Consider the following 144179-nt stretch of genomic DNA (forward strand, 5'->3'; position numbering starts at 1 on the left):
TGGCTCGCCAACAACACTTCTCATAGCCTTGATGACCCCTGTGAATCTGCTGCAGAATCCCTCGACGTAAACTGGCAGCAATCAGTATCCTGTCTCCTTTAAGCAGGATACCATCAATCGTAGTCAGATCATCGCTTATGTCTTTAAAGGGTGATTTGCATCCAGCAGTACATCCTACTCTGAGGTATTGTTTTACCTTTTGGAGAGTCAAGTCCTTTTCAGTTTTGGCTTTTATGATCTGTAGTTTGGGATCAGATATTGGTAGTATCTCAGAAATTTAATAAGACAGCGTGACCCCTTTGTAGCTAGCCTGTTACCATTGTAATCTGTAAGAAAAATAAATGTAATTCCCCAAATGGTCATGCTTGCTGAAGGGTGGCTACCTGGGCCGGGGAAGGAGCGGTGATTCAATTACGATGAGAGTAGAGTGTAATCGAGGCTTTATTAAGTAGAGATGTGTAGCCTCCCGCAGCTGCTGCCGAAATGGCTGCAGCTCGGTGAGAACACACATTTATACTCCGCCTACTGGGCGGAGCCAGCAGGCAGGGATCTACCCCCGTACCTGTAATACAGGGGCCTTACCATAATACCCCTCGTATGCGGTATACAATGCAACAGTGGTGACTACCACAAGCGGGCAGCGTCTTGGTGACAAGTCCATGGAGTCGGGTGTCCCCTCGGGATCGGAGTGGCCTGGCTCAGACCGCCATTGCTGCAGTATGTGTTTTAAACACACCCCATTGGTGCTGCCCACAGGCCCCTGGCTGCTCATTCTACTGAGTGCTGCCTGTGTCCTGTAAATGGTCACATAACCTCTGGTCATTTGGGAGTCCACCCAGGCCACCCCTTTGGAACCCCTCAGACCCCAGCTGACCCATTCATGGGCTGGGCTTGGCCAAGCTCAATCAGTGGCTCTCCAGGTGCTCCTCGGTGCACTCATCAGAAGCGCAGCCCCACTGCAGGGGAAGCAAAGGAATAGCAGAGCTCACCCCAAAACAAAGGATACATGCAGCGTGGCCTTTGGCACCCTCCTTGGCACACGGCCCCCTAAAGGCAGAGGCCTCACCAATGACTCTATCTAGCACCTGGCACTATGGGGGTTTGGAGGAGAGGACACACTCCCAGAGGCCATCGAGGTGATGGTTTCCCTGAACATTTATGCCCCTGGGGCTTTCCCGGGGTCAAGCTGGGACCTGTCTGGGATCTCACAATCGTCCGCACACAGATTCATCTGCGATGTGCCAGATGCACTATGCACCCAGGCAGCGGACTGTGTAACCTTCAGTCAGGACCAGCCAGGCTAGGATGCCAGGGCAGCAGAAATCACCACCATCATTGTGGCATGTCCCACATCCAGGGGGTGGCATGCGTGCCCTCCTACGAGCACTAGCTCTATCAATCAGAAGGCGTTTCACTCCCTGAGCTGGATTCTCTGCCGGCGGGATGCTCCGTTTTGCCGGACCCCGGGGGTTTCCTGACGGCATGGGGCTGCCCCACAGTGAGAAACCCCACTGATTGGCCGGCGTAATGAACCTGAACCTGTAATGTGCTGCGGTGGGACGGAGAATCCAGCCCCCTGATTGTGCAGTTAGTGTGTGACCACCAGCTACACATCATGCACATCTGTGCCCGACACCCAGGCAGCGTGCACAATGCTTACATCCTGGTGCACTCTGAGATTTCTGGCACCTTTGAGGTGCCTTATCAGAGGAGGGGTTAGCTCTTGGGGGCAAAGGTTACCTGCTGAGGTCATGGCTAATAAAGCCTGTATGTAGGCTTCAGACCAACGCAGAGAACCGATATAACGATGCCCATGTAGCAACCAGGAGCATTGAGTCATTGAGCAGTGCATTGGCATCCTCAAGATGCGCATCCGATGCATCAAGTTCCCCAGTATATCCCTGAGGGGGTCTCAAGCATTATGCTGGCCTGCTGCGTCCTGCACAACATTGTGCAGCAGCTGAGCGACGTGCTGGAGGAGGAGGAAGAATGCCAGACCTCATATGATGAGAAGTATAAAGGAAGAACCGGGCGTGGAGTCTTGGCTGGCAGGGCAGGCTGCCCAATGTGTGCTCCAGGGCCGCTGCACACAGGACAACTCCCAATTTGTCAACGAAGAGGCCTGGCAGCTCTGTCGCCCTGTTCCACCTATCCATTTCTCCCCACTAGTCAGCCAAATGGAACCTCCTTCCCCATACCCACTCATACCTTCCCTGTCCCACAACCCTTCAGTCCACCTTCCCTGTGCCACTACCTTCACTCCTTCCCACTACCCCAGCTCACCCTTCCCCCTACAAGGGTCCTACCAGCACCACCATAGGGTAATGACCCTGGGCAAGCGCTATCATTGAGCCTTGTTCACGGGATGGATGATGTTGATGAGTCACTCTGATTTGAGCTCTGGTGCTCCTCACAGTTTGACAAAGTCTGACTTCTGCCTTTAGGATCACGTTCCACTGTCCGCCCAAGTGATCCCTGTGCGTGTGTTGGCCAATCCATCTCCTGGTCTGATATATCCATGGGCAGCACCATAGCACAGTGGTTTGCACTGTTGCTTCACAGCTCCAGGGTCCCAGGTTCGATTCCCAGCTTGGATCACTCTATGTGGGGTCTGCACATTCTCCCTGTTCCTGCGTGGGTTTCCTGAAAAGGTCATCTCTGCCTCTTGCTTGTATGGCCGTGTCCAAGCTGTCCCTCAACATGTCGTTGAATGCAGACCCAAACTCGCATTGATCAACAGTTTGTTTTAGGAGCGCCTAGGGCTGCAGCATTATTGTCGAGCACTTTGTGTGTTTATGACTCTTGACTAACTCCCCATACTCATTGAAAGTTTTAGTGTTGGGGGCATCTGGAGAAGACAAATTCCTAATGATGTTGTAAGTGGGAACCCCACAGACCATTAGTGGGATTATCCACTGCTTTTCCTTCAACCCCCCCCTAATTTCATAGGCCTTCAAAAAGTAACATAGATGCTCTATGTATGGCGTCCATTGCTCTGTCTGGGGGATCGAATGGTTCTAGTTTACCAAATGGGAATTGTGAAATAAGTTTGATTCAATGGAGAAGTTTTCACATGAGGTTCGCTCTCCCGATTTTCATGATGTGGAGATGCCGAGGTTGGACTGGGGTGAGCACAGTAAGAAGCCTTACAACACCAGGTTAAAGTCCAACCGGTGTGTTTCAAATCACTAGCTTTCAGAGCGCTGCTCCTTCATCAGGTGAAGGAAGCTCCTTCACCTGAGGAAGGAGCATTGCTCCGAAAGCTAATGATTTGAAACAAACCTGTTGGACTTTAACCTGGTGTTGTAAGACTTCCCGATTTTCGTAACAGCAGGAAGGCATTCCGGTTGATCTCCGCGTCCAATGTCATATCCTGACAGGTGGTCCACCACCTGATGGATTAACAAATGAATGATTCATTAATGGAAGAAACTATATGTAGAGAGTGAGATAAAAGCAACCATATCCAAAGACTCCAAACTCCTAAATAACTGGTAACCCATACTCCACCCAGCGTTTGCATGCTCCAACTCGGCTGATTGGGTCACTACGTATTTTTGAAGTGTAGTCCCATTGTAATATCGGAAATATAGAAACCAATCTTCAAACAGCAAGATCCCATAAACTAACAAAGAGATGGATGACCAGCTAATCTGATTTTAGTTGAGGGATAAACATTGGTCCAGACACTGGAAAGGACTCCCTTGCTCTTCTTTGAATACATCCATGGTACCCTTTGTACTCACCTGAGTAGGCAGGTAGTGACTCAGGTCACGATCTAGCGGCTGTGCTAGCCATGGGCGCAAATCCTGTAATGGCCGTTAAATCTCGCGAGAGGCCAAAAACGGGATTTGTGCTGGCGAGATTTTGTTTTGGAGCCTTCCCTGCCCCACTTCGATGACACGAGCAGGTTCACGTCCAGGAAGGGATGACCACACAGGGGATTCCAAGGTAAGCATGGCCCCCGGTTGGCGAGGGACATGACTGGGCTGTACTCCAATATGGAAGTGCCAAAGGCGGGTCCTCTGGGGAGCCCCATTGCGGGCTTCCCCTTATGTGTGGTCGGGTGGTGAGGCAGGTGGAGGGCCAATGCCTGTGGTGGAAGTGAAATACTTATGAGGCAAATGCCCCAAGACTCGCTTGGTGGATGGTTGGGGAGGTGTGGTTGTAATGCTCCAATGCTTGATGGGGTCGGGTCCTCTGTGTCCATGGGGGGGGGAGATTATTTTTATTGCAGATCGGCATGCCCTTTAAAGTTGGCGCCCTGATTTCTGTGATGCTTCAAGCCACCAGAGAGATGGCACAACCCATGCCCCCAGATTCTCTGTGCCAGAATATTTGGAGTGAAAAGTCAGCTGTGCTTTTGGAGAAATACACCCCAGTTTTCACTCTGAACATCACTGACAAATTTTGGGAAGATGCTGCCCCCAGCTTAACGATTCACTGAATTATCAGCCTCAATTCTGTTCACCAATTCTCTGGAGTGAGGTTAAACCATAAGCCGTAGGAACAGAAATAGGCCATTCGGCCCATTGAGTCTGCTCCACCATTCAATGAGATCTTGGCTGATCTGATATAATCCTCCACTTTCCCAACATGTCCCCATAACCCTTGAATCCCTTACTGATTAAAACTATGTCTCTCTCAGCCTTGAACATACATAAGGACCCAGCCTTTACAGTTGTCTGCAGTAAAGAATTCCACAGATTCACCACTCTCTGAGAGAAGAAATTCCTCCGCATCTCGGTATTAAATAGGCAACCCCTTACTCTGAGATTATGCCCTCTGGTCCTAGATTCACCCACAAGAGGAAACATCTTCTCAGCATCTATCATTGATTGCGGAGAATTTACAGTGCAGAAGGAGGCCATTCGGCCCATTGAGTCTGCACCGGCTCTTGGAAAGAGCACCCTACCCAAGGCCACACCTCCACCCTATCCCCATAACCCAGTAACCCCACCCAGCACTGAGGGCAATTTTGGACACTAAGAGCCATTTAGCATGGCCAATCCGCCGAACCTGCACATCTTTGGACTGTGGGAGGAAACCGGAGCACTCGGAGGAAACCCACGTGCACACGGGGAGAACGTGCGGACTCCGGACAGACAATGATCCAAGCCAGGAATCGAACCTAGGACCCTGGAGCTGTGAAGCAATTGTGCTAACCACTATGCTACCATGCTACCCATGTCAAGCCCCCTGAGAATCCGATATGTCTCAATAAGGTCACCTCTCACTCTTCTAAATTTCACTGAGGACAGCCCAATCTACTTAATCTCTCTTCATAAACAATCCCTACGCAACTGAGATCAACCTTGCAAACCTTCTCGGGACTGCCTCCAATGTTTGTATATCTTTCCTGAGATAAGGGGACCAAAACTGCTCACAGCATTCCAGATGTGTTCTGACTAGTGCATGTATAGTTTTAGCATGATTACCCTGTTTTTATATTCCATTCCCTTTGAAATAAAGACCAACATTCCATTTGCCTTCCCAATTACTTGCTGAACTTGCATGCTAGTTTTGTGAATTTTGCATGAGGTCCCCCAAGTCCCTCTCTACTGCAGTTTTCTGCAATCTTTCTCCATTTAAATAATATTCAGCTCCTTTATTCTTCCTACCAAGGTGGATAACTTCACATTTTTCTACATTATATTCCATCTGCCAAGTTTTGCCCTCTCACCTAACCTGTCTACATCCCTCTGCAGACTGTTTGTGTCATCCTCACCACTTGCCTTCCCACCTATTTCTTTTGTCATCTGCAAACATGGCAATAGTGTATTCATTTCCCTCATCCAAGTCATTAATATATATTGTGAATAATTGTGGCCCCAGCACGGATCCCTGCAGCAGTCCACTAGTTACAGGTTGCAATCCTAAAAATGATCCTCCTATGCCAACTCTCTGTCTCCTATCCGTTAGACAATCCTCTATCCATGCTAATATACTATCCCAAAACCATGGGTTCTTATCTTATTAAGTAGCCTTTTGTGTTATACCTTATTAGTACAACACAAAAGGGGCTGGTTTAGCACAGTGGGCTAAGAGAGCAGGCTTGTAATGCCAAACAAGACCAGCAGCGCGGGTTCAATTCCCATTCCAGCCTCCCTAAACAGGCACCGGAATGTGGCGACTAGGGGCTCTTCACGGTAACTTCATTGAAGCCTACTTGTGACAATAAGCAATTATTATTATTATTGAAAGCTTTTTAGAAATCCAAGTATATTACATCTACTGGCTCCCCTTCATCTACCCTGCTTGTCAACACCTCTGAAAGATTTATAGGGCATGAATCCATGCTAGCTCTGCTTGATTATGTTATGCATTTCTAAATGCTCTGCTATTACACCCATTATAATGTACTCTAAACATTTTGAATCTACATCTTTCAAAATATAAATCTCTGAATTGTACGGCTGCCATGTTGCCCTTATCAGGATAGTAAGCGACCCACCGATCTTACCAACCATCTTTGATGAGATGTGGGCATCGCTGGCAAGACCAGAATTTGTTGCCCATCCCTCACTGGCCCTTGAAATGAGTGACCTGTGAGGCCATTTCGGAGAACATTAAAAGTCAGCCACGTTACTGTGGGTCTGAAGTCACATATCGGCCAGACCAGCCAATGATGGCAGATTTCCATTCCTCGAAAGCACATTAGTAAACAGATGGGTTTTTAATGGCATCAATCAATGCTAGTTGTCATGGTCACCATTACTGGGACTGGTATATATATTCCTGATTTATTCATTGAGTTTAAATTCTACCAGCTGCCATGGTGGGATTTGAACCCATGTCCCCTGAGCATTAGGTTGGGCTTTTGGATTACTAGTCCAGTGACATTATCATAACACCACCAGCTGAAAACAGCTGGGAAGGACAGCAGTTTATTACTGTTGTTGTAAACTCTAGTCGCATTAATATTATTTACAGAGCAAGTTACATGTCCAGTCAGTAACGAATTTCACTTTACGTCTTTCCACTTCGATCTTTGTTCAAATAAATGATGGATCATAAAACTATCCCGGCAAAGATACATGATTTAATAACTCTTAAGCACTGATGGAGAGGAATCCAATGGGTCTCTCCCTATCAATGTCATTCATCACTCCTCATTGGCATCATTAGGCAACCTCTCTAACATATATTTATTATTCCCTCTCAATATTGTTCGTCCCTTCTATCAGTCTCAATCTTTGAATATAACCTTATCATTTAGCCCTGACCATTCATATTCAAGCAATGGCATTTAAGGAAAGCACACCATGTGCAAATCAGGACTTAATAACTTAATGTTGAAATGATTTATTACTGTAACACTATAAGTCATGATATTGATTTTTATGTTAACAAGTAGGCATTTGACTGCCAGTTCTGTCCATGTTTAAAATCTAGTGTTAAGGTTTGTGGTGTCAGTTCAATACATGCTTAAACTCTAGTGTTAGGGTTTGTGGTATCAGTTCAACACATGTTTAAAATCTCGTGTTAGGGTTTGTGAGACATGTTGAAAACATCACAATAAATAAACCATCAGCCACAAAGGTTTCAGTCCAAATTAGATTTTATTACTTGATCGTAATATGAACAACATGGATCACTGTTGCAAGCAATTTTTGCACGCACAAATTGTGCGAGACAAGTTTAATATTTTTATATATTGTTTTTATTAGAGTTTTTCTATTTTTACAAAACGCAATAAATCCTCAAAACTGCTACAGTTGAGAATAAGTGCTTCTGCATACATGAGTGCAGAAAAAGACAGGAAAACACCAACATAATTGGTTAAGTTTAATCTTTAAACTTGATGTCTCCGGCTATACAGTAACAAAGAACGAGTGGGCAAGATAGAGAGTAGGGGAGAAGATGATAAGGCTTTGTGAACATGACAACATGGTGCACTTCATGGTGTATCGCGCGTTCGAGACGGTGCTACATAACGAATGGAAAGCCTTGTAGGAGCAAGCCAGACATAGCGGAGCCTATAAATTAGAGATGGGTCCCATACATTTCGGAACGCATCTGATTTAGAACCGAGTGTGCAAGTTAAGAACTCCATAGGGATACATTCCATGATAATTTTATGCCAATTCTGAATTGCTAATCCACGAGCAAAAGATGTTCCGTGCTGCAAAGGTTAAGATGTCATACAGCCTTTTTTCATTAGCGTCAATGATTCTCCTATCTGGGAGCCCCAGAATTAGGAGTAAAGGATCAAATTCTAAGGCCCAACCGAATATCTTCTCAAGCTCTTCAAGTGCACCAGACCAGTAGGATTGAATTTTGACACAGTACCACAGACAGTGAATGTAATCACCCTCGACTACCTTGCACGTTTGGCACAATGAGGGTCAAACCTATGTCTCAAGCTTTGTATGATCTGCAGAGGGAGTAATATTTTAAACTGAGTCTCTTTTGTTCTATTACAGACTGTAAGTTTATTGATATAACCCATTTATTATCCCAGGTCTTCTCATCAATATTGACTGTAAAGTCTGTTCCCCAAGACCGCAGAGTCTCTAATATACTCACTCAGGATCTAGAACACAGTGTGTCACAAACTATACTAATTAATTGCTTAGGTTCTGCTGAAATCGGGCGATTTTTGTTGCAGACCGGGGCGGCACGGTAGCACAGTGGTTAGCACTGTTGCTTCACAGCTCCAGGGTCCCAGGTTCGATTCCCGGCTTGGGTCACTGTCTGTGTGGAGTCTGCACGGTCTCCCTGTGTCTGCGAGGGTTTTCTCCGGGTCCTCCAGTTTCCTCCCACAAGTCCTGAAAGACGTGCTGTTAGATAATTTGGGCATTCTGGTTTCTCCCTCTGTGTATCCGAACTGGCGCCAGAATGTGACGACTCGGGACTTTTCACCGTAACTTCATTGCAGTATTAATGTATGCCTACTTGTGACAATAAAGATTATTAAATTAAAGAAGCATCAAGATGCATAGTTGTCTTATAAAGGAGCAAGTCTCCAAATTGCAGGTGTTTAAAAAAAAAGGAATGTCTCGGGCATAACTGCTCAAAAGATGTAATGGAAACACCACTGAACATATCTCCCAGTCAACAAATACCTCTAGATCTCCAGATATTGAGTCCATGGTCCATAAGACATGGTAGGAAATCTGGGTTGTCCTGAAGGTGAGAGAGCGCGTAAGTTAAATTTGATCGCCCTTCCAGCTGACAGACCATCCTCCATGCTCTTTGAGTGTTGACCCAGCCTTGAAATCATTGTAAAACAACAGGGCTTGTAGGGAGCATACCGACTTGCCTGCCTCAACATTGAGCCAAATGGCGGAGGGGTCCTCTCTAATCCAGTTCCTTATAAACCTAAGATGTGAGGCTAATTGATAAATTTTAATATTCGGCACTCCTAATCCCCCTTTGAACTGTTAAGCTGCACTTTGGCTAGTTTTAAATGAGGCTTTTCTTATTCCATATTAAAAAAATAAACATTCTGCTAATTTCCTTTAGGACCTTAGCAGAAAGTAGGAGTGGTAGCATCTGTAAAGGATGCAATAACTTCGACGACACATTTGTCTGAATCAGAGCTACCCTGCCGAACCACGATGTCAGGTAGGAGGGCCAACAGAGCAGGTCTCACCTGATAGACGCAATTAATGGAGGGAAGTTTGCCCCATACAAATGTTTAAAGGAGGAGGTAAGCACTATACCTTAGCGGTAAACTCCGAAGGGGGCCACTGTTTTGTTGCGCTCTTGACGTAGCATAAGCTGCTTCCTTGATGTGCACTCTGACAAAGGAAGGTTCAGACTTGGAGATAGCTTTAACACATTTATTACTGTTAACAATTCTCCTACTTGGATTTGACTCTACTGTTAATCCTTCTATAGCTACTCAGACTGACGAACCAGTCTGCTAAAATCCACGCAATGAGTGTGATGTGTTTCAAATCAGCTCTGTGTACACACTGAGTGTCTCCACTGGAAAGAGACTGAGCATGTGTGCTGTGTCCTTATATATGGGTTGATGTAATGCCCTCTGAGTGTCACCTCTGAGTGTATCTTGAATGCCCATTGGTCGTGTCCTATCTTACTGACCTATTGGTTGACCGTCTGTGTGTCATGTCTCTGGTGCTCCCTCTAGTGTCTATCTAGTCTATGTGTATTTACATTAACCCTTTGCGTACTTACAGTGATGTATATCACCACATCCCCCCTTTTTTCATGTTACATATTTTCTATACAGTGTTAAAGAAAATTGAACAAACTAGGTAGATAAGTGATGCTATGTACAAGTTATGATAACTGTGATGACTATCCAATATGATACAAGACCAAATCATAGTTGCGATGACTTTGAGGATAAGACAATACAAAATAAAAGTTATTAGTCCAATAGTTCATGAATCTATATGGTCTGGTATAGAAGTGTCAGTGGTGACGTTGTCATTCCCTTGTGAACGCCGTCAGAGTCCTGGTGTTTGGTCATCAGGAGGTGTTCAAGTGTTCAAATCACCTCATTGACTGAGTTGGAGTCTGTTTCTTTCTTTTTTTTCGATGCTTATGGCAGCAATTCTTGATGGCATCTGTCCTGAAAGCCATGTTGCCTGTTGGTAGTGTAGCAAACATGAATTGGTAAGGTGCATCATCCTGCCAATATGTGTCATTGTACTGAGCTGAGCAGTAACAGTGTCCCTCATTTGCAGAGTTGTACCATGTCGTACCAGTCGTAGTTCCATAGGTGTTGTTTTTGTCGTGCTTGTTGTTGACGTTGGTGCCTTTGGTCCGCTTCTTGTTATTGTCTTTGATGTTGTTGTGTTGGTTGGTTTTGTTGTCGTGTTTGTTGCGCTCAAGGACCACACTCTGTGGATAATACGAGTCCTTCACACAGTTACTTGTGTCAGCGTCCTTTGTGGCATCTGCTGTTTACTTGAGCGTGCCGTCACTGAGTCCGCGACGCTCCCCGTCTGGAGTCATGTCCGGCTTACTTGAGTCAGCTTTGGCTTGTCGATGCTCCATTTCTGGAGTCGTTTCTGGGTCACCTGAATCAGCTTTGGTTTCTTGACGCTCCCCATCCGGAGTCATTGCAGGTTCACTTGAGTCAGCTGTTGTTTCTTGATTCTCCCCATCCGGAGTCATTTCAGGTTCACTTGAATCTTCTGAGGTTTCGTGATGCTCACCAGCCGGAGTCAAAACATTCAGGAATGCATTTGCTTGTGGAGAGGCTCGAGCGGATGAGGATTGAATTAACGTGGTGTCACCGGAGTCACCAGTAGTCTCACTGTTATTGTCGGGTGCCTCTGTACACACTAGCTGAGGTCTGTCATGTTGCACATCTGGTATGGGAAGTGGGATGCCGTCATCACTTGTCTCACATACAGTGAGTAGAGCCTCAGTGTCTTCTTGTCTTTCACTTGAGCTGGATAGACTGTCAGAGTCTTCTTCTGGTGGCTCAAACAATCTGGGTGGACTGTCATAGTCGCGTTGTTGTTCACGTGAGCGTGGTAGACTGTCATAGTCTTCTTGCTGTTCATTGGAGCATGGCAGACTGTCATAGTCTGCTTGCTGTACACTTGAGCGTGGCAGACTGTCACAGTCTTTCTGTTGTTCACTTGAGCATGGCTGACTTGCATTGTCTGCTGCTGGTTGCTCAGAGGAGGTTGCTAGACCCTCATCGTCTTGTTCATGCAAGGACTGCGCTTTGGAGTCTTGCATTGCTTCTATCGTGGAGGCTGTCCCTGAGCTCCCTGTGGAGGCTTGTGTCACTCCCTCTGTGGAGTCTTGCAGCGTTCCCTGTGTGGAATCGTGCATTGGTCTCGCTGTGGCGTCTTTCATCGCTTTCTGTGTGGAGGCTGGGACCCTTCGTGGTGCGTGGTCCACTCTCTGTGTGGAGTTGGGGACTCTTCGCAGTGCGTGGATCACTCTCTGTGTGGCAGCAGGCCGCTCTCTGTGGGCTTGTACCGCTCTCTGCCTCTTGGCGTGAGGCCGCAACATAATCCTGCACTCATGAGTCGGGATGTCATATATGCTGGGCTGAAGATCCTCAAATCCAAAGAACACATCTGCGTCTGTGTCGGATTCTTCACTGTAGAACACATCTCATTGCAGTTCAGGTTTGGTACTGGGGTCGCCATCTCCAATGATGAAATCATCGTCTGAGTCGTAGTCTTCTAGGACCATATCATCACCTTTTGTGTCGGAGCTGGCATTGGGCTCGCGATGTTCAAAGAAGAATTATAGGCCTGAGTCATAGTCTTCAAGGACTGTATCATCTCTTTGGGCAGTGCTAACTGCTTGTTTCAGGGTTCTGCGGCGGTTACTTTCAGCTACTGGTCGAATTTCAGGCATTGTGCTGTCGTTCCAGGTGAAAGAATCTGGTTTTGAGGCGTAACATTTTTTTTTTCTTGTTTTGGGACATTTCCCCTTTAAGTGGACGTGTTCCGGGGCCTCTGATGTCACGACACCTGTGACGTGGAGCGTAGGAAGCGATTGTGCATGCGCAGATCGCTGTTTCTTTACTTTGCGCATTTCCCTCAACTGCGTATGTGCAGTACCTTTTCCAAGATGGCTGCAAATCAAAACTGCCGTTCGTTGCTGCAAGCCTACCTCGTGGTGAGTTTTGGCGCCTCTTTTACTGTTTTTTTCTGTATGTTCCTCGCAGAATTCTTGGAATTTGTCCAGGACTGCCTGGAAGTCGCTCTTGTTTGCCCCTTTGAGTATTTGAAGATCTGGAAGATTTCAGCTGCTTCTGGACACGCGATGGTAAGTAGAAGCTTTATTTTTTCTGCATCCGCCACACCATCTAGGTCGGACGCTACCAGGTAGATCTCAAATCTCTGCCGGAACCAAAGCCAGTTTTCACTGAGATTGCCTTGGTACCTGAGCTGCTGTGGAACCGGAATCTTGAACATCATCGTGCCTGGCTGCTGTTGCTGGTTGTCACAGTTTGCTGAGCTGTAACTATATAGACTATGATAGTCTGCCATGCTGGATTTAACAGTCACTCCTGGGTACCATGTTTTGTTATGCTCTTGACGTATCATAAGTGGCTTCCTTGATGTGCACTCTGACAAAGGAAGATTCAGACTTGGAGATAGCTTTAACACTTTTATTACTGTTAAAGATTCTCCTACTTGGATTCGACTCCACTGTTAATCCTTCTATAGCTACTCAGACTGACGAACCAGTCTGCTACAATCCACGTGGTGGGTGTGATGTGTTTCAAATCAACCCTGTATACACACTGAGTGTCTCCACTGGAAAGAGACTGAGCATGTGTGCTGTGTCCTTTTATATGGGTTGGTGTAATGCCCTCCTGTGGTAGTGTCATCTCTGTGTGTATCTTGAATGCCCATTGGTTGTGACCTATCTTACTGGCCTATTGGTCGACTGTCTGTATGTAATGTCTCTGGTGCTCCCTCTAGTGTCTATCTAGTCTACGTGTGTTTACATTAATCCTTTGTGTACTTACAGTGATGTACATCACCACAGCCACTTGGGAAATTAGGAACGGGGTAAGGTCTCCCTCTGAGCCTGCCCAATGGCAGAGTTCAGATTTTGTAAAATTAATTTTGTAGCTAAAGAAAAGGTTAAATATACCCACAAAGTCAATAATAGCTGGATCAGAAACGTCCTGCTATGTAAACATGCACAGCAACATGAATCGCGAGTTTGAGGCAATGCTACATAATTTATGGAAAATCTTGTAGGAACAAGTCAGACATAGCGGAGCCTATAAATTTGAGATGGGGTCCCAAACTTTTCGGAATGCATCTGATTTAGAACCGAGTGTGCAAGTTAGGAACGCCATAGAGATACATTCCATGATAATTTTATGCCAATTCTGAATTGTTAATCCATGAGCAAAAGATTTTGTTCCAGTGCCGCAAAGGTTAAGATGTTACACAGCCTATTTTCATTAGCCTCAATGATTCTCCTATTTGGGAGCCCTAGAATTAGAAATAAAGGATCATCGTCCGCATATGGCATGATCTTATGCTTCTTCCCTCCACTATATAACCCAAAAACCAAAGAGTCCTGATTAATTTATGGGGGGGGGGGGGATAGTAGCACAGTGGTTAGCACAGTTGCTTCACAGCTCCAGGGTCCCAGGTTCGATTCCCGGCTTGGGTCACTGCCTGTGCGGAGTCTGCACGTTCTCCCCGTGTCTGCGTGGGTTTCCTCCAGTTTCCTCTCACAGTCCAAAGATGTGCAGGTTAGGTGGATTGGCGATAAGAAATTGCCCTTAGTGTCCAAAAAGGTTGCCATGATGTGGAGATGCTGGCGTTGGACTGGGGTGAGCACAGTAAGAAATCTTACAACACCAGGTTAAAGTCCAACAGGTTTGTTTCAAACTCTAGCTTTCGGAGCATTGCTCCTTCCTGTCCCGGTTGAGGCCGCACTCATGTGTGCGGAACTTGGCTATAAGTTTCTGCTCAGCGATTCTGCGTTGTCGCGCGTATACACAGTCCTCCGTATACACAGGATCTGCTCAGACGAGGAGGAGCGTAACAGACATCTACAGACACTGAAAGATGCCCTCGTACGAACGGGATATGGCGCTCAACTCATCGATCAACAGTTCCAACGTGCCACAGCAAAAAACCGCACCAACCTCCTCAGAAGGTCGTCCAATACTTTCCCGGAGCGGAGAAACTACGACATCTTCTTCGCAGCCTTCAACACATCAACGATGAAGATGAACATCTTGCCAAGGTCATCCCCACACCCCCACCACTTACCTTCAAACAACCGCGCAACCTCAAACAAACCATTGTTTGCAGCAAACTACCCAGCCTTCAGAACAGTGACCACGACACCACACAACCCTGCCATGGCAATCTCTACAAGACGTGCCAGATCATCGACATGGATATCACCATTAAACATGAGAACACCACCCACCAGGTATGCGGCACATACTCGTTCGACTCGGCCAACGTTGTCTACCTCATACGCTGCAGGAAAGGATGTCCGGAAGCGTGGTACATTGGCGAGACCATGCAGACGCTGCGACAACGAATGAACGAACATCGCGCGCTAATCACCAGGCAGGAATGTTCCTTTCCAGTCGGGGAACACTTCAGCAGTCAAGGGCATTCAGCCTCTGATCTCCGGGTAAGCGTTCTCCAAGGCGGCCTACAGGACGCGCGACAACGCAGAATCGCTGAGCAAAAACTTTGGCCTCAACCTGGAACCTGGGATTCATGTTGCATTACATTCACCCCCCACCATCTGGCCTGGGCTTGCAAAATCCTACCAACTGTCCTGGCTTGAGACAATTCACACCTCTTTAACCTGGGGTTACCCCTATCTCTGGATCTGTAAACACTTAATTAATTGCAAATGCTCGCATTCTAAGCATTGTCTTGCATCTTTGAATTTGTCTATTTATATGTTTCTGGAACATATCTCTTCATTCACCTGAGGAAGGAGCAGTGCTCCGAAAGCTATTGTTTGACACAAACCTGTTGGACTTTAACCTGGTGTTGTAAGATTTCTTACTGTCCAAAAAGGTTGAGAGGGATTACTGAGTTATGAGGATAGGGTGGAAGTGTGGGCTTAGATAGGGTGCTCTTTCCAAGGGCCGGTGCAGACACGATGGGCCGAATGGCCTCCTTCTGCACTGTAAATTCTATTATTCTGTGATTTGCCTCTACAGCTATTGCAAGCTGTGATAGCCCTTATGAGAACCGAGGGGAATCACTGATTGATCTCCCTGTGGTCTTCATAGAATACAAGTTCATGTGGTGAGCAAGCAGAGGCCCACCCAGCTGGAGCTCGTTAGCGGGACCTTAAAATGCAGCTCCCAGAACCGAACCGGCAATTCCCGATAGTCCTGGGCTGGGACGTTTGCTTCGTGTGCCTGGGTAGCATCTTTATGTTCAGTTTAAAATGAACCAGTTCAGCCTTTCACTCCGCACCTCCTGGAGTTATTACACAAACAATGACGGACATCCCTGTCTAGTCCCACATTGGAGATAAAAATTCTCAGACATATAACCGCCTGTAAGCACTGCCGCCAGAGGGCTTTTATAAAGCACCTGTATCCACTTAACATACTCCCTTACCAGCCCAAACTTCTGCAATGTATAAAATAAATAATTCTACTCTGCTCGGTCAAAAGTTTTCTCTGCATCCAACGAGATCACTAACCCATCCAACATCTGTTTTTGAAAGATCTGAAGAACATTCAATGGTCTCCTGACGTTGTTATACAAATTCAGACCCTTTATCAATCCAGTCTGATCACTCTTGATGATCAACAGGAGCACCTCCCCCCCGCCCCCCTCCGCCCCACTAACACTTCAGACAACAATTTCAAATCTACATTCAGGAGCAAAATTGGCCCATAGGATGCACATTCTTCAGGATTTTTGCTGCCTTTACAATTAAGGGAATAATCGCTTCTCGGAGCATCTGTTGCAGCAGACCTGCTTCAGATGAGTGACTATACATGTCAATCAGTCGATCTATTAGCAAGCCTTTAAATTCCTTGTAAAACTCACATCCAAAACATCAGGCTGTGGGGCTTTACCAGATTGAATCTCTTTCAATGCAAAAGTCACTTCCCCTTTAGAAATGATAGCATTTCGGGTCAAACTTTAGTCCTTGCTGGGAGGTTAATAGGAGGGTAGAAGTGCTCCATTAATGACATTGCATCCGCAGACTGTTCTGATTGATGTAAAAACCCTTACATGCTGTGTTGATATCCTCGGTTTTGATCAGTCTATTACCCTTGGTATCTAGCACAGAGAGAATGGTCCTAGAGTCGGCCGTCTTCCAAGTCAAAAAAGCTAGATGTGTTCTTGGTTTGTTTCCAAATTCATGTAACTTCTGTTTTGCAAACTTTAAACTCCTCTCAGCCCGTTGAGTCGGGAAGGAGTACAGCGCAGCACGATTTGCACAAATTCCTTCCAACAACGAGCGGTTAGGAACCCAATCATACACCCCGATCATACTCCTCTGCTTCGGCCAATTTTATTTCCAACCAGCGCTGCTGCTACAGCATTTTACAACTTTTTTGGCCATGTATGATGTGACGAACCCCCTGGCATAAGCTTCAGAACTTCCCACAGGACAGAGGGGATTGCATTAGTGAGGGATTTGACTGAGCAGAAGAGTTCTATCTTAAAATGTGTGGTGGAAGAATTATCCTTGAACAGAGACATGTCGAATCTCTTGTCACCTGGCTCAGGGGCGGTGGGTCCCTCAAGTAAAAACACTAGGAAAATAGGAACATGATCGGAAATCACTATACTGCCTATGGAGCAGGGGGCCACCAAGTGAGGATTGCTCTTGGCAAGCATTGTAGTATGATGAGGAGAAGAAAAAAAAGTGAATTCTTTATGCCTAGGATGAAGTGGCCTCGACACATCTAAGTACCTCACTTCCTCACAAACTGATGCCAGCACCTTTGCTTGTTGGTTGGGGCGGGACATGGGGTCTCTCGTTAAGGAATTTGTCCATCAAGGGGTTAAGGTGACAAATAAAGTTGCCACATGTAAAGGAATAAGCTAGGTCAGCAAAGTCCATGAAGACTTGAGAATTATAGAATCCCTACAGTGCAGAAGGAGGCCATTCGCACTTTCGAGTCTGCACCGGCCATTGGAAAGAGCACCCTGCTTATGCCCATGCCTCCACCTTATCCCCGTAACCATACCGAACCTTTTGGACACAAAGGGGCAATTTAGCATGGCCAATCCACCTAACCTGCACATTTTTGGACTGAGGGAGAAAACCGGAGCACCCGGAGGAAACCCACGCAGACACGGGGAGATCGTGCAGACTCCACACAGTCACCCATGACAGGAATTGAACCCCGATCCCTGGAGCTGCGAGGCAGCAATGCTAACCACTGTGAACCCTGTGAACTTTAGTAACAAAATTAGGGGAATAATTTGAAGGAATATACACATTCATTATCAAGACAAATTCCCCATATAAAATGTCCTTGACAATCACATATCTATCCCCCTAGTCCTTCCCACAGTTCTCTATTTTGAAAGGCAAAACAAAAACCTTCTCCACCCAGTCTCGCCCCAGCTTTAAGTGTTTCTTGTCATCTAAATGAGTTTCCTGGAACAAAGCTATGTCAACTTTCTCTTTTTTAAGAAATGCCAAAAAGCATTTCACTTAACAGGATAATGTATTCCCCGTACATTCCAGGAGCAAATGTTTTAATGTAGTTACCGCCGTTGCTCAATCAGCCAGAGAAAATATAGGATAGGATTTTCATGCCACATTCGGGCGTGCACCAAAACATACCTCCCCAAATTCTAATCATGTCAGCGGCACCATGGACACAATATAACGGACGTGATTTAACGGCCACGTTGCGCCCAGCCAGATCCGTGCGTGCCGGTTAAATTGCGGGAGAGGCCGAAATCGGTTTGCGATCTAACCAGCCTGCTCCAATTGCCGGGTTCCAGATCCCGCCCAGATGAAGCGAGACACAAGTTGAGACCAATTGAGACCAATCTCTATCTCATTAGCGAGATGGAAGCCCAGTGCCCCAGACTCCTGTCCTCTAATGTCACCCACCGAGGTGGGTGACTCCGCGTTGGTGGACAGTGGACATGACCGCCTCGATGGTGGTCTCCTCGGAGCTCTCCTCTGAGGTGTTGGGTGGCAGGGAGTTGGGTGACACCGGATGGCCCAGCCCCATCAGGTGGACACCCTGCGAGGAACGGGACATGTGGTCAGTGAGAGGGAAGGATCATTTTGTCTGATATTAGTAACTCACTTGCAACGGGTCATCTGGGTGATGGGCCAATGGAAACTAAATTCTGCAGCGCAGGCCAACCTCGCTGTCAGTGGCCATCTCTACACGGCCAACTCCATGATCTCCAAGGCCTGTTCCTCAAAGGTGGTGAGGACTCTGATGTCTGGAACCCCGCTGCCTATCTGGGCCCTTTCCTGCCTGTTATGTCCCTGTGGGGACAGGGAGGGGCATTGTGAGCCGCTCACTTGTGCATCGGGGTGGGGTGGAGATGGGAGGGAGTCAAAGGCAGGTAACCTGCATGGGCACCACTCCTTGGCATGGAGGCGTTGTGCTGATAGGTGGGAGGGTGTGCTCGTAGGTGCCAGGGTGTGCTGGCACGCAACCACGATGACGTATGTGGGGAGGGGTTGCAAAGTGCAAGCCGCCGTCTTGTTGTGGAGGGGTGGGTGTGCCAGAGGTCGGATCCCATGTTTAACCTACCCAGTGGAGATCATTGGCCTTCTGACATTGGTCAGCGGTCCCCCTGGTCACGCTACCCGAACTGATGGCCACGGCTACTGCCTGGCAGGTGGCATTGTCAGCCCTGTTGCTGGTTCTCCAACCCCCTCGGGGGAACAGGGTGCCCCTGTCTCTCCTCCACGGTGTCCAGCACCATGTCCAGGTCGGCGTCCCCGGAACATGGAGCAGGTCTGCGTGATGCCATGGTTGTGTACAGCCTGGCAGTTTGTTCTGAGGCTGCATTTATGAAATGCTCCCCCTTGTTAGCTGAGAGTTGCCGAGCACGGTTCCCGCGAGCAGCTGGCAGGAAAGCCAGTTCCACCATGAAGCTCGTGCAATTAAATAGGGGATTGAACCCGGGTCCTTGGCGTCGTGAGGCAGCAGCAAACTCTGCACCACCATGCCACCCCAGATTACCATCATAAGGTACGGATAAGAATAAGAAAAGATGGATCTTTTATGCAGCCCCCTTCCATACCACCTTACCTAGAAGGCACACGTTGAAGGGTGTTTTCCAATCAAAATAAATGGAAGTCCCTGAGATTCGTAAGGATAAAATATTCAATATAGCGCTCAACTGGTAACATATCCCTGCGAACATGATAAATAGCAACATAAGATCAGGCAGGAAGCACAGGGAAAGGGTCCAAATTTTACAATGAGCTGCAGATTGTTACTCCAAGTTATTGCGTTCATGGCATTCACATGAGCCAAAGACATAGGTGGATTATCCAGTGTCTTGCTAAAATTAACAGAGTTGTCGGATAGCGCCCTCAGTGCCGCAGGATGAAGCATAATTAACCCCGCCAGCCTTGAGTCGCTTTCTAACTTCATTGAAGCCCCTACACTTCTGCTGCATCACCACTGAGAAATCTTGGAAGAAAGAGACCCTCGCCCCCCCCCCCTGATAGAAGCAGGTCCCACCATGCCTCGCTGCCTCCAACGCTCTCTGCTGATCTCCGAAGTTATGAAAACAGATCATTATGGGCCAGGGCGCTGATTGTCCCTAGGCCTCAAAGACAGGAAACGATGTGCCCTTTCCAACTTAATATGCCCAGCTTTCGCATCCAGTTTAAGAAAACATGGCAACAAGCTCTCAAATAATTTAACAGGGATCTTAACCTCCACTCCTTCTGGCAAACCAACGACCCAACATTTTTCGTCCTCCAGGATTTCTGCCAAAGCTGGTTTTCCAAGGATTGCGTGGACCTCAGCTGAGGAAGTTGCATTTCCGACAGCTAGGATTCTCTCCCCTCCGTTTCATCGAGCCTCTTATTAGTATTCTGCAACTCAGTCTCGTGAGCACTAGTGTTCTGTGCTAACAAGCCGAGTTTATTGTCAATGACTTTAATGACATTCGGAGTCATCAACTGCAACTCCTTCGAGAGTGCCAGACCAAGAGCCCACTCGTGGATCAAGTTGCCGTCTTAAGGAGTCAGCTCCACCACAGTTGCATCTGACTGCTCCCTTTTAATCGATAATTTTCTTCGGATTCCTCGGCATTTCTTCAACAATTGTGCAGAATTCTTCGAGGGACATACCATGGAGTATTCATTCCCGGATTAGGTGGTATCATAGAGTTCCTACAGTGCAAAGGAGGTAATTTGGTCCATCGAGACTGCACCGACCACTCGAAAGAACACTTCCTTGACCCACTCCCCCCCTCATCCCTGTAACCCCGTAACCCCACCAACCTTTTTGGACTCTAAGGGGCAATTTAGCATGGCCAATCCACCCAACCTGCACATCGTTGGAATGTGGAAGAAAAGCAGAGCATCCGGAGGACACCCACGCAGACATGGGGGAACGTGGGCTAAACAGTGGGCTAAACAGCTGGCTTGTAATGCAGAACAAGACCAGCAGCGCGGGTTCAATTCCCGTACCGGCCTCCCCGAACAGGCGCCGGAATGTGGCGACTGGGGGCTTTTCGCGGTAACTTCATTGAAGCCTCCTTGTGACAATAAGTGATTATTATTACATACATGCAAACTCCACACAGAGAGCCACCCGAGGCTGGAGTTGAACCCGGTTCCCTGGTGCTGCGAGGCAGCAGTGCTAACCACTGTGCCACCCTGCCGCCTTTCATAATATGTGCTGCGTAAACAGGATAAATGAAAGGATTAAAGGATGAGGAGCGCCAGAGCCCACGGAAACGCTGCTAATCCCGTGCCTGCATCAAATGATCCCGGACAAGGTTAATTGTATTAACTATTTGGATTATGCAGTTATAAAGATCTACTGAGAATATCTGTCAAGAATCAATATGTTCTTTGTGTGAGCATCAAAGTAAGAAGTATTTCAGCAGATTATCCCATGTCTCTTAAATGTTAGGGGGAACTGTCTTTCACCCCATGCCAAACCAACTATTTTGTCCATTATTGTGGAGCAGATTGTGTGCATTATAGACTTGTGACATGAATAAAGGTTCCCATCACACGTTACATCTCAACTCGTTTGCCACTTTGCATTATCACAGAAAGAATCAGAGAGCTGAAGGAGTCCACTCGGCCCAATGAGTCTGCACAGGCCCTTGGAAAGAGCACCCTCCCCAAGCTCACCCTATCCCCACACTTCCACCCTATCCCCGTAACTCCACCTTACCTTTTTTATGGACACTAAGGGCAATTTAGCATAGCCAATCCACCTACCTCTGCACATCTTTTACTGTGGGAGGAAACCGATGCAGACACGGGGAGAACGTGCAGACTCCGCACAGTGACCCAAGCCGGGAATCGTATCTGGGACCCTGGCGCTGTGAAGCCATTGTGCTAACCACTATGCTACCGTGCTGCCCTATTATGTCCTTGATTGGAATTGCTACAGCTAACACTTACCCTGAAGAGGAAGGTGAGTAAGTGTGGCTATGAGGGGACAAAGGAAGGAGGTGAGGATGATCACGGCGAAGTTGGTTTGAGTAGGAACAGCATGAGGAAGAATGGGTCTGAGGAGTTGCCTGTTCAGGTGAAAGGGTAATACATGAGAAGATGTTGATTCAGGGCACTGTGGTATGAGTTGACTCCACATCTGGAGAGTGTTTATATGAATATCATCACTCTTATTGTGCCAGTGAAAGCTAAATCTGCCTTGAATTTTTTTGTTGGCTCCAGCCTTTTCCAAGCTGCTGGCTGAGATTATGTTGCCATTGATCAAAGCACAGTGTTGAATTGTATAAAGGTGATTGAAGCTTTCACGGTGCATTCTTCATGCTTCATTTATTTTTTTTCCTAAAACAGTGAATCAACAATTGTCAAAGCAATAGACGCTCAATGCAAAAGCATTTTCACAAATCCAGGCTATCTAGATGCTGTACACAGAAAGATTCTGACACTATCTGGAAAGCCAGTGATCTGTAACTACTGAGAAGGTATCTACTGCCTCAATGCGTAGGAAATCTGCGAAGCACATAATAATCTAATACTGATCATTGCCAAATCCCTTCAATTGAAAACAGTTTTCCATTCCAAATGAGGCCTGCGCATCTACTTTATTTGAGCACGATGGCTACTGTGAAGGCCTCTTACATGAACAAGAGCAAGCTTCGAAACCTTGGATTTGTTACATTGCCACAAAAAGCACAAGGTGTCAAAGACACAAAATAAAATTTCACCATTGCATCTGTAATCCTACCTCCAAAAAGATCCTGGCATGTTATATCACATCATCAGTTGAAACTGCACCGAGAATATTGGAAGAGACATATCGATTTAAAGTAACTGATAGAAGGATTAGAGGAGAGAGGAGGAAGCATTTTCTCACCCAGCAGTGTACCTGGAACTGACTGCCTGAAAGGGTGGGAGAGGCAGCAATTCTCAGCAGGTTTAAGAAGTAGGAACATAGGAAATAGAAGCAGGGGTAGGCCATTCGGCCCGTCAATTTTGCTCCTCCGTTCAAACAGATCGTGGCCGATCATCTATTTCTTGCACCATTTTTCCCGTTATCCCCATATCTGTTGAAGAACTTAGATGTCTCCTTGAAGAACAGAAAATTGCAGAGTTAATAATCTAATGCAGGAAGGTGGGATTAGCCTGGGCAACTTTGTGCCAACCAACACAAACACGATGAGCTGAATGACCTTCTTCTGTGTCATAGATTTTCCATAATTCTATGATTTCTATGAAAAAAGATGGAAGTGCCTCGATCCATAATTTGGGTATCAGTGCAAGACCCAACAAAATGTATTAAATAGTTGTAGCGTTTCAATAATACAAATGGACATTTCGTTGGTAAGGAATTGAGGTGAGCGAAGGGAATAAGGATGCAAAACTTTTGCACTCTGTTCCAGTTATTCCTTCTGTGGTTCTCTGAAACGCTGCAACACCTAAGTGACAGAGAACTGCTTTACACAAAGAATTACTGAATCTTGTGAGCACATGACTTCCCAGGTCAACAATTGGCCTCTCCCTTTTTTTAATTCATTCATGGGATATGGGGCCAGTTGGGCCAGGGTTAAGTGCCCATCCCTAATTGCCCTTGAACTGACTGAATTTCAGAGGGCATTTAAGAGTCAGCCACATCGCTGTGGGTCTGGAGTCATGTGCAGGGCAGACCCGATACGAATGGCAAGTTTCCATCCCAAGAGAGCATCAGTGAACACGGCAGCAAATCAGGGCAGCACGGTAGCATTGTGGATAGCACAATTGCTTCACAGCTCCAAGGTCCCAGGTTCGATTCCAGCTTGGGTCACTGTCTGTGCGGAGTCTGCACATCCTCCCCGTGTGCGTGGGTTTTCTCCAGGTGCTCCGGTTTCCTCCCACAGTCCAAAGATGTGCAGGTTAGGTGGATTGGCGATGATAAATTGCCCGTGGTGTCCAAAATTGCCCTTAGTGTTGGGTGGGGTTACTGGGTTATGGGGATAGGGTGGAGGTGTGGATCTTGGGTAGGGTGCTCTTTTCAAGAGCCGGTGCAGACTCGATGGGCTGAATGGCCTCCTTCTGCACTGTAAATTCTATGAAATCTATGAACCTTCTTCTTCCATTCACTTCTAACTTGTCTTTCTCTCCTGGGAAAGTAGGAAGGTTTCCCCATTTGGGAATGAGTTAAAATTGCAATCTGAAGGCCCGGTCTTGAGCATTACCTGTTCCAAAAATCTGATTACGATAGATGATTGCAGGATCCAAATGCACATCACTGCAATCCCTTTCTCAACACTCCCTTGTAGCTCAATTCATGTGTGGTTCATCAGGCACTATGACATTTGAGATTTTCTTCACATCAAACCGCATTATAGTCATTCTGAAGTTTAACAGACCAGTCAGATCAAAGAGGGATCAATGTTCTCCCATCTTTGATCCATGGACTTGTCTAAATGTTCCAGTTAACATCCTCTTCATACACAACACACACACTTCATTCGTAACGTCTTCATTCCTGCTGAGGCACTCACAGTTTCTGATCTATAGAAACTACAGTTCATCTACCCAATTCATCTTTCTTAACGGTAATGCTGGTTCCTTTGTACTAGCTAATCGGCTGTCGCAAGAGATCCCAGCCAATGTTTTTGATCTGGGATGATTGTTGTCATAATATCCACGTGGATATTATGACAATTGTATCTTGGCTGATGTCTGTAATTTGATCATTTTCTTGTGCAGGGAGATGGACTGATTGTCTCTGGATTGGGCTGAAAACTCTATCTGCGAAAAAAGGAAAGGAATGACGTTAGTAAACAACAATCAACTTTCAAACTCTTCACACCAAGGCACCATAATCCACACGAGATAATGTTTGATGGTGTGAGGTAAACCTGCTTGGTCTCTGTTGCGTCAGGAACACAAAGCTTCACCATTCGCTAAATTAGGGGCTGGATTCTCTGGTCCCCTAGCCGTGTGTTTCTCGGCGATGCACCGTTTGCAGGTGGCGGGATTCTCTCTTCCCGCCGCTTGTCAATGGGATTTCCAATTGAGGCCACCTGATGCCAATGGGAAACCCACTGGCGGGATTGCGATGCCAGTGGGAAAAGAGAATCCCAACGGCTGGAGAACTCCAGCCCAGAATTTAGCGACACTTACCATTTGATGGAGGTCATTTCAACTTCAAAGCCTGCATGAACAAATCTGAAGATTTCATCTTTCACATGGTCAAGGCCTTTAGGACCTGTTATCCTTTGCGATTCCACTTCTTGCCTTTTCACTGACCAATGCACATGCTGAAATGACCTACAATGATCTTCCATACTTTCCCGTAACCCATTACCCTCTGATGCCAGAAATTGCTGACCATCTGGCTGTGTCAAAATCTTCATTCACACCCAAAGATAAACTTACACTGGGTTTCGCCCCACAACCCAAAAAATGTGCATGGTAGGTGGATTAACCATGCTAAATTTCCCCTTAATTGGAAAAAATGAATTGGGTACTCTTTAGAGAAGTTGAACATGGTCATGTTAAGTGTTTGAGTGATGACATCACCCAACGTAACACATTCTTTTCCCAAGAGGGCCAAGGATGCAACCTGCAGCTTTGCCTTCAGTTTGATGCAATTGCATGTCTCAATATTGGATTTGTTCTCCACTGCCTGAGTTTCCACTGTGTTGTGGTGCAGTTCTCCTACCCTGGAAAATCTGCCGTTTCCATTCAACATCTGGATTAGGACCATTGTGAATTTTGTTTTGTATATAAATGTCTCACAAGCTACATTTTACCATTTTCCAAGCAATGTTTATTGCAATAACATTTGCAACGCTCCCAAAAGTGGTACAAAACATACGTTTTTAGTAAGCTTGCATTGTGTACATGTGAACAAGCATTAAACATTTGCACAATGAAAATAATTTCTGATAAAACGGTATTACAACATTGATATCATGCAGCAAAGAGCTGGAAAGCTGAAGAGCAGATTTAAACATACCAACGTTATCATACCAGCTAGCTTTTTGGACAATAAGAGTCATGTTATTATTTTTAAAATATAAATTTAGAGTACTCAATTATTTGATTTTCCAATTAAGGGGCAACTTAGCGTTGCCAATCCAACTACTCTGCACATCTTTGGGATGTGGTGGTGAGACCCATGCAGACACGAGGAGAATGTGCAAACTCCATGTGGACAGTGATCCGAGGCCAGGATCGAACCCGGGTCCTCGGCCCCGTGAGGCAGCAGTGCTAACCACTGCACCACGTGCCTCCCAACAAGAGTCCTGTTAAATAATTGTCTGCTTTTGAAGGATTGTCAAATTATTTTCAGAACATGCTACATAACAGTCGTAGATCTAAATACATGGGCATATTTTCACTTTAGCAGTAGAGCCTGAGAATAAATATCTGGTCAAAACCACATCAAAGTCAGCTGCCATTTTACTGTGAAGCTTTTATTCCACATCAACCAATCACTGAATCAAAGCAACAGAAAACGTTGAGATAGTATTTGATGCTGTGAATGAAAATCAAAAAGAAATATATCTTAATGTTCCTGAGGGGTACACACGTAACAGCTGGGATATCCAAAATAGCATTTTTCTTTTTGCAGAATGTCATGGAATGAAAGGATTATTGAAACCATAATTTCAGTTTTTGTTTGGTTTTTATGAAATCTAATGCAAAAAACATGTCCTTCAAGGCTGAGAAATACTTTTTGATAATACTAATGGGCGAAGAATCGATTAACTTGACTGACGTTTCTCTGTCATTATTTCATGGGGTTCATGCCCGAATTAAAATGATGGAACAAGAAATGTCAGTTGAATGTGTGAAGCAGTTGCTAAAGTGACCAACTTCAATCGAGAGACTTAAAGGTCCTCTCGAGTACAGCCAATGTCATCAAGATGAATTCATGTGTTTTCAAATGTGGTGCAACTCCAAATCCAAAACAATTCTCTGAAAATAGAGCCGGGTTTTGCCTCGTATGTTTGCATGAATCTAAGAATTGAAATGGGCCGTCCTGTAATCTCAAATGTGTTGGAGCACTGATGGCTATTTTTGATTTCCCGCTGCACGTAATGAAACTAGCACCGCACAAGAGCTTATTGCTCCAGACATCAGCGTCCATCTCTTATTTGTTGTGGGCTTCAATGGTACGGCCAATTAGGTAGAATAGCAGTCCAGAAAGTAGAGCCAATGGGACCCCAGCAGCTGCAAACATGAAGGACCATCCATACTGCACGTGAACGAGGATATCCGTGCAACCCTTTCTTCTCTCCAAAAGTATGTATCTTTCCAAATCTACCACAAATTCCTTCCACATCACGAACAGAAATATCAGGATGGAAAATAAAATTCCTGCAAAGAAAAAAACTCCATTGAGAGACAGCTGCTCTTATTTTGACACAAATTGCAAATTGCACATTTACCAGGAGCTGAAACGAACACTGCTGCGATTTACAGGTAAGCGACTACATATTGTCACTGGTGAAAGATGGCTCCCAGGGGAAAACCTGAGCAATTTCACATGGGATAATGTCAGCAATACTCATTGATGCAGAACAAGGCCAGCAGTGCGGGTTCAATTCCCATACCAGCTTACCCGAACAGACGCTGGAATGTGGTGACTAGGGGCTTTTCACAGTAACCTCATACTTGTGACAATAAAAGGGTATTATTATTATTATTTTTAAAAGCAGTTATTATACTCTAAAAATCAAAATAGAAACAGAGGACCGAATTCTCCAGCATCGGGATTCCCTCTTCTCGCTGGAAGCGTACCCCCATCCGTGGACTTCCTGATGATCTCGGTTGGTTTCAATGGGAAATCCCATTGACAAGTGCGGGAAGATTGAATCCCGCCACCAGCGAATGGCTTGCCATCGGGAAACACATAGCTGGGGGACCAGAGAATCCTGCCCAACGTAGGTAAAAGCAAATTAGTGCGCATGCTGGAATCTGAAAATGCTGGACAATCTCAGCAGGTCTGACAGCATCTGTAGAGAGAGAATGGAGCTAACGTTTTGATTCAGGGCTGTGTAGCACAGGGCTAAATCGCTGACTTTGAAAGCAGACCAAGGCAGGCCAGCAGCACGGTTCAATTCCCGTAACAGCCTCCCCGAACAGGTGCCGGAATGTGGCGACTAGGGGCTTTTCACAGTAACTTCATTTGAAGCCGACTTGTGACAATAAGCGATTTTCATTCATTTCATTTCATTCATTCTGGGTGACTCTTTGTCAAAGCTGAGTAGGGTCAAAACTGAGTTAGGTTGCCAACTATGATCAGAGAAATTCTTGAATATTTAATCGCCTGACATGTGGAGCACTTTTGTATTCATTTCCGGGTGTGACTGTTTATTGTCCATCCCTAATTGCCCTCGGGAAGATGATGATGAGCCACCTTCTTGAATCGCTAGAGTCTATGCGGTGGCAGGTTGCAGCAGCGCAGCTAGCAGATGGTACACATTTCTGTCAAGGTGTGCTGGTTGTCAAGGGAGTGAAACTTTAAGCTAGTGGATGGGCTACCAAACTAGCCGGCTGCTTTGTCCTTGATGGTGTTGAGCATCTTGAGTGTTGGAGCTGCACTCCTTTGAACACACAGACAAAATTCCATCTCTTTCCTGACTTGCACCCTGTAGATGGTGGATAGGGTTTGAGGGGTCAGAAGGTGAGTTATTCATCGCAATGAAGCAGGAGATGGGTCTTTGGCCCTCTGGATGCATGAGGTGCTCATCCAGCAGTATCCCCAACAGCCATGTCTGTTTGGAAGATTTCCAGACATGCAACTATTGATGCCACTTTTGGAGGAGTAGTACCCCCTCTATTCCTCACCAGATTGAACGAGTGCTCTGAAAGTGTTCGCAAGGCTATTCTATCAGACAATACTGACTTAGTTCATAGCAAGAGGCTTATGCATTCCTGCCTCCAGTTTACTGGCAGCTGCCAAATAAATCCCACCGCCCACAGAAAATGCACGGTGCATGTGTCAGTTTGCTATCTTGATAGTAATTCCTGGTCTATGATCAGAGTAGCGTGAACATAGAAATCACATGAGTCACTGAGCAGCTGACACTGAACCATAGGCGTGTTTCAGCATTGATGACAGTTGTAGATCGTGGTTTTGATCAGACGAGCGACATTTCTTTCCAGGCCTCTTAAGAGATCTTATAACTGGCTTTGATAGGATTGAATCAAATATACTGAGATTTTAAATGGTTCTTTCACCTTCCCTTGATACTGATGTGGATATTCAATGTAAAAAGGAGAACCAATGTTGACTGGCACTATTTTTATTGGCCCTTTAAAATGCAAGGCGGTTCCGAGTGAAGGAGAATGGGAGTGGCGGGTGGGGTGAGAGATGTAGAGAACTAACCAATAATCTTTACCGTTTTGGTGTAAGAATGCTGACCGTGCCAGCTCATTAATGTTCTGTGCTCCTTAATCTTAATGTTAGGTTTCAGAATTAACTCTAGTTGCAACTTTAAGCAAGTATGGGCCGATCTAATCAAATACTTGTGCAGTTCTGAAATCCTTAATAGTGCTTTGGATTTCTTCACAATATGCAAATGAGTGAAATTAGGTATTTAAAACCAGTTTAAAGTGTGAAGTTTTTTTTCCACTTTTGCTAAGATACAACAAAGGAGAACATTTGCATAATCGCCGGGACTCTCCATTTGGGAGAGTATGTTCTCCCACCAGAAAGGAATTCACTGTCCAAATTTACCTATGCCGTGGATTAAGAGGGGTTCCTGAGGGAATCCCACTAATGGGCTGCCATTTTGAGCAGGTGGCCTGATAACTAGGTCCTATGCTGCCTCTCCCCCAGCATCACAAATCAGCTCTCCACCCCCCAACCCTCACCCCCCCGTATCGCAAATCAGCCCCCCACCCCTGGATTTTCCCCCAAGTACGGGGGTGACCCGACCTGCATCCCCCAAAGAGCCACTAAATATAGGACGCCCCCAGAGACCCCTTGAATGGCAGGACCTAAAGAGCCGAGGGAACCTTAGGAACCAGCTTTGGAGGAAGTCGATTTGATTGACTGGCTGGCAACCTGTGAGTTTCCAGGGACAGTGTTCTGGCTGACAACAGACAGTGACTGGTTGCTGTGGAATGCTTTTGAGAGAACTGGGGCGGGATTCTCCCTTTGGGGACTAAGTCCCCACATTCGCCGGAAAATGGGCGAGAATCACTCGGGACCTTTTCTTCGAAAGTCCAGGGTGATTCCCTATTTTCCAGGGGGCGAGCAGGGCCCCAGCGTGAGTCCCGCAGCTCTGGCTGCCTGTGGGGCCCTGCTGTTCAGACCGCGCGGCCACGCATGAGCACAGCAGCCGCAAGAGGGTCTGCCCATTCGCGCAGCAGTCCACTTTGGCACGGGCGCCGCCGACATGGCGGACCCACACAGCGGGCCTGCGCGGAGGAAGATAGGTTCCTGCCCAGATCGGTGGCCCCCGATCATGAGCCTGGTCACCGCTGAGACACCCCCGAAGTCAGATTTCTGTGGTAGTCAGTATTAGGGGTATTATGGTACCCTGAATAATGCTGTAAGACCATTGTTGTGGGAGGTACCTGAGACTGCTATTTTCATTGGTGAAGCCTGCCTGCTGGTTCCGCCCAGTAAGGCGGAGTATAAGAGCCTGTGTCTCCCCAGCAGCTGCATTCTGTACCTGCGCTGCTGGGGGAAACATCTAGTGCAATAAAGCCTTCAATTGTCTCCAATCTCGTGTCAGGAGTGATTGATCGAGCATCAATTTCCCCACCCCCCACCAGGACCGTCACCGCGGCCGCGGGTCCGAGCTCCTGCCGAGTGGCACCGGATGTGAACCACCCTGGCGGGAACTCGGCCGGTCGACCGCGGATAATTTCTGCAGGGACCGTTTCCTCTTCCAATGGCCCCCGACCGGCGCCCTCTTCAAACGGCCCCCGACTGGCACCGCATCGAGCGCGCCATGCGACTGGCGGGTCAGCGGAGAATGCAGGAAGCGCCGTCACACAGGATTTCGTGATCGGCGATTCTCCGCGCCAGGCGCGATTTTGGCGCGGAGGGTTGGAGGATCCCGCCTCTGGTCAGGACTGATTAAACATTGACTGAAGAAGGAACTCTCTCTCCCTCTCTGTGCTGTAGTAAAGGATTGCTTTGATGCGACCATCAATTCACACGAAACCAGGAGTAGAAATAAACTGGTTTTAATCAACTAGAACAGTGCCTACCTGCGACTGGTCTGCTAGTGAGGGCCGCCTACAGGGCTACTGCTCTTTATACCTCCCCTCAAGGGGTGGAGCCAGGGGTGCAGCCCACACAGCTCAACATGGTCCATAGGTGGAGCCCACATGGGCAACAGCTTGTAATACAGATATGCACATGGCGAATTGTTGTAGCAATACATTCTCCACATTCATCCCCTGTTAAAAAAATGAAGTCCAGCGGGGGTGAAGGGTTCATACGTTCAGCCTGTCCGGCGCATGGATTGTGCGCTGTGATCGCCGAAGCTCTGGTATTGCAGCTGGCCCGGGCATCGAACTCAAGACGTGCTGGCATCGGTGGTGAAGTCGCCTGTGCGGGCGCAGATGTCAACTCCGGGAGCTTGTCTTCTGGGGCTTCATTCCTGTGGGTCGGTGAAGGGGGAATGGTGGGCGGGAGGGGGTGCGGGTGCCATTTAGGGGAGGTTGGGTGGGGTAAGATGGGTTGGCGGTGGTAGTGGAACCTGCAGGTGCCAGGCCCCGGAAGGAGACCGTATCCTGTCGGCCGTCAGGGTGTTCGATGTATGCGTACTGGGGGTTGGAGTGTAGGAGCTGGACCCTCTCGACCAGGAGGTCGGACTTATGGCTCCTGACGTGTTTGCGGAGCAGGATGGGCCCCGGTGTCTTCAGCCAGGGCGGAAGCGAGGCCCCGGAGGCGAACTTCCTGGGTAAAACAAATAGGCGGTCATGAGGGGTCTCGTTTGTGGCCGTGCAAAGTAGGGACCTAATAGAGTGGAGTGCGTCGGGAAGGACCTCCTGCCAGTGAGGGACTGGGAGATGCCTAGACCGTAAGGTCAGGAGGACGGTCTTCCAGACCGTCGCGTTCTCCCTCGCCACCTGCCCATTTCCCCTGAGGTTATAACTGGTACTCCTGCTCGAGGTGATGCCCTTACTGAGCAGGTACTGACGCAGTTCGTCGCTCATGAACGACGAGGCCAGGTCACTGTGAACGTACGTGGGGAAACCAAACAGGGTGAAGACACTATGTAGGGCTTTAATGACGGTGGCCGCGGTCATGTCGGGGCAAGGAATTGCAAAGGGGAAGCAGGAGAACTCGTCGATGATGTTGAGGAAATATGCGTTGCAGATATTGGAGGGGAGGGGCCCTTTGAAATCGATACTGAGGTGCTCAAAGCGCCGGGATGCCTTCACCAGGTGGGCCTTATCCGGTCGATAGAAGTGCGGCTTACACTCCGCGCAGATTTGGCAGTCCCTGGTCATGGCTCTGACCTCCTCGGTCTAGTAGGGCAGGTTGCAGGCCTGGATGTAGTGGAGAAGCCGGGTGACCCCCAGGTGGCAGAGGTCATCGTGGATAGCACGCAGTCGGTCACCTTGCGTGCTGGCGCATGTGCCGCGGGACAAGGCATCTGGGGGTTCGTTGAGCTTCCCAGGATGATACACAATATCGTAATTATAGGTGTAGAGTTCGATCCTCCACCTCAAGATCTTATCGTTCTTGATCTTGCCCCGCAGCGTATTATCGAACATGAAGGCTACCGATCGTTGGTCGGTGACGAGGGTAAATCTCCTACCAGCGAGGTAGTGCCTCCAGTGCCGCACTGCTTCCACGATGGCTTGGGCTTCCGTTTCGACTGAGGAGTGTCGAATTTCAGAGGTGGTGAGGGTTAGTGAAAAAAACGCTACTGGCCTGCCTGCCTGATTGAGGGTAGCGGCGAGGGTGACCTCTGATGCGTCGCTCTCCACCTGGAAAGGGACAGACTCGTCCACCACACGCATCGCGGCTTTGGCGATTTCCGCTGAGTCTCCATGAGATGGCCAAGGTGGCGGCCCCCGTGAGTCGCACACGGAAGATCGCTGCCCCCACGGACAAGACGAGGCCGATGACGAGTCTGGGAGGGGGCGGAGCCGGCAGAAACGCTGCCTCACTGCGGGATCTGCGGGCCTGGTGGGCCTCAGCCGCCAGTGGGAAGATGGTGGCCTTGATTAGTGGGTGGGCTTTGTCCGCAAAGTTGGGGATCCACTAATCATAATATGGGCTATTTATATAATCATAATGTGGGCGTAATATGAAAAGAACCCGAGGCACCTTTTCAGGGCCTTGGGGCAGTGGGGAAGGGGGAGTTGCAGGAGGGGGCGCATACGGTCAGGGTCGGGACCTAGAACCCCGTTTTCCACGACGTAGCCGAGAATGGCTAGTCTGGTTGTGCAGAAAATGCATTTCTCCTTGTTGTAAGTGAGGTTAAGGGTTCGGGCGGTTTGGAGAAATCTTTGGAGGTTGGCATCATGGTCCTGCTGATCATGGCCGCAGATGGTGACGTTGTCCCAGTATGGAAATGTGGCCCGCAGCCCGTACTGGTCCACCATTCGGTCCATCATTCTTTGGAAGACCGAGACCCCGTTCATGACGCCAAAGGGGACCCGGAGGAAGTGGAAGAGGCGGCTGACTGCCTCAAAAGCCATGTAGTGGCGGTCCCCCAGGCGGATTGGGAGCTGGTGGTACGCAGACTTCAGATCCACCGTGGAGAACACCCGGTAGTGCGCGATCTGATTAACCATGTCTGCGATCCGGGGAAGGGGGTACGCATCGAGTGTACCGGTTTATGGTTTGGCTGTAATCTACAACCAACCGGTTCTTTTCCCCGGTCTTGACGACCACCACCTGGGCTCTCCAGGGGCTATTGCTGGCCTCGATGATTCCCTCCCGCAAGAGTCACTGGACCTCGGACCTGATAAAAGTCCTATCCTGGATGCTGCACCGCCTGCTTCTGGTGGCAACTGGTTTGCAGTCAGCGGCGAGATCTGCGAAGAGCGGGGGAGGGCCAACCTTTAGGGTCACAAAGCTACATACGGTGAGTGGGGGTAGGGGCCCGCCGAACTTCAGGGTTCGACTCCTGAGGTTACATTGGAAATCCAGTCCCAATAGAAGAGGAGCGCAGAGGTCGGGGAGTACATATAATTTAAAATTAGCGTACTCGGCGCCCTGTATTGCAAGGGTTGTGGTAGTGCACCCCTGGACCTGCACCGAGTGCGACCCGGAGGAGAGGGAGATGGTTTGATGCGCCGGGAAGATTGGGAGCGAGCAGCATCTTACCATGTCTGGATGAATGAAGCTCTCTGTGGTCTCGGAGTCGAAGAGGCAGGGCGTTTCATGTCCGTTTTCCCGGACGGTCATCATAGATCTCCGGAAGGGTGACCGTGCTGAGTTGCGGGTAGCTGGCCTGGTCGGAGATGCTGGGGCGGTTCCACGATGGCTACCCCCCTGTTGGTTGCATGTGTTGGGCGGCGTTGCAGATGGCGGCCAAGATGGCGGCCCCCATCAGTCGCACGTGTCGGGCGGTGAGGAAGATGGCGTCCAAAATGGCGGCCCCCATGAATCGCACGTTGCGGGCCATGTGGGCGAGGATGGCCAAGGTGGCGGCCCCCGTGAGTCGCACACGGAAGGTCGCTGCCCCCACGGACAACACGAGGCCGATGACGCGTCTGGGAGGGGGCGGAGCTGGCAGACACGCTGCCTCACTGCGGGATCTGCGGGCCTGTGAGTCTGAGGGTCGGGCTTGCGATTTAGAGTTTTTGGACCTGGCCAGGCAAACTTTGGCAAAGTGTCTTTTTCTCCCGCAGTCGCTGCAGTTCGCATTCCGGGCCGGGCAGTGCTGCCAGGGGTGTTGAGGCTGGCCGCAGAAATAACAGTGAAGCCCCTCATGGTGAGCGGGCAGCTGCACGGCACAGGCCTGGGGTATTCTTTGGTCGGGGGTCCACGAGGGGGACGTGATCGGACGGGAACGCGTTAAGGCTTTGGAACGCTACTTCCAGAGAGGAGGCTAATTTTACCGTCTCTTCCAGGTCTAGGGCACCTTTTTCGAGTAGGCGCTATCTCACGTAGTTGGACCTGACTCCAGCCACATAGGTGTCCCGGATGGTGAGGTCCATATGTTGGGTGGCCGTAATGGCCTGGTAATTGCAGCTTCATGCAAGGACTTTGAGGTCACGTAGGTACTCTTCCAGCGATTCCCCGGGACGCTGGTGGCGAGTGGTGAGGAGATGCCGCGCATATACCTTGTTCACGGGCCTTACGTAGAGGAGCTCTAGCATCGCAAGAGCGTCTGCATAGGTGGAGGCTTCCTCGAGTTGAACAGAGATTCGATGGCTCACACGTGCGTGGAGGAGACTGAGCTGTTTGTCGGTGACGGAAGTCAAGGAGGAGGCGGCGAGCTAGGCCCTGAAACAGCGGAGACAGTGCGAAAAAATCTCTTTCACCTCCGCAGCCTGCGGATCGAGTTCAGTTGGTCAGGTTTGAGGGCCGATTCCATAGTGGCGTTGTAGTTGATTAAATTGATGCGACCATCAATTCACACGAAACCAGGAGTAGAAGTAAACTGTGCTTTAATTAACTAGAACAGTACCTGCCTGCGACTGATCTGTCAGTGGGAGCTGCCTACAGGGCGACTGCTCTTTATACCTCCCCTCAAGGGGTGGAGCCAGGGGCGGAGCCCACACAGACCCCAACATGCTACATCATCGGTAATACCATACCAGGTCCCCAGGATCAGCGATCCTGTGCCGCACAGGGGGCCAGCACAGCACTGGAGAGCCTCACGCTGCTCCAGCTGCCGATACGGGTGTCAGGACGGGCGCTGCAGGTCTGCGCATGCGTGCCACGAGTTCGTGCATGCACGTGGGTTGCCGTCTCCATGCCGGCCCCGACGCAACATGGCGTGGGCCTACAGGGCCCCCCCCCCCCTGGAGTCGGATACCCCCTCCCCCAACCAGGCCGCCCCCGAAGCATGAACACCGAGGACCCGCCGGGTAGGACGTCACGAGAACTGTTGTGTTGGGCGCTCTGGATCCGTGGAACACATACAGGCCGTCAACAATTAAAATAGTGCAACACTATTTTATTAAGTCAGAAATTGTTTAACATATTTTCACTGTGAGTTAACACGATATTAGATTGAACTAAAGACCTATGCCTTTTCCTAACCAGTCTATGCACTCAGCACATGGTGAAGATCTGTGCTGCAGGCTGTGAACTCTGTCCTACTAGGAAGCTGCAGCTCGAATGAGCGGGAACTCTGATGCAGCCTGTCTTTCTAGTGCGTGTGCTCTAACAGGTGATTGGCTGCGGTGTTGTGTGTGTTGATTGGTCCCACTGCGTGTCCATCAGTGTGTGTATGTCTGCACCCTGATATACTGGTGTATATTATGACAAGAACTCAGCGGGCACTCGGCCCATCGTGCGTGGAATCGCTGGGGTGGCCATGTTGAGGGGCCCCCGACCAGTGCCATGCCGACCGACCGGTGCCAATGGCGAAGAACTCCAGTGACCCCCCCCCCCCCCCGGCGATTCTCCGACCCGCGTGGTGTCGGAGAATCCCGCCCCCTTTATCCCTTTTAATTTAGCATAATGTTTTCTTCGTCTCTGTACCAGCCTTTCCCCCAGTGTTTTGTGTGCGTGTTGTCTTGTGTGTGTGTGTTGCCTGTGTGTGTGTGTGTGTGTGTGTGTGTGTGTGTTTAGAGTGTGGCAAGATGGAAACGGGGGGGTTGGCTAAGGGGTTTTAGAACAATAAAGCAATCCTTTACTTCTGCACAGAGAGAAGTCAGTGCTGGCCCCCTGTGCGGCACAGAGATAGTCAGTAATATTTGTGTCAGTTTTATTACATTACTGTTAAATAATAAAAAGTTATTTGTGTGTTAAATTTACAAATCTGGTGACTGCAGTTCATTGGGCTCAGACAAGGTCCTCAGGTATTTGAAAATAACATCTAATTTCACTTGTGTTGCGATTCCAGGGCTGAAATTGACCGCGTACTAGCCCAGAGGGTCATGTCAGTGGCCTAACCAATGTTTTATACAGGTCCAGCATAACCTCCCTGCTCTTAAACTCTATGCCTCAGCTAATAAAGGTATGTATACCATACACCTTCTTAACCACTTTATCCACCTGCCCTGCTTTCTGAAGGGACCAGTATCTCTCTGATCTATCAGGGTCCTGCCTTTGCGTTCATCATATATTCCCTTGGCATGGGCAGGATTCTCTGATCCTGAGGCTAAATGTTGGCGCCGTCGTGAATGCCGTCGCATTTTTTGACGGCGTCAATAGGCCCCCAAGAGCAGCGATTCCGAGTCCTTCAGGAGGCCAGCATGGCACTGGAGGGACGCACGCCGCTCCAGCTGCTGATACCGGCCTCAAATGTGTGGTGCGGGTCTGCGTATGGGTGCTGCGACCGGCGCGATTGCGTGCATGCATTGTGGCTTCCTTCTCCCCGCCGGCCCTGACGCAACATGGCGCATGGCATAGGGCTACAGGGGCTGGCGCGGAGCAAAAGAGGCCCCCAGCTCGAGAGGCCGGCCCGCTGATCGGTGGCCCCCCCGGGGTCGGACCACCACTCACCCACCCACCAGGCTGCCCCCGAAAGAATGCACGCCAAGGTCCGGCCAGGTAAGACCACACGTGGATGGCGCCGGAGGCACTCGGATTTTTTTTGCGGCCACTCGGCCCATCCCGGGTGGAGAATCGCGTAGAGCGGCCCCCGACTGGCCAAAAGCATCACCTCAAATTTATCCGGATTGAATTCCATTTGTCACTGATCAGCCCACCTGACCAGCCCGTCTATATCCTCCTGTAATCGAAAGCTATCCTCCTCGCTATTTACCATTCCACCAATTTTCGTGTTATCTGTCAAGTAACTGATCAACCTTCCTGCATTCAAGTCAAAATCATTTATAGAAACCACAAACATCAAGGGCCCCAACACTGATCCCTGTACACCCCACAGGCACAGTCTTATCCCTGGACCATCACCCTCTGGTTCCTGCCTCTCAGTCAATTCTGGATCCAATTTGCCACATTTCCTTGGATCCCATGGGCTCTTACCTTCGCAATCAATCTCTCATGTGGAGCCTTATCAAGAGTCTTGCTGAAATCCAAGCAGACTACGTCAGATGCATTGCCCTCATCTACACACCTTGTCACCTCTTCAAAGATTTTATCACAATCTTTCTCCCTGATTTCTATATCAATATCGTCCCTGACACTAGTGAATACCGACATAAAGTATCGATAGAGCCCGACCTACAGCCTCTGGCTCCAAACACAAATTACTACTGTAATCATTAATGGGCCCTACTTTTTCCTTAGTTATCGTTTTACCCTTAATGTACAAACAACTCAGGGTTTTCCTTGATTTAACTTGTCAGTATCCTTCTATGTCAGCTTTTTGCTCTCCTAATTTCTTTTTTAAGTTCCCTCTAACACATTCTTTAGGCTGTTTTAAGCCCCCATTGGCTGTCAGAAGCCTCCCCTTTTCTCTTTATCCAATGCCGCATATACCTCGATATCCAGGGTTCACTGGATTTGTTGGTGCCACCGTATTTCTTTATTGGACCATGTTGATTCTGTTTCTTTCTTGAATGTGTCTGACATTTTTGTCACAGATTTAACTAAAAGTATCTGGGGCGTCATTCTCTGACCCCCCTTGAATGGCCGTTGGCCGCCGTGAATCCCGCCCCCGCCCCCGGCGAAGTCTCCGGTACCAGAGATTGGGCGGGGGCGGGAATCGGCCGCGCCGGTTGGCGGGACCCCCCGCTCAATTCTCCGGCCCGGATGGGCTGAAGTCCCGCCCAGAAATTGCCTGTCCCACCGGCGTAAATCAAACCTGGTATTTACCGGCGGGACCAGGCGGCGTGGGCGGGCTCCAGGGTCCTGGGGGGGGGGGGCGTGCGCGGGGCGATCTGACCCCAGGGGGTGCCCCCACGGTGGCCTGGCCCGCGATCGGGGCCCACCGATCCGCGGGCGGGCCTGTGCCGTGGGGGCACTCTGTCCCTTCCGCCTCCGCCACGGCCTCCACCATGACGGAGGCGGAAGAGACTCTCCCCACTGCGCATGCGCGGGAAACTGTCGGCGCCCGCTGACGCTCCCGCGCATGCGCCGCATTTCCACACCAGCTGGCGGGGCAACAAATGCCATTTCCGCCAGCTGGAGGGGCAGAAATCCCCCCGGCGTCCATCAATGTTGGGGCTAGGCCGCCAAAGATGCGGAGCATTCCGTACGTTTAGGCCGGCGCGATGCCTGTCTGATTGGCGCCGTTTTTGGCGCCAGTCGGCGGACATCGCGCCGTTGGTAGAGAATTTCGCCCCTGGTTCCAGTCCAATCTGGCCAAATCAGATCTGATCTTATAAAATTTCCCCTGTTCAGAACTTTGATTTCAGGCCCGTTTTGTCCTTTTCCATAACAGCCTTGAATCTAATGAAGTTAGGATCGTTGCCTGTAAAATACTCCTCCATGACACTTCAAACACTTACCTGACTTCATTACCTAACAAGTTCTGAACTCATTTTAAGAATTTGCTCCCTCTAAACCTTTCACACTATAACTACCCCAGCTAATATTGAGGAAGTTAAAATCCCCCATAATTACTAACCTATTACTTTTATACTTCCCTGAAATTTGCATACATTTCTGCTCTTATATTTCTCGTGGACTGTTGGGGAGCCTATAGAACCCAACAATGTGGTTGCTCCTTTTTGGTTTTTCAGTTTTATCCATATAGCTTCATTTGAAGAGTTTTCTATGATATAGCCCCTCCTTACTGCTGCAATTGATTCCGTGATCAAAATTACAACACCCCCTCCTCTTTTACCTTCTTCCCTGTCTCGCCTGAAGATCCTGGGCGGGATTCTCTGACCCCGGGCTGGTTCGGAGAATCACTGAGGATGGTGTGATTCATGCAACGCCGATCCTCCGATGCTCCAGTCACCAGAGAATCGGCGCCATTACCACTCTACGTGGCTACCCCCGGCGATTCTTTGCGCGGGATGGGCCAAGTGGCCGCCGAAATAGGCCGAGTCCCGCCGGCGCCGTTCACATGTGGTCCTACCCGGCGGGACCTCGGCATTCATCCTGCGGGGGGTGGCCTGGTGGGGCCTGGCCCACAATCGGGGCCTACCGATTGGCAGGCTGGCTTCTCCTGGTGGGAGCCTCTTTTACTCCGTGCCGGGCCACTGTAGCTCTATGCCTTGTTGTGTGGGGGCCGGCGCGGAGAAGGTAACTAGTGCGCATGCGTGAATTAGCGCCAGCAGACCCGCGGCGCCCGTTTGATGATGGTATCGGCAGCTGGAGCTGCATGAGTCACTCCAGTGTAGTGCTGGCCCCCTGTAGGGCACAGGATCGCTGATCCTGGGGTCCTGTTGACGCCGTCGTAAAACGCGACGGCGTTTACGACGGTGTCAACACTTAGCCTCAGGATCAGGGAATACCGCCGCCTATATCCTGGAACATTGAGCAAACAAACCTCTCCCTCTCTCAACCATGTCTCAGTGACAACAATGACTTCATGCCCCCATGTTTTAATTTATGCCCTCAACTCATCTGCCTTGTTCGTCAGACTCCTTGCATTAAATTAAATACCATCCAATCCTGCTAAACTCCCTTGTGATTTAACTGACCTCGAACTTCTAATTAGAGCCAATTGAGTGCATTTGAAGTATTGTAATGTAGAAAATATGGTGAATAGTTTACACACGCCTAGCCCTCACAAATAACAATGTGGAAATAACCAGATAGTCTGTGATGTTGATTGAGGGGTAGATAATGGCCAGGACACTGGGGCCAACTCCCCTGCCCTTTTTCAAAATGGCGCCACAGGACCCACCTGAGACGTCAGACAAAACCTCAGCGAACATCTCATCCGAAAGTTGGAACCTTCCACAATGAAGCACTCCCTCAGTACCAGGTTGAGTGCCAGGCTAGACTTGTGCTCAAGTTCCAGACGTATGACTTAAAGTCCGAAGCTTCTGGCGCAGAGTTAAGAGTGTTACCAACAGCTAGCACCATAATAAATTATGTCTTTAGCAATTGCAAACTGAATAGACATGTGACTGTATGGCAAGACCCCATTAAGTCAAAACATTGGATTTTCCTCACCAACTCAGTCAGTTGTGAAAGCAAGTTTAAATCCATAAGACCATAAGACATAGGAGCGGAAGTAAGGCCATTCGGCCCACTCCACCATTCAATCATGGCTGATTTCAACTCCATTTACCCGCTCTCTCTCCATAGCCCTTAATTCCTCGAGAAATCAAGAATTTATCAACTTCTGTCTTAAAGACACTCAACGTCCCGGCCTCCACCGCCCTCTGTGGCAATGAATTCCACAGACCCACCACTCTCTGGCTGAAGAAATTTCTCCTCATCTCTGTTCTAAAGTGACTCCCTTTTATTCTAAGGCTGTTCCCCCCGGTCCTAGTCTCCCCTGCTAATGGAAACAACTTCCCTACGTCCACCCTATCTAAGCCATTTGTTATCTTGTAAGTTTCTATTAGATCTCCCCTCAACCTCCTAAACTCCAATGAATATAATCCCAGGATCCTCAGGCGTTCATCGTATGTTAGGCCTACCATTCCTGGGATCATCCGTGTGAATCTCCGCTGGACCCGCTCCAGTGCCAGTATGTCCTTCCTGAGGTGTGGGGCCCAAAATTGCTCACAGTATTCTAAATGGGGCTTAACTAGTGCTTTATAAAGCTTCAGAAGTACATCCCTGTTTTTATATTCCAAGCCTCTTGAGATAAATGACAACATTGCATTTGCTTTCTTATCCAGACCATATGAGATCAGTAAAGACTTTTAGCATGTAATTCCATGCACTGCTATTAATTTGTCTAATGCAACTGAAGTATAGCAGGCACTGTGTAACACAGTCCCAGTTATAACTTTGCTTTGACAACATCCAATGGTCAGGCTGCACTACTATACTTACAAATTGCATTGGCGATACAGCTGGGAAGAATATTTGCTCAGCCTATCTTCACAGAGTTAGAGTCCTGAGGAAGGAGCAGTGCTCCGAAAGCTAGTGTTTGAAACAAACCTGTTGGACTTTAACCTGGTGTTGTAAGACTGTGCTCACCCCAGTCCAACGCTGGCATCTCCACATCATATCTTCCCTGATGCATTGTCTAACAACTTAAAGTGTTGCAGAGCATGTTGCTGATCAACTAGGGGGAGCACGGCATTCAGAAGAAAAGATTGTCCAACTACCTGTTACCAGGATTCTGCCTGGACTGGAGGGCATGTCTTATGAAGAAAGGTTGAGGGAGCTAGGGCTTTTCTCACTGGAGCGAAGAAGGAAGTGAGGTGACTTGATAGAGATGTACGAGGTGATGAGAGGCATGGATAGAATGGACAGCCAGAGACGTTTCCCCAGGGTGGAAATGGCTGTCACGATGGGACATAATTTTAAGGTGATTGGAGGAAGGTATAGGGGCGATGTCAGAGATAGGGGGCTGGATTCTCCGCCAGTGGGAAGCTCCGTTTTGCCGGCAGCCCGGGGGTTTCCCGACGGCGTGGGGCTGCCCCGCAATGGGAAACCCCATTGACCAGTGTAGCCATGTAAAATGGCTGACTCCCGATTAGAATGGCCAAACCCTGATTTAAAATGGTGAACGGAAGAGGCTGATGGGAAAATCAGCCAACAGGACTCAAACAGACAGCTGCAGGTAAAACAGTGTATTCGCCTCTGGAAAAGCCAGACCAAACCGATACCGGCAGCCATCAACATGACTACACCCCAGCCATCTGCATATTAATCAGCAACCCCCGGGAACAATTGATACAAAATAGACACACAAAGCCGACCCAGACCTTTCGGCGCCAGCAGGAGCTGACACAAAGAGAGGTAAACGACCACCCCTCGATCAAGGAATCGCTCCAGTATTGGAGAATATCGAACCAAGTAATTGAGACCAAGTCCAATCACTTGGAACCAGGTACAAGGTCCGCCCCAAGAGGCGGGAAGCCCCTGGGGACTATAAGAATAAGGGCCAAGTTCAAATCAACCCTTCTTTCCCTTCTTCTCTGCTCCGCACCCTTCGAGACCCTTCTGCAAGAGAACATAGGTTTTACTCCAACGATTGCTACCAGATAGGCACTCCTGACTATCGACTTGTACCAGCTTTGAATCCCGCAGGCACAGAACCCATTCAAAAGGCCATTTGTTTCCCTGACCTGGTGGGCCATTTCCAAAGTTAAGTATTGGCCTGTTAGTTGTAGGAAGTAGCTTAGAAGTAGAATTAATGTATAAGTATTAATTTATGTATATATAATAAATGAGCATTGATTTAACTCTTACTAAGCGGTGTGTTGGATTATTAATCATTACTCGGACTTGAACCACGTGGCGGTATCAGAAAGATACCTGGCGACTCAAGAGCAAAGGTGACAGAATTAGAGCAATTAAACTAAGGCTAAATCGAGCAATATTTTGGCGACTCCGCCGGGACCCGATCTAGAAGTGGAAAATCACTCCGGGAGAACCCAAGAAATTTGAATTAGAAATGCAATTGGAAACAGAAAACCACAAGTGTTCAAGCGGTTCAGATTAATAGCCATAATTCAGAAGTGTGTGTATGCATGCGTAACTAACAGGGCTATAAGGTAAAGCTGATAGATTTTTGTTGCGTCGAAACTGTCAGAAGTCTGTATTTTCGGAAAATAGCGAAAGCCGTACCCGCATTTACAACATCGCCTTAGCCCCCTGTTCCAAATTTAGAAGAAGCAGTCGGATAGGAAAGATGGCCATGCAGGCAATGCAGCGCCTCATGAACCCTGAGGAATTTGCGGTTGCAGCGACCAGCAGCAGCAGAGTGGGACAGTGCCCCATTTGGGAAGAGGAAATCCGGAAATATCTCAAGGGCAAAGGATGGCCCCTGTGGAATGATTTCTGTAATAACGAAGAAACAGGTCCCAGAAGTATAGGGCATACTTGGTGGGAGAACCTGAGCGATATACATAAAAAGAGCTTGGGAAAAGCTCGCAAGCCGATGACAATCGTGTCCTGTTTGGCACAAACAGAGGAGGTCGTCAAGACGCTCACCAAAGAAGTTGAGGGCATACATCGGATGAGTAAAGTCGATGTGAGCGAAGTTGAGAAAGAGAATTTAGAATTAACGAGGAAATTGGCAGCAAAGGATGAAGAAGTGGCTGACGCCAAACGGGGTCACCAGTCTTGTCTGGCGCATTTAAGCAGTTTCCAATCACAGTATGAAAAGGCCTATCAGGACACGCAACGTGCAGTCCTGGTAAGGAAAGAGACAGAAAAGCATGTGGAGACGCTACAGAAACAATGTAGTGATCTCAAGGCAGCCTTGAGAGCACTCCACGCTGCCACCACAGAACAAAGATAGAGCACCATAGATCATGCAAAGTGCCGGAAGCAGATTGCAGAGCTGCAATCACTGCTTTCTGTTCAAAAACGTTTTCAGGAAACCTTTGGGGAAAAGTTAGACCAGGAAGACGGCCCTGATTGGGAAGAGTTACAAGAAACAGCGCAGAGATATGTTCAGGGAACATGTGCACAGGGAAAGCCCCAAAAGAGGAAAGCACCCCAACCCCCCACACAGCAGATAGTTCAGGCTCCAATGAACCCTGTAACCACCCACCGCACAGCCACATCGGACGATGCGGAATATCTACATTCCATCCCCTTACAGGACACGTGTGCAAAGATCACACCATTCCTCCCCGCCGCAGACCCCCACCATTTCTTTGCCACAGTTAGACATCAGGCGAACATGTACGGCCTGGATGAGAGAGAGCATGTAAAGCTCATGGTTCTAAGTTTAGATCCATCGGTAGCAGCAGCCCTTCCCGACCCACAGAATGTAGGAGGAGGCACTCTTGCAGAAATGCATACCGCGATCCTGGATGCGATCGGGTATAACCGGGGTGAGGTAGATGGCCTCAATAAATGTAGGCAGATGAAATCTGAGCACCTCACAGCGTTCGCTGGACGCCTGTGGATTAACTTCGCAGCAGTCCTTGGAGACGTAGACCGTGCCCATTTGTCCCCAGCCAATGGACCCGCACCCTTACCTCCCATGCCACAGATGCAGGACAGAAAACCTGTAATAGTTATGATCCCTCAGAGGAGGCCCATAACGAGAAGTGGGTAGTTAAAAGATTGTCCCGCGTTTGGGAGCAATCTGTTCAGAATAGACCCACAGTTAAAAACACCGAAGAAAAGCAGGCCGCCGCAGACATGCAGGCAGTAAAAGCAACACATCACAACCCCGCCTGGGTAAATGAGAGAAAGAACAGCCCCCCACCCAAGTCACTAGAGTGTTACAACTGCGGACAGTTGGGACACTTCGCCAAAGAGTGCAATGCCCCTAAAAAGCCACAGAGAGCCCAACAGACAGGCACTCTGATTAAGAAAAAGACAGAGCCCATCCATAGCGTTAGCGCCCGTTCGGATCAGACGGACTTGACCGGAACGGACTGACGGTGTACGGGCTCCCCCAGTTGTGTCTGGAACACCCTTTGGGATAGGTCAGGACGACCCGTAGTCGCAGCGAAAATTCGGGGACAGCCTATCGAATTTCTTTGGCACACAGGACGGTCCCGCACCACCATAAATTCCTCCACCTTATTCCAAAAAGACACGTGGCCCACTACAGCCACTATCACCCCCAGCGGCTTTACAGGCCACTCACAGCAGGGACACATCACAGCCCCTGTACCCATTCAAATCGGAACCATCATCACCAAACACCCCGTAGTTTTAGTAGACCTGCCCCACACAGCAGAACACATTCTGGGAATTGACTTCATGAATTCCCACCACCTTTCATTCGATCCAGTCAACCAGTGTGTCTGGAAGATAGCGAAATCCGCTAGAGCCCCTGCAACGCTCAACATAGGGGAATACATGAACCAAATTAGCGCCGTAGGTGAATTTTGGTTCAACCCGACCACGCTTAGCACGGACAAGCAGGTTAGGGCAGTCCTGCAAAAGAACAGGGCAGCATTCGTGACCCACAAGCACGACTGTGGATGGATGACTGGCTCCGTACAAGTAACAGGACCTGACCCGAGACCCCAAAAACGGTACGGATTTCCACTGGAGGCAGAGGGAGAAATCTCAAAAGTAATCAAAAGCTTATTAGAGCAGGGCATACTTAGATCAGTAGCCTCCACTAATAATGCCCCGATTTGGCCAGTGAGAAAGCCCGATGAATCATAGCGACTGACCATTGATTGTTGGGAGCTCAACAAAGTCACCAGCGCAGCAGCCCCCACCGTAGCAACAAGTCCCGAGACCATGCTCAAGCAGGGTCTCAATTCCCGCTACTTCACGGTTTTGGACATCAGTAATGGATTCTGGTCCATTCCATTGGCAAAGGCATGCCAGTACAAATTTGCCTTCACCTTTAAAGCACAGCAGCACATGTGGACATGCCTTCCACAAGGATTCCACAACTCCTCCTCCATTTTCCACCGACAGCTGGCAAATGGTTTAGCCAAATTCTCTCGCCCCGAATGTCTGGTCCAGTATGTAGACGACCTACTACTGCAGACAGACACCAAGGCAGAGCACATTGAGCTTCTGTCCGAACTCCTGGAACTATTACATTCAATTGGTTGTAAAGTCAACCCCAAAAAGGCCCAGATTTTGGAAGAAAAAGTGGCATATTTGGGAACAATTATCACGCACGGTAAACGCGAGATCGAGCACAAAAGGATTGACTCGATTGCTAAATTGCCACTTCCCCAGAACGTTTCAGCCCTCCGGTCGTTTTTGGACTGGTTGGCTACTGCCGAAACCACATTGACGGTTTCGCCAGCAAGGCAGCACCCCTCTCAGACCTCCTAAAGAAGGGAGCCCCCTGGGAATGGCTTCCGCAGCATACGGATGCTGTGGACTCTTTAAAACAGGCAGTCATAGCCGCCCCACGCACTACAAGTTCCAGACCCGCTTTCCCCTTACGCCATAGAGGTAGCGACCTTTCGGCCGTGCTCCTGCAGGAACGGCACGACCAGTTAAGGCCCGTAGCTTACGCCTCCCGACTTTTAGATGCTGTGGAGCAGGGATCTTCAGCCTGTGAGAGGCACCTGCTCGCAGTTTTCTGGGCAGTCCAGAACGTTTCGTATATTACTGGACTGAACCTCATCACAATTCTGATCGAACACACCCCCACCCAACTTTTACTGGACGGACGACTCAAGGACGGTACAGTAAGCCAAACAAGAGCAGCCAGATGGACCCTTCTCTTGCAGGGACGGGACATCACAGTAAAAAGAACAAAGACACACACCTACTTAGCCGACAATTTACAGTACCCCGGAACCCCCCATGAATGTGAGATTATCTCTCCACACCACAATACAGGCCCCTTTATCGCTAAAACACCCCCCAAAAAAGATAGGAAATTCATCTCAGAGCCCCCCGCACACAGACACGTGTGAGCCCATTAAGATTTATGTGGATGGATCTTCCACAGTCTTGGATGGGAAGCGCATAACAGGTTGTGGGATTTATGTCGAGGACGCGCAGGGACGCGCCCTTGAGGAAATAGCGTTGAAACTACCCGGACACTTAGGCGCGCAGGCAGCAGAGCTTGCGGCCATTGCATACATAGTGGAACACCCAGATTCCTTCCCCAGCACAGCAGACATATACTCGGACAGCCTCTATGTCTATAACAGCCTTACAGAATTTCTGCCCCTGTGGGAAGCAAGAGGATTTGTTTCTGCAGATGGGAAACCCCTCCCCTCAGCCCCATTACTCCGGTATATTTTAGAAAAAGCCCAGAACAGGACTTTTGGGATCATAAAAGTCCGCAGCCGCCATCATTCCTCCCCCCCCTGGAAATGTAAAAGCCGACGCACTGACTAAGGCAGTTTCCAGACATGGGTATTTTTGGAAACCCCCCCTGAAAGCGCGCCAGTGAGTGCAGTTCAGGTCACACAGACTAGAATCGAGGATCTGGTAGAGGCCCAGAAGCAGGACAGCAATCTCTCGGAGATTGTGAAAGGAAAGTACCCCGCCTCCTACGAGAGGTTCAGAAATACACTGACCACACATGACGATGTGGTGTTAAAGGACACTCTTTATGTGGTTCCTGAACAGGACAGGAACCAATTGATCTGTTTGTTCCATGATGGTCATGGACATCAGGGAATCGATCCCACTACAGCCCAGCTCAAACAGCTTTGTTGGTGGCCAAATCTAAAGGAAGATGTAAGCCATTACGTTGAAAATTGCCTTATCTGTGCGCAGAATAACCCCGACAGATGTGCCAAAAAGGCCCAACTCAGCCACACCCGACCCGTTAATGGCCCCTGGACTAACCTCCAGATTGATTTTATAGGTCCATTGCCCCCTTGCAGGAATGGCTATAAATATGTTCTTGTGGTCATAGACACTTTTACAAAATGGGTGGAAGCATTCCCAGCCCGCACAAACACTGCAAAAACCACAGCCAAGATTCTAACCCACCACATCTTTACAAGATGGGGACTCCCCCGCAGCATTGAATCGGACCAAGGTTCTCATTTTACAGGCCGCGTCATGCAGAACATCCTCACGATATTTGGCATCACCCAAAAATTCCACATTGCGTACCACCCACAGTCGAGTGGTATCATGGAGCGCATGAATCGGACCCTAAAAACCACCCTCAGAACAACACCACTTGGGACTCAGTCCTCACTTTTGCGCTGATGTTTTTGCGTAACACTATTTCTACATCCACAGGTTACACCCCACACACTCTCATGACCGGATGCCCCATGAAAGGGACAGAATACTTGTTAGGTTTAGACCTGACCAGCCCCAAAGTAACGGCCCTCACACACGTGAAAGCCGTGGAGCAATTAGTTGCAAATATAAAAACGGCTCAGTTAGCAGCCGCACTAAAATTGGGCACCAAAAAGAAACAGAGCAAGGCTTGTTTCGATAAGACAGTGCATGCAATGGAGTACGATATCGGACAGCAAGTGATGCTGTCTGTATATAACCCCAGCACATTTCTGTCAAAATACTCGGGTCCGTATTCCATTGCGGACAAAGTAAGCCCATCCGTTCACAAAATAAAGTACCCCAATGGTAAGACTGCGTGGTTTCATATAAACCAGTTAAAGGCTTATGGAACACAGTCGAAACACGCACACCACATCATGCTCGACGCAGCAGACCACACCCCGCCCACAGCCAACGTAACCCGACCAACCCCCACCACGTCCAGCCCAGCCACGGACTCGACCTCGACTCCACCCCCAAAATATACACTCCGCCCCGGAACGCCCACAGACTGCAGCATCAGAGACAGTGACTGTGACTCTGACGATAGCCACAGTACGCCTCCCTACTGTCCCCATGCAACCGGACCCACACCCAGCGACTCCGACTTCGATGCAAGCGATCCCCCCCTGATCACTTTTCTAAATAAACCCCACCACCGACCACCGAACCACACTGACGACCCCGATTTTGTCCCCACACAACTCGACACAAATTATTGGCACTGCGACAACTCCTACAGACTCGTCTGCAACAACGAGAGCGACCCCACCTCACACCAGGCAGCCCTTTCAGCCCTAATCCACTCCAGAGTTTGGCACCCGGGAGAGGGTGACGACCTCGTGTCTGACTCCCAAACCGCCAACCCCTTTGCGACCCTATTCGCAACCGAGAACTGAGGTGTCCACATGATGTTTTAAAGGAAACGCTTGGGAAAAGTGTTGTCCTTCCTGATGGAAACTCCAGAATGTTTTATGTTGTGTTGTACGTTTGTTACATGTTGTATGTCCGACAGGAGAATTTTTTCTCACTGCCACACGCCTATTCAGCAGAAACCTCTGAGGACTTGCCCTCAGAGACCCACCGTTGCCAGACGCTTGTTCAGCGGAACTAGCTTGTCTGCAGACACTGGTCAAGAGACCACACGCTTGTTCAGAGGAACTACCTTTTCAGCTGATAATTGTTCGGGTATCAGACACCCGATCATAACTGCTCTTCTGGTTCGAAGGACAGAACCACTACGGCAGCCCCACCATGATGACTACATTTTTGCCCGTTCTTGTCGGTTGCTCAGGCAGTGGAGAAACGGCGTGAGACCCACCCTGCCTGGGGACCCCCCCGCTGGTCAAACACGCTTGGGTAGGGGAGATACAGCATTGGTAGCCGTCCTACCCGGGGACTCCATCCAAATCTTACCCGTCGCGGCCCATATGCACCTCATTTGGCATTTTTCATTTCAAAAAGTTTTTGTTTGTTTAGGGAACCGTTAGGTTACCCGCCACCTGCTATTTACATCCTGGAACATTTGGATGGTAAATCAGCACTGGTTCGTCATTGGGAAGTGTGCCGTGTCCTAAAATTTGTTTTTTTGATCACACATCGTGACCAATTATAAGGGAATAATTGGCACCAAAGGACAGACACACTAGCATATCAGATATTAAACAAAGATAGTTACAGACACTATGCTTGTTTCTACAGAACTCCAGAAGCTCCAGGATCGGAGAAAATAAAGAGAAAAGAAGAAAGAGAAGGAAAGAGGACAGCCATGAGGATTTCCTTCATCGTGATCAACATTTTGTTTTTGGACACTTGGTTGCGCGTGAACGCGAACCCCATGACTTCAAACCCCGCAGCCGTTAATGTTTCACTGCCCTGCAGTACCCACAGCCCAGTCACCAGCGACACTGCATCTTCCTGGTGTACCAGGTTCACAACGCTAACAGTGTTTCGATCACGTAGGACAGGGAGTACCCGGTTCACAACCTGGTACTCCCTGTCCTACGTGATCGAAACACTGTTAGCGTTGGCGATACTCTGCTGTGTAGTGCAGACTATGCGCCGACGTAAATGGAGAAGGAGAGCCAACCGCGCTCAAACCCCCGTATATAGGATCAGATCCCCTATGTTCGGTTACGACCAGACCCCCGACCTCCGCGATCTATAACAAAATAATAAAGTGCATTCACCTGCGTTTATTGTTGTTGTTGTAAATAAAGAAATGTACAAAAGCTTTTTCATGAAATTTTTTTTAAAAATTTTATGATCCTGAGCTTGACTGCCAAGCCAGGAAAGACTGCATGAAATGTTGTGATTTTTGTTGTATGATTGAGGAAGGTAGGGTAATGGAATGTTTAGCGAGGGTAGTATATTAAGGATAAGTTAGAGGTTCCAAGTTTGTTATTTTGTAATGCGTGTCCCTGTCTGACATAGCGCCCTTAGAATTGTTAGTTAAAATTTTTGTGCATAACTATGGTTAGTGCAGAAGCCATGTAGGAGGTGTCCCCCCCTGGTCAGGGAATGGAAAGTAACAAATTGATGTGATCCTACACGCTTCTCCATAGGATCACAAGGAGGGTATGTAGCCATGTAAAATGTCTGACTCCCAATTAGAATGGCCAAACCCTGATTTAAAATGGCGAACGGAAGAGGCTGATGGGAAAATCAACCAACAGGATTCAAACAGACAGCTGCAGGTAAAACAGTGCATTTGCCTCTGGAGAAGCCAGACAAACCGATACCGGCAGCCATCAACATGACAACACCCCAGCCATCTGCATATTAAGCAGCAATCCCCGGGAACAATTGATACAAAATAGACACACAAAGCCGACCCAGACCTTTCGGCGCCAGCAGGAGCTGACACAAAGAGAGGTAAACGACCAACCCTCGATCAAGGAATTGCTCCAGTATTGGAGAATATCGAACCAAGTGATTGGGACCAAGTCCAATCACTTGGAACCAGGTACAAGGTCCGCCCCGAGAGGCGGGAAGCCCCTGGGGACTATAAGAATAGGGGCCAAGTTCAAATCAACTCTTCTTTCCCTTCTTCTCCGCTCCGCACCCTTCGAGACCCTTCTGCAAGAGAACGTAAGTTTTACTCCAATGATCGCTACCAGATAGACACTCCTGACTATCGACCTGTACCAGCTTTTGAATCCCGCAGGCTCAGACCCATTCGAAAGGCCATTCGTTTCCCTGACCTGGTGGGCCATTTCCAAAGTCAAGTATTGGCCTGTTAGTTGTAGGAAGTAGCTTAGAAATAGAATTAATGTATAAGTATTAATAAATGAGCATTGATTTAACTCTTACTAAGCGGTGTGTTGGATTATTAATCATTACTCGGACTTGAACCACGTGGCGGTATCAGAAAGATACCTGGCGACTTAAGAGCAAAGGTGACAGAATTAGAGCAATTAAACTAAGGCTAAAACGAGCAACACCAGCTGGCGTAACGGAGCATCCGCCGACATGCTGAAACAGAAATGTGGCAGGACGAAGAATCCAGCCCAGGTTCTTTACACAGAGGGTGGTGGGTGCGTGGAATGCGCTGGCAGCAGAGGTGGTGGAGTCAGAGTCATTAAGGACATTTAAGCGACTCTTGGACAGGCACATGGACAGCAGTAAATTGAAGGGGTGTAGGTTAGTTTGATCTTAGATTAGAATAGATGGTCAATATCATGGACCGAAGGGCCTGTACTGTGCTGTACTGTTTTATATTCTATGTTCTACCTTGGAAGCCGATTACTGACTGTCTTACTCTACCAAACACACATGCCACTCCCATGTCAGGTTCAACCAGAGAATGTGCTCTGGAATCACTGACAAACACTGAGGGTTCATTCAATTCTTTCTCATCACCCTCTTGCCCAAAGATGCCTGTTACAGAAAACATTGTGGACTCATTAACTGCTCCACTGGGGAGGATTGTGGCACTGCATAGGAATGCACTAACTTTAATGTTCAAGGTAATGACCAGGCGCAGCTGGAGTTGCCACAGTTAATTACGTTTCTGAGGAAAATCTTACATTGCATCTTAATAAGCTCCTAACCAGTACTAGCATGCTTGGTTATTATTGCAATTGTTCTGGGAGTGCAGGTGGGGAGAGAGGCTGACGTGGTAGTTTTTGCCTCCATGATAGCCTGGAGGCAGATTTTGTTGTGCTGGTGGGACTTGGAGCTGCTGAAAAATGGGGGGGGGGGGGGGGGGGGGGGGGAAAGAGCACGAGTGAGCGACTTGACAGAGTTCCAACCCCTAGAAAAAAAAATCTAATTCACCACACAGGGAAGGAGGAGGGGTTCGCCACAAGGTGGAAGTTGTTTATTGACTTCTTTAAGGGACAGTAACACGTCAGTTTTGTGGGGGGCGGTGTTCTTTGTGTTCTTTTTAGGGTCTGAGGGGGCGACTGGGTGTAAAAGGTGGGGGGTGGTATGGGGGAATTGACGCAATTGTGCATGGTTATTGCCCTGCTGCCTCACGGTGCCGAGGTCCCAGGTTCGATCCCGGCTCTGGGTCACTGTCCGTGTGGAGTTTGCACATTCTCCCCGTGTTTGCGTGGGTTTCGCCCCCACAACCCAAAAGATGTGCAAGGTAAGTGGATTGAACATGCTAAATTGTCCCTTAATTGGAAAAAAAATGAATTGGGTCCTCTAAAAAAAAATTTTTTTTAATTATGCATGGTCATTGTTATTTGCTCATTTCTGTTCTGTATATATTTGAAAATACCTCCAATAAAATACTTTTCAAAAAAAAATTATTACAATTGTTCAAAACTACTCTCGTTATAGACATAGAATCCCTACAGTGCAGAAGGAGGCCATTTGGGCCCTCGAGTCTCCCCCACCATATCCCCGTAACCCCACCTAACCTACACAACTTTGGACACTAACGGGCAATTCAACATGGTCAGTCCATGGAATTGAACCCTGGTGCTACTGGTGTTTGTCTGATTCACAAGCGAGCTGTCTAGCCAACTGAGCTAACTGGTTCACCACTACACATTTTAATACGTGGTTATAAAATTTTCCTGCACATGGAACACTGGGGACATCAAAGGCAGTGGGCGGGATTCTCCACTTTGTGACGTCGTAAACGCAAACCACGATTGGGCGAAGAATTGGGCGTCCGGCCAAAATCGAGACCCACGCCCAGAGTCGATTTGAATGCCATATGCTGCGGTCTCTCGCTGTTGGCAATAATGAGGCCTGCGCCCTGCGCCGAAGGCAGCAGGCAAAACCGGCATTTATATTCATTTAATTAGTGTGTTTGACCCAGTGCTTTCTTGTTCTCTCCGATTCTCCGCCCCTCTCAGGTTGAAGTCAGACGGGTGCGATTTACTACAGCATTTAGAAACGGGGACTGGGCATCATGGCTGCTGAGGGCGAGAGAGAAAGTAAGCAAAATTTGAAAATAAGATTAAAAATGTTACCACTTGCTGGGGATGGCTACTAGGGCTGGGGGGAGTAGAGGGGAGCGACTTGCTGACAGTCTGTGGATTCAGGCTGCCATTGTTGCAGTGTTTGTTTTAAGTGCACCCATTTGGTAGAAGTTATAGTCCCCTCACTCTGCTGACTGCTCACTGTGTCCAGTAAATCTTCACAGAGCCTCTGGTCCACACAGATCACCCCTCTGGAAACCCTCATACCACAGCTGACTCATCAATGGGTCGGGCATGGCCAAACTCAATCATGTCATAATATGCACCCATGCACATCATGAGGTAAAAGCAGGCAGTGACAGACACCCAGGTGAGCCAATCAACATACAGAACAGAACACGACCAATCACCAGACAGAACACCAGATGAGGGGGCTTCCAACTATAAAACACACGAGTATCAGCACTCTGCCTCTTTTCACTGGTGACAACTGTAGTGACAGTCAGGGTGTACAAATCATTCAACACCTTCTACACGTGGATCAGAACTAGCCTGGTCTAGATAGGTAATATTAGTTTACTTAGAGTAGTAGAGTCAACCCACAGGCAGCTGTGTGCTTCGTTAATGAAGTTCAATAAATCTTATTGAACCAACGCCTATGTTTGGTGTATGCTTGATCATTTAACTGCAGTCCATGTTACCCCAGGGTGAATAACACGACAAATCAGTGGCACACCAGGTGCTGCCACTCCTCCGTGCACTCATCAGGAGCGCAGCCCCACTGCAGGAGAATAGTAGAGTTCACCCCAAACAAAGCAGACGTGCACCGTGGCCTTTGGCACCCTCATTGGCATACCGCCCCCTGAGGGCAGAGGCCTCACCAGTGACATTATCAATCAGCCCACTCCACAAGACCACCAGGTGTCTCCACGCCCTGCCTGCTCCCATCCATCCTGCCCCCGGTCATGTTGTCACACATGTGTTGTCACACCCAGGACCCACACCACACGGCAGCTTTGCTCCCAGCAGATGCACACTTCCCAGCCTCACCCCAATCTTAGGACCTACCCACACACAGGCCTCTAGGTATAGAGGTGATTGGTGGCACATGGTGACCCTCTCCAAAGCACAATCAGGTGCTACCCTGCTGGCGGGATAACACACGGCCCACCCAATGTGGTCACCAACAGTAGGCTCGACGGGGGAGACAGGATAGGGGCCACAGAGCCTATCGGTACCTCCGTTCACATGGATGGGTGGTGAGGATAGAGGCTCCCCACATCACAGGCCTGGTGCCACTCACTGATGGGAACAGGGGCGCAGTGTGGAAGGTAACATATCGGGGGGAAAGGCTGAGGGATGGGGCTGGGTTGGGAGGGACAAGTCGAGGGTGGGGCTGAAGCGCAACTCAGGGTCATCATGTAGCCTGTTGCATTTGGATGGGTAAGAGAATACTCATCTTGCTGACATGACTTCTCTTTTCCCCCCTTCAGAGAATGAATTTTGGAATACAGCCAATAATGCTTGCTAAATATTTGGCTGCAGCTGCCGTTGTGGATGCATGAAGGCTGGAGGCACAGGGTCTGCTCAGGTAAGAGCCAGCACAAGCGGAGCCTGCCCCAGAAGAGCAGGGGCCAGCTGGTGAGGCTCGAGTGCCGACAGTCCAACAGGCCGAGGCGTGTGTGCAATGGAGGCGGTGCATCAGGTCACGTTTATACCAATCATTTGAGGACCTGGCGGATTGCGTGGGTCGCCAAAGACCGTGCACCACCTCTGCCAAACAATGGCTTACCTGGCACCGTGGGGATATGCAGGAGAATGGTCATCCTGAACTTTCATGCCGGTGGTTCATTCCAGGGTCGAGTGGGGATCTGTCTGGGATATCGCAGACATCCGTACACAGGTGAATCCGCATTATGACGGATGCTCTATTTGCCCAGGCAGCAGAAATAGCACCTTAAATCTGGACCAAGCACACCAAGCCGCCCAGTCAGCAGAATTTGCTGCCGTCACTGGCATGCTCCATGCCCAGGGAGTGATCGATGGCACACATGTCCCCCTATGAGCAGCACTCATCAGGAGGTGCCCTTAAACAATAGGAAGGGCTTCCACTCCCTGAGCGTGCAGTTGGTGTGTGACAACCAGCTGCACATCATGCACGTCTGTGCCCGATACCTGGGCAGCGTGCACAATGCCTACATCCTGGCTCACTCGTTTGTTCCCGGCACCTTCGAGGCACTCCCTTGGGTGAATACTTGGGTCTTGGGAAACAAGGGTTACGCACTGACGTCTTGGCTAGTGATGCCTGTTGGGGGTTCCAGACTGACAGAGAACCGCTATAACGACGTCCATGCTGCAACCAGGTGTGCCACTGAGCAGTGCATCGGTGTCATGAAGATGTGCTTATGATGCCTGAACCTCTCCGGTGGCGCTCTCCAATATAGCCCCAGGAGGGTCTCCGACTTTGTGTTGGCCTGCTGTGTCCTGCACAACATCGTGCAGCATAGGGAGACATGCTGGAGGAGGAGGAAGAACGCCAGGCCTCACCTGATGATGAGGGTGTGGAGGATGGCTGGGAAGAACAGGACATGAAAACAGAGCTGGCACAGCAGGCCTTCCAATGTGTGCTCCAGGGCCACCCCACATGTGACAACCTCTTCACCTCCAGATTTTCTAACGAGGAAACCTGACCACCAGCTGCTCCGCCACCCTATCATATATCTCCATACTCTCCCTCCACTCCCTACTAAGTGGTGCCCTCTTCCCAGTAGCCACTCACATCCTCCCTGTCCCACTTCCCGTCACTACATTCCACATCCCTCACTCCATCCCACTACCCCAGCTCCCCCTTACCCCTTACGAGGATTCTACCAGCATCACCACAGGGTGTTGGCCCTGGGTTGTCAGTATCAGCGGGTCTTGTCCAAGGGATGGAGGATGATGCTGACCTGCTGTGAGATAACCTCTGGTGCTCCACATCTTTTGACAAAGTCTGACTCCTGCCTTCAGGGTCACATTCCACTGTCCGCCCTGGTGATCCTTTTATGTGTGATGGCCGTTCCATCTCATGGGCCCATACATCCTTTGGGATGGGGTGGGTTGGGTGGGGGCGGCGGTTATGGAGATGGTGAGTGGTGATGGGTCACTCACTAGGTAAGCTGTCCTACAACGCGGCCTCACGCTTCTGGCCCAGTTCCCTGCCGCCTGAAAGGGTGACCCCAGGTGGAACGTTCAATTGTCCTGGGGTTTCCCCATGCCATGCTCCCCCCCCCCCCCCACCACACACTGCACCGCCCCTTCCCCCCACACCCAGCACAACCTCTGCGCCCACCCCTCACACCCTTCAGATAAAGGATTGAGACTGGTCAGAATATTGGTGAAAAGGTGTTTAATAGTGTTTAATAGTGACTACATACATTATTGAGCTCTGATCCCAACCTCTATCATTAATGCTTCACCCCTGCCAACTGAGCTAGCTTTCTTATCTTAGGCCTACCGCTCCTTCCAGGTGTGACCCCAGACAGCACATTAGACTTGGAGATGTTCTGCTTCGTATCTCACCCTCTGATCTGAGGTGCCTTTAGCGGCAATTCTCTGGAGGGCCTAGATCTGGATGGGCCCGGCTGACCTTTGAGTTTCGCAGGTGACGGGGTGCCACCCAGTTATGCCTGCTGCCCATGAGATGCGCCAGTCAGGTGGGGGGGAGGGGGGGTTCAGAAGCGTTGATGTGTTCCAGCACCTCCCCTGCAGGAGGCACCGGCACGGGCCCCATCATTTCCTCCTCTCTTGGGATTCTTGATGGCCCCCGTGCTACTCCATGGGACAGAGGTGAGGCCGGAGTGACTGGCACTGCCAGTCCTGGAGGCCCACCCTCGCCTCAACCAGAGTCCCGATGCCCTCAGTCATGGAGCACCCAGACCAGGCCACATCCTTCAACCACTGAGCTGTGCTTCGGTCATGTCCCTCTGTGCCTGTCCCAGGTCAGTCAGCACCCAGCTAATGCTCTTGATGCCCTCAGTCATGACCCTTTGTGAATGGGCCAAGCTCTGGAGTGCCACATGTGGGCCCGGTACATGGCTGCCTGTGACTGGGCGCCCCTGGTTTCAGCCTCAGCCAGCAACTGCACAGCTTCGGACATCTTGACCCATGGCTGTGACGTTTTGACCTAAGGCTTCCACTGCGGACGCCACTTGTTCAGTGCTGGCCCGGTTACCACGCCAGCACCGTCTCCTGCGTCTGAATGCCGTTGGACTCCTCCAGCTGCACTTGCAGGCACTAGAAGGTTGCTGACACCGCCTCCTGTAAATCCTGGCTCTTCATTTGCTTGCCCAACAGTGATGGGATCATTCTTTCCAGAAGCAGGACACTGCTCCTGACTACAGCTTGTTCTTTGGATAGGGCAGCCCTCCGACAGTTCACCCCCTCATCTGTTCCTACCCCCACCTGATGTGCTGCAGCATGTATAACATGTGCAGCAGAAAGTGACCCAGGAGCCTCATCACTAAAATGCCCCACTGAGGTGATAGTCCCTGCGATGGTGGAGGGTGCAGGTGAATGCAATGCCAAGAAGTCAGCGTCATCCCCGGTCTGGTCCTGTGGGTTGTGCTGCGGGCTAGGTGACCCAGACGGCCCAGCTTATTCTGATTGTGATCCTAGAAGACAAAAGACGAGACACATGGTGAAATCTTGGGAAGGAGTGGTCTGGGGGAAAGGGGTGACTCACTTGCCATAGGGACATCATTGGGGCTCATGCCAACCTCCACCTCGGGGATGGTCCTCTCCTGCACCTCCCCAGTGACTCCATCGCCCTCCTCGCGGCAGGGCTGAGAGCCCTGATGTCCAGAAAACCCCCTTCTGTCTTCACCACTCTCTCCTGTTATGGGCTGTCTTTTCCTAGACAATGCATAAAAGACATGGTGTGACGTAAGGAGGTGGGTTATATGGGGAATCTGTAGCTGGTGGCATGTGTGTGCAAGGCACCTGACCAAGGGGGATGCAGGCAGATGGGTTTTGATTGGCCTCTACGGGAGTCGGGGGAGGGGGGTGGGCGGGGTGGTGATGTGAGGAGCGAGGGACGGGAGTGATGCCAGGTGGTGACTCACCCAAGCTGACCTAATGAGGTTGTACATCGTCTTGCGATACTGAGTTCCACTCCACATGGTGAGGCTCAGGGCACTGCCCACCTCTGTCACCTCCGCCCAGGCTCGGTTCACATCAATGGGCGGCAGCCTTCTGCCTACCCTGAGGAAAAGAGTGTCCCGCTCCTCCACTGCATCTAGGATTGCATTGAGGTCTGCATCTGTAAACCAGGGGCAAATTCTTTGCGGGGCCATCATCTTGGCTGAAATGAGAATGTGTGGGGAGTGGAATGCTTATAAGCAGCTCCAGGTTGTCAAGCTCCCCAGCGCCACTTCCGGCCCCACGAATCCGACACCGGAGCGATTGGGAATTGCTCTAGATTCACGGCCCATGAGCATGTCCTGAATTGCTCCGGGAATGGCACCCCCAACGGGAAGGCAATTCAATCCCAGCGTCAACAGTCTCCCGAACGGAGAATCTCGCCCAGTGTTAGTAATCCCAGGCGTGTGCAACCACTAGATCGAAACTGACCACAATGCTGGCAATATCTGTCTGTGTCCAAGATAAACAGACTCAAAGCTGCACCTGTAGTTAAATTCAGCTTTGACCCTAATCCAAAACTATGGAGAAAAAAACCCACCAGAAGTCAGATCAATTTGATAGCTCTTTCAAAGAACTGGCAGACACGAGGGCTGAATGACCTCTTTTTGTGCAGTTAGATTCTACATTTCTAAATATGTAGGGTAACTGAATAAACTCATCGCTCTGTTCTCCTGTCACTGTTCAGCTTTCGATAATTACTCCATGGTTATCACACAGTAAGCAGCGGGAATAAAAGACATTTCTACCATCTAATCATTTCCTTAAATGTTTCAGAAACGTTAAGTTGCTTTTGATGACAGGTGTGGCATGAATGCCTAGTTTCCCACCATTCCCTGGTTATCAATTTGCTACATAATAATATTTATTGTCACAAGCAGGCTTACATTAACACTGCAATGAAGTTACTGTGAAAAGCCCCTAGTCGCCACATTCCAGTGCCTGTTCGGGTACACGGAGGGAGAATTCAGAATGTTCAAATTACCTAACAGTACGTCTTTTGGAACTTGTGGGAGGAAACCGGAGCACCCAGAGGAAACCCACGCAGACACGGGGATAATGTGCACACTCCGCACAGACAGTGACCCAAGCCGGGAATCGAACCTGGGACCTTGGTGCTGTGAAGCAACAGTGCTAACCACTGTGCTTCCATGTCGCCCTGAGAAGGACGTTCTAGCCTTCTGTTACAACTGAGAAATGCGAATTATGATACCTTTTTACCATAATCTGCTCCATTCCAGAATTTCTGAGCATCAAATTATTGTCATTCGTTTCAACAGCTGATTTGAAGCTTCCAGCCATAATGGAGCCCGTACAATTTAATAGATTTGCGTTATATTTTCGCAAATATAACCAACAGTAACCAACCTTTATCCCCATGCAAAGAAACTCTGTACCAATCATAGTCTAGTGCAATTCAACTTTCCCCCCACCCCCCGGCCCATGAGCTGAGGGTATTGTTTGATGTATGAATAGGAACTTGAGAATTCCTTCATGGTCATGTTAGTCCTGAACCTTCGTGCATTATTTTCACTTTAATTTGTCTGTGAAACGGTTAAATCATCAAGTGCCCAGGGCTTTCCATATTTTATGCATATAATTTGAAAATGTTGGGGGTATCTTTATGAAAATGAACAGAAATGCTCAGCCTGCGGAATGAGAAAGTTTATTAATTTGACTCTCAAGTTAGACAATTTGCAACTGCGAATCGAATTAGGAAAAAGACTTTCCACAGTAACTCAGCACTCAGAAGCCCGGGGCGCGATTCTCCGATGCCGCGCCGGTTGGGAGAATTGCCTGGCGTGCCATTTTTCCACGCGACGCCGGTCAGACGCCCTACCGCAATTCACCCAAGCGGCGAGATCGGCCCCGTCGAGTTCTGCGCGGCACAGGCCGGAGAATCGCCCGAGACACCCAAAATGTCGATTCTCCGCTACCCCCGCTATTCCCCGGCCCGGATGGACCGAAGTCCCGACGGCATAACCCCAGTTCACGCAGTCGCTGTTCACACCTGGTAAATAAAGTCGTCAGCCAGTCGTGCTGGCTGAAGCTGAGCAGTGAGGAGGCGAGCGGCCTGTTCCGGAGCTCCTGCAGACCGGGTCGGCTTCCCCGAGAACGCTGTGGCCAACTGGGGGGGGTGGGAAGGGGTGTGAGGGAGGGAGTGGAGGTGGGAGGGGGTGAGGGAGAGTGTCGAGGTGAGAGGGGGTGAGGGAGAGTGTGGAGGTGGGAGGGGAGTGAGGGAGAGTGTGGAGGTGGGAGGGGAGTGAGGGAGAGTGTGGAGGGTGTCGTCCATCCGCGGATGCCACATGTCAGCCGCCCTGATATGGCAGGATGGTGACGAGGACACGGCCGCAGGTTATCGTGTGGCTGATGGGCACAGGCGACTGGCACACTGGTGAGGAGGACGGTGTGAACTGACCGTTGGACGCAGACAGTGACCAGGTGTTAGGCTGGCTGCGTGTCTGCAGCGCGACCAGGCCACCGGGGCACACAGGGATCCCATACAACCCGGCTGGCGAGGTGTGGAAGAACCTCCGTGTAACATGTTGTTTTTCTGCCCCCCACCACCCTCCTGCAGGTCACCATGTATGCCAACCAGACAGCGATGTTCACTGCCATGATTGGAGCCGCAGCTCTGCAGGTGGCCATCCGGCAGCGTAGACTCAGATGGCCCACAGTGGCTGCAGATGCAGCGGTTGCTGCTGCAGCAGAGCGGATGGCCGCGGAGTGGCCCGTCGTCGCCGCGCAGGCCGCAGGTGCTCAGGCCCGGAATGTCCAGGGTGATGCCGAGGGGAACATTGACCCCCGATGGCGAGGAATGCACAGGAGGCAGGCACTGATATCGAAGTGCTTGGGGAAGGGAGGAGGCAGAGCCACTGATGGTGGTGCCAGGGTGCCACAGGCGTCCAGCAAGGCCTAGGGTGTACCGTGACAGAATTTCGTTCGAGGCCCTACCAGACATCACGCGCAGGAGGAGACTACGGTTCTGCAGGGAGACGGTCGCACATATATGCCACCTCGTGGCGCACCTCGCACCACTTGGAATGGGTAGAGGACATGCTATACAAGTCTCCGTCAAGGTGATGGTGGCCCTAAACCTTTACGCTGCCAGTTCCTTCCAGGCGCCGAGCGGGAACCTATCCGGGATCTCACAGGCATCGGTCCACAGGTGCATCAGGGCTTTGTACGCCATCGCGGACAGGTACATTAAATTCCCCGAGGACCGAGCACAGCAGGAAGCACGGGCACGTGGATTCGCCAAGGTAGCCGGGATACCGATGGTCCAGGGTGTCATCGATGGTGTGCACGTCCCCATGCGCCCGCCTGCAGACAGCAGGGACGTGTTCATGAACAGGAAGGGCGCATACTCCATGAACATTCAGGTGGTGTGCGACCCCCATATGAAGATCATGCACGTGTGTGCAAGGTACCCCGGGGGTGTGCATGACGCCTACATTCTGGGACAGCCGTTCATCCCCGCAATGTTCGATGGATGCCCCCCCCCCCCCCAGCTGAGGGGCTGGTTGCTGGGCGATAGGGGCTATCCGTTGAGGTCATGGCTGATGACACCAATACGGAGGCCTCAGACCAACACGGAGAGCCTATACAACGAGGCCCATGCAGCAACCAGGGGTGTGGTGGAGCGGTGCTTCGGCCTGCTGAAGATGTGTTTCAGATGCCTGGACCGATCAGGAGGGGCCCTGCAGTACCGGCCCGACAGGGTCGGTCGCATGGTTGTGGTCTGCTGTGCGCTGCACAACATAGCCATGCAGAGGGGAGATGCCCTGGTGGAGGAGTCGGAGGGAACACCCGACGGCACCGGAGCTAACGCAAATGAAAGGGAAGAGGAAGAGGAGGAGGAGGAGGATGGCGTGCATCAGGGTGGGGGGAGGGGCGTAGGACACAGGTCCTGGTTACGTCCAGGAGGCTGCACGACGGCACCGTCAAGGACAGCGGGCACGCGACGCGTTGGTGGCCTCACGGTTCACGCACTGTGGGGGAGGGATTCGCTGAACACTGCCACTTGCACCACCAGTCCTGCACAGGGGCACCACACTGAACCCCCCACCACTTCCCACCCCCCCCGCACCGCATTCACGGCACCAATTCCACATCATCTTACCACTGCGACACTAGGGGCTTGCACAACAGTGATGATTGGGTAAGCGGGTGTGAACAGTGCCATGTTGAATGATGACAGCCCGCTCTGCGATGAGCTGTGTGCTCAGATTCGCCAGCCGAGGTCTGACTCATGGCTATAGCTGAACCATGCACTCCGGTGGTCACAGCCTTCGTAACAGGCATTTCATCATGTGCCCGTGTTGGGTAGCTGGCGTCGGAGTGCCGAGGACTACGGTGTCCGATTTTGGGAGGCAGGGGGCGAAGGGACAGCACATCCGGGACCGACGTTGAACCGCTCGTTAACCCCAGCGCCACTCGGCCACCCTCACGAGCCCCCTGGCACCGGACATAGCACAGAGTCTTACAAGTTAAGTGCGACAGTGAGTTTATTTGTTACATTCACATACAGATGCCCTGCCCCCTACAACCAAACTGTGCCCTGCACCCGTGCCAACTTATTATGGGCCTAACTTCTTTGCCTTACGGGCCCTACCACTACGTCTAGGTGTCTCCCCAGATGGTACAGCAGGAGTGGCGGCAGACTGTTGAGAATCACGCCCTGCGACATGGCTCCCCGTCGTCACGCGTTTCCTGTGGCAGCCCGGCTTCGATGGGCCAGGCTGCTCGGCGGGCGCTGGATGGCATGGTGCCACCCTGTCCTGCCCGCTGCCCATCAGATGCACCAGGGATGGAACGGGGGGAGGCCGAGTGTGCCGGGACATCCCTTGCTGGAGGTACCGGGATGGACCCCAGAACCTCTTCCTCCCTCGGAGAGCCCGGTGGCCCCCGGGCCTCACTGTGGGACGGAGGAGTGATCGGGGACATACCCCGTCGCACCACCGACACCTGACGCTGCCAGTCCTGGAGGCCTGCAGCGGTATCGACCATGGTCCGAATGTTCGCAGAGACGGAGCCCAGGGAGTGCGACATTCCTGCCATGGACTGTGCTATCTCAACCTGTGAGTGCACTACGCCATTCATCACGTGCGCCAGACGGTCTATGCTCTCCACGACTGACTGCTGGGACTGTGCATTTGCCTGCTGGGACCGGGCCATGGCATGGTGAGACTCGGCCAGGGCCCGGAGAGCAGCGGCAATGTCCTGTTGGCTCTGTGAGATGGCTGCCTGTGAGAGGGCAGCCCTCTCCTGGGCCATGGATGACGTGTGCACATGAAGCCCAATGCCTTGCAGAACCTGACCAATGGCCAAAACCGTTTCACCCATTGCCTCCACCGCGGACGCCACCCGTGCGGTGTCGGCATGGGTGGCTGTGATGAGCAGCACCACTCCCTGCTCCTGGACGCGAATGGTCCTGGAAGATGGCCCTCATCCCGTTATTCAGTCCCTCGGTGTCCACATGCATCGGTTGTCCGGGTGGGTCAAGTACATCCAGGAACCCGGGAACCGTCTGGGCGGCAGCTGTTTGCTGGGCCTGGGCTGCCCTCCGACCGTCCAAACCCTCGGCTGCCCCAAACTCCACCTGCTGTACCGGCTCGGCTGTGGGGTGCGCACCAGACCGTGACCCGGAAGCCTCATCACTTATCTGCCCAACCGAGGTGAGTGTCTCTGCGATGGTGGATGGTGTGGGAGACAGCAGTGCCGCTAGCTCGAGGTCATCGTCCGTTAGGAAGTCTGGTGTGCACTGGTCCCCCTCATGGCCCGGCGCAAGGTTCATGCGGGCCATGTCATGTTGCCCTCCAGGTGAATCCGTGGGCTGTGTGGCCGTTCTCTGTGCTTCATCGTCACTGTCCGTCCTGTGCCCCTCAGTATTGACTCTGTCTGTTGTATGTGCGTCCCCGTCCAGCGTCCCAGACTGAGAGGATGGCCCTCCTGTCCGACCGACTGCCACCCTCTGGCGTGCGTCCCTGGGTGCGCTTGAGTTTGGAGATGGTCGGCTTTGCCTTGGCCGAGACGACCCTGGGCGTTCGGCGGCTGGCCCTGGGGAACACAACGATACGGGGTTCGTTAGACACGCTGGGCCGGGTGTATGGTGGTGGTGTGTGAGGGGGGGAGGGGATCGGTGGTGCAGTGCATGAGTGTGAGGGGGGGAGCGGATCGAGGGTGCAGTGGCATGAGTGTGAGGGGGGAGGGGATCGAGGGTGCAGTGGCCAGTGTGAGGGGGGAGGGGATTGAGGATGCAGTGGCCAGAGTGTGAGGGGGCGTTGACGGGTTAGGAGGGGGGCGGTGAGGACATGCAGGGTTGTCTCACTTGCTTCTGCGCCTCCGACCTGGCACGTCGCGACCTCCCGGGTGGCAGATCCCCCAGCGAGGTCCAGGGCCCTCTGCTCGTGAACATTTAGGGGGTGCAGCACAGGAGAACCCCCTCCGGTTCTCATATGCTCACATTGGTTGTGAGCTATCTTGTCCTGGGGGGGGGGGGGGGGGGGGGTTTGGTTGGATAAAGCATCACAATTAGGCGGGTATCATAGAGCGTGCAGATATAAGCTATGTTAATGCTGGGTGAGGAGACAGTTGGAGCCACGCCATGGCATCTATCCAGGGGGGGGTCCCGGTGCTCATGTGGGTCGAGTACAATGTTGTGCACCCTGAACCCCCCCCCCCCCCCCCAGCCCCCCCCCCCACTTCCCCCCCTCGTGCACGGGGGGGTGATTGGTTGTGACACGGGGGCACCCTCATGGCACTAACCCTGGCAGCCCGACTGAGGTCGTGCAGCTTCTTCCGACACTGCTCCCTGGACCGGGGGGTGTGCCCCACAGCACTCACAGCGGTGCCAACTTCACACCAACCATACCTCACCGTGCTTGACGGCTGGCGATGCCCACATCTTGGGCAGAGGGTGGCCCTTCGGCTTTCAACCTCATCGAGGAGGGTGTCCAGGTCCGTGTCCCGGAACCTCGGTGCGGCTCGTCGGGGCTCAGCATTCTCTCCTCCTCCTGGGTCCTTCCTGTCATGATATTCAAGTGAATATCACAGCACATACACACATCCATAATGATGGACAGATCAACGGACCAATTAGCACACACAACACAACAGACAAGAGCATACACAGTACAAAACAAGGAACAGGACACTTCCTGGGCAGTCCAGCAGGAGATGGCTCAGGGCAAGGACCTGCATACCAGAGACTCAGACAGTCACCATGTGCTGAGTACCAGAGATTGCTATGTCATTAGTTAAATGAAATAAAACTGTGTTGTACCAATCGCAACCATGTTGGTTTGTCTGTGTCTCAGAGTACCCAACACTTCATGATACCAGAAGTGAATTAATACCTACCCACAAATCTGTCATCCTGCGCCATGGACACCGTTAACACACCGCAGCCGTTGCAAGTCGCTGGGAACCTCGGCGTTAATTGGAAGCTGTTCAAACAGCGTTTCGAACTCTTTTTGGAAGCCAACGAAAAAAGAAAGCGCCTCGGACAAAAGAAAGATCGCCATCCTCCTCACCACCGCAGGTCAGCACCGCATGTCCACAACTCCCTGGTGTTCGCGGAAGGCGAGGGCAAATCTAAATACGAGATCTAAATCAAGCTCGACCAACACTTCAACGTTGAGGTCAACGAGTGCTTTGAGAGGTATGTCTTCCAGCAGCGCCTGCAAGGTAAGGATGAGCTCTTTCAGTCATTCCTGACCCATCTCCGCATCCTTACGCAATCCTGCGGTTATGACACCACCTCAGAGTCCATGATCTGGGACCAGATCGTTTTTGGGGTTGCCTCGGCACCCTACGCCAGCAGCTTTTAAAAATAAAAGGCCTCACCTTAGCCTCCGCAATCGAAGCCTGTGTCCTGCACGAGAACGCGACTAGCCGCTATGCCCAATTTCAGGCGACCGAATCGGAGAGGAAGGGGTCCTACGCGACCGGATCGGCGAGCCAGGTGCCCCACGAGGCCGAACGGGTCCAGGCGATCGAGTTTCTCCCGGCCCGCGGCCCGGACGAGGGCGGCCGTTTCGCGTGCTTTTCGAGGCCTCCCGTGCTTGTGCGTGCCAAAACCTACGGCAACACTGAGGGACGTGATGCGCAGGCGCGCTCGACGCAAGACCGAACTGCGCATGCGCAGTGGCGAAACGAACGCCACGACGTCACGACGTGCGGCAACTGTAGAGCTGCACATTTAAAAGGGCAATGTCCCGCAGGAACCCGACAATGCCTACGCTGTGGCAAGGCGGGCCACTACGCTGCTTACTGTCGAGCAGCTCAACCTGTCGATCTTCTACATCTCCGGCAACCTCGCAGGAACGGGCGGACCATTCAGCCTCCACATTACGACATCCAGACTGATGACACAGATGACCGAGACGCCTTCCGTGTTGAGGTCATTGATGGGAACCCAGTCAACACGATCAATCCGGGTGATGAATGGTGTGCCACTCTGACGGTCAACCCGAATTCGTCGCCCACCTACTAGACTGGACTTATGAGACTGCTTGTACATTGAACTCATACTACCACTGTTTTAACATGTTTCTGTTCTTATCGTTACAGGAATTCGTTTTATCGTTCCACATTTCCACGTTCTTTGTTATGGTACAACCTCGTTATTATGTCACACCCGACATAGTTAAATGGAATAAAACTGCGTTGTACCAATCGCAACCGTGTTGGTTCGTCTGTGTCTCAGAGTACCCAACACTTCACTTCCGTGCGCGGATCGCGTCATTTATGACGCAGCACCGCGTAATTCGGGCGTTGCGTGCTTACGATGCTGCTTTCGCGCCACCCCCCCCCGATTTCCTCGCGGCCCCGCTCCTAGCCCATTTTTGGGCCCTGAATCGATCGCAATCGGGGCCGTTTCGCGCCGTCGTGAATCTCGACGGCATTCACGACGGCGTGGGCACTTAGTCGCGGGAGCGGAGAAGCGCGCCCCCTAACTTTAGAAAACATGATGACATAATTAGGAAGTTAAGGATAAAACGGCCATAAATGATCCGATTAAGGTACTTGCATATTGATTATGTTAATTAGGATAATTCAAAGACACAAATTAGGTTTGTATAAAGATTGTTCTTCTCTCTATCCATGGTTAGCTTTATCTCCCCATCTACCATTAAATGCATGAGGGAACAATGATTTCAGGCTATGCTACCAGATTAATTAAACTGTACGTTAACATTGACTGGAGGACGAGGAAAGCTGCCATCTAGACCTCTTCTGTTGCATGAATAAACATTTCCCTCTCAAGGTGCCCAACAATGCGATGGATTGGTTGGTATAAGTCAGTGCAAAGTGTCCTTATGCAATCTATAAGCCCTTTGTTGGGTTAAAGATATCTATGTGCCATCATCCTGAACCAGACACATTTCCAGATGTCTTTGCACCTGATCTTCCACTAAATACACTAAGAACAAAAGCAAGAGCCAATTTCATTTTTCCATTTATTTAAAGTAGATCATATATCTGGGGCTCTCAACAAAGTGCTCAAACAGTAAATTATGATATAGACACAAGTGAATCTTGCGAATGCTGAAGGCATTTTCGAAGGACACTCAGGCTCGAAGGGCCGAATGGCAGGCTCAAAGGGCCGAATGGCCTCCTCTTGTCGCTATTTTCTATGTTTTCTATGTCTATCTCCAGGCATCAGATTCAATGTGGAAAGTGAAGGAAGCCCAACAGCAGATAACGTATTACAGGGAACCTTCCACTCCATGGTGACCTCTATTATCATGAAAACAAAGATCAGAACTTGAAGGGGAACAACATCACCTTCCATTTCACCTGCAAGTCACCACTCCCCAACACCGCACCCCCCCACCTCCCCCCATGCCGCTGCCCATCCCGGCTTGGGGCGATCAAAATACACAAAGGATTGGGAGAGACAGATAGCTACGCAGTAAGAAATAGGAACATAATAACATAGGAAATAGGTGTAGCAGTAGGCCATTTGGCCCCTCGAGCCTGCGGTACCATTCAATTAGTTTATGGCTGATCTTCTATCTCTCTATCCCCATATTCCTTGATATCTTTAAAATCTTGAAATCTGTCGATCCCTGTCTTGGGGATACTTAATGGCTGAGCTTCCACAGCTCTCTGGGGTAGAGCAATTAAAAGATTCACCACCATCTGAGTGAAGGAATTCCTCCACTTCTCAATCCTAAATGGCCTGTCCCTGGTTCTGAGACCGTGCTGAATTCTCTGCTGCTTGCCCAATGTTCCCGGTGCGGTAGAGGATCTTGTGTATGTGTGTTGGGGGGGGGGGGATGACCTTATTGAGCTCTGTAAGAATTATTCGTATCACAAGTTGGCTTACATTAACACTGCAATGAAGTTACTGTGAAAATCCCCTAGTCGCCTGTTCGGCTCCACTGAGGGAGAATTCAGAATGTCTAATTCACCTAACGAGCACATCTTTCGGCACTGCGTCTCATTCTTTTAATTGTTAGAGAATACAGGCCCATTCTCCTCAATCTTTCTTCAGAGGACAATCCTGCCATACTCAGGTAAGCATGTATTAAGGTATTAGATAGGGTCAGATTAAGAGGGAATACAGTGAGATCTAAGTCAGGCTTGTAAATGCACAATAATGTTGGTGAGTTGCCGGTGCAGATAGTAATATAATCTTGTGGTGATATTGGAGATTTCACTCAAAAAAGGACAGGATTGGGCATTATCTGCATATATGAAGGGACTAGATAGGATAGATGCGGGCAGGTTGTTTCCACTGGCGGCTGAAAGCAGAACTAGGGGGCATAGCCTCAAAATACGGGGAAGTAGATTTAGGACTGAGTTTAGGAGGAACTTCTTCACCCAAAGGGTTGTGAATCTCTGGAATTCCTTGCCCAGTGAAGCAGTTGAGGCTCCTTCATTAAATGTTTTTAAGATAAAGATAGATAGTTTTTTGAAGAATAAAGGAATTAAGGGTTATGGTGTTCGCACCGGAAAGTGGAGCTGAGTCCACAAAAGATCAACCATGATCTCATTGAACGGCGGAGCAGGCTCGAGGGGCCAGATGGCCTACTCCTGCTCCTAGTTCTTATGTTCTTATGTTCTTATTCGGCGTCAAGAAAGATCAAGAAGGAAAGACAGGTGGAAGGGTTTAATAAGGCCATAAAGGGTCCACACCGAGTTTTGTAGGAACGAAAACTTACTTTATTTACAACTGCTATTATGTACAACTCCAGTAGTTCAAAACTGGGTCTTCCTTCTTTGGTGCCTCACTGGTCAAGTCTATTTATACATAGCCAGACATTGTTAGAGGTTCCCCGCCCCTTATTGGGCAGCTCGTATTCTGCAAGGTCCACTGGGTAGTTAACCATTCTCACCCGTAAGACCCGTGTGGGTTATAACTTCGGGTATTGATTATGGAGAACATTTTAGTGTTGGAGAGCAAGATAACCCTGGAATATTCAAAGATAAATCCATTCAGTTAGAGTTAGGGAACAATAAAGTTAGCATTACACTACTAGATATAAAAACAGGAAATGCTGGACCTGCTCAGCAGGTTAGGCAGCATCTGTGGAGAGAAACAAACTTAATGGGCTGGATTCTCCGTTTCGGAAACTACGTTCTCCCGCCAGAACTGAATTACACCAGTTCTACGATCCCCTTGCGGTCATAAAGCGCGATGCAATTCAGTGTTCCACGCCATGCAAATTTATGCATGGCGTGGAATATGAGGGATTCCCAGGGAAATCCTGATATCGGGCCGCCACCTTGAGCCAGACAGCTGGTTCATGATGCAGAGCGAGGCCAGCAGCGCGGGTTCAATTCCCGTACCGGCTGAGGTTATTCATGAGGGCCCTGCCTGCTCAACCTTCGTCTGAGGTGTGGTGTTCTTCAGGTTAAACCAGTTCTCCCCCTCAAAGAGGAAAGCAGCCTATGGTCATCTGAGACTAAGGTGGCTTTACCTTTACTGTTACGATCAATCTGTCTGACGCAATGAAAGAAAGACAAACCTACATTTACACATCTTTCACAAAATCTCAAATCACTGTACAGCCAGTTATGTACTTTCGTGTTGTAGTCACTGGCCTAACATAGGCAATGTGATCAAATGGCGGAGCAGGATCGAGGGGCCGAATGGCTTACTCCTGCTCCGTATACATATGTTCATATGTCATCCTGGATAGATGAGATAAGCTGGGCTAGATGGCCTTTGTCACCTGAAATTATCTTGAAATAGAGGGTGTTTCATGGCTGGAGTTCTGTTTATTTTGTTATTGATGGATGTTTACTGTTTGTGGGCTTTGTCGGATGAAACTGCCAGTACAGGAGTGTGTGCAATGGGCTCTCAGTAAATCACTAAACTGTGTTGCTCTGCATATAATGCTTAGGAATCTTTTCCACTGACTTTAACCTTGACCTCTATTCTATTTACCTATTATCCCACTCTATCTTAGAGCTTCTTATGAGTATTTTAATTAACTAAATATTGTGATAAAATGGTGTCGCATAGTAGATATAGTGAGAAGCAACAATCACCAGTCTTCAGACTTGCTAATCACTAAACGCAGATACAATTGTGAACCATTCAGTCTTTGTTCCTAGTCTCTTCAAAGTTCTGTTGCACCGACATATTGAAGGGCCCAGAAACAGGAGACTCACCGGGACCCACAATTCCCTGGCCCTCGGTAGATGTCTAAAATGTTTAGGCCTGTGTCCATAGGCATAAGCCTGCACTTCCAATCCTCCGCATCTGTGTTCAGCTCCCCACACCGTTCTCTGTTTTCCACGTTCTTTGAACACCCCTCCCCCACCTACCAGGGCCCCTCCTTTCTCTGACTTGCTGCCAAAGTTATGAATACCCTACACTGATATGTGTAACCCAACATCTGTTTCTCTCAAAACATTATTAATGAAACACTCCCTACATGCAGGAATTTTTTGTTTGGCGTATTGTATAACGTTACCATCTAGGTAGAGGGGAGGGGAGGTCTGTGATTACTAGTCCATTTGAAATGGGGTCATTCAATTAAATAGGTCTGTGAAGCTTGAATAATCTACAAGAGACCCAGATATGAGGTGACAAAAAACCTAATGGTGGAAAGCTGTGGGTCAAAGCAACCTTTTTCCCCCAGGTATTGCTTACCTAATGTTCGCCCTCAAATTACTCATTTGCCGTCTCCAAAGGTGCCCAGGTGCTAGTGTGCCCTTAAGAGGTGGAGCGAGAGGGGTGTGTGGTTGAGGACCCCATAGGAGGTATGCTGGATGCAGTGGGGGTGGGGGATTCTGGAGGCCGGAGTAGGGTGGCTGAGGGGGTCAAAAGATCTGGGCGGTATTTGTAAATGGCACCCCGATCCGCGAATACTCTTACTGCACTGACGAGCTGAGCTCATCAGTGCAGGAAATTATGTAAGTGCGGCCTCGGTGGGGCGTTCCTCGACAGGGTAAAAAAAACGGCGATGTGCCGTTAAATAGCTGCAGGCGCCAAGAAACACCCCGTCAGTTGCTTCCAAAATGACACTTAGAAATGTTTCCCAAGAAGGTGTGCCCAAGAATACTGGTATGAACCAGTCATGTATACATTAAAATGGCACATCAGTAAAACGGGAAAATAAGAATACTGGTCTGAACTGGTCTTGTATACTTTAAAATAGAACACCAGTAAAAACTGGGAGATAAGAATACTGGTCTGAACTGTTTTTTCTATTTGGAGGGAGCCAGTTATGAGAAGAATGTCCTTTTAGAACCTTGTTTTTGTCCACTGTTTGGACATCTCCTTGAGTCCCAGCAATGTACTGTAAAACTATATGACTCAATGACTGCACTCAAACGCAGGCCTATTTAAAGACTGCCTCTTATCTTCAAATCAGCTGAGATTTCCAATCCCTGCTGAATACTGCCAGACACACAGTAAATTATATTTTGGCATGACAGGGGCTCCCAGGTAGAGGGGAGATATGGCCAATGTAGACATTAGAACATTACACCCTAACCAATTGAAATGAGGCAGCGATTTGAAAGTGTGTTTGAGGCGATTGTTGACAATATAAACTTCAAAAGAAATTTAGTATTTTCACTTCTTGTACAAAGAGCAATCACATTTGGCCAGATAAAATACTACCCTGAAAATATTCTTAATTTCTAATTCATAGTATAATTGTTCCTCAGTAACCAACTGGAATTTGACGAGCGTTTTCATGTGCTGTGTTATAATCAGTACTGATAATATTAAAATGGCCTTCTTCTGCACTGGAGAGATTCTATGATTATTCTATTTGAACATAATCTGAGTCAGCTCAAACGCTCCGGACCCAACTTTTCCCTTCCTAAGTCCAACTTCACCAAAGGAGTATGCAGACTATCTATTTCTACATCAGGCATGCAACACTTTCCATTTGTTTCATTTGAACAACATTTACCACTCATCTGCCCAGGATATCGGAGTAATAAGTGGATAGCACAATTGCTTCACAGCTCCAGGGTCCAAGGTTCGATTCCGGCTTGAGTCACTCTCTGTGCGGAGTCTGCACATCCTCCCCGTGTGTGCGTGGGTTTCCTCCGGGTGCTCCGGTTTCCTCCCACAGTCCAAAGATGTGCAGGTTAGGTGGATTGGCCATGATAAATTGCCCTTAGTATCCAAAATTGCCGTTAGTGTTGGGTGGGGTTAGTGGGTTATGGGGATAGGGTGGAGGTGTTGACCTTGGGTAGGGTGCTCTTTCCAAGAGCCGGTGCAGACTCAATGATTAGTCTAGGACAAAGGTTCGGCACAACATCGTTGGCCGAAGGGCCTGTTCTGTGCTGTATTTTTCTATGTTCTATGTTCTATATATCTCCTTGTGCAAAACGTGTTACCAATTCCCAGTTTTAGAGCTCTCCTCATCGATAATAATTGGTTTTGTTACATCCAAACCGGGCTCTCTGTAATTTCTCTGCTCATCCTGAATAATTGCATAAAGCAGGTTTTGATTGAACAAACAATCAATCTGTACAGAGAATCTGTTTCAGTCTTATTCATTGATTAATGAACATGATTTTAATACATGATTAGTTTCGACAGCAGCATTAAAGTCAAAGAAAAATTAAATTACAAACCAGCTGCATTAAATGGAAGCAAATATTTAAAGAGGGGGTGAGGTTGAGGTGTATTGAGAATTTCCACTGAAACATGCAAGGATCAGGCACAAAATAATTGTTAGTACTTTGTTATATTATTGATGGATAGCAGCCCTAGATTTGAATTCCAGTTTCAAACTCATTACTAGTCTCCACTTAGTTGCTTGGGGAATAGGTGAAAACGTGAATAGTGGTGGCTGAGAAACATGGCTAGATACGTGTTTGCGTGCTGTTAGTCAAAGAGAATAATGGAGTTAACAGATGCTGAGGGAACAGAGAAACCTTCCCTTCAATCCTTTGACATTCTCTTCAATCTCATCTCATTGTCCTTTCTTTCGGAAAGGGGCTGTGGCAGAATGGGTTATAATTTGATAGGGGTGCGATTCAACGGGAAAAGAACAGAGTCCGGTTTTGGGCGCGTTTAGTGGGGTGTTTCTTGGTACCTGCAGCGCTGAGAATGACCCCAATATCAAACCTGACTGTTTCTTTTTCGGCCTCAGTGAGGAAGGTCCTGTCAAGGTCGCACTTACCTCTCCATTTTTAAATGCTGCCCCGAACTCACAACCCCATTTGGTCTCCCCACCTCAACCTGTGAATCCCCCCAAAGCCCCACCTTACTTGTTAGGTGGTCTTTGAGCACCCCCTCACCCCACCTCCTAAGAGCAGAGCACCCCCCGAGCCCGATCACTGGCACGGGCAACCTGGCACCCCGGCACCTTGGTATTGCAAGCCTGGCACCCTGGCAGTACACCCACCAGTGTGGAAGTGACACATGGGCACCCTGGCAGTACCAGGTTGGCACTGCCTTGGTGCCATGGCGGCAGTGTCAAGGTGCCAGATGGCAGGCTTGCAGAGGGAGTGCCAGGGTACCACCCTACCCAGAGCCCAAACGTCCGTGAGCCTCCGCTGGCCTGGGAGCCCCTCCAAATTACATTTGTGTGGACCAGTGTTAAACGGCATCGTGGCGAGGTCGCCAAGCTGAGGGCATTCGTTCATGAGCCTCAGGAGCATCAGAGGTCTAGATATTTAAGTGAGCCTAACTGCTCACTTAAATATGTAAATCTGGATCTCACCCAGTGAAGGCAAGATCCAGATCGTGACATCTTGCGCGATCTCATGAGGTGTTCCGAGCATCGAAAATCTCTCGAGAGCTTTAACCTCCTCGTCACATCACCGAGTCGGGCGCAACGAGTCCATTCGATTACGCTATTGTCAGCACTCTGGTACCTCACCCTGTAATCTAGGTGACATTGGAGAGTATAAACAACATTTATCTGCTATCTGACCATGAGGGATTTTACATTGATCCCGTGCTGGCTTGGAGTGCCCATTAGAAGTTATTAATTTAAGTTTAACATTCCTCTGCTTCCAGCAGGAAACTCATTTTGAAAGGAGGGCAGACAATCTCCGATATAATAGCCGCAGCTCCAACATCACCTTTGAGTTGGATTCCTTGCCTGGAGCATGGGGATGCTGAATTTAACTCTAATTAATTGAAATTCCTTCACTTTAGCTGGGTCAAAATCCTGGGACGCCCTTCCAAACAATATTTTATGAGTTACTGCGACAGATATACAAAAAGGCAGCTCACCACCACATTCTCAAGGGAAATTAGGGATAGACAATAAATGCAGGCCTGGCTATGATGCTGAAACCCTGTGGGTGAATTTTTAAAAAATTAGGAGCAGGAAAGCTCACCAATATTTCTAACTAGGGTTTTAGCTTTAGAAAACCCTAATTGGTCGCCTCAAAGAACAAAGAACAAAGAAAAATACAGCACAGGAACAGGCCCTTCGGCCCTCCAAGCCCGTGCCGACATGCTGCCCGTCTAAACTAAAATCTTCTACACTTCCTGGGTCCGTATTCCTCTATTCCCATCCTATTCATGTATTTGTCAAGATGCCCCTAAAATAAGATGCCTCATTATAAGAAGGATGTGGATGCTTTGGAGATGGTACAGAGGAGATTTACCAGGATGCTGCCTGGACTGGAGGGCATGTCTTATGAAGAAAGGTTGAGGGAGCTCGGGCTTTTCTCACTGGAGTGAAGAAGGAAGAGAGGTGACTTGATAGAGGTGTACAAGGTGATGAGAGGCATGGATAGAATGGACAGCCAGAGACTTTTCCCCAGGGCGGAAATGGCTGTCATGAGGGGACATCATTTTAAGGTAATTGGAGGAAGGTATAGGGGAGATCTCAGAGGTAGGTTCTTTACACAGAGTGGTGGGTGCGTGGAATGCACTGCCAGCAGAGGTGGTGGAGTCAGAGTCATTAGGGACTTTTAAGCGACTCTTGGACAGGCACATGGACAGCAGTAAATTGAAGGGATGTAGGTTAGTTTGATCTTAGATTAGGATAAATGGTCGACACAACATCGTGGGCCAAAGGGCCTGTACTGCGCCGTACTGTTCTATGTTCTCTATGTTCTAAACCAAACCTTGTTGCATTGAGACTCATTGTAATCCTATTCTGCTACCTTAGTTGAGATTAACTGACTGAAAGGAGACCAGGGACTGAACCTGATGTTGTGTTCAGTTGTTCTGTGTTTGATTATGTGAGTCTTTTTTTCCATTGATTCTCACTGTGCTCGATTAGTTAAGCCTGGGTTTGGACTCAGAGGAAAGTAAACAAACTGCAGAGGTTGCTGGAAGCAAAGAGCTTGTAAGCATGGAGCAGACATTTGAAAGCACTGTGAATAAATTCCTGTTATATGTATCTAAATTGATGTTCCATCGGCATGCTTCAGGCATTCGGCGACCAGTGGGCACCACAAGGGCTGGAGTGCATCATCACCCCCCGGAAAATCACATTTTAATTTATTAGTTAATTTTCCTATTGATGTTTTATTTTTGTTGCAGTGCCCCTGTCATTTTTGTTTAATTTAGTGATGATTGTATATTATTTAAAAAGTGTCAACTGGTGTGTCATCTCTGAGTATCTCCGAGATATAAAATATACAACACCAAGATCCACCCGGTGATCATGGTTCAATGTCAAATTCTGCGAGCCATCAAAAATGTTGGGGAATAATCTTTGAGGCAAAAAAATAAATAATGCTCATTACTTTCTGAGATACCAACACTGCATAATTATTAATGTTGCTTGTTGTACATGAATAGCAACTTACCAGAAGTCAAAAGAAATCCACCTCCTAACTTGTACAGTTTTGCACTCACAAATGGCACTGCACAAACGACCAGGAATCCTCCCACAAGACCAGCAACCACACCAACTATTATGAATGCTGTCCAGAAACCTCGATACACTGTGTGAAGGAAATGATATAAAAGTCAATTAATCCTGCTAATTATTTCACTGTATTCACTTCAGTTTCTGAGTACAAGCTGACCTGCCATTGAATTGTTCATGAACAAATGTACGAGGAAGAATTTGTGTCTCATTTCTTTCTGTAATCTAATTTGCATTCTCTATTTCTTTCTATTGCACCACCTCTGCCATTTTGTTCTTCTTTCTTTGCCCCTACGTTTCTCTCTGGTTTTCAACATTTCCCTTATTGGGTGGAATCCTAAAGAGGTGACTGGGGTCTTGGCGGATGACTAGAGAGCCAGCGAGGCCGCTACATCACCTCTTTTCGAGAAGGCCCACTGCATCTTGTGCTACTCAGGCACAAAACGGGCCAGTGGTAGGCCTTCTCTGAGGATCACGTCCCTCCCTCCTGGCCAATTAGAGGCTGGCAGCCCCTCTGTACTCGGCATTCCCAATGGCCAGGCTGTGGCTGCTGCTGGTACCACAGCCACCCAAGGCCTCGGATTGAGGAGGGCATGACTGATGGCGGGAAGGGGCTCACAGAAAGGGGGCGGAGGTCACGTGGGAGGATGGCGAAGTGGGCTCTGCCACAAGGACAGGGAGTTGACTTGCATTGGCACCCCATCCCCCCTTCCTGATGGTAGATGCCTCGATCAAGCACTGTGAGATTTTGAATGAGGCTTACCCGCAGAGCCCACAAACAAACGTGCCAGTGTCTACGAATATCTTGTTCAAAGGTTCCCAGTGTCTGATTGAGAGACTTGGCATCAGGAGGGGTGGGTGTTGGTTGAAAGTCAAACCCCTGCCCTTATTGCCGACCCTCTCTGTCTCCCTCCACTGTGACTCCCTTCTCTGTGACACCCTTCCCATCATCACGCACTGGCCTTGGGTCCCTCCTCAATCCAAAGCCTTAGGTGGATGCAGTGCCCCAGCAACCATGGCCTACTTGCTGGCCCTGCTAAGTACAGGAAATCTGCCAGCCTCTGACTGGATGGAAGCTTTGTCGGCAGGACTCCATTACCAGGGCCCTTGATCGCAGGGGAAGATTCGCCGATGACCTGCATAATGCCTGAGTGGCAGTGAGCCTTCTTGAAAAAAGGCATCAGGGTGGTCTCGCTGGCCCTCCAATCATTGGCCAAAACTCCCATCAACTCCATGATTATGGGTTTTATTGCTGTCAGTTTAGTCCCTGCCGCATGGGGAGACCACCAATTACTTCTACCTCGCTTCCTTGTGGCTTCCTGCAGTTGGGGCCTTTCTTCACAGAGGCCAGAAGTTTTAGGATGACAGCTTCCTGTCCCATCGCCCGAAGTGTCAGCGTGGAACACATCCTAACCGGTACCAGAACACATCCCCACCAGTACCAAAACACATCCCTGCTGGTACAAGAATACATCCATGCCAGTACGAGAACACATTCCCGCCGGTACCAGAATATCCCCTCGGGTACAAGAACACGTCCCCACCGGTACCAAAACACATCCACGCAGGAACCAGCACACATCTCCAGCGGTACCATAACATACTCATGTCGTACCAGAACACATACACACAGGTACCAAAACACCCCTCCACCAGAACCAGCACACATCCCCAGCGGTAGCAGAACACATCCCCCGTCAGTACCAGAACCCATCCCGCTGGTACCAGAAACCCCCCCCCCCGCCAGTATCAGAACATAACCCCAATGATACCAGAACTTACCCCCACTGGTACACGAACACCCCACTTGCCCGTACGAGCAAACACCCCAAAGGTACTAGAACATATCTCCACCGGTACCAGAACACCCCCACCAATACCAGAGCACATCCCCCTGCCAGTGTCAGAACTTTCCCCCAACGGTACCAGAACACAGCAACAGTACCGAAACATATCCCAACCGGTACCAGAGCAGACCCCTACCGGTACCAGAACATACCCCCACCAGTACCAGAACGCTTCCTCGCAGACACCAGAACACCTCCCCACCAGTCCCACAACACATCCCCACCAGGAACAGAACACACACCACTGTAGCCCCACCGTCCATCTGCTGGGCCTCGGGACCCACATTGTGACAGTAGAATTCCATCTTTTATCTTTCCCTTCTTTCAGCACTGGTCCATAGCCTATGGAGACCAAAGACATGCAGCTTAGGTGGATTGGCTACGCTAAATTGTCACTAGATGGAGTTACGGGGATAGGGTAGAGAATTGTGACTAGGTACGTTGCCCTTTCAGAGGGCTGGTCCTGAGTTGATAGGCCGAATGTTCTCCTCCTGCAGTACAGGGATTCTATGATTCTAGAATCATAGGGAGATTCGTCCAGGGAGAGGTTTTATTTTGTCTCCACTCATCAAAGTTGAATAGGAAAATAGGAGAAGGACTTCTCCATTCAGTACTGTTTGGTATTTGATGATCGACAGAGACCTTGGTGAGCCCAAGAGCCTGTTTCTGTGCTCTATGACTCCCTATGACTCTATGACTCTAAATGAAGCTGCAACTTCACAAAATTTGCATTCTTGGAAAATTGAGGTGAGTTCATGAGACTCTGGGAAGATAATTTTGAAAGTGGGCAGAAAAGAAAGAGAGCTCAAACTTTGGCCAAATGAATTCTACCTTTGTACGACACCATGAGAAGGTATAGAAGCTGAACTGACAATTTAAAAATTCAATGGGTGGAAGATAAATGAAGGATGGAAGAAGAATATGATGGCCTTCAGAACGCTATAAGCGAATAATTGGATCAATGGATCACAAGATATCTACTAACCAAGTGGAAGAGAGTTGGAATTTGTCAACACGCTTCCATTTGTCAACCAATCACTGGTAGAATAACGGAGGCATTGGTCATGTGATTACCACAAATGAATCAGTGGCAGAGAGTGATATGAAGTTAATCGGTCAATCAATTACCAATGACCATACAAACAATAGAGGAAAGATTTATATACATATAGATAGTACACAAACGTTACGGAGAACCATGTACTCTTATTTCAAGCTAATTATGTTTCTAAACATACCGGCAGTACTGTCATGTGATGATACAGGTCCCAGCGCGATTGGAAAAGGGAAGAGATAGCCATGGACACAGTACTTGGAAGGTGGCTGGTTTGCTGCATGATACAAAATATGAAGACAGTAATAAAATTCTCCAAGACAATATAGCAGATTTGTGACTGTGGGTTAGATATTGCTGAACTTTTTATCCATTCTTTTTTAGCTTCCTGTGTCCAGATTGGTTTGACCGTTAGTAAATAAGAACTAGGAATGTAGGCCATCTGGCCCCTCAAGCCTACTCCGCCATTCAATAAGATCATGTTTGATCTTTTTGTGGACTCATCTCCACTTACCCGCCCGCTCACCATAACCCTTAATTCCTTTACTGTTCAAAAATCTATCAGTCTTTGCCTTAAAAACATCCAATGGGATAGCCTCAACTGCTTCGTTGGGCAGTGAATTCCACAGATTCACAACCCTTTGGGAGAAGAAGTTCCTCCTCAACTCAGTCCTAAGTATGCTCCCCCTATTTTGAGGCTATGCGCCCTAGTTCTAATTTCACCCCAGTGGAAACAACTTCTCTGCTTCTATCTTATCTATTCCCTTCATAGTTTTATATATGCTGTAAGATTCCCTTTCATTTTTCTAAATTCCAATGAATATCGTCCAAGTTTACACAGTCTCTACTCATAAGCCAATCTTTTCGACTCCAGAATCAACCTAGTGAATCTCCTCTGCACCCACCCCAGTGCCAGTACATCCTTTCTCAAGTAAGGAGACCAAAACTGTACACAGTACTCCAGGTGTGGCCTCACCTGCACCCTGTACAGCTACAACATAACCTCCCTGTTTTTAAACTCCAGCCCTCTTGCAATGAAGGACAAAATTCCATTTTTGACCAGTCTTTGTTGTTCAGGTGCTTGCACTGGAATATTGCCTTTCACATTTTTACAAAAATCACTTAATTAGTTTTAAATTGGGATCGATTGCCATTTTAACGATTCCACTCTTGCAGCTTAGCGATAGGATGAGGGAGACTGAGAGCAGAGATAACAAAGGGTTCCAAAGGTCTGAAAGGGAGAGGATACATTTTAAAAATCTGTTCTTGAAATCCTGGCAGAGATTATTTTGCAGAGATTGTTTTTTAAAATAACGCTCTAGGTTATTGTGCAAACATAAAAAAATCAGGAATGTATGGATGCCTGCAAGAATCAAATCTAGTTTCACAAATTGTTTTACTTGTTTGGTCCAGACAATGGTTTACATTCCTTGGTAAGTAAAAGATTATTTGCAGCGGTGAAAGTCAATGTGAGCGAACAGGTCAACTCTGGAGCACACGTCAGGACATTTAACACTGAAAATAATAAACTGGTGTGGCCCGATGTCAGCAGAAATTTCCAAGAGTGTTTTAGATTAGGTGGTTGATCGTATAGTCAAAAAGGCAGGCTTTTTGAGGAGAATTTGGAAAGCAGCCAAGGATGTTAGACAGTGGAACCATTTTGGGAGCGGGTACCAGAAATCTGGGCCAAAATGGCTGAAACAGGTAGTCAAGCCACAGAAAAGTGGGGGTGCATGTAAAGGCTCCAAAGGGGGGAGGGTGAGAGTTGAAATAAAGGGCGGGGAGAGGTTGCACAGAAAGACCATGGGCGGTATTCTCCGTCCCACACACTCGTTTTAGGTACGACGTGCCCCTGCCAACAGTGGGATTCTCCATCTCTTCAGCTAGCCAATGGGATTTCCCATCGTGGGCACCCTCACGCTATTGGGAAATCCGCGGCCGTGAGTGCGCTGCCGGCGAAACGGAGGATCCCGTCAATGGAGAATCCAGTGAGCCACTGGGGGAATTGAAACAATATCAATATTTATAACTTCAACGGATAGACGGAAGGGCAACAGTCCAGGTAGGCAAAGGCAGGGAATTAGCTAAGCAATATTTTGCCAGTTTTATCCCATCGGGATGAGTTTGTGAATGGTGGAATTTGAGAAGGAAGCAAGGAGAGTGTTGGAGAACTGAAGCCTGGATGAGTGCTTAAGGGAAGATAGGGTAAGGGAGAGATGAAGGTGGAAGATGTTACAGAGGTAGAAATAAGCAGTGTTGGCTTCATTTAATTTCCTTGGAAACTCCTGTTTCATTTCAGCTACAACCTTGTTGATTTACCTCAGCCCACTGCTCAATCTGCTTCGTGCTAAAGCAGCAAGGAGCAAATCAATTGGGTCCCCTATTGTTTATCATTTATATAAATGACATAGATGACTATGTAGGGTATAGGATCAGTAAATTTGCAGATGACACAAAGATAATAATAATAATAATCGCTTATTGTCACAAGTAGACTTCAATGAAGTTACTGTGAAAAGCCCCTAGTCACCACATTCCGGCACCTGTTCAGGGAGGCCGTTACGGGAATTGAACCCGCATTGCTGCCTTGTTCTGCATTACAAGCCAGCTATTTAGCCCAGTGTCCTAAAGCAGCCCCTAGATTGGCCGGGTGAGTAACAGTGAGGTTGAGTGTCTTTGGTTACAAGATGATTTAATGGGATGGTCAAATGTGCAGAAAAGTGGCATATAGAATTTAACCCTGAAAAGTGTGAGTTGATACACTTTGGAATGAGTAATTTGACAAGGACGTATTCAATGAATGGCCTGACACCACAAAGTTTGAAAAACAAAGGGACCTTGGCATGTTTGTCCATAGATCTTTGAAGGCAGAGGACAAGTTAATAAGGTGGTGATAAAGGCATATGGAACACTTGCCTTTATCAATTGAGGCATAGATTACAAAAGCAGGGAGATCGTGTTGGAACATTTAAGCTATGAAGAGAGGTTGGATAGGCTTGGGTTGTTTTCACTGGAGCAGAGAAGACTGAGGGGCAAGGACAGGATGGATAGGGAGCATCTATAGTCAGGGGCACAGATAGGAGATTTTGTGGGAGCATGAGAGACTCACGTTTGGTATGTTGCCTCCCAGGTGCAAGGGTACGTGATGTCTCGGATCGTGTTTTCCGGGTCCTTAGGGGGGAGGGGGAGCAGCCCCAAGTCGTGGTCCACATTGGCACTAACGACATAGGTAGGAAAGGGGACAAGGATGTCAGGCAGGCTTTCAAGGAGCTAGGATGGAAGCTCAGAACTAGAACAAACAGAGTTGTTATCTCTGGGTTGTTGCCCGTGCCACGTGATAGTGAGATGAGGAATAGGGAGAGAGAACATTTAAACACGTGGCTACAGGGATGGTGCAGGCGGGAGGGATTCAGATTTCTGGATAACTGGGGCTCTTTCTGGGGAAGGTGGGACCTCTACAGACAGGATGGTCTACATCTGAACCTGAGGGGCACAAATATCCTGGGGGGGAGATTTGTTAGTGCTCTTTGGGGGGGTTTAAACTAATGCAGCAGGGGCATGGGAACCTGGATTGTAGTTTTAGGGTAAGGGAGAATGAGAGTATAGAGATCAGGGGCACAGATTTGACGTCGCAGGAGGGGGCCAGTGTTCAGGTAGATGGTTTGAAGTGTGTCTACTTCAATGCCAGGAGTATACGAAACAAGGTAGGGGAACTGGCAGCATGGGTTGGTACCTGGGACTTCGATGTTGTGGCCATTTCGGAGACATGGATAGAGCAGGGACAGGAATGGATGTTGCAGGTTCCGGGGTTTAGGTGTTTTAGTAAGCTCAGAGAAGGAGGCAAAAGAGGGGGAGGTGTGGCGCTGCTAGTCAAGAGCAGTATTACGGTGGCGGAGAGGATGCTAGATGGGGACTCTTCTTCCGAGGTAGTATGGGCTGAAGTTAGAAACAGGAAAGGAGAGGTCACCCTGTTGGGAGTTTTTTATAGGCCTCCTAATAGTTCTAGGGATGTAGAGGAAAGGATGGCGAAGATGATTCTGGATATGAGCGAAAGTAACAGGGTAGTTATTATGGGAGACTTTAACTTTCCAAATATTGACTGGAAAAGATATAGTTTGAGTACAATAGATAGGTCGTTTTTTGTACAGTGTGTGCAGGAGGGTTTCCTGAAACAATATGTTGACAGGCCAACAAGAGGCGAGGCCACGTTGGATTTGGTTTTGGGTAATGAACCAGGCCAGGTGTTGGATTTGGAGGTAGGAGAGCACTTTGGGGACAGTGACCACAATTCGGTGACGTTTACGTTAATGATGGAAAGGGATAAGTATACACCGCAGGGCAAGAGTTATAGCTGGGGGAAGGGCAATTATGATGCCATTAGACGTGACTTGGGGGGGATAAGGTGGAGAAGTAGGCTGCAAGTGTTGGGCACACTGGATAAGTGGGGCTTGTTCAAGGATCAGCTACTGCGTGTTCTTGATAAGTATGTACCGGTCAGACAGGAAGGAAGGCGTCGAGCGAGGGAACTGTGGTTTACCAAGGAAGTGGAATCTCTTGTTAAGAGGAAGAAGGAGGCCTTTGTGAAGATGAAGTGTGAAGTTTCGGTTGGGGCGATGGATAGTTACAAGGTAGCGAGGAAGGATCTAAAGAGAGAGCTAAGACGAGCAAGGAGGGGACATGAGAAGTATTTGGCAGGAAGGATCAAGGAAAACCCAAAAGCTTTCTATCGGTATGTCAGGAATAAGCGAATGACTAGGGAAAGAGTAGGACCAGTCAAGGACAGGGATGGGAAATTGTGTGTGGAGTCTGAAGAGATAGGCGAGATACTAAATGAATATTTTTCGTCAGTATTCACTCAGGAAAAAGATAATGTTGTGGAGGAGAATGCTGAGCCCCAGGCTAATAGAATAGATGGCATTGAGGTACGTAGGGAAGAGGTGTTGGCAATTCTGGACAGGCTGAAAATAGATAAGTCCCCGGGACCTGATGGGATTTATCCTAGGATTCTCTGGGAGGCCAGGGAAGAGATTGCTGGACCATTGGCTTTGATTTTTATGTCATCATTGGCTACAGGAATAGTGCCAGAGGACTGGAGGACAGCAAATGTGGTCCCTTTGTTCAAAAAGGGGAGCAGAGACAACCCCGGCAACTATAGACCGGTGAGCCTCACGTCTGTAGTGGGTAAAGTCTTGGAGGGGATTATAAGAGACAAGATTTATAATCATCTAGATAGGAATAATATGATCAGGGATAGTCAGCATGGCTTTGTGAAGGGTAGGTCATGCCTCACAAACCTTATTGAGTTCTTTGAGAAGGTGACTGAACAGGTAGACGAGGGTAGAGCAGTTGATGTGGTGTATATGGATTTCAGCAAAGCGTTTGATAAGGTTCCCCACGGTAGGCTATTGCAAAAAATACGGAGGCTGGGGATTGAGGGTGATTTAGAGATGTGGATCAGAAATTGGCTAGCTGAAAGAAGACAGAGGGTGGTGGTTGATGGGAAATGTTCAGAATGGAGTACAGTCACAAGTGGAGTACCACAAGGATCTGTTCTGGGGCCGTTGCTGTTTGTCATTTTTATCAATGACCTAGAGGAAGGCGCAGAAGGGTGGGTGAGTAAATTTGCAGACGATACTAAAGTCGGTGGTGTTGTCGATAGTGTGGAAGGATGTAGCAGGTTACAGAGGGATATAGATAAACTGCAGAGCTGGGCTGAGAGGTGGCAAATGGAGTTTAATGTAGAGAAGTGAGAGGTGATTCACTTTGGAAGGAAGAACAGGAATGCGGAATATTTGGCTAATGGTAAAGTTCTTGAAAGTGTGGATGAGCAGAGGGATCTAGGTGTCCATGTACATAGATCCCTGAAAGTTGCCACCCAGGTTGATAGGGTTGTGAAGAAGGCCTATGGAGTGTTGGCCTTTATTGGTAGAGGGATTGAGTTCCGGAGTCGGGAGGTCATGTTGCAGCTGTACAGAACTCTGGTACGGCCGCATTTGGAGTATTGCGTACAGTTCTGGTCACCGCATTATAGGAAGGACGTGGAGGCTTTGGAGCGGGTGCAGAGGAGATTTACCAGGATGTTGCCTGGTATGGAGGGAAAATCTTATGAGGAAAGGCTGATGGACTTGAGGTTGTTTTCGTTGGAGAGAAGAAGGTTAAGAGGAGACTTAATAGAGGCATACAAAATGATCAGGGGGTTGGATAGGATGGACAGTGAGAGCCTTCTCCCGCGGATGGATATGGCTGGCACGAGGGGACATAACTTTAAACTGAGGGGTAATAGATATAGGACAGAGGTCAGAGGTAGGTTCTTTACGCAAAGAGTAGTGAGGCCGTGGAATGCCCTACCTGCTACAGTAGTGAACTCGCCAACATTGAGGGCATTTAAAAGTTTATTGGATAAACATATGGATGATAATGGCATAGTGTAGGTTAGATGGCTTTTGTTTCGGTGCAACATCGTGGGCCGAAGGGCCTGTACTGCGCTGTATTGTTCTATGTTCTATGTTCTATCTGTTCCCCTTAGTTGAAGGGTCAGTTACGATGGGACACAAGTTCAAAGTGAGCGGCAGGAGGATTGGGGGGATTTGAGGAAAAGCTTTTTTACACAGAGGGTGGAGGTGGTCTGGAATGCACTGCCTGGGAGGGTGGTAGAAGTGGGTTGCCTCACAACCTTTAAAAAGTACCTAGATGAGCACTTGGCATGCCATAACATTTAAGGGCAAATGCTGACAAATGGGATTAGGTAGGTCAGGTATCTTTCATGCATCGGTACAGATGCGGTGGGCTGAAGGGCCTCTTCTGTATTGTATTATTCTGTGATTCAAAGGGATGTATGCCAGTCTCAACATGCATGGGTTCCATGTAAGTCTGTAAAGGGAGCAGCTTCAGGAGCTGCTCTGATTATTGTGGGACAGTTGGTGAAACTTCAGCCCATGACCTCCTTACCTGGAATTTAAAGGTCCTGTTCAATTGGGTTGAATCCAATGAAGCCTGGATCTGGTCAATTTTCTGGCTCCCTAGACCTCAGTTCTTCTCCCCACAGTTGCTGAGTACTTCCAGCATTCTCTATTTTTATTTCAGGTTCCCAGCATCCCAGACTCACAAAAAGCAGATTCTCTTGCCACGGAAGTCATTGTCGTTTGTGGGAGAGTGCTGTGTGCAAATTGGCTTTCACATTTCCATGCATTAACAGATTGACCACACTTCCAAAGCACTTTGCAACAATGAAGTGCTTTGGCGAAGACTGAAGCAAGGTCATGAAATGCGTGATGTAAATGCAGGGCAGAATTTTTCGACACATGCCCCGCCCATCCATCCCCTCCCCCTCCATCCTGCCGGGACTCTGGTGACGGAAGTGGCTCTCCATCCGTGAGATCTTCTGGCCCTGCTTAAGTCTCTGACATTTTGCGTGGCTCGCCCATCCCATGCCAGGCACCCCTCCATGTGGGGAGGGGGGGTTCACCTTCGGCGAGGCCGGAAGATCCCGCCAGTGGGAAGGGCCGAAAAATCCCACCCGCAAGCATTTCCTTCTGTTCAAGGTAATGATTAACTATTACTGGAAAATGGTTGATTAACAGAGTGGTCCCTGTATTTCAGTTGCAAGCACTTTTGGGTATGATACTGATATATCAGGTGCACATCAATGATTGAAGTTGACAGCACTACTCACTGAACCAGAAATTCCAAATACTGTCATGGGAAATGTCTTCAGTGAACCAGCAGCGCCAGATGAAGCCCTCATGGTGAAAGGTAATGGCCGATTCATCTCGTCCTTCGGTTGCTTGCCTGTTCTGCATATCAACATAATATAGAACATATTAGAAGTAGGCAGTGGACAGCTATGAAATTCAATTCATAGCCAAGGTGCACAAGAAAGTTGTATATTTGACAGATTAAAATCAAAAAATTTAAGTTTTTTTTCTGCGCTAAACTTCTGCGCTAAACTGCACTGGGGCTGGTTTAGCACACTGGGCTAAATCGCTGGCTTTTAAAGCAGACCTAGGCGGGCCAGCAGCACTGTTCAATTCCCGTACCAGCTTCCCCGAACAGGCACCGGAATGTGGCGCCTAAGGGCTTTTCACAGTAACTTCATTTGAAGCCACCTTGTGACAACAAGCGATTCTTCTTTCTTTTCTGATCTAAAATGAGCTGGGGTCACTTACTATAGGAAAGGAGAATTGTCCTCCCAGATGTCGTGCTTTGTTGACCAGCTTGTTGGTAAGGCATCGACATTATAAGTGAGGCATTCCAGATAAAACATGAAATATTCAACCATAAAACATGAAATATTCACTCCCTTCATCACCGGTGCACAGTAGCGGCAGTGTACACCATCCACAAGATGTACTGCAGGAACTCACCAAGTCTCCTTTGACAGTATTTTCCAAACTTGCGACTTCTACCACCAAGGAGTGGGACCTGGGTTCAATTCCAGCCTTGGGTGACTGGCTGTGTGGAGTTTGCACATTTTCCCTGTGTCTGCGTGGATTTCCTTCCGGGTGCTCCGGTTTCCTCCCACAGTCCAAAGATGTGCAGGAAATTGTCCCTTAGTGTCCAAAGATGTGTAGGTTAGGTCGGGTTATGGGGCTACAGGGATAGACAGGGGGAGTGGGCCTAGGTGGGGTGCTCTTTTGGAGGGTCGATACAGTCTCAATGGATCGAATAACCTCCTCCTGCACTGTAGGGATTTTATGATAAGAAGGACAAGGTTGACAGATGCATGAGAACAACACCACCTGCTAATTCCCCTCCAAGTCCTACACCCTGACTTGGAAATATATCGCCAATCATTCAGTGACACTGGGTCAAAATTCTGAAACTCCCTCCCTCACAGCACGATTGGTGTGTCGACACCACAGGGACTGCAGCAGATCAAGAAGGCAGCTCACCACTACCTTCTCAAGGGCAATTAGGGATGGGCAATAAATGCTGGGCTAATGAGCAGCACCACATGCCATGCAAACATTTTCAAAAGAGAATAGAAGGTGCATGACATAATTGAAGATGTTCTGTTATATTCTTATTTGAAGTCAGTCAATGGCAGCGGAAAGATCAAGCAGGCAAGGTGCAGGTACGAAGCTGTTGCTTCAAGCTGGTCAACAGTGGACCCTCAACATGAATTTGGGATGAGTCAGTGAGGGAGAGTGTTTTGGCCTGAGCTCAGCATATCCCACACTTTTGAGACTGCAAGTTGGCCACACCTCGGGCTGGATTCTCCACAACCTGACGCCAAAATCGCGGCTGGCACCAGGGCGGAGAATCCAGTTTGACGCCGTAATCTGCGATTCTCCGGGCGCTGAAAATCGGCGTCACCGGGGAGTACGCCGCGCCGTCGGGGGCTATTGCCAGAGGCCCGCTCACAATCCTCCGTTTCCGACCGGCCGAGTTCCAGACGGCGTGGAACTAACCTGCTATTGTCGATCGGGATTTTCGCGGGGTGGCTGCGGATTTTGTCCGCGACCGCCCTGGCCGGGGTCGGAAGGATTGGAGACCAGGGGGAACCTTATAGGCGGCCCGGGATTTAATGTGCGGGATTTGAGGGTCGGGCGCATGGCCGATCGGGGGGGGGGGTCTCTTTCTTCGGTCTGGTTCCGCGGTCCAAGTCCGCCATGGAGCACGGCGCAGCCGCTGGAGGCCGCTGCCGTGCGCATGCGCGGCCTCTGACCTGGAAGTGTGGGGGCCCTTATCTGCAGCAAAGGCTGCGAAATTCACTCCGGGTCCCTGCTAGCCCCCTGCAGGGCTATGAATTTGTTTAACTTTTTCGCAAGAATTTCACGAGTAAAACTTCACTGTTTTACGCCAGCGCGGGGACATAGTCTCAAAAAGATGTGGGTAATTTTGTTGGGGGGGGGGGGGGAACGTGTTGAAGAGGGGACACACCGAGAGCCGGGCACAGATAATTCCTTTGAACCCTAAGTTATAAAAATATATAGATTTCACAAATGTATTTGTACGAGAGAAATGAAGATTGAAAGATTACATAATTCCTTCACAAAGATGATAGAGCTACCAGCGTTGTGTTTAACTTCAATTCAGATCATGAGTCTAGAGGATATGGGGCGGGATTCTGTGGGAATCGCCGGGGCGGGCAACTCCGGCGCGAAGGAGTGGCGTGAACCACTCCGGCGACAGGCCGCCCCGAAGGTGTGGAATCCTCCGCACCTTCAGGGGCTAGGCTGGAGCTGGAGTGGTTTGCGCTGCGCCGGCGCGGAAGGGGCTTGGCGCCACGCCAACTGGCACCGAAGGGCCTCTGCCGGCCGGCGCGACTTGGCGCAGGCGCGGGAGCGCCAGCGTGTGCTGGCGTCATCCCAGCGCATGCACAGGGGGGGTTCATCTCTGCGTCGGCCATTGCGGAGGTCCACAGCAGCCGACGCAGAGGAATAGAGTGCCCCCACGGCACAGGCCCGCCCACGGATCGGTGGGCCCCAATCGTGGGCCAGGCCACCATGGGGGCACCTCCCGGGGCCAGATCCCCCCCGTGCCCCCCGAGGACCCCGGAGGCCACCCGCGGTAATTACCTGTTGTAATTTACGGCGGTGGGGCAGGCCGAAAACAGGCGGCCGCTCGACCCATCACGGGCCGGAGAATCGCCGGGGGGGGACCGCTGCCAGCGGCTGCTGACCGGTGCGGCGCGATTCCCCCCCCCGCCAAATCCCCGGCGCCGGAGAATTTGACAGCTGGCGGGGGCGCGATTCACAACGTCCCCCGGCGATTCTCCGACCCGGCGGGGGTTAGGAGAATCCCGTCCATGGTTTGAGATTCAGCAGAGCATTTATTCAGTTATGTTTAATAGTAATCCATTATAGCCAGACTGTGCTAAATGCTGATATCCTTTCAAAAGAAATGGGAGGATTTATTGGGAGGAAACAAGATCATTATACAGATAAATGTTGTCCCACTGATTATATGGTTCATGGTACACCTTGGGCGGGATTCTCCAACCCCCACGAGGCTTGAATCCCGCCCCCGGCCGAAAAACGGCGCCGGAGAATATGGCAACCGGCATCGGGACGGGATTCGCGCCACGCCGGTCGGAAGCCGTTGGCAGCGGCACCCCCAAGCGGCCGTCCATTGTTGGCCAGTCCCGCCGGCGTGAATCACTCAACTCACGTACTGGCGGGACCTGACAGGTAAGTCGGCGGAGGCGGTCCTCGGGGAAGCGCGGGGGGATCCGACCCCAGGGGGGGCCCCCACTGTGGCCTGGCCTGCTATCGGGGCCCACTGATCTGCGGGCGGGCCTGACCCGTGGGGGCACTCCTTTCTTCCGTGCCGGCCCCGGCAGGGCTCCGCCATGGCCGGTGCGGAAAAGAGAACCCCCCCGCGCATGCGCCAAAATACGCCGGCCAGTCTGCGCATGCGCGGACCCACGCCGGCGTATCCGCACATGCGCGAACTCACGCCGTCCTTTCGCCGCTGGCTGGAGCGGCGCCAACCTCTCTGCCGTCCACCTTGCCCCCGAATGTGCGGAGTGATTGACGCCGGTTCTCCTGCCAGCATGGGAACTTAGTCCCCAGAAGGGAGAATCCCGGCCCATATGTCATCTTACCTCGAGGTAGTTCATTGTGTTATCATTTTTTGAGATCTTGGTGTACACATTTTCCCCTAAATGTCTAGCGAACACCTCCAGCCACACAACTGGGCATGTGGCCATGATTTTTCGTGCCCGTTTGCCGCAGGCACAAAATTCTTCAATGGCTGCTAACTCCCCAAAGAGGCCAAAAGCAGGGTTTGCCCGACACGAACTCCGAAGTCGGTGTTCCTGGGCCCTCCCCATTGCCATAATTAGGTTCACGCCCAGGACCACGTCGCGGATCGGAAGTGCATATAGCCCCCGGGTGGTGAACAACATTGCAGGGCACTGCCCTGGCATCTCGGCAATGCTAGCCTGGCACTTCCAACCCAAAGGTGCACTGCCAGGTTGGCACTACCAAGTTGGCACTGTCAGGAGTGGGTCCAGGGGTGGGATCACCAGGGAACTACATTGGGGGAGGGTTCCCACTATTTGGGGGAGGTGGGGTGTGGGGGGGGGATCATTGAGGCCCTGATACTGGAGATGGTGGGTGCGGGAAGGGCTTTCACTTTCACCTTGAGATCTGGGCGGCCTTTAAAATCGGTCAGAAGAACATATGAAATAAGAGCTGGAGTACGTCCTGCAACATCAAAATACTGTTCTGCCATTCAATACAATCATGGTTGGTCTTTTACGATCAGTTTACTTACCCAACCTATCCTCAGATCCCTTCATCCTCTTAAAGCTGAGAAATCTAGCTAGAAATCTCAGTCTTGAATATTCTTAATGATTGAGATTCTGGGGTAGAGAATTTTGAGTGAAGACATTTCTCCTCATCCCAGACCTTTTTCAGAATTTATGACTCCGAGATCTAAACTCTCCAGCCAGGGAAAACAGCTTCCCACCACAAGTCAGAGAGTTTACAGTGCAGAAGGAGGCCATTCGGCCCATTGAGTCTGCGCCGGCCCTTGGAAAAAGCACCCTCCCCAAGCCCACACTTTACACCCTATCCCCGTAAACCAACAACCCCACCCAACCTTTCTGGACACTAAGGACAATTTAGTATGGCCTATCCACCTAACCTGCACATCCTTGGACTGTGGGAGGAAACCGGAGCACCCGGAGAAAATGCACGCAGACACGGGAGAAAATGCAAACTCCGCACAGACACTGACCCAAGCCGGGAATGGAGCCTGGGACCCTGGAGCTGTGAAGCGACTGTGCTAACCACTGTGCTACCGTGCCCCTTGAGAAGTCGTCCCAAAAACTTTTCAAGTTTTATCGGATCCCTTCTCATTTTTCGAAATGCCAGAGAATATACGCCCATTCTACTTCATCTATCTTCATCGGGCAGCCTCTCCTGACTCTCAAATCAGGAATCAATCTGGGGGATAGAATCCATAGAATTCCTCCAGTGCAGAGGAGGCCATTTGGCCCATCGGGTCTGCACTGACCCTCTGAAAGAGCACCCTACCTATGCCCACTCCCTTGCCCTATCCCCTTAACCCCCACCTAACCTTTGGACACTAAAGGGCCATTTAGCATGGCCAACCCACCTAATTTTCACAACTTTGGACTGTGGGAGGAAACTGGAGCCCCCAGAGGAAACCCACGGGGAGAAAGTGCAAACGCCACACAAAAGGTCACAGTGCTAACCACTGTGCCACCCTTAGCTACGGTGATCAAAACTGGATATTGTACCCTCTGGGAGTGCTTTCATAAAGGCCCCATATAATCACATTAATTCTTCCTTCCTCTTACATTGTAATTGTTTTGCAATAAAGGCTAACATGGCAGCATGGTAGCATTGTGGATAGCACAATTGCTTCACAGCTCCAGGGTCCCAGGTTCGATTCCGTGTTGGGTCACTGTCTGTGCGGAGTCTGCACATCCTCCCCGTGTGTGTGTGGGTTTCCTCCGGGTGCTCCGGTTTCCTCCCACAGTCCAAAGATGTGCAGGTTAGGTGGATTGGCCATGATAAGTTGCCCTCAGTGTCCAAAATTGCCCTTAGTGTTGGGTGGGGTTACGGGGTTATGGGGATAGGGTGGAGGTGTGGGCTTGGGTAGGGTGCTCTTTCCAAGAGCCGGTGCAGACTCGATGGGCCGAATGGCCTCCTTCTGCACTGTAAATTCTATGAAATCTATGAAATCTATGAAAATCTGTGGATCTCTAGTGCTCATTTCAGGTCAGCAAGGAATGGTGTCTTGTGTAGAGACCATGGGAGCAAAGGAACTTAGCTGTTAACCCAGAATACTTAAGGGTCCGTGTCACTTCAGCAGCATATGGCAGCTCAGTTCCTACATGCTGCAAGGCTCACAGATTTACAGCTGTGATGCATTTTCAATCCTGAAAATTCTTATGTTACCAAGCTGCGCTTTCAAACCCCAAAGATTATTTCACACGAACCTGGCACCTCACCATCTCCATGTGCTGTTTTCAAATGAAAATGTTCCCATGAGAGACACAGCACTGATGTTTCATGTGCCCTAGGGCTGTCTGAAGTGTAAATGAAGAACGGAGCTCGAGATTTCCAACAATCAGAGTTTCGGCTGACCGCTATCAGCAATAAAAATTACTTTGTAAGGTAATGTTGGTGTATATGCTTTACACTGTTACTGCCACCTCATGGGCAATAAGACTTCAGCATATAGATTGAACTCTTCAGTTTGAAGTTTTAAATGGTATGGAAGAAATTGGTTCAGATAATGTGAGGAAAATGAGAGAAACTGGCACCTTTCTCCTTAGAACAGAGGAGGGAAATTGGAGATTTGATGGAGGTGCTGAAAAAATATATAAAAGCACATTACTGCGGATGCTGGAATCTGAAACCAAAGAGAAAATGCTGGAATATCTCAGCAGGTCTGGCAGCATCTATCGGGAAAGAAAAGAGCTAACGTTTTGAATCCAGGTGATCCTTTGTCAGAAAATATTATGGAAGCTATTTGGTTAGATAAGGCGCCAAAATGGTTGCTGTGCTAATAAGAAACATTCATCTGGATTTAGCATGCAATTTTCCAGTTAATTGATAATCATCATGATTTAAAGCTGCTGCAGGCTCTGAAGCTGTCAATTAACTGCAGGCCGAGTGCTCTGAGCACTGATTCGGCACAATTTTCCTGGAGGTGTAGCTGGCGCCTGCACTCACTCACTTCCACTGAAGTTGTGCAGTTTGAAGGTCATGTGAAAGAGCAAAAGAGGGGGTTGACCATGTGCTCTGATCTGGCACCAGATGTCCTAGTGGAGGAGGAGGGAAGGAGTCCACAGAGGCAACAGGTGCACTGCATGTGGGGGGAAATCACTTGGATGATGACAGCCAAGAGTATTGGCCCCAGGAGATGGCTCTAGTGCCGCAAGGAATTTAGTGACTTGACAAGGGTGTTTCAGGTAAGTTCTTATCTCACAAACACACTTCTCAACAACTGCACTGCACCACCACCACCACCACATCACACTTTATCCACCATCTAGGTATACACTGGCATTTAAACACCTCACACTATTGTATACTCCAGAGGGAGTACTCTTATGGGATCAGGCCCCAATTTACATCAGGAAACTGGACAAGAACCCCCTATCATTTTTAAACTGTGAGGAAAGAATACTCCACGTCCCCTCCCTCCTTCTGGGAGTGATTCCACTGACAAAATATCAGTCCCCCCTCCCCCCCCGCCTGCCTTGAGTGCCTCAGGGAAATGCTTATTAGAGTGAGACTAGCTGTCTCGCTGTAATATGCAAATTTGTGCAATACTGTTCCCGCCCACAATGGAGGAATTCAGATCACGACATCTCGTGAGATTGCGTTAGATCTTGCGAGGTGTGGTGAGCCTGGTAGATCCCAGAAGCGGGATCTCCCAGCATTATCGGCACTGCCTTTCGGATCCAATGCACCCAGTAGATCGTGCGCATAATCTGCATACCTTAACCAAAGTTCTTTTACTAACGTTACTACAACAGATACATAATACATAAAAATTTCCTACATCCATCACAGTACTCACAGCATGTGTGGCTTCACACACATAAACACTCCTGTCAATACAATCATTCACAATCACTAAGATTTAACAATCTGTAAGAGGACCTGATCAGGGAAGGTCTACTGGGTTTTGTTTAGCTAAATTGGGAAAGACTATTGTCACTGTTTGGTGAGTTGGTATTGAGAAAGCATACATTAAAAGCAGCAACAAAAAAATTGATGGTAGAATTGGAGAATTATATTTTATGCATTAGTGTTTAACATATGAAATACAGTGATAAAAGGACAATTAAAAAGGAATTGGATAAGTATTTGGAAAAAATATTGGGTATGAAGAAAAGTCAAGGATTGGAATTAGGCGGATAAAGTTTTCAGAGTATGAACATTGGTCTGATGAACAAAATGGCTTCCTGTATTGTGACCAATTCCTCCTTCATATTAGCCCCAAAGCTATACTATAATGCAGTGTTTTTCAAACATTTTTTTCCCTAGGCTGGTTTTTACCAACCGGTCATCGTTCAGGACCTACATCGGCCGATCTTCGCGACCCACGTTGGCCGGCATTGGTGACCCATGTTGCCCGAACTTCGTGACTCACCATTTTCACTTATTTCACGTCTTTAATGCGACAGGCAAGCCTGTTGGGTCCTCACAATCTCACTTGCTTTGTTCATTCAATGTTACATTTTTTGATAATGGCTTCAGCTGATGATTTAAGGGGCGGGATTCTGCCGTAATCGCCGGGGCGGGCAACTCCGGCGGGAAGGAGTGGCGTGAACCACTCTGGCGTCGGGCTGCCCCAAAGGTGCGGGATCCTCCGCACCTTCAGGGGCTAGGCCGGCCCCACAGTGGTTTGTGCCGCGCCGGCCGGCGGGGAAGGGGCTTGGCGCCACGCCAACCAGTGCCGAAGGGCCTCCGCCGGCGCGAATTGCCGCATACGCGGGAGCGCCAATGTGCGCTGGCGTCAACTCAGTGCATGCGCAGAGGGCTTTGCTTCCGCACCGGCAATGGCGGACCGCTACAGCCGCCGGTGCAGAAGAATAGAGTGCCCCCACGGCACAGGCCCGCACGCGGTTCTGTTAGCCCTGATCGCGGGCTAGGCCACCACGGGGCAACCCCCGGGGCCAGATCCCCCTGTGCCCCCCCGAGAATCCCGGAGGCCGCCCGCGCCGCCAGGTCCCGCCGGTAAGGACCTACTCTAATTTACGCTGGTGGGACCGGCAAAAAAAACGGGCGGCCACTCGGCCCATCACGGGCCGGAGAATTGCCGGGGGGGGGGGCCGCTGCCAGCGGCCGCTATCCGACGCGGCACGATTCCCGCCCCTTCCAAATCTCCGGTGCCGGAGAAGTCGGCAGCCGGCGGGGACGGGAATTACGCCGCCCCCAGCGATTCTCCGACCCAGCGGGATGTGGAAGAATCCCGCTCAAGATCTCACTGCATCCGTTGAAAAAAATCAACAGGTATGCTTAGTCTTCAAAGGTCTTTGAAGTTTTGAGGGTTTTAAACTTTCATTTGTCAGTGCTGCCCTGCATATAACATACAAGCAGCAGAATTCTCAGTTCCTGAGAATAAGTGTTGACGCCGGGGCAGGATTAGTTGACTTCCACAATAACAAAACTGGCGCCGCACTGGGACTGATTCAGCTACTGTTAAGGGGCTAGCACCGGCGCCATATGGAACACAATCAATTCACGAGAAACGTAGCAGGATTTGCCGGATTCGCAAATCCTGAAACTCGGGAGGCTGACAAACTGTAGTTACATATACACACTTCACTGCCCCCACACACCATCCCCAGCCACCAAGATGGCAGCAAGCTGCGCGGCCCCATGATTTTCGGACGGCGAGCCGGGCCGGAAATATGGGCCATCCTGTACCCCGGGCCGGGAAGGAGGCTGCCAGCCGCTGCCGTTCGCCGTGCCTGGGCGCAGAGGTGGTTAGTGCCGCCAGCAACACCGTCGGAACCATCCAGCAGTAACGGAAGAAACTACATGGCCTCCTCAAGGTGGCCAGGGTGAGTAGGCAGCACAATGCCCCAGGCACCTGTCCCTGTCCCACACACTTGTAACCCCACCACCACCACCCCTCCCCCTTGGAGGGTGGCCGAACCCCCACGCTGCACCGCATGCCGGCACCCATACCGGCCGTCATGGCCGGGTGCCCTGGCAACTGAAGCCTCCAGCGACCCACCCCCTGGGCTGCATGCGTCTGACTGTCTAACACTGTGAATTGTCTGTTAATCCATCCTCCACCCCCGACAGGAGAAGGTCGGCCAGAACTCCAGGGAGCAGGAGAAAATTAGAGGGGAACCCCTGGACCTGCGGCCCCTCACCATGGCAGAGCAATGGGTCTGGATATGGTCAGGCCTCAGGAAAGGGAAGCCGCTGGGGTGGAAAATGGCCGTGAGGTAGTGAGACCCCAATGAGTTGCGGTTCCCCATGCCATGTGAGTCAACACCCGCCCCCCCCCCCCCCCCCCCCCACCCAACCCTCATCCCCACACCAACCCCACCACCCCGGCCCGTGGTCTAACCATGCATCTTGTAATGTGTCTTGCAGGAGCTGCTGGCGATTGGTGTTCCCCCACCCCCCAGGCACAGCCTGTGCCACAGCCCACCCCCCATGTGCAACGCGGCGATGACAACACCGACACAGAGGGGACCCATATGCCTGAGACCCAGGAAACCCCAGAGTTCGAGTCCGAGGATGACAGGGATTTCCCGTCGTGTCTCCATCTCCCTGTTCCATCCCAGATACATTCACCTCGGTTGGGCACTTTCGTGAATAGGCGCCTGGGACACTCTGTGGTGTGCATCACACAGATGCTCCAATACATCGGGTCGTGGTAGGAACACCCGTGGGTGTGGCTGGTCGGAGGGCGGGCCAACCCCAGGGACGAGCTGCTGTCCAGACGGGATTCGGGCTTCTGGAACGGACAGTCCCATCTATTCTGGAGATGCAGTTGCAGAGCCAGGGACTACATGAGGGGTTGTCAGCGAGCATCAAGCACTTGCAAGCACAGGTGGAGGAGTCCGACTGCATACAGGGGGAGGTGGCAGTGCCGGTTACGCACGCCACCCAGGCCAACACCGACGGGTGGAGTCCACAGTGGAGGCCTTGGGGGTGTCGGTTTTGGCTATGGATCAGGATATTCAAGGATCTGTGCAGGCGGTGGCCGAGGCCCAGGACAGGGCTGCCATCTCACAGATTGCCATGTGCCAGAGCATTCTGGACATTACTCCTGAGCATGGCCCAGTGTGGTAGTATGCATTAGGGGTCATGTGGGACTGTGAAGCCGTGATGTCATTGGCTGACAGATCCCGGGTCCTGGTTGGCTGTTGACCTCTAGCTCCGTCCTGAAGGCGGAGTATAAGAACCAGGAGTTCTCCCCCGCAGGCAGGTCTGTTACTGAACTGCGGGGAACAAGTCACGCTTAATAAAGCCTCATCGACTTCATCTCTATTCGTCTCTCGTGAGTCTTTGTGCGCTACAATTTATTAAGCGTGCTTAAAGGACTATGGAGCTCAGGATCATCCCGGAATGCCTGAGGATCAGCCCCCACGCAGTAAACTCAGCAGCAGTTTTTAAACACTGGCAGACTTGTTTCGAAGCATACCTCCGAACGGCCCCCGGCCGGGTCACAGAAGACCAGAAACTACAGGTCCTGCACTCGAGGGTAAGCCTGGAAATTTTCCCTCTCATCGAAGACGCAGAGGATTTCCAGACGGCGTTCGCAGCACTAAGGAGCATCTATGTTCGCCCAGTGAACCAGATCTATGCACGCTACCAACTCGCAATGAGACGGCAAAGTCCCGGAGAATCGCTGGACGAATTCTACGCCGCGCTGCTAATTTTGGGACGGGCCTGCAGCTGCCCGCCGGTAAACGCGATTGAACACATGGACATGTTGATGCGCGATGCTTTTGTCGCAGGTATGAACTCTCCCCAAATCCGCCAAAGACTTTTAGAAAAAGAGTCGCTAGGACTCTCAGAGGCACGGGCCCTTGCAGCCTCCCTGGATGTAGCCGCACGAAACGCCCGCGCCTACGGCCCCGACCGTGCGGCAGCCCCTTGGGCTCCGTGGACCCCCGTCGCGACAAACCCCCCCCCCCCCCCACCCCACAGGCTTGCGCAGTTCAGACTCCAAGTCGTCCCGGGGGGGCCCGCTGCTATTTCTGCGGCCAGGCGAAACACCCCCGGCAGCGCTGCCCGGCCCGCACAGCGATTTGCAAGAGCTGCGGGAAAAAGGGCCATTTCGCGGCTGTGTGCCGGTCCAGGGAGGTCGCCGCTGTCCCAGGAGAAGAAGCAGTCCTGCACGTTTCTAACGCTCCCCAACCCCCCCCAGCGCCCTATGTACGAGCCGCAGGCGCTGCAATTTTGGGTCCCGGCCACCGCTGTCCCCGGAGAACAAGGAGTCCTGCGCATTTCAAACGCTCCCCAACCCCCCCAGCGCCCCATGTGCGACCCGCAGGCGCCGCCATTTTGGGTCCCGGCCATCACGAGGGGAGGAGGGGTGCCGCCATCTTGGGACCCCCCAGACCTGTGCGACGCATGGGGGCGGCCATTTTGTCCACCCCCGCTGCCATCTTGCGACCCCCCAGCCATGTGCGATGCCTGGGGGCGGCCATTTTGTTCACCCCCACCACCATCTTGGACGGCAACAATGGACCCCAGCATCGACGCTTCAATGGGGTTCGAGGAAGACGCTGAAGCACTACGACCACGTCTGGCCTCAATGATGCTGGACCAAGCACGGCCCCGGACGTTCCAGACGACGACAACAACGGTGCTGATCAACGGGCACGAGACACCATGCCTGGTCGACTCCGGGAGCACAGAAAGCTTCATCCACCCCGACACGGTAAGACGCTGTTTTTTGACCATCCGTCCCAGTGCGCAAAAGATTTCCCTAGCGGCAGGATCCCACTCCATACAGATCAAAGGCTACTGCATAGTGACCCTAACAGTGCAAGGGAGGGAGTTTAAAAACTACAGGCTCTACGTCCTTCCCCAACTCTGTGCGCCCACATTACTGGGATTAGACTTCCAGTGCAACCTGCAGAGCCTAACTTTCAAATTCGGCGGCCCAATACCCCCACTCACTATCTGTGGCCTCGCAACCCTCAAGGTTGAGCCCCCATCATTGTTTGCAAACCTCACCCCGGATTGCAAACCCGTCGCCACTAGGAGCAGACGGTACAGCGCCCAGGACCGGACATTCATTCGGTCCGAAGTCCAGCGGCTACTGAAGGAAGGCATAATCCAGGCCAGCAATAGTCCCTGGAGAGCACAGGTGGTAGTAGTAAAGACAGGGGAGAAGCAAAGGATGGTCATAGACTATAGCCAGACCATCAACAGGTACACACAGCTAGATGCGTACCCTCTCCCCCGCATATCCGACATGGTCAATCGGATTGCCCAATACAAGGTCTTCTCCACCGTGGACCTCAAGTCCGCCTACCATCAGCTTCCCATCCGCCCAAGTGACCGTAAGTACACAGCCTTCGAGGCAGACGGGCGCTTATACCACTTCCTAAGGGTCCCATTTGGCGTCACAAACGGGGTCTCGGTCTTCCAACGAGAGATGGACCGAATGGTTGATCAACATGGGTTGCAGGCCACGTTCCCGTACCGCGACAATGTAACCATCTGCAGCCACGATCAGCAGGACCACGACGCCAACCTCCAAAAATTCCTCCAGACCGCTAAAGCCTTGAGCCTCACATACAACGAGGACAAGTGCGTTTTTAGCACAAACCGGCTAGCCATCCTGGGCTACGTAGTGCGCAATGGGATAATAGGCCCCGACCCCGAACGCATGCGCCCCCTCATGGAATTTCCCCTCCCTCACTGCTCAAAAGCCCTAAAACGCTGCCTGGGGTTCTTTTCATATTACGCCCAGTGGGTCCCCCAGTACGCAGACAAGGCCCACCCCCTAATACAGACCACGACCTTCCCTCTGTCGACAGAGGCTTGCCAGGCCTTCAGCCGCATCAAAGCGGATATCGCAAAGGCCACGATGCGCGCCATCGACGAGTCCCTCCCCTTCCAGGTCGAGAGCGACGCCTCCGATGTAGCTCTAGCGGCCACCCTTAACCAAGCGGGCAGACCCGTGGCCTTCTTCTCCCGAACCCTCCACGCCTCAGAAATCCGCCACTCATCAGTGGAAAGGGAAGCCCAAGCCATAGTGGAAGCTGTGCGACATTGGAGGCATTACCTGGCCGGCAGGAGATTCACTCTCCTCACTGACCAACGGTCGGTAGCTTTCATGTTCGATAATGCACAGCGGGGCAATATTAAAAATGACAAGATCTTAAGGTGGAGGATCGAGCTCTCCACCTTCAACTACGAGATCTTGTACCGTCCCGGAAAGCTGAACGAGCCGTCCGATGCCCTATCCCGCGGCACATGTGCCAACACACAAATAGACCGTCTCCAAGCCCTGCACGAGGACCTCTGCCACCCGGGGGTCACTCGGTTCTACCATTTTATAAAGTCCCGCAACCTCCCCTACTCTGTGGAGGAGGTCCGTACAGTCACCAGGAACTGCCACATCTGCGCAGAGTGCAAACCTCACTTTTTCAGGCCAGATAGAGCGCACCTGATCAAGGCTTCCCGTCCCTTTGAACGCCTCAGTCTGGATTTCAAAGGGCCCCTCCCCTCCACCGACCGCAACACATACTTCCTGAACGTGGTGGACGAGTACTCCCGTTTCCCCTTCACCATCCCCTGCCCTGACATGACAGCGGCCACAGTCATTAAAGCCCTTAGCACCATATTCACACTGTTCGGTTTCCCCGCATATGTCCATAGCGACAGGGGGTCCTCCTTCATGAGTGACGAGCTGCGCCAGTTCCTGCTCAGCAAGGGTATAGCCTCGAGCAGGACGACCAGCTACAACCCCCGGGGGAACGGGCAAGTAGAGAGGGAGAACGGCACGGTCTGGAAGACCGTCCTACTGGCCCTACGGTCCAGGGATCTCCCAGTTTCCCGGTGGCAGGAGGTCCTCCCGGACGCTCTCCACTCCATCCGGTCGCTGCTGTGTACCACCACTAACCAAACGCCTCATGAGCGCCTCCTTGTCTTCCCCAGGAAGTCCTCCTCTGGAACGTCGCTGCCAACCTGGCTGGCGGCCCCAGGACCCATCTTGCTCCGGAAACATGTGCGGACGCACAAGTCGGACCCGTTGGTCGAGAGGGTTCACCTCCTCCATGCGAACCCGCAGTACGCCTACGTGGAGTACCCCGACGGCCGACAGGACACGGTCTCCCTGCGAGATCTGGCGCCCGCCGGCAACACGCACCCCCCCCCGACACCTATCACCTCCTCCCTGCCACCGGCGCACTCCGCGACAGCCCCCTTCCCGGGAGGATCGGTCCTCCTCCCAGGTCCGACCAGAAGTGAAGCTGAAGCAGAAACTGTAAAGCTCCCAGAGGCGACAACACTGGAACAAGCACCACCACCACCGGGGCTGAGGCGATTGACAAGGACGACCAGACCGCCCGACCGACTTGTGGCATCGGTGTAACACTAGAATGTTGTGGACTTTATCGAGAATCTTTTTCCCTTTTTCCCTCTTACGAATACTGTAAATAGTTCAAAACAAAAAATACCCTGTACATACTGTGATGACATGCAAAGGTTTTCCTCCCAGGACCAGCCTTGTAAACCACTACCACCATGCGAAGCACCACCCCGCCGGGTTCATTTTTAACAAGGGGTGAATGTGGTAGTATGCATTAGGGGTCATGTGGGACTGTGAAGCCGTGATGTCATTGGCTGACAGATCCCGGGTCCTGGTTGGCTGTTGACCTCTAACTCCGCCCTGAAGGCGGAGTATAAGAACCAGGAGTTCTCCCCCGCAGGCCAGTCTGTTACTGAACTGCGGGGAACAAGTCACGCTTAATAAAACCGCATCGACTTCATCTCTATTTGTCTCTCGTGAGTCTTTGTGCACTACACCCAGTCACAGCGGGCCATGGCTGGGAGTGTCGGTGGCATTGCCCAGGTGCTGGTTGATGTGGCATAGAACACAAGGTGGCACAATGGAAGAGTTAAGTGGCGCATTGCCTGACGGAGGAGGGCCACTCCTACACTCCATGGTCACGCACATGCAGACCCTGGCCAAGGCCAGAGCAGACCTCCAGGACTGGCATCACCAGGTGGGAGCCTCAAGACATAGCTCCTCTCGCAGCCCTGTCCCATGGAGTAGCTCGGGGGTTATTGGGCACCCCGAGGGGGAAAAGGTGATGGGGCTCGTGCCAGTGACTTCTGCAGGGGTGGTGCTGGAACACTGCAGCATCTCGCATCCCCCCCCTCCCCCCAACCTTCATCCCTGGTGCATATGACAGGCAGCAGGCAGAACAGGATGGCTTCATGCCACCTGGGATATCTGAGCATAAAGGCCCAATCACCCTAGATGGCCGCCAATGGGAACCCAGGTTGCATGGCAGGAATCAGAACAGACTGCCTCCGCACCTGTTGTACTGCCTGGGGACCCCCCCAACCCCCCCCCCCCCCCCCAGATGTAATATTAGGGCTCGTAAGGCCAGAAAGTTCGACACCAGTTAAGTTGGCATGGGTGCAGAGCACAGTATAGTGATAGGTCCTAGGGCACAACTCGGTATATATTTGTTCACTGTAACCATCTTCTCACACTGTTACAACCTGCCTAAGTGCTCTGCCAGAAGGGTGTGAGGGGTGGACTGGCCAGAGAGGGGATGGGAGGGTGTGGGGTGAGGTTGGTGGTGATGGGCAGATGTGGTGGGTGGGGTGGGGTTGGCTGGGATCTCACCCTTCCCCCCTGTGGTATTTTCATGCAGGAAGGTAATGTAAGGGTTAATGAAATGTGCACTGACAGCTACTAGAGGGAGCAATCTAGAAGTATATAAGGGATGATGCTGAGCCTGTGGGACAGAAGTTGGAGTAGGAGCTGAACTAGCTGAGTAATGAAGACAGTGAGAGAGCAAGAGAGTAATTAATGAGTTAGTGAGTTAGATGTTAGATGAGTATAGTTTATGTGTGTTTAATCAACTGTTTGTTTCTTAGGAATAAGTGTCAAATCCAGTTGTAGTGTTAAATAAGTAGTTTTGTTTGTGTACAAGATTTGTTCTCTGATCAACACGACACATCAAAGCTATCTGGTTAGAGCAAGGCAGAGAACTACACATTACCCACCATCCCCACCCCCAGCACAACAGGGTGAATAGGACCGTGTGATGGAATTGCCAGCTGGGATGCAGGGATCGCCCAGGTGAATGTTGGGAAATGCTACCGCGGTCCTTGTTGCAGGTTGCAGTCAGACATTGTTGAATGATGCGGAGCACCAGAGCTCATCGCAGAGCGGGTTTTCATCATCTTTCATCCCATGGACTGTCAGAATATAGACCAGTATATCATGGTGCAGACACACACTGATGGACACACAGTGGGACCAATCAACACACACAACACCACAGCCAATCACCAGTTAGAACACACGCACTATAAAGACAGGGGGCATCAGAGTTCCCGCTCATTCGAGCTGCAGCTAGCTAGGAGGACAGAGCTCACAGCCTGCAGCACAGACATTCACCATGCGCTGAGTGTATCGACTGGTTAGGACATGGCAAAGGTCTTTAGTTAAAGCTAGTATCGTGTTAACCCACAGTCAGATTATGTTAAACAGTTAATGATTCAATAAAATAGTGTTGCACTATTTCAAGTGTTGGTGACCTGTATGTGTTCCATGGATTCAGAACACCCAACACATCATGGACCAGACCTGGTGTTACTGCCGACCCAGGGCCTGCACCCTATATTGCGACAGGTATGTAACATGGAAGGGGTTGCAGGTGGGTGGGTGTTGGCCGGGGGTGGGGGGGAGGGGGAGGGGGTTTGTGCGCTGGTGGAAAGCGGTGTCCATACTCGCTCTCCCCCACAACCATCTTATCAGATGAGGCATGGCGTTCATCATCCTCCTCCAACACATCGCCCCTCTGCTGCGTGATGTTGTGGAGGACCCAGCAGGCCGCCACAATGCGGGCGACCCTCCCAGTGCTATACTGGAGGACCCCTCCAGAGTGGTCAGGCGCCTGAACCTCATCGTCAGGAGGCTGAAGCACCGCTCGATCATATATGCCAGGAACAGTCAGGTGTGCCAGGATGAAGGCATAGTGCCGGTCACCAATGTGTATTGGGATCGCACTCTCTCTCTGCTCAGCCGGAGTCTTCGGCATGCCGGTCGGCAGATCCTCGAATGACAGGCACTGCCGATACACGCGAGGCGTAATGTGGCGCCTCGTTTGCACCCCCTCCTCCTCCCCATCCTGTTGGGTGGCCTCCTGGCCCGCTGCTGCATGCTCCGCTGTTGCAGCTTCCTCCTCCTCCTTAAGCAGCTCCAGCTCGTACAGTCACAGGGCATCCCCTAAGGCTGCGTCAACTAGGAGGAAGACCACCATTACTGCTTGTATTTCAATATCCACTGTCTGCAGGGGTGAAAGGCTGACATGGTGCATATCTCCATGCCTAACCAGGCGCAACAGGCTAAATGGTGCCTCCAGTTGGCACTGCGGTCTCTGCCTTTGCATGTCCCCGTCCTCTCCTCTCTGCACCCCAGACCCCATCGGTGGCTGTAAACATGGGGGCCTCTGGCCATGGCGGCCGTCCCTGCTGCCAGGGGTGCCAGCGAGTGCCACTATCCTTGCCTTACTCCCTCTCGGGGCTACATGGACCCTGGGTGGGCAACTGATGCCCTGCTGGTGGGTGGCGGCCGGTTTGTGGGGGTGGTTATGATGGAGGATGCAGGGTGTGGTAGGGTGGGGGGTGGGCTCTGGGATGGGGAGGCTGGGGTGCGGGGGATGTGGGGGGGGCTTTGATGCAGGGGTGAGGGCACCCATACAGCCAGTGTCACTCTGCAGACCCAGGGACCAAGGTGGATGGTCAGTGGGTGCTCAGCAAGTTGGCTGCCTTGCAGGCCGTGGCAATGGTGGTCCATGCAGCACGGTAGAACAGTGGTTGGCACTATTGCTTCACAGCTCCAGGGTCCCAGGTTCGATTCCCGGCTTGGGTCACTGTCTGTGCGGAGTCTGCACATTATCCACGTGGCTGCGTGGGTTTCCTCCGGGAGCTCTGGTTTGCTCCCACATTATCCAAAGACGTGCAGGTTAGGTGGATTGGACATTCTGAATTGCTTTTAGTGTCCAAAAAGGTTAAGAGGGGTTATTGGGTTACGGGATTAGGATTGAAGTGAGGCCTTAAAGTGGGTCGGTGCAGACTCGATGGGCTGAATGGCCCCCTTCTGCACTGTATGCTCTATGTTCTATATTTGTGCCTGGACACTGCCCCAGTCCGGTAAGGATGACCCCCTGCCACATAGCCCATTTTCCCTTTAACTCAGATAGGCAGTAGCATGAGCGGCCCCATTATGGGTACACACGATCCAGGGGATGGCACGTTCAACCCTTGTGTGCTTAGACACCCATCCCCCCAGCCCAGGGGTGAAACCCTCCCCCCTCCCGATCGTGGAAAGTGGGGGCCTCCTGGCGCACAGTTGAAGGCGATTGCTATGAGGGAATTGGCTATTGTAGTAATGGGAACACTTCAAAGCTACCAAGTGGATCCCCATGGGTAGACGTGCAATTGCACAGGTGAGGGTTACTGCCCAGCATCCCAACAATTCGTTGACGCCTGGACACCTTGCCTGAACTCTGGAGGCTTCAATACCACAGAGGCATAGGCCAACATTCAAACACCCAAGAGCTGGGCCTCAGAACTGGGGATATCCCTACAACCAGAGGGTGAGTGTGCGCACCGGGGTGGAACCAGTGTCCGGTCCAGGTAACATTACCAGTCGGTATCTGGAGTACAGAATCTGAGGTCTGGTCCTCGGGGGCCCCCGCTGTGGCAGGGGGTGCGTGTGCATGGCATGTTGGATGGCACTCTGAGGGATGGCAGGAGATGTGACAGGGGTGGGGGGGGGGACCATGAGAAACTGGAGGGTACTGGGCAGGAAGTCAAAGCGGATTGTCTGTCCCCCCACCCTCATCAATTCCTTACCGATATTACAAGACATGGATGATAACTTGGACTCCGCGGAAGCTGCCCTCACGGTGCTGGTGGCAGGCCAGGAGGCCAGACGCAGGAGAAGGCCGAGGTAGCAGCGTCGACAGAAGCTTGAGGCGGTGGCCCATGTGCAGGGCCCTGCCCCACACCCTGAGGAACTGCCCACCCATCAGGCCAGGGAGGGACCCAGAGGGGGAGAATGGTGATGGCCCAAGGTATACAGGCATCGTTGGTCTTTCGAAAAAATGACAGAGAGCATGTGTCGCAGGAGGCTCCGCCTCAACAAGGAGAAGCACCTGTGCCATGTCATTGCGGACATGGCACCACGTGGAGGAGGAGGCTACCTGCTTCGCAGTCCTGGGGCGGGATTATCCGACCCCCCCCCCCCGCCGGGTCGGAGAATCGCCGGGGGGGGTGGTGTGAATCCCGCCCCCGCCGGCCGCCGAATTCTCTGGCACCAGAGATTCGGCTGGGGCGGGAATCGCGCCGTGCCGGTCAGCGGCCCACCCCCCCCCCCCCCCCGCCGATTCTCCGGCCCGCGATGGGCCGAAGTCCCGCTGCTGTAATGCCTGTCCCGCCGGCATGAATTGAACCATCTCCCTTACCGGCGGGACCAGGCGGCGCGGGCGGGCTCCGAGGTCCTGGGAGGGGGGGGGCGGGGGGGGGGGGGGGCGCGGGGCTATCTGGCCTGGCCTGCGATCGGGGCCCACCGATCCGCGGGTGGGCCTATGCCGTGGGGGCACTCTTTCCCTTCCATGTCGTTGAATGCCTCCGCGATGGCCGACGCGGAGGTGAACCCCCCCCTGCGCATGCGCGGGAATGACATTAGCAGCCGCTGAAGCTCCCGCGCATGCGCAAACTGGCGTGGTGCCAAAGGTCTTTCCTGCCGGCCGGCGGCGCGCCAACCACGCCAGCGCGGGCCTAGCCCCTAAAGGTGAGGGTTCGGCCCTAAAGGTGCAGAGGAATCCGCACCTTTGGGGCGGCCCGACGCCGGAGTGGTTCACGCCACTCCATCCCACCGGGACTCCCCGCCCCGCCGGGTAGGGGAGAATCCCGCCCCTGAACTTTTATTCCAGAGCTCGAGCGGATAGTTATGCAGCCTTTCACAAGCTACAGCCCACAAGTGCATTCATGAAGTTACGGATGTCGTGTTCGCCCAGGCAGCTAACTATATAAATTTTGACCTGGATCAAGACAACAGGATGCTTGGGCAGTAGGATTCTCTGCCATTACCGGGATGTCCTAGGTCCAGAGGGTAACAGATGGCATGCACCTTGCCTTACACACACCAGGGCATCAGGGAAGGCCCTTCATCAACAGGATGGGGTTGTCTAAATCATGCGTGACCAGCACATCCTTATCATGCACATGTGTGCATACTTCACAGGGATTGTGCATGACAGCTACATCCTGAGGAAGTCGAAGATCTCTGACATCTTCTCGGGACACCCTAGGATGACCAGTTAGCTCTTAGGGGAATAAGAGGTGCCTGCTGAGGACCTGACTGATGACGCAAGTGCGGAGGCCAGAGACTGAGGCTGAGAACCGATATAACGGGACCCATATGGGAGGCCCTCATTCTCTCCCCCTTCTAATCGGGCATGGCTAAGTCCGGCATCTCACCCCGTTCTCTCCCTCTCCCCCAACCCACTTCCCACCACACCCGTGCCTCCACCTGGCCTGCTTCACCTCCCCCCCCCCCAATTGCCCTGATCCACCCTCCCAGGGTCTGTTTTGCATTACTGCAGGGTGATGGGCCTGTGTCAGCACTGTCAGTGGGTCAGTGATGATAACCCGCTGCGAGCTGAGCTCTGGTGCTCCCCAGTATGCCATAGTCTGACTCCTGTCTGTTTGCTGAGTGCGCACTCACACCCATCACCTGCACATGGTACGCCTTGGCTGGGTGGAGGGGGGGTAGAGACAAATGCAGGACCACCGTTCCCAGGGCGCAGGGTTGGAGGTTGTCCCACATTGTGGAATAATGTGCCAGAGGCTTCACATGTCTCAGGTGCAACATGTTTTAATGTTGTACAATTGTGCCCCAACTGTTCCTAGCCACCAATTATTAGCCCTAACTTGGTGCTTGTGTGGAGGGGTCCTCCAGGTCCATTGGAGAGGGGATGTAATTTCAGTGTAGATCAGGACACTCTGTTAAGATGGCGCCCTGCTCTGAACCTGTGCAGTGACCTTGCCAGCTCTATCTGCCCCCTGCCAGAGAGATGGCGTAAAGCACGGCCCCAGATTCTCAGTGCAGAGTGTCAGAGAACCCGGATTGAAAACTCGGCTGGAGAGATACACATTGGTTTTCAGTCTGAAACTGACATTCGGACAAATTCTGGGATGGTTCCACCCAATGCCTAAGATAAGGCCCAGATTGAAACCAAAGAAAGGTCATGTGAGCCAGCTCGTGTGTAAAATACACAAGATTTGACCTAATGGAGAGAAACTGTTACAGGACCAGTAGAGGCAACAGGCTACCCCCCAACCCCCCACACCCCAATCCAGTCTGTGCTGTTCTTTGTGTTGCTTAATTCAGAATGGTTGGCGTACTGTTCACAAAGACCACAAAACAGCTTGAACTTAATCAAAGCTATAAATTCATTTACACTACTAACTTGGATTCGACACGTACTTCTAAATAATGCACAGATTGTTAACATATAAACTACACTCATCTACAACTAATCTTAATACTGGTATAAACTATGATCTGCTCTAACTCACAATAATAATACTTCTGACTGTCTCGAGCTAACTCCTGGACTACTCTCCCCCACAAGGCTTTGCATCAATGCCTTATATAATTGGATCTGTAGCTCCCTCTAGTGGCTACTCTTAGACATTTCATTAATCCTTACAGTTCTTACTGTTATGATAATCACACCGTTCACAACCCTGCAAAGCCTCTCTCAACAAAGCTAAGCCCTGTTTATGGTTTTAAAAACCCACCAGAAGACCCCATTGCTGCAAATTGTGAGTTCTTAAAGGAGGATTCTAACTCAATACCACTATCTTTAAGGGAAAAGAGAGTCAACCAGCCGTGACCACAGAACAGTTACTTCAGTGAGTAACCAAAGTTCCTGCAGACCACATAGAAAGTGACTGTGAACAAGCTTTCGGATAATCCGTAAATAATTATTCTGATTTTTGCCTTTTATTTTTACATGGTCAAGTTTTAACATCTGATACTCTTGTAAAATTTTGTTTCATTTTGCGCATACCAGGGGAAGTTGTGTGTGTGTGTTTTTGTCATTGATGAAAACAATTATTGCTGTAATTGATGAAAACATTGATGTCATTGTTGGACATATTTGTACTTCTTAAATCTCTTTATTGTTCGTATCTGTATCTTTAACTGCGTGAGTCTTAGTAATAAAACTAACTCCTTACTTGTTAGCACAAGCAACCTTGCTAACTTAATTCTTAACAGCGAGCTTTACACAGTTAAGTACACATTGAATTGGCAATATCACATTTTTAAAAATTCAAACTCGGTCACAAATAACCAAAAAGTGGGTGGAGCTAGTTTACCCTTCCTAACCTGGTCAGAACAGTTACTAATAAATCCAAATGGGAAATGAGAAACTTCTTCAAAGAGTGAATAGAATGTAGAACTTCCCAGGAAGTGGTAAGCTTAGATACCTTCAAAAGGAAAATAGATGAGCGCAATATAGAAGGAAATGGAAAAATATGCTGAAACAGTGACATGAGGTAGATGGAATGCGAGCAGGCTCATGGGGAATGTAAACACCAGGACAGATTTGTTGGCCTAAATGCTGCTGCTGTACTGGATATTCTATGGTAATTTTATTGAGTTGGGCCGTAGTTATTTCAGGAAAGAGTTCCAGATGTAACAGTACAGTTCACATTTGGCATTCAACTCAAAACCATTCAGCCCCACTGCAGCTGCATTCACTGTTACATGGACCTTCTTTCCGACATTGGTTTCCATTAGTGGTTTCCCAGTTTCTAAAACAGCAAGTGAAGCCCCATTAAAAAAAAAAAAGCCCCATCCAGATTAGCAAATGCATCCAATTACCCAAAGATTAGCTGGGGTTTGTAAAGATCAAATATGTTTTAATCTATGCGCCAGCTGCTGTCAGTAGCTCAACATCTGGTCAAGTTTGTTCATAAGAACGGGGTGTGTGGTTCCTGCGCTGGTTGTCAATTCTTCTTTATAAATCTATATTATCTCCCAGAACATCAACCAGCTGCTGGGAATAAATTTGGAGAATGAACTATGATTTGGTAAAAAATTAAGTTATGTTTATAAATGCTTTTTTTTTGTTGCATTCAGAGTTACATTGACCTGTTACTCCTGAAACTGTACGGCACTCATGGGCATCTTTTATACCTCATGTTGATTCCTGCAACACTATCTTTCTCACCTTGCAATAATTCAATTGTAAAATTATTAGCTAGGAGCCAGAAAAGGAAGGGGAGCCCCTCCAATAAACCTGAAGCATACACGCACACGTGAACCTTCACTAATGACCTCACCAAGGGAATTTCTTATTATACTTTAAAAACTCTGCCCCCGCTCCCCCCCCCCCCCCCCCAAATTCCCCACCCACCCAATTAGGCTTACTAATTGCATTTTTTAAATTGTTAAATGCTTGATAAGTTTTCCTATTTGGATTTAAAACATCTGTCTTCAAGAAATATATATATTTTTTAAATCAAAGCAATTCAAACAGTTCCCACTTTTGGGAGGAGCTGATGGTAGAACTCAGTACAATTTCCTGACTCAATACACAACAACTTACATTTGTTCCATATCGAAAGCTTTCAGTGGTGTCGCCCAAGCCGGTAGTCCATCAGTTTAAGACGTAACGCAATGGTACTCAAAATGGGCAGCCCTTATTGCAGGGGAATGGGAAGAACGAGATTGACAACCCATTCTTTCATGGGTTGTGACCGTCAGCGGCAGGTCGAATATTTGTTGCCTATCCCTAATTATCCTCGAATTGAATGGTTTGCTAGGCCATTGCAGAGGGCAGTAAAGAGTCCACTACATTTCTGTGGGTCTGGAGTCACATCGGATGAGGATGGCAGATTTCCTTCCCTAAAGGGGCATGAGTGAACCAGGTACTTTTACTACAATCAATGATAGTTTAATGGGATTTGCTTTATATTCCAGATTTATTCATTGAATTTAAACTCCCACCAGCTGCCACAGTGGGATTTGAACCCATGTCCACTGAGCATTAGTCCGGTCTCTGGATTACTAGTGTCATTACCACTATGCTACCTTTTCCGCAGAAATTGCAGCTCATCTCCTTCAGTGTAATATGGTCAGTTGCAGTGATTTGCGCTCGCTTGACAACTTTAAATACAACTTGAAAACCGAAGACCTCCAAACTCACCAGTGTGGCAGCTGTAGGCCTGGATGTTACATTCTCAGCACGGTATTCATACACTCCACAGTTCTCGGTTGCTAGGAGCCAGTAATCTGTCCCAAATGCCACCAAAAAGAGAAGCAACCCAATAGCTCCAATGAGCCCGGCTACGAAGGCAATAACACTGACTTTCATGATCAGGCTAAAGTTTGCGAGTGGGCTAATGCTTTTAACTGGAAGCTCTGTCTGCAGTGTGTGGTGTGTGTGTGTGTGTGTATATGTGTGAGAATGAGATGGCTATTTTAAGAGATAGATCAACTTCGTTTGGTAACTGGTGTAAGTTTCACAGAGGCGTGGCAGATCACATATTAAAATAGATGACCTTGCCAAATAAACATTTGACAATAAAAACTTGTAACTGCTGTCACCACAAGGAATTACTTGATTAGGTATATACAACGTAGTCGCAATACTTCCTATCTCGTTTCCCTTCCAGAAGTCGGTCAGAAACGAAAGGCACCAACAGTGAGGAAAGCTGGCCTAGCTTCCAGCGAATGGCATATTTCTTAAATACCAGTGCTTCAAGCCAGCTATCTGGTTGCCATGTGTGATAGATCATAGGGGAAAAAAGCTAGCAAAGCAAATGCCTCAGATAACTGTGCCCCTCCCTCAAGATTTAACACCAGAGCGTAGCTTATATGGGGGGTAATGGGAATGTAAAGGCAGCCCAAACTACTGACTGGGAGTGATTGTGATTGCTTTACTGCATCAAATTTCTAACAGGCCCATTTCAAATTCCTTTCCCCATTCTTTTAATGGCGGCAGCAAGCAACTTATTTCAAGTGAATTAACCCTTCTGTCAAAATAGTGTTGAGGGAAATTTGGTGTAAATGTGTGGAAACACTCCTACAACAGCACTGCAGGCTTAAGTCTCCAATAAGCTCACCCAACATCAAATCAAGCAGAAAAGAAAACCAATTTCCGTCCTCTCGCGGAATCCTTACAAAAACGGGGGTTCCTTCCGCATGACAAACATCAACTGCAGTTTGGTTATGAGCACAAAGAAGACGACAACTGTGTTGGTGAAGAATCCGGAAACTGGGACATGCAGCTTAGAATCTGAATCAAAAGAATCTACCCGTGTCTGATTCAGGATTGAATAGGTCTCGGGGAGGATGTGATTCTAGGAGGTTATGTGCTCTAAACGGGTTATGGTGGCAAGCAATATTTTTTTAACTTTGTTGTAAACTACTCATTAATATTTTACACTGGCTATTTTAGAGTATAGTATGTGAATTAGTGCAATACAACTTCTGAATTGCCCATTATTCGTCTGGCTGCAGGGGATCTGGCTGCAGGGGAAATTGTATCTGATTTTCGGAACTTACATATACTTACCCAAGATTTCAATATTCTGCCAGGAATGATCTGGCTGATGCTGAGGCACCTTTTGTTCATTGAAGAACATGCAATAAATTACACCCAGCCATGAGTGGGCTGGTAAGGTTTCCTCTTGGGATTAAGCTGTGCTGAAGAGAATGAATAGAGGTCACAGAGAGTAGGTTAAATTGCTAGATGGAGGAGTTGTGGTGTCAGGGCGTGGGGGGTGGGGGGGGGGGGGGGGGGCTGCTCTCAGGAGGATCTTGTATCCATTGGGATTCTTCGGGGAATAATTCTCTTTTTATTAAATTCGTTTTTACAGGATGTGGGTTTCGCTGGCTCGACCAGCATTTGTTGCCCAACCCTAATTGCCCTTGAAAAGGTGGCGGTGGGTTTAGACATAGACATAGAGTTTACAGTGCAGACGTTGGCCATTTAGCCCATCAAGTCTGCACCGACTCTTGGAAAGAGCACCCCACCCTATCCCCGTAACCCAGTAACTCCACCTAACCCTTTTGGACACTAAGGGCAATTTAGCACAGTCAGTCCACCTAACCTGCACATCTTTGGACTGTGGGAGGAAACTGGAGCACCCGGAGGAAACCCACGCAAACACAGGGAGAACGTGCAGACTCCGCACAGACAGTGACCCAAGCCGGGAATCGAACCTGGGACCCTGGACCTGTGAAACAACTGTGCTAACCACTGTGCTGCACCAACTTCAGCAGAAACTAATGATTGAGGAATCTTCACTTCATTAAGAAAGTTGTGACTGAAACCTTCAATTGCAACCTGAAGGGCAAGGATCGCATCCAAACTAACCATGTTTTTGAATGTTTATGCAGCTAGCTCCTTTCAGGCTACTGCTGAAGATATATATATATAAAGAACATCTCACAATAGCTGTCTGATAGGAAGATTATTGAGGTCTCTAAACACAGAAAATCAGCTTCATATCATTCCGTCTCGCCAGAGAAAAGCCAGATGCGCTGACATTCCACACCATAAAACCCATAGAGACGCCATCGGGTAATTTCAAAATTTAGACCTGAACGTTTGCACTGGTGGAAAGGCCCTCCATTATAGGGAAAATGACGCTAGAGGCCCAATCCCAGAAGCCCTGCCCCTAAACACATCCCCCACAATCTTTGCAGGGCAGGGAAGGCAGGAATGGGGCAGCTGCTTTTAGTCAGGTCCGATTTTGGCTAGTGAGCTGCCTGGAACATGACCTGGTCATTTTATCTCTATCAGGAAAAGGGCTAAAGCTGGTGGAGTTTTTGGGGATGGTTAAAGTTAGGCATGAATGGGCGTAAAAAGTGGATGAACTCAATGGAACTGTCAATTTCATTGGTACTATAAAGGGAGCTGTCCAGTTCAATGGGGCTGTCACAGGAACTGTCCAGGGGGCTGTCAACTGTCAATAGAACTGTCAAGGGAGTTGTCAAGCTGTGAAGAGAACTGTTAAGGCACATTGGAACTGTAAAACTGTCAAGGGAATTAAATATCCTGGCCTTAAAATTTAAAAAAAGTCTGCTGGAATAATCAATGCTTGCTATTTTATTCTGTTTATTGACAAAAGCCTGAGGATTATCATTATAGGGTTTGTGCTGCATGACATAATTCACAACTTTATCACCATGACATGAGGTTGCTTGTCACTTCACAGTTTAATTAGCAACTCCAAGTGGTTACCAACTCTTTTGATGTGGGGCTGTGAATACTAATGTCCTGGTTATGAGGGAATAAGTCATTGAAAGAATTTAAATGTAGTGATTATTTTCTTTATCAATACGAGTGTTTTATTTAATATAATTAATTCATCAATAGAAAATTGGATCTTTATTCCTCAGAGCATGGATCCTGAGGCCTGCCTATGCTGGATCTTGGGTGAGTTGGCATGGAGGGTATAAGGGCAAAGGGTGGTAGATAGGTTGGCACAGGTTGGCATGCATTGGCAATAAGTTAATAGGACATAGGGGTTATGTGGAGACAAATAGGGTGGCATGGATAGTATGAGGGGCCACGTGGATTGGGTACAGCGACATAGGTTGGCATGGATGGACCATGGGGAGTGTGTAGATTATTAGAAAATACTGGAAATAGTTTATTAGAATCGCAACAGTGCAGAAGGAGGCCATTTGGCCTATCGAGTCTGCACTGACCCTTCAAAAGAGCACACTACCCATTTTCACTCCTCTGTCCATCCCGTCTTATCCCCATAACCTAACCTGCATATCCCTGGACATTAAGAAGCAATTTAACACGGTGAATCCACCTAACCTGCAAATCTTTGAACTATTGGAGGAAACCCGTGCACCCGAAGGAAACCCACGGGGAGAAAGTACAAACTCCACGCAGAAAGGCACTCATGGCTGGAATTGAACCTGGGTCTCTGGCACTGTGAGGCAGCAGTGCTATCCACTGTACCACCATGCCGTGCAGGGATGAGGGAGTGTGAATGGGTGAGGACCAGAGGGCTTTACTACAGCACTCAATGGCATCATCAAGCGTTTATTAGGGTGCAGAACTCCTTATAGGAATGGAAGTGTTAGAGGTGCCAGCTAGAGAATAACTGGTTGGTCTCCAGTGGAGGCTTAGTATTGGCACTGGCCTTAAATGGCATTCTGATTCCAACTAATATAAAGGGCCAAATTCCCATCCATTTGGACAGTCAAGTGACATCTTACAGAAATTGTAGCAACCTTCACCCTCTGCACTGTTAGAGATGACTGCTCTGTGGATTGCATTCAACTCCATTTCCAAGTGGGACCTCCGGAAACCTGGTGGTACAACATTTGGAGCATGCCTCAGGAACAGACTCATTGAAAGATGTTGGAGCAATCAGCACTACATTTCACAATTGTCAGTTTCAGCAGGCTCTAGAAGTCATTGATTTTTTTTTTGCAGCTTTGACAAACTGCTGGATGATCTCCACAGCTGGCAGCCCCCTTGCTGCCTGCTAAATGTTTTTGGGATAGGGGAGGGGGGTGTCTGACATCCGGGTAAGCAAGGAGAGCCTGGAGGGAATGCCTGAGCCACATCTTAGTGACTCTAATTGGCTGCTGGCCCTGAGGGGCGGTGGAGGAGAAGATCTGGGGCGGGATTCTCCGACCACCCGCCGGGTCGGAGAATCCCTGGGGCTGGCGTGAATCCCGCCCCCGCTGGTTGCCGAATTCTCCAGCACCAGATATTCGGCGGGGGTGGGAATTGCGCCGCGCCGGTTGGCGGGCCCCCACCCGGCGATTCTCCCCCCGGGGATTCTCAGGCCCGCGATGGGCCGAAGTCCCGCTGGTGGAATGCCTGTCCCGCCGACGAGAATCAAACCACCTCTCTTACTGGCGGGACAAGGCGGAGCGGGCGGGCTCTGGGGTCCTGGGGGGGGTGCGGGGCGATCTGGCCCCGGGCGGTGCCCCCACGGTGGCCAGGCCCGCGATCGGGGCCCACCGATCCGCGGGCGGGCCTGTGCCGTGGGGGCACTCCTTTCTTTCCGCCTTCGCCATGGTCTCCACTATGGCGGAGGCGGAAGAGACCCCCTCCACTACGCATGCGCGGGGATGCCGTGAGCGCCCGCTGAAGCTCCAGCGCATGCGCCGCACGACAAAGTCATTTTCACGCCAGCTGGCGGGGCACCAAAGGCCTTTCCCGCCAGCTGGCGGGGCGGAAATCAGTCCGGCGCGGGCCTAGCCCCTCTAGGTGAGGGCTCAGCCCCTCAAGATGCGGAGAATTCCACACCTTTGGGGCGGCGCAATGCCGGACTGCTTCGCGACGTTTTTGGCGCCGGTCGGCGGATATTGCGCCGATTGCGGAGAATCCCGCCCCTGATATCAGCCTTACTCGTCCCCAACTCACAGTCTCAAATTGGTCAGTGCAGGGAATGGAGTTGAGAATCCGGCATGCCGGTTGGTACTGGTATTCGGGTCCCTTCAACCTTCGGTGTTGACTCAACACCCTGAAAGTTCAGCTTTTTTATTTTATTTGTTAATGAGATGTGAGCGTCACGGGCTAGACCAGAATTCATTGCCCATCTCTAATTGCCCTTGAGGTGGTGATCTGCCTTCTTGAAACGCTGAAGTCCATGTGGGGTAGGTACACCCACAGTTCAATTTGGGAGGGAATTCAGGATTTTGACCCAATGGCAGTGAAGGAACAGCGATATATTTCCAAGTTAGGATGGTTGGGGTGGCTTTGAGAGGAAGGCTGCTAACCTTGTCCTTCGAGATGGTAGCGGTTGTGGGTTGGGTGAGCCTTGGTAAGTTTCTGCAATGCATCTTGTACACTCTGCTGGCACTGTTTATCAGCGGTAGAGTAAGTGGAGGTTTGTGGAAGGGGTGTCATTCAAGCGGGCTGCTTTTTTTCCTGGCTGGTGTCGAGCATCTGGAGCGTTTTTGGAGATGCACTCATCCAGGCAAGTGAAGAGTATTTCATTGCACTTCTGACTTGTGCCTTGTGGATGGTGGACAGGCTTTGGGGGGGGTCAGGTGGTGAGTTACTCACTACAGGATTCCTAGCCTCTGACCTGCTCTTGTAGGCACAGTATTTATATGGTTTGTCCAGTTCAGTTTCTGGTCAATGGGAACCCCCAGAATTTTAATAAAGGGGGATTCAATGATGGTAATTTCATTTAATGTCAAGGGGCGATGGTTAGGTTTTCTCTTATTGGAGATGGTCACTGCCTGGTACTTGTGAACACAAATCCTGCTCGCCACTTGGCAGCCCAAGCTTGGATTTTGTCCAGGTCTTGTTCCATTTGAACATGGGCTGCTTCAGTGTCTGAGTAGTTGCGATTGGTGCTGAACATTGTGCAATCTTCAGTGAACATCCCCACTTCTGACCTTCTGATGGAAGGAAGGTTATTGATGAAGCATCTGAAGATCTTTTGATTTTGGACACCATCCTGAGAAACTCCTACAGTGATGTCCTGGAGCGGAGATGCTTGTCCTCCAACCATCGCAACCATTTTCTTTTGTGCCAGGTATGATTCCATCCAGTCGAGAGTTTTCCCCCGATCCCATTTGACTTCAGTATTGCTAGGGCTGCTTGATGTCACACTCAGTCAAATGCAGCCTTGCCGTCAAGAGCAGTCATTGACACCTCCCCTCCGGAGTACAACTCTTTCATCCATGTTTAAACCACGGCTGTATTGACATCAGCAGTGATCCTGGTGGAACCATGACCATCTCCAACAAAAGAGAATCTAGCAATCGCCTCTAGGACTAAGCATCAGTGAGCAGGTTATTGCGAAGCAAATAAAGTGTTATTTGATAGCACTGTTGGTGACCCCTTCCATCACTTTACTAATTATTGAGAGTAGCGTGATGAGGTGATAATTGGCTGGGTTGGATTTGTCCTGATTTTTTTTGGACAGGCCATGACTGAACAATTTTCCACATTGCCGGGTCGATTCCAGTGCTGCAGCTGTACTGGAACAGCTTGGCTAGGAGCGCAGCAAGTTCTGGAGCATAAGTCTTCGGTACTATTGAAGGAATATTGTCTGGACCTTTGGCCTTTGCAGTATCCAGTGCCTTCAACAGTTTCTTGATATCACATAGAACTGGCTGAAGACTGACATTTGTATGCTGGAGACCTCCAGAGGGAGCCAAGATGGACCATCCATTCAGTACTTCTCTTTAAGATTTCTGCAAAGGCCTTAGCTTTTGCAATGATAATCAGGGCTCCTTCGTCATTGAGGATGGGGAGTGGGATAATGCTTCCAAGACCAATTTAATCATCCTAAGATTTGGAACCCAGAAATTAGCTCAATACAACAACAAATTCCATCTACACAATGAGAACATGTTTAAGCCCAGCAGCTAGCAGGTTTGCGGAGAGGGTATGCGTGCAATTCCTCAAATGGGCTTCTTAGTGGATTCCAACTTCACACTGGTGCAGTTGAGGCCTAGATTGACCTGCCTGCCATTGCGCCAATTGAAACCCTCAAGTAGCCAGCTATTAAACTCAAGGGCTGTTCCCTGCCCAGCCTCAATATTCAGGTTAGTGGGAAGAGTCCAGAGAAGGAAGTCCAAAAATAAACTGGATTCAGGTGTTGCATGGGAAAAGGGTGCGCCTCAATCAGTAACCCACTTTTAACATAGGGTGCCCCTCCCCATATAGTCCGAAAACTGCAGGTCCTCCCTACACCACCGGGCCTCTCCACTCACAACCCAATCTCCCTCCTTCCACCCCCTCAAAGCTCACCTACTCTCCCCACCCTAAGAGTCCTGAAACCTACCTGGTCCTGGGCTTCCAGGAATTCGGCTCTGAAGAACTGTTTGGTGACAGCTTCTGGTGCTGCAGAGACTAGAAAGCTCATGGCCAATGGGATTGGCTGGCAGCCCTCTAATGCGGGGCTTCCTCCCAGGTGAGGAACAAAAGTCCTGCCTCCAGCCAATTACTGCTCATTAGGGCTTCAAATGGCTGCGGGGCAGGCAGTACCCATGGAGATACATTCCCCTAGACTCTTCAGATGGCAGGAAGGCAAACTCCGCCATCTTGAAATTCCTGGTCTTTAACATAACATAATTCCTCAGCGACATTATGGGTGGGATTTTCTATGGCCCCCACAGCCTGTTTCATGGTGGCAGAGTGGCCTACCATTGGTTGAAGATCCTGCCGCTGTCAACGGGGTTTTCCGTTCTATGCACCGCACACACACACCCCTCCCCCCCCCCCCCCCCCCCCCCCGCCGCTGTTGTGACAAAACCCATGGTGGGGTTCGCCATCCGTGGTAACGGAAAATCCCGCCGGCAAGAAAAGTTGGAAACATCTGGCTTATAAAACTAAATATGCCACTGAGCCATGTGGGGATATTAGGGCAGATGGTCTGAAGCTTGACCAAAAAAGTAGATTTTGAGGGATGTTTTGAAGGACAAAAGCGAGGTCGAGAAGCAGGGAGATTTAGGATGGGATTTCCAGAGCTTAGCGTCTCGGCAGCTGAAGGCCGAGTCACGTGTACTTTTTTCTATTTACATCAACTGTTCCTGAATTGGGGTAACTTTCAAAGATTATAATTACTTGGCCTGCGATGTTCTCGCTTATTGCCCTTTGGACACCCCGTGGTAGACTCCTTCTGAAAGGGAGTCTGTCACTTTGTTGGTGTTAATGGAACGCTCAGGCAACTAAACTCCATTTTGAAACTGGTATTACGCCATTAACAGCAGGAGAAGACAAAATCTTTGATTGAAATGAGAGTTTAAATATCGTGTGAAATTATACATGGGGAGGAAAATGAGGAGAAATCAGAAATAAAACTCTGAATGCTATCTCCTCGATACCTGCTGAAGAGGAAAACCAATCAGTCCATCATCCAGCCAAAAAGATACAGCATGAACCACTTCTTCGCCACTGCAGAATCCAGTTCTTTTCCAGGAATTTGGACTTCAAACATATTGGGCGGAATTCTCCGACCCCCCGCCGGGTCGGAGAATCGTGGGGCGGGGGGGGGGGCGGGGTGACGGCATGAATCCCGGCCCACCGCTCCGACCCTGGCTGCCGAATTCTCCGGGGCCGATTTTCGGGCGGGGGCAGGGATCCCGCCGCGCCAGTCGGGGGCCGTTGGCAGTGCCCCCCCCCCTCCGGCAATTCTCCTGGTCCTGATGGGCTGAGCACCCACCCATTTGCTCCCAGTCCCGCCGCCATGAAATGAACATGGTCCATCACGGCGGGACCTGGCTGGTAGGTAGGCCGTCAACCGGAGTCGTCAGGGGGCGCAGGAGAACCCAGCCCCGGGGGGGGGGGGGCGGGGGGGCACGGTGCCTGGCCCGCGATTGTGGCCCACCGATCTGCGGGCGGACCTGTGCTGTGGGGGCACTCTTTCCCTCCGCGCCGGCCTTTGCAGGGCTCTGCCATGGCAGGTACGGCGAAGAAACCCCCGGCGCATGCACCAGAACACGCCGGCGGTTCTGCGCATGCGCAGGACCACGGCGGCCCTTCGCCGCGGGTTAGTGCGGCGCCAACCCCTCTCACGCCGGCCTAGCCCCCTGAAGTGTGGAGGATTCCGCACCATCCGGTCGGCCCGACGCCGGAGTGGTTCACGCTGCTCTTGGCGCCGATGTCGGGCCGACCGGCCAGTTGCAGGAGAATCCCGCCCAATGTGTGAAGAAGACTTTTCCTACTAAAGTCCTAAATTTGTCTTTAACCAGTTCGCCTCTGAGTCTCCTTTGTCATGAGGTACCTGTCCTGCCACTTTGGACACATTTCTGAATTATCCGACTACCATCACTTTGATTCCCGAGTAAAGGCCTCTTTCATCAGACCACCGTCTCACCTTACTACTAGTGGTAACCCATAGGAGGTGAAGGGTTAATGACTTGATTTGGCGTGCTCACATGCTTCTGACGATAGCTTCTGATCAGATTTTAATGCACAATGACAGCTGTTCATATAGAATAATGTTGTCACTCTTTGAATTGATCCTGTGGAGATTAGGCACCATGTTGTTTGAATGATGGAACTCAAGAGGTTTGATTCGTGTGATGATTTGTACTTACGTAGATTACAACCTCCCAGCTATCTTCAAATCTTGATAGATTTGGCAGCAGAAATTTGCCAGCAGTTTCAGCTGCAACATAGTGCAACCGTATTTATAATTTTAGCTCCAACACACAGGCAAAAGACGTGTTCAGATACACTGGAATGAAGCACTATAGTTTTCAAATTTGCAACATTGGGCGGTATTCTCCGACCCCCCGCCGAGTCGGAGAATCGTCGGGGGACGGCGTGAATCCCGGCCCCGCCGGTTGCCGAATTCTCCGGCGCCGGCGATGGCCGACACGGAGATAAACCCCCCTGCGCATGCGCTGGCATGATGCCAGCACATGCTGGTGCTCCCGCGCTTGTGCCAACTCGTGCCGGCCGGCGGAGATCCTTCGGCGACGGTTGGCGTGGCGCCAAGCCCCTTCCCCGCCGGCTGGCGGGGCGCAAACCACTCCGGCGCCGGCCTAGCCCCTGAATGCGGAGGATTCCGCACCTTCGGGGCGGCCCGACACCGGAGTGGTTCACGCCACTCCTCGGCGCCGGGACAGCCCGCCCCGCCGGGTAGGGGAGAATCCCGCCCATGGTTTTTCAACCCATTCACCAGCGCACATTGTAAATTTCCAGCTGTGCTTACTTGCATGCTGACAATTAGGCACCCTCCACTCTTTCTGTGGGGGCCGGTTTAGCTCAGTTGGCTGGACAGCTGGTTCGTGATGCAAAGTGAGGCCAACAGCGCGGGTTCAATTCCTGTACTGGCTGAAGTTATTCATGCGGTGATTCGCAGGGTAAATCGCCACCAGTCAGCTCCTCCCCCTCAAAGGGCCTATGGTCATCTGGAATCAGGGAGACTTTACTTTACTCTTTCTGTAAAGGTGATTACACACAGAGGGATTCATCCAAGGTGACACATACAGGGTGAATGACACAGGGTAATTCTCTCAGATTAGGGCAATACGTTAGAACGGAAGAGTCATACAGCCATAACGGCATAGAAGGAGGCCATTCAGCCCATTGGGTCCATGCCAGCCCTCTGTAGAGGAATCCAGTCATCTCCATTCCACCCACCCCATTCTATCCCCACACTCTGAGTTTTTTTCACTCAAGTTCCTATCCAAATTCGTTTTTGCCACTCTTATTGGTGGTGAGAGCCATGTCATTACCATTCACTACATAAAAAGTTATTTCTCTTGACTAAAACCTTAAATTTGTCTCCCCCTCCCCTTAGTCTTGGTACCATCAACGAACAGGAACAGATTTTCTTCAACTGTCCTACCAGACCACGTCATAATCGTGCACATCCCTATCCAAACTCCCCACCAATCTAATTTGCTTTAAGGAAACAATCCTAGCTTCTCCACCCTAACCTTCTAGCTTATTTTGTTCATCACTGGAACCGGCCCCTTCACACTCTCAAGGACCCTCACATCCTCTTTAAAATGTGTGACCAGAACCAAGTTTAATGAGGGCATTTTTACTTTATTAATCATTGGGGAAATGATGTTGCCTCGGCTCAGTGAAGTGGGACGTCTGCAGATAACTGGTTCGACCATGCTGCCAGACCATTGCAGGCCAATGGCTCTGTGGAGATTCCAGGATCAGGCTACAGAATACGTAGTCAAAGTTATGCATTTTCTGAAATCACCCCACCATCCCCTGTACCCCCCCTCCCCCCTCCCCCCCCCTCCCCCACCCCTTCACCCCCACCCCCACCAACCCCCCCTCCCCCACCCACCCCCATCCACCCTTCCAGGATGATCTGATCCAAACTGGGTTATTTGCCTGTTGTTTGCCCAGCCAATGGTTGTGCGCCTTACAGCTGTTAGGTACATATTGGACATCCTTCATTTGGCCAAAGTTATCTTTCACTGTCTGGGCAACATGTACTATTGTGCAAGAGCCTAACTAATTGTTAATCAAAAGCCAATGGTAAAGTTGCCTTCATACCATGTTTTTCGCAACCTCAGGGCTTCTCAAAGTGCTTTGCAGCCACATAGATATTTTTGAAGCGTAGTCATTGTTGAATTGTAAAAAACGCAACAGATAATTTGCAAACAGCAAAGTCCCACAGACAGTGAATGGTTATTGACCAGACTGTTAGTTTGTATTTTAGTGTTGGTGCTAATGGATAAATATTGGTCAGGATACAAGAGACAAGCCCCCTGCTCTTCTTCAAAATTGTGCGATGGAAATTTCTACATCCACTGGGACCGGTTAATGATTGTCGTCTGTGTCCAGCCAGATGATGAATGTTGAAAAGTCTCCATTTCTTCTACACGCTGATCAACATTGCCTATTGTACTTGGACCCACGCATCACATTAAAATATTGAAACATTAAAACACTGTCAAGAAACTGCCTAATTTTACCTTCAGTCACAAATGGACCAGCTCATCAAGTAATTCAGCTCCATAATCTGGGAATGATAGAATAGAATTCCTACTGTCCTTCGGCCCATCAGACCTGCACCGACCCTCTGAAAGAGTTCCCCAATCAAGCATCCTCCCCCGCCCCATCCCAATATAACCTCTTAATCTAACCTACACATCCTTGGACACTAAGGGGCAATTTAATATGGCCAATCGACCTAACCTGCACATCTTGGACTGTGGGAGGAAACTGTAGCACGCAGAGGAAACTCACGCAGACACAGGGAGAACATACAAACTCCACACAGACAGTCATCCAAGGCCGGAATTGAACCCAGCTCCCTGGCTCTGTGAGGCAGCAGTGCTAACCACTGTGCCACTCAATTCAGGTTAACTACTGCTGCTTACAATTACACATTGATTGACCTCGATTAAAACCAGCTTATGTTCAGATCATAGAACAACGTGATTGTTATAAACGGGGAATGCCGTGCACCTCTCGGTTCCACATTCAGTTCAGGGTTTGTTTCCTAAAGGTTTTCTTTTTGCTGGAAGCAAGCAGTGGTCCCTTTGAGGATGGTTGGCTGAGCTGCATGTGTACCTGCTTGCCTGAACTCAGCAAGCCTGGCACCAGTTGCCTCTAGACAAACCAATTTGGTCAAAGCAGAAGCAAACAGGCATTAGGCTGCTTGGCTGAATACACGAGGGGCCTAATCCCTCTTTAGGCCTGTGTCTTGGATGCCTCATTTGGCAGGCAGTACACATCTGGCTCAGGCTATTATATGCCCGAGTACCTGTTTACCTGTATAAAGCTGCTTGTCAAATATATCGGTCATAGTGCTCACAATTTCATGTTTCCCTGCTGGCTTGCTGTTAGGGGGCGGGAGGGGGGTGGGGGGGGGGGGGGGGGGGGAAGGTGGGAGGTGGCTGCTCCCGATCTGGCTATAAGTTTACAGGATCACAGGCAAGACCCCAGTTGAGGCCTATATAACTCCTTAACTACAACCTCCTGCCTGATCCCACTTTTCAGGCTGGTGGGAGGATGTCAGGATGGGGATGGTGTAGGGGAGTGGGGCGGAGGGGGGTGCATTTTAACATGCTCAGGTCAGAGGTGGGTAAACAGAGGGGGTTGGGCACCCCTCCAGGGCTTTCCTTTCTGAATCAAGATTTCCCCATCCCCTCCCCCTCGAGATCTGTCTCCTCCAGGTTCCTCTTCCACATCTGTCTTTTGGAACCCAGCTTCCAACCCCCACATCCCCGGGGCCTCCTTCCCTGGCCCCTCCCAGAGATCCCGAGTCACCCTTCATCCAAATCCTAATCTTGATTTAATGTATTCCCAGCACCTGCTACCACTGCCAGTGGCGCTGCTGTAATAAAGAGTTGCCAGCCAACCAAATTTTCTGGGAGCTCTCTGAGGCGGGCCTTTCTCCCAGGAGGGATGCGGAAGAAACCCCAACTAGTGCTCCTCAGAGGGTTAAATGGCTGAGGAGAACCTGTCTGGAGATGGGAAGTGTGTTTCCCTCTGACTTTCTCAGTATAGCTACACGAGGAATGCCACCATCACAAATTTCTGCCAGATGTTTCTATTTGAAACTTATTGTGAAACTTCTGTTCGAGAAAATAGACATGTGGAAGCAATTTCATTTGCATTGACAGGTCCAAAAGCAGCACAAGTCCCCAATCACTTGGAAAATAATTCCTGCTACATCACTGCCTTTGCTGATATTGTGGACAAGCACCAATGTTTTTGTTTGAAATTTCTCTGTGACAATAATGCAAGTGCGACCCAATTCATTTCTCAACTAATGGAAGGAACAATATGCCCAACAGTCGTTTTTGGTCCATAATACTTTGCTTAATGAATCACCATCTGTTTCATGGCTAATTCAGCACGAGGATCACACTCAGACCTGGAACACCCTGCTGAGGAAAAGCAACAAGACAGAACCTAATTATAGACTTCTGTCGTGCAAAGGGAATTTAGTGTCACGTAGCTTTCAATTAGTGAAGAGGCTTCATTTGGCAGGATGTTGTCCAAAAGAGTTAACGCCACCCAGTTGCATCCTAATTGGGACCCAAGAAAGGTTGGACTGAAATTTCAGCAAATGCTAAATCAAAAAACCTTGGGCTGGATTCAGCGGTTACCCAGCCATGTGTCGTTCGCTGGTTCTGCCGCTTGTCAATCAGATTTCCCATTGAAGCCGGCCAATGCCGCTGGGAAATCCATGGGCAGGGGTGCGCTGCTAGCAGGAAAAGAGATTCCCAATGGCTGGAGAATTCCGCCCTTATTTTTGTTTTAAATTTAGAGTACCCAATTATTTTTTTTCCAATTAAGAGGCAATTTAGCGTGGCCAATCCACCTAACCTGCACATTTTTGGGTTGTGGGGTGCAGACACAGGGAGAATGTGCAAACTCCATACAGACAGTGATCCGGGGCCAGGATCAAAACCGGGTCCTCAATACCGTAGGCAGCAGTGCTAACCACTGCGCCATTGTGCCGCCCTAGTCCGCCCCTTATTTGTAATCAGTCACGGTTTCAGTTTGGTCTTTTTGCCTTTGCTCCAGCCATCTCAAACCAGCCAGTATGGCCCCTTCTGGCAATCGGGGCCGCAACTGCAACTGCATGAGTTAGAGCAATGTTAGCAACCTAGGCTAGTGAGTGGGCCATGTGAGTGAGGTTAGGGTTCAGCCAGCCCTCCAGACTGACAGTATGAAGGCAGAGGGAACTGGTAGCCATTGCAGTCAAATGCCAGAAATCTAGTTCTGAGCAGAAGTTCAAAGTCCATACACGAGTGGACAAGGTCACTGAACATACTTTAAATGATAGCTCATCTCCAAAAGGTTGAACCACACTAACTGACACACTTTATTCTCTCTTGCACAACACGGTGGTGCCCAAGCTGAGGCAGGTTCACCAAATCTGAGGCAGCTTCACCTAACCGGCATGTGACAGGCTCGGCTGCAAGTTCTCATGACCCACGGAGGAGAGGGTTCTGGCAGTCATGGGAAGGGCCATGACTGAGGCAGCTCCTGCTATCCCTTGTACCCTTCACCACAGCCCTACCCTTGTGTCTTTCTGCCTTCAGATATCCAAGAACATTTACCTGCACAAGCATGAAATAGAAGAGGAGCAGGGCACCGATGAAGAAGAAACACAATCACTCAGTCTCAACACTCACAACCCCCAGTCTCGGTATTGGCATTGAACATACTTGAGAGGGTTGACAGGACCCTCAACCTCACCCCCTCCCAGAACAAGGATTGAGTCCCCCTCGTTCTCACATTTCACCCCACCAGCCACTTCTAAGTGATGAGTTTTATAAAAAAACTAAATATTGTCTATCGCCAAGTCATTCCGAGAGTAAGTGAAACTCGCCAGCACAAATCAAGGAGCCAACAGAAGCCATGGTGTCAGCACTGTCATGATATCCATATTAACATATCATGGTGCAATCACACACACACACTGATGGACCAACCAACACACACACAACATCACAGCCAATCACCAGTGAGAGCACACGCACTATAAAACAGGGAACACCACAGTTCCCGCTCATTCTACCAGGAGATAGCTCAGAGCACAGAGCTCACAGCGTGCCACTCAGATATAGACCATGTGCTGAGTGCTTCACCAAGATAGTGCTCGGGCTGGGTCCACAGGTTAGCTGGTGAAGCACGAACCTCAGCCAGAAGTTAATAGTTATTATTGTACAGAATAATAAAACAGAGTTGTACCATCTACAACCGTGTTGGTTCGTTTGTGTATCGGAACACCCAACACGACATGATACCAGGAATGGAAATTCGGCAGCGACTGTGAGACCTACCTGCACCTCTTCAGAGATCCGCCATCCTGCGCCATGGACACCATCAGCCCGCCGCAGCCGCTCCAAATCGCTGGAAATCTCGGCGTCAACTGGAAGCTGTTTAAACAGCGCTTCCAGCTCTTCCTAGAAGCCACAGACATGGAGAATGCATCGGACACCAGGAAGATCGCCCTCCTCCTCTCCACGGCGGGGCAAAACACCATCCACATCTACAACTCCCTGGCATTCACGGAAGGCGAGGACAAGACGAAGTACAAGACGGTCCTTCTAAAATTTGAGGAACACTTTAGCGTGGAAGTTAATGAGAGCTTCGAGAGGTACCTCTTCCAGCAGCGCCTGCAGGGTAAGGATGAGCCTTTTCAATCTTATTTGACACACCTCCGTATCCTTGCGCAGTCCTGCGGCTATGAGGCCACCTCCGACTCCATGATTCGGGATCAGATAGTTTTTGGGGTCGCCTCGGACACCCTACGTCAGCAGCTCCTCAAAATAAAGCACCTCACCCTAACCACCGCCATCGAAACCTGCGTCCTCCACAAAAACGCGACCAGCCGGTACTCCCAATTCCAGGCGTCCTAATCGGCATGGCAGGGGTCCTATGAGGCCGAGCGGGTCCAGTCGATCAAGTTCCTCCCGGCCCGCGGCCCGGACAAGGGCGGCCATTTTGCGCGCTTTCCGAGGCCTCCCACGCTTGTACGCACCAAAAGAGGGGACGTCGACGCAGAGGGACGTGATGCGCAGGCGCGCTCTACGCAGGTCCGCACCGCGCATGTGCAGTGGTGCAACGAACGCCATGGCGTCACGATGTGCGGCAACTGTGGATCCGCACATTTAAAGCGGCAATGTCCAGCCAAAACACGACAATGCCTCCGCTGTGGCAAGATGGGCCACTACGCTGCCTGCTGTCGAGCAGCTCAACCTGCCAACTCTCCACAATTCCGTCAGCCTCGCAGGGACGTGCGGGCCATTCAGCCCCCATACACCGAGTCATACCCTGACGATGTGCAGACCGGTGATACCGATGACCGGGAACCCTTCCACGTTGCGGTAATAGACAGGAACCGGATGTCCCAAGTAGGACCCACCAGCCGATGCCAGTGCACAGCATTCATCCAGGCGATGAATGGTGTGCCATCCTAACGGTCAACCAATCACCAAGCACATTCCGCTTAGACACTGGTGCCTCCGCCAATCTCATTGCATGGTCAGCCTTGAAGGTCAAACCACCGATTCGACCATCCCACTGTCAGCTGGTTGATTACAACAGGAACGTTATCCCGGCCATGGGGTCCTGCCAGCTCGAGGTTGCACACAATTCATACACAGCCACACTGTCTTTTGAGATAGTTGGATCCTCGAAGGACTCTCTGTTAGGCGCACAGGCGTGCAAGATCCTCCACCTCGTTCAACCAGTACACACTCTGTCTCCAGAAGGCACGTCCGATTTCCCGGATGCAGACTTTAGGGCGCAGCTCCATTCACTCCTCGCCCACAACCAGGAGGTTTTCGAGGGGATGGGCACACTGCCCTACACTTACAGAATACGGCTCAAACCGGACGCCACCCCGGTCATTCACGCACCTCGTAGAGTCCCAGCACCACTCAAGGACCGCCTCAAGCAGCAGCTGCAGGATCTGCAAGACCAAGGAGTGCTTTCCCGGGCCACGGAGCCTACGCCATGGGTCAGCTCCATGGTGTGCGTAAAAAAGCCCTCTGGCGAGCTCCGGCTCTGCATCGACCCGAAAGACCTGAACAATAACATCATAAGAGAACACTATCCCATACCCAAACAGGAAGAAATCACGAGCGAAATGGCCCGGTCTTAAATTTTCACCAAGCTTGATGCCTCAAAGGGTTTTTGGCAGATTCAGCTGGATCAGTCCAACAGGAAGCTGTTAACTTTCAACACTCCATTTGGCAGATACTGCTACAATAGGATGCCGTTTGGCATCATCTCGGCATCCGAGCTGTTTCATCGCATCATGGAACAGATGATGGAGGGCATCGAAGGGGTGCGCGTCTATGTTGACGACGTCATCATCTGGTCCACCACACCACAGGAGCACATCAGTCGTGTCAAGCGTGTCTTTGCACGGATACGAGATCACAGCCTGAGCTTCAACCGAACCAAGAGTTCTTTTGGCCAAACTGAGCTAAAGTTTCTGGGGACCACATATCCCGGTCAGGGGTGCGTCCAGATGCGGACAAAGTGACAGCTATTGCAGCCATGCCGCAGCCGGCAGACAAGAAGGCAGTGCAACGCTTTCTCGGGATGGTCAACTTCCTGGGGAAGTTTATGCCCAACCTTGCCTCGCACACAATGGCTCTTCGTCACCTGGTCAAGAAGATGACGGAATTCCAGTGGCTGCCCGCACACCAGAAGGAATGGGAGGAGCTCAAGATCAAGCTCACCACCGCCCCGGTATTGGCGTTCTTCGACACTACTCGGGACACAAAGATCTCGACTGATGCCAGCCAGTCCGGTATTGGGGCGGTACTCCTGCAACGGGACGACACTGCATCATGGGCCCCGGTCACCTATGCCTCGCGGGCCATGACCCCCACAGAACAGCGCTATGCGCAGATTGAAAAGGAGTGTCTGGGTTTGTTAACCGGCATCGAAAAATTACACGACTATGTGTATGGTCTTCCGCAGTTCACTGTGGAGGCCGACCATCGCTCCCTGGCCGGCATCATTCAGAAGGACCTCAACGAGATGACCCCTCGCCTCCAGCGCATTCTGCTCAAGCTCCGGAGGTACGACTTCCAACTTGTCTACACCCCAGGAAAGGACCTCATCATCGTGGATGCCCTGTCCAGAGCAGTGAACACACCGCCCGAATCGGAGGGGTTCGTTTGTCAGGTCGACGCATAAGTAGCCTTCACATCGGCCAATCTGCCGGCTACTGATGCACGTCTGGCCCGTATTCGCTGTGAGACTGCGGCTGACCCCCTTCTACAACGTGTGATGCGTCACATGACGGAAGGGTGGCTCAAGGGGCAGTGCCCACAATTCTACAATGTCTGGGACGACTTGGCCGTCATTGATGGTGTCCTCCTAAAGTTGGACTGGATTGTGATCCCACACAGCAAGCACCGGCTTGTCCTCGAACAATTGCACGAAGGCCATTTTGGGGTTGAAAAGTGCAGGCGGAGGGCCCGAGAAGCTGTGTACTGGCCAGGCATCAGCGACGACATCGCCAACATGGTGCTCAACTGCCCCACCTGCCAAAGGTTTCAGCCGGCGCAACCCCCTAAGACACTTCAGCCCCATGAGTTGGTAACGTCCCCCTGGGCAAAGGTGGGTGTGGACCTCTTTCATGCGCTCGGCAGGGACTACATCATTATAATTGACTATTTTTCCAATTATCCGGAGGTCATACGCCTGCACGACTTGACATCATCCGCTCTCATCAGAGCATGTAAAGAAATCTTCGCTCGCCATGGCATTCCGCTCACCGTCATGTCGGACAATGGGCCCTGTTTTGCGAGTCAAGAATGGTCTTTTGCCGCTTCATACGGCTTCACACAAGTGACGTCCAGCCCTTTGCATCCCCAGTCGAATGGCAAGGCGGAAAAGGGCGTCCATATCGTGAAGCGGCTCCTCTGCAAGGCGACTGATGCCGGATCTGACTTCTGTTTAGCCCTGATGGCCTATCGCTCGGCCCCACTGTCCACAGGGCTCTCGCCAGCCCAGCTGTTGATGGGTCGCACCCACAGGACCACTGTGCCGTCCATTCATGTTCCGAAACCCGACCATGCTCCAGTACTGCAAAGGATGCAACGGCAGCGTGCTCAGCAGAAGGTGGCACATGACGCTCGGGCAACTGATCTTCCTGCCCTGGCGCCTGGAGACAACGCCCGCATACACCTACCAGAGGGTGGCTGGTCGGCAACCGCCGAGGTTCTCCGCCGCGTGGCTCCTCGCTCGTTCCTGGTTCACATGCCTGATGGCTCCATTCGCCGGCGTAATCGGCGGGTCCTTCGGCTGCTTCCGATCTCGCTACATGATCATGCACCGGGGCCCCGCCCTCCTGTTGGCCCTGATGTCGACTTCGTGGAGCTTCCTGCCACCCTGCCTACTCCTCTCTCGCAGGCGCATTCCTCAGCCGGTGGATCCTGACCCACCCTTGAGGCGGTCAACCCGAATTCGTCGCCCACCTAATATACTGGACTTGTGAGCCTGTTTGCACATTGGACTCACTGAATTGTTGTGCAATAATGTTAACGTGTTTCTTGTCGTTACAGGAGTTCTCTTTTGATATTTGATGATTGCACTTGTTTTGTTTGTGGTACAACCTCGTTGCTCTGTTGCACCGGTCACCTTCCTGTGTATATAGTTTAGCCTCATGTACATGCTGTAAATATTACACTCACATACTCAGATGCACTCAGTACACACCAATATTTATTACCATGTAGGCACATATCCTTGTGAAAAGGGGGGATGTCATGGTATCCATATTAACATATCATGGTGCAATCACACACACACACACTGATGGACCAACCAACACACACACAACATCACAGCCAATCACCAGTGAGAGCACAAGCACTATAAAACAGGGAACACCACAGTTCCCACTCATTCTACCAGGAGATAGCTCAGAGCACAGATCTCACAGCGTGACACTCAGACATACACCATGTGCTGAGTGCCTCACAAAGATAGTGCTCGGGCTGGGTCCACAGGTTAGCTGGTGAAGCACGAACCATGGCCAGAAGTTAATAGTTATTATTGTACAGAATAATAAAGCAGAATTGTACCATCTACAACTGTGTTGGTTCGTTTGTGTATCGGAACACCCAACACGGCAAGCACAAAGTATATGACAGAGGGAAAAGTTGGCTGATTGTTATGCAATGGGGTTTTGGTTCTGTGTTCAGTGCAACCACGGTCGGATGCGATTATCCACAGACAGGCTATCTCAAAAGGAATTGTGTTGTTTTCCTCCTCCCTTCCTCGTCTTCCTCCTCTTCCTCCTCTTCCTTCTCATCCTCTCCCTCCTGTTCCTATGGGAATCCCTGCTGCGTGCTGTGCCCCCATTATGGAAGTGGGGCAGGTGCATCAGACCACCATGTACCGACACACGTGTTCTGCGTGGTACAGGCAGCAGGACTATTTCACCAGCATCCCAATGGTCTGCTTTATGATGTTTCCTGTGGTGCCTTGGCTCCCATTGTACGCCATTCTGGCTACCTGTGATTGGATAGCGTATCACAGAAATGAGCCAGGTGTTAAGCTGATGGGCCTTGTTGCCCAACAGCCACCCTCTAGTTTGACGTAGTCGCTCAATTATTGAGGAAACAACAGACAGACAGAAAGTAAAATCATAATGATTGATGCCAGGCTAGTGGGCATTCATCAGCACGAGCTTGCCAGCTGCACATTCAACGAGTGGTAAACTTCGGGGTCGCAATATTGCTCTTTGGATGTAATGCCCAAAAATGTCATGGTTATACAATGGCTCCCTGTACCATGGGGAAATCCAAGATCCTCACATAAGCGTGTGTATAATCTGCCTGCTTTTCACTGCTCACAAAAACAAAACAATGAGCTCAGCACTGCTGGCAAGGAGTGCATCTTTCACCTCTCGGATGCAGCAGTGGGTGCTGAGCTGGAAGATGTCACCTTCTCCAGCCCCAGCAGAAAGAAATCATGCCCATGGTCACTTTCTCTGCCATTAGCAAGGTTGTCCTTGTCCTGCAAGTGGTGGAGTGCAGTCGACACACGTTCTTCTCCCGCTTTAGGAGGTGAAGGTAGATAAATGCTCTCAGACGGCCCGAGGTGGATAGGGCCTCCTGTTGAGATCCCTTCTTCCCCGCCTCCTTTTCCCTCTCCCTCTTGCCTCTGTTCCATCTCGCTCTCATGTTACGGCCCAAGGGGGAGTGGCAACTACAGCATCCATGACTAAGAGTGGTTCTGACCGGAACTCGAGCAGTCACAATCAAAGCCTTCTCCGTGTACAGTACTCCTCGCTGTCGAGCAACTTCAACCAACTCTGGATACCAAACAAGCAATTTTATAATCTCGATCAGAGCCAGGAGAAATCAACCATGAAAGGGTCTGAGAATCAGTGCTCATTAAAGAGAGACTCTCGCTGCAAGTGCCAACTTTGAAAACGGAGTGGTTGAATGAACTTACATTAACTTTGCCCTTTTATGTTTGAATGCCTGAGGACATTTTCTCTGTTTTAATCTGATGTGAAGCACAGAGGCTAAACATCACAGAGGAAACCTAATGTGCAGTGTTACTGAGTACATCTTTGGACAGAGAGTTGAATTATTATACACTCGAAATAATAGGGCAATGGGTTAATGTGTGTGTTACAATAATGGGGGAAGAAATCTAATACAAGGATCCAGTTAATATGATTGAGCATATTAACGTATGTGCTCGTATTTCGTTGCAACTCCCTGGGTTAATAACTGGATCTACTGGTAATGATCATTTGCATTTGTGACAATGTTAGGCACAGAGAATTGGCCAATTCTGCTCCTCTAATTATGCCACAGGTTTCCTTGCTTCAGCAAAAATATTTTTATAAGGTCAGCAGAACAGACCACCAGACGTGAAAGCTTGCACAGTACTGAATGCTGTGTGCTGTCGCCCTCTGCAGTGTGTAGACTTTACAAATTGATCGGTTGCTTCCTGTTCCTTTGTGTGTATTGAATTCGTTGCCCTATGTCCGCTGCCAATTAACTTGTCAAGTAAAGATCACTCGTGCCTCATTTTTATTTCCTTTTGCTATTCGTCTTCTTATCTTTCCAAAGACTCTACCAGTTCAGCACCTCCAACATGTTGTCATCCTAGGGCACAAACCAATGTCGCACAGTCCCAGTACAACGGACAGCTCAAAGAGTACAAATCCGTGTCCCACATAGAGAAGGAGAAAGGGGTTCCACTGAAATCGCAACGCCACTTGTCTTAAGTCAAGTTGTCGTGAGGCCAGGCGTCTCGATTACTTAAAATAAGCAAAATACCACAGATACTGGAATCTGAAACAAGAACAGGGGATGTCGTGTACCATCAATTACCACGAGAAGAGAATGGTGAATCAATCAAGGCTTTATTGCACAAGCTGTTGAGCCTCCTGCAACTGGAACCAGAATGGGAGCAGCGCAGGAGAGCACACACTTTTATACACCGCCTGTTGGGAGGAGCCAGCAGGCTGGGATTTACTGTATTACCTGTAGTACAGTGGCAGTACCGTAATACGTGTAGTGTGTTACCAGTGGTGTTTACCACAGTATGCTGGGACGCGGAACCGCTTTGTGAAACACCTTCTCTCAGTCTGCTAGCGTGCCCCCCCCTCACCTTCCAGTTGCTTGCCATTTTAACTCAGCACCTCGCTCTCATGCCCGCATGTCCACCTGGGCCTGCTGTAATGCTCCAATGAAGCCTGCCGCAAGCTGGAGGAGCAGCGTCCCATCTTCAGTTTGGGCACGTTGCATCCCACGGGACACAACATTGAGTTTGGCAATTTTAGATTGTGACATTTTGCTTCCATATTAAAACTCCTTTTTTTAAATGCTCCATGCGTGTATTGCCTCAATACCACCCACGCCTCCCCCCTCGCAAACCAGGCCACCTGTCCTTTGTCCTTAAATTTGCTACATTTTGATGCAATCTCTCACAGCGACACTTTAAAATCCAACACATTCTCCTTTGCAAATGTTCTGCTGAAGGAGGCCATTTGGCCCCTCGAGTCTACACCACCCCTCCAAAAGGGCACCCTACCTCGGCCCACTCCCTTCGCCCTATCCCCGGAATCCCACATAACCTGCTCATTTTTGGAAACTAAGGGGGCAATTTAGCGTGGTCAATCCACCTAACCTGCACATCTTTGGACTGAATCTACAGGGTTTGGTAAAGGTTTAAAACAACCATCTTTCATCCATGATATTTCTCTGCAATGGAGAACAGGAGTTTATTTCAGGTTGTGGGCCATAATGTGGATACCTTGAGAACAATAAACTGCAGGATATTGAATACAATATCACAATGTCAAGTCATTATCAATGTGCCACGCTACTTAATAGAAGGAAAGACAAGGAGAAGTAGAGAGAGGCCACACAGGATCACTGGAGCTGATTGCTGTATTTCTTAAATCATCACAGGCATTGAAATTATTGTCAGGCTCCGCTCATAACACAAAGGTTTATTAAACAGAAATGTTGGACACAGTAGGGCTCTGTGATTTCCCCCCTTTCTAACAAATCTGTGCCGCGGGAAAAAAGCCTGGGAAGGATTTTCCCATGACTCAGAAATATATAAATATAAACATTTCTTGTGAGGGTAGGCAGATCCAATAATAAAGGGGGGAGTGTGGGGGGTCGGAAGGGGAGTGGCTGGGTTCTGGCCTGAGGCCTGTTCTGGATGTTATCAAAACTCAGCCCTCAATACTTCGACATTTCTGATGTTGATGTGGATTATTTAGCACGGGCTCCATCATGTGGTGGGAATAGTTATTGCAGAAACACTTTGCCACAGGACCCGCACCTCTTTATTACAACTATCACGACGCCCTGGGCTAGTGCGCGGTCAATTCCAGTCGTACTTGACACAGAGTCGCAACACAGGTGAAATTAAATGTTATTTAAAATACCCAAGGTCCTTTGAGCCCAAGAAACTACAGTCACCAGCTTTGTGACTTTGAAACACAAGGAACCTTTTCTTCAGTACAGTATCATAATTAAACAGACAGAAGATGTAACTGTAAAGTCTCAGGCAAACGACTACTCGGAAGTGATGTCTGTAGAAACATTTGGTTTTATTCAGGTTACCATGCACTCCTCCTACTCTCCGAAGGATCTCCCACACCCGGCCCTCACCTGGGCCAGGGTATTTATATCCCAGCATTCCTTTGAACAGAGGGGTTAGGACCGCCCCCTCATCTGGGTAGATTATATTCAGGACAGGCCGCAGGGACTCTGATGTTGCAAATCCCTGGGCCTCCTGCAGGGTTATAACACCCCTCCCCTCTCAAGTCCGAAGCATCATCCATGTCGATGGAAGTTGGAAAATTCTTTACTAAAGGCTGATTATCCGGCAGTCACCGCTCTGGACCCGGAGGGTTATAATAAACCGGGGAGCTTCGCTTCCTGGTTGATTGCCTGGGCTGTTCTGCTGCCTGTCGTACGGCGGTCACCCCAGGACCTGCGTTGATGTCCGTCGGCAAAATCTCCATACCGACTCCTGGTCGGACTAATCGACCTCCCACATTTCCGAGTCACGAGGTACCACTGGCAACTGCTCCGGAGCGAGAGACACCACCGGTCTCAAGGATCCGTGGTCGGTCCGCGGGTACCCTGTTCCACCTGGCCCGGAGATGGTCCACATGCCGATTTGTGTCCTTCCCTTGCACCCGCATCATTGATTAATAAGGGGATCAGGGGTTATGGGGAGTGTTGTGTTATGTACTCTGGGATAACACAGGCTGCAACTCCTTGCAGCTTTAACCAAAAGATACTCCAGACTTTGAAGTAAGTTCAATTGATTTATTGAACTATTAGCACAGTTCTCTATGAGTTTGACTCTCCAGCTAATCTTGCTGGAGTAACTCAGTCTAACTAACCAGTTTGCTCTAAGCCACGTGGTGTGTGTGATGCTTCTGATCTGCCCCTGTCCTACTTTCTAAGTGTTGCCTGTGGAAAGAGACAGAGCATGTGTGATCTGTCCTTTTATATGGGTTGTGTAATGCCCTCTTGTGGTAATGCCACCTCTGGGTGTCTTGATTGTGTAGCCACCTCAGTTGGCCACTTCCCGACTTAAAATGGAGAACCGCAAAGGCTGAAGGGAAATTCAGCCAACACAGGCAAAGACTAGCAAATACAGAAATCATGTATATTGGAACCTGTAAGAAACCAGACAGCACTAAAACCAGCAGCCATCTCCATAGTAATGAGTGATTCCAGGGCACAATGGCAACAGTTAAGGTGAATAAAGCCAAGCCAGTCTCCTCGACGCCTGCAGGAACCAAGACAAAGGAAGGCCAACGGACATTTAGGGACCGCCCAACGATCAGGAAACAACTCCAGTATTGGCGAAATCGATCCAAGTACGGGGTCCGCCCCGAAGGGCGGGAAGCCCCTGGGGACTATAAAGTAAAGCCCACAAGTTCAAATTGTCCTTCGTTGGCAGGGTCACTCAGCAGCTCAAACCAACCCTTGACAGTGACCTGCCTCTTGCCGCCAACCAAGTAAGTCTCAAGTCAACGCTCGCTACGAGATAGGTGCTCCTAGCTACCAGTCCATACCAGTTTTTGAATCCTGCAGACTCAGGTCCTGAACGAAAGGCCATTTGTTCCCCTGACCTGGTGGGCCAGTCTGAAGCTAAGTATAGGCCTTTTAGTGATAGGAATAGCCTAGAAAGTAGAGTTTATGCATGAGTAGTGATTTACTGTGTATAATAAATGTGTTTTGATTTGAATCTTACTAATTGGTGTATTGAGTTATTGATCATTACTTGAACTTGAACCTCGTGGCGGTATCATAAAGATACCTGCCGACTCTAGAGCAAAGGTTAAACAAACAGAGCAAATTACGAATTAAGAGCCAACCAAAAGTTAGCAACATATTACTGGCAACATCCTGACGGGACCCGATCTAGAAGTGGCCTAACCACTCCGGGAGAACCCAAAAATTTGAATTAGAAATCCAATTGGGAACAGAAAAACCACAAGTGTTCAAGCAGTTCTGATCAATCCTCATAATTCGGAAGTGTGTTAATGCATGCGTAACTAACAGGGCTAGAAGGTAAGCTGCTAGATTTAGTTTGCTACAAAACTGTCGGGGGTTTAGCGAAAGCTGTACCCGTAATTACAGCACTGCCTTAATACCCCTTGTTCCAAATTTTAAGAGAAGTATTTAGAGAGGAAAGATCGCAATGCAGGCAATGCAACGCCTCATGAACCCCAAAGAATTTGTGGTCGCAGTGACCAGCAGTAGAGTAGGACAATGTCCCGTTTGGGAAGAGGAAATCAGAAAGTACCTGAAAGTACCCCTTTGGAGCGAATTCTGTGAAAATGAGGAAACAGGTCCCGGGAGTATAGGACATACATGGTGGGAGAACCTGAGCGAAATCCATAAGAAAAGCTCTGGAAAAGCTCGCAAGCCGATGGCAATCGTGTCCTGTTTGGCACAATTGCAAGGCACAGAGGAGGTCGTTCGGACGCTACGTTAAAGAGATAGAGGAGATACATCGAATGAGTAAGGTCGATGTGAGCAAGATAGAGAAAGAGAACTTAGAATTAAGAAGGACGTTAACAGCAAAGGACGGAGAGGTGGATGATGTCATGTGGGCACACCAGTCTTGTCTGGCGCACCTAAGCAGCTTCCAGACACAGTACGAAAAGGCCTATCAGGACACGCAACGTGCAGTCCTGGTAACCGTGACCCAATTACGGCCGTGTGCGAGAAAACCACACCATTCCTCCCCACCTCACACCCCCACCACATCTTTGCCAGAGTAAAGCAGCAGGCGACCATGTATGGCCTGGATGAGCATGAACATGTGAAGCTCACAGTTTTGAGTTTAGACCCTTCGGTCGTAGCAGCCCTTCCCGACCCACAGAATGTAGGAGGAGGCACCCTTGAGGAAATGCACGCAGCGATCCTAGAAACGATCGGCTACAACAGAGGTGACCCTATAGAAGGCCTGAATAAGTGCAGGCAGAAAAAGACAGAACACCCCACAGCGTTTGCTGGACGCCTGTGGATTCATTTCACAGCAGTTTTTGGAAATTTAGAACGCGCCCATTTGTCCCAAGACGGTATGGCCAAATGGACCCGCACCCTTATCTCCCATGCCGCAGAGGCAGGACAAAAAGCCTGTACGAATTATGACCCCTCAGAGGAAGCCCACAATGAGAAATGGGTTTTAAAAAGATTGTCCTGCTCCTGGGAGCAGTCTGTACAAAACAAACCCGCAGTTAGGGAACCCGAGGAACAGCAGCCAGAAGCAGACATTCACAAAGTTAAAACGCACCAGAACCCGCATGGGTGAAAGAAGGCAGGAACAGCCCCCCACAAAAGCCACAGGAGTGAAACAAATGTGGACAGTTAGGACATTTTGCACGAGAATGCAATGCCCCACGAAAGCCACAGAGAGCCCAGCAGGCAGGCACTCTGAATAAGAATAGGACAGAGCCCATACATAGTGTGAGCACCCATTCAGACCATACGGACCTGAACGGAACAGACTGACGCTGTTCGGGCTCCGCCAGTTGGGTCTGCGACACCCTTTGGGATAGGTCCGGCCGTCCAGTAGTTGGAGCAAAGCTACGGGGGCAGCCCATCGAGTTTCTCTGGGACGCAGGAGGGTCCCGCACCACAATTAATTCCTCCATCACCCTCAGCGGCTTCACAGGCCACTCACAACAGGGACACATCACAGCCCGGTACCCATTCAAATCGGCAACATCACCACCAAGCACCACATAGTCTTAGTCGACCTGCCCCACATAGCAGAACACATTTTGGGCATCGATTTTATGAATTCCCACAACCTGTCCTTTGATCCAGTCAACCAATGTGTTTGGAAAATGGCAAAATCCGCAAGAGCCCCCGCAATGCTCACAATAGGCGAATACGCCAACAAGATTAGCGCAGTCGGTGAATTTTGGTTTGACCTGACCACGATTAGCACAGAAAAGCAGGTTAGGGCAGTTCTGCAGAAGCACAGGACAGCATTTGCGGCCCACAAACATGACTTGGGCCGGATGACTGGTTCCGTTCAAATCACAGAACCTGACCCTAGACCCCAAAAGCAATACGGATTTCCCCAAGAGGCAGAGGGAGAAATCGCAAAAGTTATCGACAGCTTATTAGAGCAGGGCGTACTCAGATCAGTAGCCTCCACTAATAATGCCCCGATTTGGCCAGTGAGAAAGCCCGATGGATCATGGCGACTGACCATCGATTACCGGGAACTCAACAAAGTCACCCCCGCAGCAGCCCCCACGGTAGCCACAAGTCCTGAGACCATGCTCAAACAGGGACTCAACTCACGATATTTTACGGTTTTGGATGTCAGTAATGGATTCTGGTCCATTCCATTGGCAAAAGCGTGCCAATACAAATTTGCCTTCACTTTTAAAAATCAGCAGTACACGTGGACATGCCTTCCACAAGGATTCCACAACTTCCCCTCCATTTTCCACCGACAGCTGGCAAATGGTTTATCAAAATTTTCTCGCCCCGAATGTCTTGTCTAGTATGTGGACGACCTATTACTGCAGACAGACACCAAGGCAGAGCACATCGAGCTTCTGGCCGAACTCCTGGAACTCCTACAGAAAATTGGTTGTAAAGTAAACCCCAAAAAGGCCCAAATTTTGGAAAACAAAGTGGCCGGATGACTGGTTCCGTTCAAATCACAGGACCTGATACTAGACCCCAAAAGGGTACGATTATCACGCACGGTAAATGCGAGATCGAGCACAAAAGAATTGACTCGATTGCCAAATTGCCCCTTCCCCAGAATGTTTCAGCCCTCCGGTCGTTTTTAGGACTGGTTGGCTACTGCCGAAACCACATTGACGGATTTGCCAGCAAGGCAGCACCCCTCTCGGAACTCCTAAAGAAAGGAGCCCCTTGGGAATGGCTTCTGCAGCATACGAATGCTGTGGCTGCTTTGAAAAGAGCCCTCATGGCAGCCCCCGCACTACAGGTTCCAGACCCACTTTCCCCTTACGCTATAGAGATAGCTAGCACAAACCGCACCCTTTCGGCCGTGCTCCTCCAGGAACGGCACGAACAGTTAAGACCCGTGCCTCCAGACTTTTAGATCCTGTGGAGCAGGGATTTTCGGCCTGTGAAAGGCACCTGCTCGCAGTTTTCTGGACAGTTCAGTATTTTTCCGACATAACCGGACTAAACCCCATCACAATCCTCAAAGAACACACCCCCACCCAACGTTTACTTGACGGATGACTCAAGGACGGTACAGTTAGTCAGATTAGAGCAGCTAGATGGACCCCTCTTTTGCAGGGATGGGACATCACTGTTAAAAGGACCAAGACCCACACTTTCTTAGCCGATAACCTTCAGTACCCAGGCACCCCCCATGAATGTGAAATCATCTCACCGCACCACAACACAGGCCCCTTTATTGCGAAAACATCCCCCAGAAAGATAGTTGTTCACCCCAGAGCCCCCAGCACACAGACGTGCGAACCTTTAAGAATATATGTGGATGGTTCTTCCACTATATTAGAAGGGAAGCGCATTACAGGATGCGGTATTTATGTCGAGGACACGCAGGGACGCGCCCTAGAAGAAATATCACTAAAGCTACCTGGCCACTTAGGCGCGCAGGCGACAGAAGTAGCAGCCGTTGCGTACTTTGTGGATCACCCAGATTCCTTCCCCAGCCCAGCAGACATATACTCGGACAGCCTCTATGTCTGCAATAGCCTTACAGAATTCCTACCCCTGTGGAAAGTAAGAGGTTTTGTTTCAGCAGACGGAAAACCCCTCCCTTCAGCCCCATTGCTCTGCCACATTTTAGAAAAAGCACAGAACAGGACATTCGGAATCGTTAAAGTTCGAAGTCACCACCGTTCCTCCAGGGCACAATGACAACAGTTAAGGTGAATAAAGCCAAGCAAGACTCCTCGGCGCCAACAGGAGCCAAGACAAAGGAAGGCCAATGGACATTTAAGGACCGCCCAACGATCAGGGAACTACTCCAGTATTGGAGAAATTGATCCAAGTGATCGGAAC

At 50.0% G+C, this 144179-nt stretch overlaps 1 protein-coding gene across 1 annotated transcript; it reads right to left on the reverse strand.

Moving 5' to 3' along the window:
- Nucleotides 1-25811: 25811 nt before the first annotated feature.
- On the reverse strand, nucleotides 25812-113665 carry LOC140420945 (transmembrane protein 182-like). The gene is made up of 5 exons (XM_072505130.1): nucleotides 113428-113665; nucleotides 88204-88324; nucleotides 80716-80808; nucleotides 77569-77706; nucleotides 25812-27390 (listed from the first exon to the last, which is right to left on the reverse strand). The coding sequence occupies exons 1-5, from the start codon at nucleotides 113593-113595 to the stop codon at nucleotides 27164-27166; spliced, it is 747 nt and encodes a 248-aa protein (XP_072361231.1). The 5' UTR covers nucleotides 113596-113665; the 3' UTR covers nucleotides 25812-27163.
- Nucleotides 113666-144179: the final 30514 nt, after the last annotated feature.

The sequence above is a fragment of the Scyliorhinus torazame genome, chromosome 5, assembly GCF_047496885.1.
Source record: "Scyliorhinus torazame isolate Kashiwa2021f chromosome 5, sScyTor2.1, whole genome shotgun sequence".
In the NCBI taxonomy this organism is placed as follows: Eukaryota; Metazoa; Chordata; class Chondrichthyes; order Carcharhiniformes; family Scyliorhinidae; genus Scyliorhinus; species Scyliorhinus torazame.

What these genes read in the sequence shown, in the direction of transcription:
- LOC140420945 (XM_072505130.1), bottom strand. Translation starts at nt 113,595, where the DNA reads ATGAAAGTCAGTGTTATTGCCTTCGTAGCCGGGCTCATTGGAGCTATT. An exon ending in TATTTGGAATTTCTGGTTCA is followed by an intron (nt 80,809 to 88,203) that starts GTGAGTAGTGCT and finishes TGTATCATGCAG; the next exon opens with CAAACCAGCCACCTTCCAAG. An exon ending in ATCACATGACAGTACTGCCG is followed by an intron (nt 77,707 to 80,715) that starts GTATGTTTAGAA and finishes TCCTTCACACAG; the next exon opens with TGTATCGAGGTTTCTGGACA.